The 142,180-nt window shown below is 33.9% G+C and overlaps 12 protein-coding genes across 14 annotated transcripts; 7 read left to right on the top strand and 5 right to left on the bottom strand.

Moving 5' to 3' along the window:
• Positions 1-4,421: 4,421 nt before the first annotated feature.
• On the top strand, positions 4,422-22,355 carry LOC130625035 (ATP-dependent translocase ABCB1-like). 2 transcript variants are annotated; one of them, XM_057440121.1, is made up of 22 exons: positions 4,422-4,785; positions 6,265-6,331; positions 8,344-8,705; positions 9,955-10,126; positions 10,303-10,427; positions 10,765-10,881; positions 12,053-12,329; positions 13,218-13,343; positions 13,624-13,827; positions 13,942-14,112; positions 14,412-14,646; positions 15,086-15,231; positions 15,365-15,526; positions 15,923-16,030; positions 16,334-16,495; positions 16,833-17,036; positions 17,500-17,741; positions 18,185-18,338; positions 19,226-19,423; positions 19,951-20,163; positions 21,007-21,153; positions 21,453-22,355. In XM_057440121.1, exons 1-22 carry the CDS (start codon positions 4,661-4,663, stop codon positions 21,642-21,644), a joined length of 3,909 nt encoding a protein of 1,302 aa, XP_057296104.1. In that variant the 5' UTR covers positions 4,422-4,660; the 3' UTR covers positions 21,645-22,355. The 2 variants fall into 2 exon arrangements, with proteins under 2 accessions (XP_057296104.1, XP_057296105.1); XM_057440122.1 differs by lacking the exon at positions 4,422-4,785 and adding an exon at positions 5,822-5,967.
• Positions 22,356-24,286: 1,931 nt separating this feature from the next.
• On the top strand, positions 24,287-45,423 carry LOC130625371 (lysine-specific demethylase 7B-like). 2 transcript variants are annotated; one of them, XM_057440451.1, is made up of 22 exons: positions 24,287-25,130; positions 31,892-31,977; positions 33,216-33,266; positions 34,792-34,850; positions 35,187-35,245; positions 35,416-35,579; positions 36,249-36,289; positions 36,496-36,596; positions 36,690-36,776; positions 37,135-37,246; positions 37,737-37,899; positions 37,983-38,070; positions 38,797-38,903; positions 39,177-39,364; positions 39,864-40,231; positions 40,431-40,495; positions 40,819-40,948; positions 41,857-42,170; positions 42,649-42,756; positions 42,857-42,936; positions 43,395-43,437; positions 43,612-45,423. In XM_057440451.1, exons 1-22 carry the CDS (start codon positions 25,024-25,026, stop codon positions 43,725-43,727), a joined length of 2,637 nt encoding a protein of 878 aa, XP_057296434.1. In that variant the 5' UTR covers positions 24,287-25,023; the 3' UTR covers positions 43,728-45,423. The 2 variants fall into 2 exon arrangements, with proteins under 2 accessions (XP_057296434.1, XP_057296435.1); XM_057440452.1 differs by lacking the exon at positions 33,216-33,266.
• Positions 45,424-47,937: 2,514 nt separating this feature from the next.
• Positions 47,938-54,978, top strand: LOC130624991 (pre-mRNA-splicing factor ISY1 homolog). Its single transcript, XM_057440063.1, has 2 exons — positions 47,938-48,016; positions 54,002-54,978. The coding sequence occupies exon 2, from the start codon at positions 54,014-54,016 to the stop codon at positions 54,848-54,850; it is 837 nt and encodes a 278-aa protein (XP_057296046.1). The 5' UTR covers positions 47,938-48,016; positions 54,002-54,013; the 3' UTR covers positions 54,851-54,978.
• A 2,567-nt stretch (positions 54,979-57,545) lies between these two features.
• LOC130624988 (dipeptidyl peptidase 1-like) lies at positions 57,546-61,871 on the top strand. The gene is made up of 6 exons (XM_057440059.1): positions 57,546-57,851; positions 58,183-58,346; positions 58,794-59,019; positions 59,424-59,671; positions 60,195-60,467; positions 61,269-61,871. Exons 1-6 carry the CDS (start codon positions 57,586-57,588, stop codon positions 61,478-61,480), a joined length of 1,389 nt encoding a protein of 462 aa, XP_057296042.1. The 5' UTR covers positions 57,546-57,585; the 3' UTR covers positions 61,481-61,871.
• An 881-nt stretch (positions 61,872-62,752) lies between these two features.
• Positions 62,753-69,565, top strand: LOC130624989 (dipeptidyl peptidase 1-like). Its single transcript, XM_057440061.1, has 6 exons — positions 62,753-63,048; positions 65,808-65,974; positions 66,462-66,684; positions 67,688-67,935; positions 68,876-69,148; positions 69,278-69,565. Exons 1-6 carry the CDS (start codon positions 62,798-62,800, stop codon positions 69,490-69,492), a joined length of 1,377 nt encoding a protein of 458 aa, XP_057296044.1. The 5' UTR covers positions 62,753-62,797; the 3' UTR covers positions 69,493-69,565.
• A 1,561-nt stretch (positions 69,566-71,126) lies between these two features.
• LOC130624990 (2,4-dinitroanisole O-demethylase subunit alpha-like) lies at positions 71,127-75,187 on the top strand. Its single transcript, XM_057440062.1, has 2 exons — positions 71,127-72,090; positions 72,942-75,187. Exon 2 carries the CDS (start codon positions 72,951-72,953, stop codon positions 73,962-73,964), a length of 1,014 nt encoding a protein of 337 aa, XP_057296045.1. The 5' UTR covers positions 71,127-72,090; positions 72,942-72,950; the 3' UTR covers positions 73,965-75,187.
• Positions 75,188-78,333: 3,146 nt separating this feature from the next.
• Positions 78,334-80,860, top strand: LOC130625600 (2,4-dinitroanisole O-demethylase subunit alpha-like). The gene is made up of 2 exons (XM_057440699.1): positions 78,334-78,466; positions 79,860-80,860. The coding sequence occupies exons 1-2, from the start codon at positions 78,438-78,440 to the stop codon at positions 80,758-80,760; spliced, it is 930 nt and encodes a 309-aa protein (XP_057296682.1). The 5' UTR covers positions 78,334-78,437; the 3' UTR covers positions 80,761-80,860.
• Positions 80,861-82,774: 1,914 nt separating this feature from the next.
• Positions 82,775-92,031, bottom strand: LOC130624986 (ceramide kinase-like). Its single transcript, XM_057440057.1, has 12 exons — positions 91,577-92,031; positions 90,298-90,531; positions 89,821-89,949; positions 89,667-89,730; positions 89,117-89,247; positions 88,651-88,725; positions 88,008-88,185; positions 87,611-87,682; positions 87,433-87,482; positions 86,483-86,682; positions 85,512-85,714; positions 82,775-84,248 (listed from the first exon to the last, which is right to left on the bottom strand). Exons 1-12 carry the CDS (start codon positions 91,797-91,799, stop codon positions 84,200-84,202), a joined length of 1,608 nt encoding a protein of 535 aa, XP_057296040.1. The 5' UTR covers positions 91,800-92,031; the 3' UTR covers positions 82,775-84,199.
• A 542-nt stretch (positions 92,032-92,573) lies between these two features.
• Positions 92,574-94,045, bottom strand: LOC130624987 (6-phosphogluconolactonase-like). Its single transcript, XM_057440058.1, has one exon. It carries the CDS (start codon positions 93,977-93,979, stop codon positions 93,251-93,253), a length of 729 nt encoding a protein of 242 aa, XP_057296041.1. The 5' UTR covers positions 93,980-94,045; the 3' UTR covers positions 92,574-93,250.
• Positions 94,046-109,631: 15,586 nt separating this feature from the next.
• LOC130625509 (protein bicaudal D homolog 2-like) lies at positions 109,632-119,753 on the bottom strand. Its single transcript, XM_057440613.1, has 4 exons — positions 119,450-119,753; positions 116,053-116,466; positions 115,515-115,782; positions 109,632-112,392 (listed from the first exon to the last, which is right to left on the bottom strand). The coding sequence occupies exons 1-4, from the start codon at positions 119,642-119,644 to the stop codon at positions 111,092-111,094; spliced, it is 2,178 nt and encodes a 725-aa protein (XP_057296596.1). The 5' UTR covers positions 119,645-119,753; the 3' UTR covers positions 109,632-111,091.
• A 2,278-nt stretch (positions 119,754-122,031) lies between these two features.
• On the bottom strand, positions 122,032-128,953 carry LOC130625736 (26S proteasome non-ATPase regulatory subunit 6-like). Its single transcript, XM_057440839.1, has 10 exons — positions 128,864-128,953; positions 128,320-128,487; positions 126,415-126,620; positions 126,101-126,246; positions 125,189-125,408; positions 124,314-124,422; positions 123,679-123,847; positions 123,221-123,298; positions 122,727-122,754; positions 122,032-122,197 (listed from the first exon to the last, which is right to left on the bottom strand). The coding sequence occupies exons 2-10, from the start codon at positions 128,465-128,467 to the stop codon at positions 122,129-122,131; spliced, it is 1,173 nt and encodes a 390-aa protein (XP_057296822.1). The 5' UTR covers positions 128,468-128,487; positions 128,864-128,953; the 3' UTR covers positions 122,032-122,128.
• Positions 128,954-134,705: 5,752 nt separating this feature from the next.
• Positions 134,706-137,616, bottom strand: LOC130625477 (putative deoxyribonuclease TATDN2). The gene is made up of 2 exons (XM_057440579.1): positions 137,011-137,616; positions 134,706-136,554 (listed from the first exon to the last, which is right to left on the bottom strand). Exon 2 carries the CDS (start codon positions 136,523-136,525, stop codon positions 135,587-135,589), a length of 939 nt encoding a protein of 312 aa, XP_057296562.1. The 5' UTR covers positions 136,526-136,554; positions 137,011-137,616; the 3' UTR covers positions 134,706-135,586.
• Between the last annotated feature and the right edge of the window lie 4,564 nt (positions 137,617-142,180).

Below are 142,180 nucleotides of genomic sequence, written 5' to 3'. Positions count from 1 at the left end.
GGACTGGCAATTCTGGACATGTCTAAGATGATTATGTACGAGTTTCACTATGACTATATGAGACCGAAATATGGTGATGATGTGAAACTTTGCTATATGGATACTGATTCATTCGTATACCACATAAAAACGGGCGATTTCTACAAGGATATCGCTGATGATGTGTCTGAGAGATTTGACACATCGGGGTATGATAAGGAAGATGGTAGACCTCTACCATTAGGTTTGAATAAAAAGATCATTGGGCTGATGAAGGACGAGTTAGGTGGTAAGGTGATGACTGAGTTTGTAGCCCTAAGAGCTAAGACCTATGCATACAAACAACTATGTGGTAAGGAGGATAAGAGGTGTAAGGGGGTGAAGAAATGTGTGGTAAGGGAGACCATAGGTTTCGCTGATTATAAGAGATGCCTGTTTGAGGGTGAGAACATTTACAGAACCCAAATGACATTTCGATCTATTAAGCATGATGTCCACACGATAAAAACAAATAAACTGGCGCTCAATGCTGATGATGATAAACGCATAATTTCTGGAGATGGTATCACCACACTAGCTAGAGGTCATTATAGAAACACATATCACTATAATTTATAGGACACAACAGGGGAGGGTGGGGAGGGACCCATGGGACGGGGAGGGGGTGGGGGATGGAGGGGGTTTTGGACAGATATTATAGGGCATGCTCTATAATTTAACGTAAAGTGGTAAAGTGCTCATGGATTTTATGGACTCTTCTATCGTTTATTTAACGGGGATGATCCATAATTTGACGTGGAATGGTAAAGTGCTAACGGGTCTGTGCTAACATCCGCCTTTTCCTATCTCTATCTATATGCTCTTTCCCATCTGTAGTATATCATCCAAATAATCTGCATCTTCCTTCATAAGCCATAGTTCCTCTCCCCGTTTTTAATTTCATAAACTTACCTACATCTGTATTATAATGCCCGTATACGTCCGTCCGTCTGTCTGTCTGTCACGCAAAATGGTAGCTTACCTGCGACGGGCGAACCTGTGGATTTTTCCGCGGGCTAACGACTAGTATGTCATAAATCACTGTCATTTATATGAGACATTTAAATTTTGCTATTTCGACTATATAACATTACTATTATTTGTTTCTTGTCAAGATAACCTTTGTGTTGTTGCCATACTTTTTGCTATAATTACTTTTTCATTATTCCCTACATTCAATTTCCATACCTGAAGTTCAGACACCCTTTCGTACGTCTGATGACGTCACAGCAAATATGCTGTTTTAACATTAATTACAAGAGCAATTTTTTATGTTGAGTAGATCATCCTACACTTTCCAAAAATGCGGGGTGATATACAATCTCGTCCCCAGGGCTCTTGGGTGATTTTTAATAAATATGGAAAAAGGTTAATAATGCTACACATTTTTTTTATTAGCATGACATTTATAACCTTCCGTAGGCTTAAATTTGGTCATTTTTTTAAGGATATGCTAAGTATTATTTGAAGCCTAAGAAAATGTTGTAAAGTTTTTGTGTTTTTTGTTTCGTGAGCAGTTTTTTTTTTTTATTCTTTATGTTTGAATTAACTAGTATGTAGTGAGATTTAAATTGTAATTACTGATGTTTAAAATTCAAATGCAATATTTTTTTTTCAAATAAGCATTTTAAGTCTGATCATGTGTTTTCATAAGCATATTTCAATAATTTTTTTTGCCATACCTAAGCATATTTTTAGCAATTGTTTATTAAAAAACATATATTATAAAAAAAACCTATACGTACACCATCCGGATAAACTAATATACTTCTGCACGTAGTGTAGTGGGTAAGTGTGCGGCGAATCGAATCCTGCTAACTGTCAGACAGTATGTTAGTGATGAACAAAGTACTTTTTCTTAAATATGAGTTACATGGATTATTCTCGCCGGAGGTCCGATCCGGTGAAACATTGAAGAATGAAAAATACGGATATCATCGGACTGTCTACTTTGCAGGTCAGTCGCCAAGTTTTTAATGGGGCTTAAATAATGGCATTAATGCTTAATTATTAGATGTGCTGCATCAGCTATAGAACATTCCATCATTTAAAAAATAATTAAAGTAATTTTAAATTCAATCTTTAATGGGTTTGCAAGTTTTAAATTAGATTACGACAGATGTTTTCATAAGTGTTTTTTTATTGTGACGAAGATAATACCACGTTTTATTAAATTAAGTCCATTTGTAAATACAAAATTTATAGTAATTATAAAGCAAATCAACATAAGGCGAGATTTTTATTTATTTAGCGCTCGCAAAAAATATGGACGAAGATTTTTGTGCCATTGATAACAGAGAATGAAAAACATTATCCATATAAAAACGGAAAAACTTCGGCCGAAAAACTTTCAGATAAAATTTTTTATTTCAGCGGAAATATTTTCGGACAGGATTTATAGAGTCAAAAAATGTATAGGTTTTTTTGTTATTGGAACCAATACAGGTATGTCGAAGCATAACCAAGTTTAAACTGTATGTACCTCATTCAGGCTGGGATTACATAAACCAAAGTCAAAGGTTGGGACATGGAAAAAAAGGGTGCTGGATGGACTAAAACGCCTTAACCTCTATTTTTATCTGATAACTTTTACTTTTAATGTGAATTATCACATTAAAAGGTCTTTGACTAGACTTCAAGCGCTCCTGCATTCTCCTTATAGCGCAAAATGAACTTTCTGAAACTCACATTTTTAATTACATTAAAAACTAAAATTTTTGTTTCAGCGGACAAAATTTATAAAGTCAAAAAACGTATAGGTTAGTCTTTTGAACGAATTCAAACCAAATTTCAAAAGTTATGATTATGGGAAATGACACAAATAGAATGCTAAAAGCATTTATACATATATTCAATCAAGATCTAAAAAAGTGTCTTTAGGATCCAACTTTTTAGATAGAGCCTTTTTCCTTTTCTGATTACCCTATATATAATTTCTATGCACTGGTCCTTTTTCAAAAATTAGGAAAAAAACGAAATTTTCGGACAAAAAAACTTTCGGAAGACACAAATTTCGGATGGAAAAATTTTCAGACAAAAAAAATCCGAAAGTTTTTCTGTCCGAAAATTTTCGTTTTTAATGTATTCTTATAGAATTACATTATACAGTGGAATCTCTCTGCAGCGGACACTATTAGTGCCAAAAAAGTATCCGTCTTATAGAGGCGTCCGCTTTATAGAGATTGTATCGAAGTATCACTTTTAGAGCAAAATTTTGCCGAAAACATAACTTTTTTTTGTTTTTTACTTGTTCTATTCCTTTTAAATCAAGTAAATGAGACATATAATTTGATGAGTGTGAACTTGTATTATTCATACGCTCTACTGTTTTACAAACAAAAACAAATATCAACTTACAAATACATTGTATTTTATAATCTACTCGAAGAAATCTCGGATTGAAGTTTGCTTTATTTTTGATATTTGGAGATCCTTCACTTTTTTCGTAACTGATGACATGATGTCTTGACCTGATTCTATTTTCATGTGTCCGCTTTACACAGAGCTTTTTCAAGGGAAAATGTCATTTGGTGCGAAAAAAAGTGTCCGTTTTATAAAATGTCCGCCTGATAACTGTCCGTCCTATAGAGATTTTCTTCTGAGAGTTTGACTTGAAATCAGTCCGTTCCAAGGAATAGTGTCCGTTATATAGAGGTATCCGCTTTAGACCATGTCCGCTTTAGTGAGATTCCACTGTATTTTGTATTTAATTGAACAAACAAGATTCCACTTTTTGTATTATGCATAATTAAAACATTACTATCCATAATTGAAATACCATTTCTTAGTTAATTAAAAATATTTAAATGCAATGGCCGTAAAATTAAACTTGTTTATTATTGCATGCGCTTGATGCAATTTCTGCATTGTAAGCAAGAAATTCAAAATTAATGTGAAAATATTTTAATTGGAAACTCGTAAAGAAATGGTAGTGTCTTTTAGTTTGTGCTAGTTTGGTGTTGGCAATTAAAAGAGACAGACAGGCTAGTTATTATTAACAGTTACTGTTTTTATTAAAGATCCTATTCTGTTGGATGGTTACGGCTTTTTTTTGAGAGTAAACAGAAGAAGGCGATTCAGCTATAGTTTACTATAGAAAATAGCAACATCCTTTATTATTGTATAAAAATTGTGATATGAAATTAATAATAAACGTTGAAAAAGGAAGTTTAAAGTTAAGTTATCAACATTAAGTTTTAAGTATTGGATTTTGGTGAGTGTTTAAAACTACCAAAACAATGGACCACCTTTGCATCTTGATTTCGTATCTCATTTGCACCATTTTGTTTGTTTTAATTGTGCATGGCGGTAGGGCGGGAAGCATGTAAACGAATAAAAAGGAAACATGGGAGGACATTGATATTTTCTTACTTTTCTTAAACATAGCTGCAGTTTAACAAATCGTCCTATTTTATCTCTTCCCGATAGGTCTTAATTTCTTCGTCAAAGTAGTTATGTTACGAGTTATTAGCTATAGCTAGTAAGCCATAGTTGTAGTATTAGCCTACTAGCTACATGCGTCCTACTTGCATGGTCTCTCTAGTGTACACCGTCAACCGTACACGCCTGCACCAATGCAATGCTAGCTGGCTAGCTAGCTGCAAACTTATGTTTTCATTAGATATATTTAAATAAGATTAACATGCCAGAATATCAAGTTAATGGAAAAGAAAAAAATGGTGTGCCTCTTGACACTGTTGACGTTGGATACAACAACAAAGCTTATAAAAACACAGAACTAGAAGATGAGAGAGAAAATGGTTCAAGGTATAGCAAGCTAATTTTCCTTTTTACTATGTTAAATTATGTTAAATTTGTTCTTCTTTCTGTTCGTATTTAACTAGGTATTTGCTTTAAAATACTTAAAACTAGCTCAGTCATTTATGTACATAGCTCCAGAAGCTAGCTAAATATGGAAGTAATTGTATTTTTGTGACTGGTATTTTCTTACTCGGTAGAGATTGTTTGCCATACTGTGTACATATTTTTATAATGTTTGTTTATATTCATAAGATAATAAACAATATATTCTACAGGTCAGATATTTCTGAGAAGTTTAAAAAGTAAATAAAAGCAGGGTCTATTTATATAGGGCATGCTTTTTAAGTCAACAACATATGCCACTATGAAAGTGTTTATTTGCTGTCAAAGAAATTTTTCTTGCATTATAAAACAACAAACGATAAAACACTAAAGGTTAACAAATTAAAACAAATAATATGTGTTCATATTGTTTATATATTCGTCATTGATAGACAGCTTCAGAGATTTTGCTGTGAATCATAGCCATCCATGATTGGGAAATTTGTTTTGATTCTAAAAGATAATTTGGATACTAGTAACTGGAAAAGTCAGTTTAAATGTTACGGAATTTAAATAATATAATAAACTTTTGGGTAATAAAAATTTCAAACATTTGAAGTGTATACTTTTGGGTCCAAAAATTGTATTTGTTAGATTTTTATAAGTCTTTTTAATTAATTCACTTTTTTTCATTGCAGGCAAATGTGTCATATATTTTCTTATAAGGGTGCAATTTTAATAAGAAAAATTCTCAAATACTAGAGTAGCAGATTTTACCAAAGTTCAAGTTTTTCAGAACATTAGATATTTTTTGTCAGCTGTATAAATGAGGATTTTTTACTATAAAAATGAGGATTTCTATATTTTTTTTCTATTGTTTACATAAATGATTTAAACTTATTTAAAAAATTTTATGCATACGTTAATGTTATTGTGTTTAACATGAATACATTGTTTTGTATGTTTGCACATGAATTATTTAAATTTGAAAGTTCACTTTTTATTTGACTGCACAACTTCAAATATATTTCAAAACTCTAGTAAGCACAGCAGTAGAAATCTGTTTTGAAAAATGACTGAAGTAAACACAAGTCCTTTCCACAGGGCCAAAAACTATCAGATGGAACGTCTTCTGAATAAACCAAAGTAAGAACAGAAAATAAAAAGATGCACACTTTGTTGTTGTTCTTTTTTCACACAAACATAGAGAAAGTGTGGATTTTCTCAAGTACAAAATGGTGTAGTAGAAATATATAAACAAAAATGTTGTACAATTTTAATTAATTTACTATAAAAAAAGTGTATCAAGTTTAAACTTATTAAAGTTTAAATTAGAAAAATTGGTGATTTTTGTCAATTTCTTTTTAACTTCATGCCACCTTTGCTGTTGCTTTAAATTCAGACCATATTTTTTTAAAATTTTTTCTCTTTGATTGTTTATAGTTCATCTTCAGAAGAGAAAGAAAAAGATGAGAAAGCAGAATTACAAGTTGTATCTGTTGGAGAGTTAGTAAGTTTTAAATGCAGCACATTTTATCAAACAACTAAGGTTTAAAGCCCAGCGCTCAAAGTTGATTATTTTTTTGATAATTTTAGCACTAAAAGTTGCTAAAGAACTGATAGTGTGAAAAAAAATTGTCTGATTGTTTTCTGTGTCACAAACTATCTATAGTTATGTTATAGTTTTTAAAACAGCCCTGCAAGCTCAGGTCAACACTTTAAAGAGCCAACTTAAAATGACAGTTGTTGTTTCATTTGATATTATTCCTTTCTCCAGTCTATGTTTGAAATAATGTGGTCCTTATCATCAGGTGCATTAAGTGCCCATGTTTTTGTGCATAAAAAATTCTGATGAAGTATTTTTAGAATAAGGAATTTTACCTTCCTTTATGTGATTTATAATAAAAATTAGCTACTTTCGCTAAAATAGTTATAATAAAAGCAAAAAACAAGACAGCTTATTGTTGTAACACCCTCCTTCGTTGTGATTAATATATTTGTTTAAAATTACGCTAGCTAAACTGTAATACAGTCAATACCATTTAGGAAAAATAATTAAAACAAGATAGAATACGCTTGTCGTCACACCCTCCTCCGTTATGAATTTATAAAAAAATGATTTTAACGTTGCGGAAGACTTTAAATATTCTCAACTAAACAACCATAGTCCGAAAAAGAATTTGCACTTAAAATTAGATTTTCCTATAAAACTGCGCGAAAAAAAATTAAAAGAACACTAAAATTGTTTGTTTTATTATTTTAAGTAGGATAAGAATAACTTGCTGTATAAGTTTTTAAACACTACAAGAAAAATTCTTGCTGCATAACTTTTAAAAACAATTTTTGAGCATGCAAGTATTTTTACCGTTTCACCTTGAGAACTAGCTACATATTTTTTAGTGAGACAAATTATTATTATTTATCCTTCTCAACTAAAAAATATAGACTTTGTGTGTTATGCAAAAATACATAGAAAAAAACGGTTGTCGTAACACCCTCATCCATTGTTATTTTTATTATTTTTTTTTGTTGTTCCAACCATACATTCTTGATAAAATTATTTTTATTTTGACGACCAACCAACTGTCGTCTACTATCGACTTTACCCGCCGAACAACTAATTAAATTGGAGTCGACTAATGGGGAAAATTCATTAGGATTATTTTTGGAACTTCACAAATTTTGCGTCAATTCAACAGCCGTCGAACCGGTTTATTTGGTTAATATGATTATTAAACCAGAGATCGTGGGTTCGAATGCACCCAAAGGCGGTTTTTCTAAAAAAGAAAAAAATGTGCGTAAAAAAAGCGTGTTAATGACTTGCAGGCGAGATATTAAAATGCAATTTTTTTAATGGAAAATTCTTACTAATTTTATGTTTCCATCAATTATATGTGTGTCATGTATTATTGGATTGCAATTGACAAAAATGACATTTATTATAATGTTTAAAAATTAATTCTAAAAATAATTAAAAGTTTAATTTTCGTCCACAATGGTAAATTTGATGACATCAACAGAAAAATTATGATTTCATCATGATTTTTTTAATGCAGACTTGAACTAAATAATAAAAAAGATTATTTTTTGTTTGAAATTTGCAGTGGGTAATATTTAACGAAAACATTTTTAATTTGTAGTCCTTAGAATGTACTTGCATTGATAATAACAAAGTTGAAACTCTTGTGATTGTTTTTAATGTATAACATCCACAAATCTTGTGCTCTCGACATTATTGTGTGAATTGTGAAGAGAAACATTTAACGGGATGAGTGAAATTAACTATATTGCTAAACTAAACTAAGAAATGTTTAATGAAATCCATGAAAAAAATTGTGTGCATAAGGTAAAAATACAAAATAAGAAAATTTTTATTTTCCAAATAAATAAACTAGAGCAGACACAATTTTAATTAGCAAAACAACATTATAGTCCTATTACTGTTATAACTCTTTTTTAAAAAAAGATGAACACATGTAAATTTCATTAGAACTAATAATGTTCATTTGCGTGTTCCTTTAGTTTCGCTATGCTACATCACTGGATTGGTTCTTAATGTTCATTGCTACTATAGCTGCAATTGGAAATGGAGTTGCTCAACCTGTTTCATTTATTCTGTTTGGTGAAATAATTAACGATTTTATAAATGTTGAAAGTGACAAGCCATTAGACATTGAAGGTGCCATGCAGGAATTTGCTTTTTACTATATCTATGTTGCCATTGCAACAATTGTCTTAGGTTACTTACAAAACACTTTGTGGCTGTTTGCGAGCATACGACAAGCTTTTGTAATTCGAACGCAATGCTTTAAATCTATATTACGTCAGGATATTGGTTGGTTTGATACAACTGACTCAGGAGAGTTGAGTACACGATTAGCTGAGTAAGTATGTACATAGTTCAATTTAGAATTTAAAAAATTATCCTTCTTTACGTTAATTGTTATTGCGTCAAAGTGTTACAGCATTATGGAAAAATCAAGATGAGAATATACAGTTATATTACATTTTTGCAGGGTTCCAATTAGAAATTTGTAGGATTAAAATTTGCGCTCTATTATGTGATCTTTTCATTTTCATTTTCATATTTATTATCTTTTATTTTGACCAAACTTAATAGTTAGCCCGTGACACAACAAATCCTTATGACCGTATATGACAATATAATGTCCTAAATGCCTGGATTCACATTGTGCCTTAATTTGCGAATCTCTGAATCACCTTGGATATATCTCTTAAAAATCGTAATTTTGTGAATCCCATTTTGTCATTAATTGTTTGTGTCCATGTTTTTTATAATGATTGCAATAAAATAAAAATCAGCCATTTTTTGCAAACTGGATTTATATTCCTAATTCAAATATATGTCTGTTTTTTTGCTAATGAACAAAATATAAAAAAAAACTCAGAAAGATAATGATAGATTTTAGTATACTTTTTATCATTTTATTAATAAAAACATTGTAAACAAGTTTCTTCTCTACAATAACAGCTGTATTTTGTGTGCCTGCATGAAGCCAACATAGTACTAAATGGTAGCCACAAACTATTTTACAGGGAAAAGGGAATGTGATATACTGTAAATCCTCGATTAGGTGCTGTAGCGCTTAATCCAAACTCGACTTTTTTGGTGCAGCACTTAATCTAGGGCTGCGCTTATTTGAGGGAGGCGCTTATTCAAAAACTAAAGATTTCAGACAGATCCATCTTTTCTCTTTTACTAAAAAAATAGAAAGTCATCTGCTTTACCAAGCAACTACGTGATGCTAACATTTTACATCATGAACTGATAAAGAAAAAAGCAAAATATAGTCATGTTGAAATTGATAAGATATCTTTGACAAGAAAAAATGGCCAAGAATTGGTCCACTATAAAATGTAACGTCATAGTCTTATCGAGCCTTTTTTATTAATTAATGCTTCAAATAAATGCTGCATTTACAGTCTAAGGTGTGGCACTTTTTCGAGGGTGGTGTTTATTTAAAATGAAGTCTCAAAAGTGCGGCTGTTATTACAGGGTGGCGCTTAATCGAAGATTTACGGTATTTCAATTAATTTGAACAGCTAATCAGGTTTGAATTATAAAGAAGACAAGTCACTCAAACTTTTAGTCATACTATTCTTAAAATTTAGTGATATAACCAAAATTCAAAATGGAATTGGTGATAAAATTGGTTCAATGCAGCAAGCTATTGCCATGTTGGTTGCAGGATTGGCGATAGGGTTTGGTTATGGCTGGCAATTGACTCTTGTCATAATGGCGATGTCACCATTGCTGATCTTTGCAGCATACATCACAGGAAAAGTAAGTGTTATACATCTTTATCATTTGTCAAAATATTCTGGAAGATGCAACATACCTTGTTGGCACGCCTGCCTTAATACCAGCTTTAAAAAAACTGGTGTATGTGTTAATATTGATTTGATGATGAAAAGACTTTCTAAGGAATAAGAAATATTGAAATCACTTTGTAATTTAAGGTGATTGCAATGATAACAAGTGAAGAACAAACTGCTTACGCAAAAGCTGGTTCTATTGCAGAGGAAGTGCTAAGCTCCATTCGAACTGTAGTTGCTTTTGGTGGTGAAGAAAAAGAGATTGAGAGGTATGCCGGTTCTTGTTAAAATTTTTGCGCATAGATAAGAAATAAAGTGTGACTTTTACACTTGATGGAAACAAAAAGAAGTTAGATTAAGTGAAAAAATAAAGTTTAGAGTTTTTCAGATTTTGCTTCAACATTTTTCTTTTGCTGTGAAAGTTTACACACACGCAGCAAAGAAACCTAAAAGCTCTTGCAAATATGCATAACACTATAATGTATAATATAATAATTTTCTTGACAGATATTTAAACTTAAAGGCAAGAATACTATGATAAAGTATTTCATATGTATCAACACCTATTTCAAGCACAAAGGTCTATTTTTTTAAATACACTTTTAGATACAAATCCAAGCTGTTAGAAGCTGAGAAAGCTGGTATCAAGAAAGGAATATCAAGTGGTTTTGCTTTTGCACTGTTTAATTCAGTTATATTTGGGTTATGTGCTTTAGCTTTTTGGTGAGTTATCAATGCTTACAACACTTGCTTATTAACAATACACTATATTATAGTGCATTGTTAATAAGCAAGTGTTGTATCTGGGAGACTTACAAAGCTTACATATGAAAATGCTTGAGACATGTTGTAAGACCCTTATTTGTAACAGTGCCCATAAGAAATGAGGAATTTATCTTGGAAATAAAATACACTAAACACGTTACCATGAATAAATGGAACTATGTTATATGAGTACAATCTATCTCTATAATAATGCAGAGACTTGTTCATTTTTCTTTGATGCTGAAAAATGCATGTCTAATATGTTAAATTTTCAGATGTTACAGCGTGACGTCAATAACACTACTTTAACGTCAATATGTTACTTTAAATTATTGAAGTCATTGAAGTGCACTTAAAACTTTGAGGCGAGGCCAAATAACTTGGAAACGAGTTGGTGACGTCAGTCATTTTGCACTGCGTGGGTCACTAGGGACCACCTAACACCATTTTGGGTAAGTTTTTTGAACCTGGGTCCCCAATTCCGTTTCGAAATGCATGGGTTTATGACGTCATCAAAAAAACTTTAAACCACAACAACCAAATGTCAAAAGTACATGATCCTATACATTTTCTACATTTTCCATTTTCTGTTGAAATCTGTATTTCAAGATCTATACGACGAAGACAACAGGTATATGAATTATTTAAAAAAATTTTTTTGCAGTTTAGGCCAGACTTTGCTGACGTCAGCAAAGTTTTTAAACCGTTATGTCTCCTTAAGTGCTCGTTAAAAACATATCCTATACATCCTATGCACGATTTTGCTCAGTATATAAATCTCCACACATTACCTGCCTGCTTGCCTGTTCTGCCTGTATCACTCAAAGCGGTACTGCAAGTAGCGAGATGCGCGCAATTAGGTATTAATAGGATGGGAAACCTATGGTTTTTTCCACGGGCCACCCTAGTTCATATCGATGGCGTCTATGGATCGTTGAAATTGTATGACTAGCGCAAAAAAAAGGAGTTTTGAATTTAACCCCCAGAAAATTATATGGACATTTACGAAACAAAGCGCAAGCAACAAAAAGTGGGGAAGAAATGCTCCACCTACACCCCACTCCCATTCCTTTTACCATGATTATTAAAAGTTATATTTTTATACACGGAAACAATATATTCTATATAGGTATGGAGGTGAATTGGTTGTTGATGGTAAATTATCTGGTGGAGATCTTTTGATCGTGTTTTTCTCTGTTTTGATTGGAGCAGCACAAGTTGGACAAGTTGGCCCTAATGTTGAGGCATTTATGGTAGCAAGAGGAGCAGCATATTACATTTATAATTTGATGGATAGATGCCCTGTTATAGATTCTTTCAGTGAAGAAGGCAGTAAACCAAAGATATCAGGGGATATCAGTTTTATCAACTGTAAATTTAACTACCCTAGTCGACCTGATATAAAGGTAAGTTGCATTAATTGTGTATTTATTCTTCGGTATGTTTATTTGTTTTTACTTATTTGCTGATCCTTGTTGTTCTACAACATTTCCTTTTTACAGGGTGGTCACATCTAAAATTTCCTCGTAATATAAGAAATTGGGGACACTCCTAAATTCTTGTAAAATTGTTTATCCTGTGAACACTTTTTTATTTTTACCTAGTTATCTTGTTTTATCACATTTAAAAATAGGTTGTGCTAGAAATTACCAGTAATTCTTTATTTCCTCCTAAAATATAGGGATAGTTTTTATGTTTTTTAGCGTTTTTTCCCAAATTTTAACACCAAAAGCTCTCAAAATTTAAGAACCCTATTATATATCCATTTTATTGATGTAGCTTTGGAAAGAAAAGTTGATGCAATGTTAGTAAACATTTTTGCTTGAGAATTAAATTTAAAGGGGGGTTTCCACTCAAACAAATGTGGTCAAATCGATCGACGTCAATCGAAATTGATTGACAGCGTTTTAATGAGAATTGGTTTTCACTTACATTCGACCATGTCTCGATCGATGGGAACTCATTCAAATTTATTTCAAAACAATAACACAAATTTGATATGAAATGATGATGTTAAGCATGTACTTAGAATTTCATGACATATAAATACGATAAACAAAAATACTTTTAAATATACTTCTAAAATTTCTCCGCCATTTCCCTACAAACTTTTTGTTTAATCAGACTGTCTTAAAAAACTTTTTAAGGTATTATCTCAAGACACTGAAATCCGCGAACTTATTCTACAAATGTTATCTAAATTCCTCAATATTTATCTGCGAGACCAGGGCATGGTATAATATTATTTTTTGAAACATAATACATATATGTAATATGATATCATTTTTTATTAGATATTACAAAACTTAGATCTTCACATCCCCACTGGAACTACATGTGCTCTTGTCGGCGAAAGTGGTTGTGGTAAATCAACAACAGTTAAGCTTGTACAAAGGTTTTATGATGTGCATGATGGCAGTGTATGTACTTCTGAAATTTTAAAAATAATAATAATTAAATACTGAAAACTAATCAACATTGCATTAACAAACAATGCCACTAACAATGCCAATGCCACAAAGTAGTCTAAATTAGTCGAAAGGATTCAAAAATGGTAGTTAACAATATTATTCTTTTTTTTCTGGGAAACTGGAAAACGTTAAATTGGCCTAATATCACTATAATGTTTACACATATTGCCCTCCGTTTCTTGCTGTTTCCTTATATTTACTGTAACGCTATGATGTGTTTTTACCATAGGTTCTCATTGATAACAACAATATCAAAGATATTAATGTGAGATACTTACGTAAACATATTGGTGTAGTGTCACAAGAACCAGTTCTTTTTGATGCATCTATTGCTGATAATATTAGAATGGGTCATTCGGATGCAACACAAGAGATGGTTGAAGCTGCTGCTAAGAATGCAAATGCTTATAATTTTGTAACCGCTTTACCTAATGTATGTCACATTATTTTCGCCCTCTGAAATGTGGACTTTTTGCTGGAATTCAGTATTGTTTTAGGGGGTAGATCTGTATTTATAAAGTTTTTTTTATAATGTATATTTCTACAGGGATTTGATACCTATGTTGGTGAAGGTGGCGCACAGCTCAGTGGTGGCCAAAAACAGCGCATTGCAATAGCTCGTGCTCTCGTGAGAGATCCAAAGATTCTGTTGTTGGATGAAGCAACATCGGCACTTGATACAGAAAGTGAATCTGTAGTACAAGCTGCTCTTGAAAAGGTAAGAAACTATATGAAATTTTAATAATTACAAATAGGATCAAAGTAGTGTAGAGAATGATGCATAATTAGTATAATGGAAAGCGCAAGCTGCAGACATTACACAAAACCATACCACCCTTAACATCTGACGCTAAACAATTCTTGAATAATTCCCTTTAAAATTCTATGTTGTGATTAAAACTGTTGATGGGAAATATTAAAACATTATCTTGAATCCACTGTTTTTAAAGCCCGAACTTTTGTGCCAAGGTTTTGTTTATTATTGAAATTTTATGAAAAAGTATTATATCATAACAGGCTAGTGAGGGCAGAACCACTATTATCATTGCTCATCGTCTATCAACAATTCGGAAAGCAACCATGATTGCTGTTGTTGCAGCGGGTCAGATTGTAGAGGTTGGTAAACATGAAGAATTGATGGCGAAGAGAGGAGAATATTTTAAACTGGTTATGTTACAAACAATGCAAGAAGAGGAGGAGGATAATGACGAAAATAAAGATTTAGCATCTATTTTAAGTGATTCAGAAAGAGGTATGCTTTTGTGTTGTAGGGTTATTGAACTAGTAATCATATCTTCTTTACAGTGCTACACAATCACTACTTTTGTGTATCTACTAGGACAGTTGAGAAACGCTGACAGATATACATATAAAAATGTTTAAACCAACTGTAATACAACAATTAATATTCTATTAAATCACTGTAATGATTAACAAGAACTCTCTTTCTAATTTTTTTCTTTCATAAGTGATATAATCATAGAAAGTATTTTACTTGTTCTGAAACATGTGTGTTGAGGAAATATTAAAGTTTTCTTTTGTGTAAATAAAGTTGTTAATTACACCAACGACTTCTAATTTTTTATATAAACTACACAAGACAAATACCTTAAAACGTTGCAAACATTTTCGGACTGCTAAAAGAAAAAACATACAAAGTTGACTTGACATGTTTTTATCTGCAATTCTAGAGGAATTACTAGCTCGGAAAATGCTGCGATCATTTTCTCAAATCTCAGATGGTAGTGAACAGGAAGTAAGCAAGGAGTTGGAGCGCAAATTAAGTAGAAGAGCATCAAGAAAGCCTGCTCTGCAGAAACAAAAGTCTGTAAAGGAGGTACATATGAATGCATTTTTACACAGTGTCAAGTTTGTCCTTGTTTTGTTCAGTACTTTAATTTATTATTATATTAATTTTTATTTTTTTACAACTTGCAGCATAACAAAAATATGATTTTTAAATATTTTAGGAAGAAATTGAAGAAGAACAGCCTTCTCAGGTCCCTTCCATGTGGCGAATTATGAAAATGAATTTAAAAGAATGGCCGTTTATGTTAGTTGGTGTTATATTTGCAGCTGTAGCTGGAGCAATGCCGGTTGCATTTGCTATTATTCTAAGTGAAGTCCTAGAGGTAAGTAGCTCCTGGTGTGACCATTTTAAAAAACTGAAACTTTTTAGCATAAGTTAATTAACCATTTCTTTTTGCTTCTCTATATGAGCATTGAATAGTACAGAATTCATGGCTATTTTGTCTGTTTTTAACTCTTGTTTATTTTCTGTATAATCTTTACAAATCATGCCTTGTTGAATTATTACGCAGCTTCTTCGCTCTTCAATTTTGCGGTCTTACACATTGTGATTAGTAGAACTTTTGGTTCTGCAACAGTTTTGAATCTTGATTTATTTATTTATTTATTTTCTTTCTTTATTTATTTAATTCTTTTCGTCGAAACCATGAATTAACTCAACACATATAATGGAAAAAATTGTATATGAAATCTTGATTTATGATTTTTTGACATTTTAGTCATTCACGTTGGCGCATCAGCCTAAAAAAATGCAACATGACTCAGAGTTTTGGTCCATTATGTTTATGGTTTTGGGTTTTTCCATTGGAATTGGATATTTTATTGCAGTAAGTTTATTTTATTCTTGAATTGCAATGTTGTAATATTTTACAATGACTCCAACTTTGACTAAGATATCCCCAATTCTCATTATATGCACGGATTATGAAATACTTATTGTCTGTTCAAAATTGTTGCACACAGCTGTATTTGAACTCCCAATAAAATAATTTTATTGCTCCATTTTAACAGGCAAACAACTACGCGCAAAACTCAGATCCAGGAAACATGTCAACAGTCGAATGACTGTTGAATTTTTAGGAATTACCAACCAGTGTAATAGAAACTTATTTGATAAATGTTGTTTCTAGCAATATATGTTTGCTATTGCTGGTGAAGCTCTCACAACCCGACTTCGTGAAATGGCATTTCGAGCATTGCTGCGCCAAGAAATTGGTTATTTTGATGTTCCGCTGCACAGTACAGGCGCTTTGACTGCCCGTCTTGCGTCAGATGCTTCAGCTGTGCAAGGGGTTCGTAGATCTTGTTTTTGTCAACTTGTGATTTTGTCAATTTTGCAGATAACTAAAGATAATTAAAATCCATAAGTGGTGTGCAAACGTTATTGTGTAAACTGTTGAAAGATAGAAAAAAAAAAGAGAAAAAACAATTGTTTCACAATATTTCTTGTGTACAATATGTGTCGTGACAGTGATTGTTGTACAACAGTCGCTCACAACTTTTATGTTAATGGGTACCAACCTCCATATAATGTATATGAGGTTGCTTCCACGACCGCTGCAACGACCAATGACAATTTATCGCCTAAATGTAAATTTGTTTGTTTAATGCTTCTCAACTCTTTTGTAGGCTACAAGCACAAGATTAAACACTTTAACTCAAGTCTTGGTTATGGGTCTATCTTCTCTTATCATTGCATTTGTGTACTCATGGCAGTTGTCATTAGTTATTCTTGCGTTTGTTCCTTTAATTGCATTTGCTGGTGCTGTGCAGACAAAGTTAAACACAAGCTTTGCAGCAGATGGTCAGAAGTTGTTATCGGAAGCTGGATCGGTAAGTGACACCCCAGTGCAAGACACGTCCAACTCTATTGTCAATTAGAATCAATGGGTCTAGGTAGAGTAAAATGTCTTACCTTATCTAACCCTTCCACAAAAGAAATGTGCACCCAATTTGTCTACTGATATACAACATATGCCATTCCTTGTGGCATATTGAGTACGAATGATGCTTGGCAAAGAAGACTGTTTCTACAATAAATATGTTCACCTCATACTTGGTCCTAAAACTTATTTGTCTCTCACAATGCTATAGATATGTTTGACTTAAAAACGCCATTTACTATAAAAACGCCATATATTGCAAATTTTACGTTTTAGCATTAAATTAAAAAAGCTTCCCAGAAATCTTGCTAAAAACATATTTTAATGTTTAATACAGTTGTACCAGATAAAAGCATTTAAAATGGTGGTGTGTATAACCTGAAATATATTCTTATCAACTTTTTCGATTTTAGTTAGCAACTGAAGCTATTATGCAAATACGCACTGTTGCATCTCTTGGCAAAGAAGACTATTTCTACAATAAATATGTTCACCTCATACTTGGTCCTAACAAGAAGTCCAGAAGGAGTGCTCATTTCTTTGGCTTGTCATTCGGATTTTCCATGGGAATTATATTTTTTTCAAATGCTGCAGCGTTTTATATGGGTGGCTATTTACATGCACGAAACAAAGTAACTATGTCGGATATGATCAAGTAAAATCCTTTTTTTATTGACTATACACGTATTTCGTGTTAAACTTTCTCTTAGATTTATTGTATATGTTGCCTACCCATTTTTTAGCTTTCTTAGTCGCTGGCACTTAATTGCTGATTTACGCTGTTATATATTTTGTGATATGACCATATTAGGTTCATTTTTATGCTCATTGAAGGTTCTCCCTTTTTTCAGAAAAAGTCTGTATATTAACAACCGTTGTCTGCACCTGTGTACAATGGTGGCGATACAGTTTTATTTCCGACCCCCTTCCCGCTGAGTAATTTTATTACATGAATTTACATGGAATACCAAATGCAGAAACTATGTAAACTAGTTCTTCTTCTACGGACTAACGACTAGTCTATAATAGTAATACCTGTATTCTGTCTGTCTCTGCTGTTTCTCACAAGAAGCTTTTTATTTGTCACAATTTTTTTAGAGTTATGATGTCAATCCAGTTTGGTGCTATGACGGCTGGTCAGTTAGCTTCGTTTGCTCCAGATTATGTGAAAGCAAAAGTAGCTGCCGGAAGAATACTTGATTTATTTGATCGCATCCCAACTATTGATTCATACAGTAATGAGGGAATCAAGGTTTGTGTTGTTTATCCAGGAGCTTTTATCTTGGTATATCTAAGGAAAGAAATGATGCAAAACTGCAAAGTTAAGTTCCAATAAAACATGGGAGCCGTTTGCAATATTTTTCTGCATTTTTGACATATTTCAAGTGTGTTGACAATTATGTTAAATTGCAACAAGTAAGGTTTTAACCAATTCTTATTCCGCAATGTTTTTTTCCGAAGATATTTAGCTCTCTTACGATAGTTGCAAATAAATCTTTAACCAGAATTAATACCAATACCAATTGGTACCAACTTTGACTTGCTGTGATATTCTCTGCTTCGATCATTCTTGACATCGTCTGCTACCGGATTGAGCGCAAGTAGGCCTCAACTGTACGTGGCAGCATCTGGTTTTCCTTCTTTGCTTTTTTTGTAAATACTTTCATACGCTCAGTTCGTCTTTGTTTTTTGTGTGCTATGTTTTATTGTGTTTTGTCTCTTGGGTATAGCGTATTTGACATGTTTTCCTTGCATAATTTCCTGTACGCCAGTGTATCTGTGCCGTGTGTGTACGTATAGGTGAAGTTTAGGGAAGCTTGTGTTTTAGTAAGTTTATGTTTTTCTTGCGTTTGTTATTTATGTAGAATGTATTGGTCATTTGTCATCAGGCATCCAGAATTATTTTTGTTTTATTTAAATACATGTTTCTGTAGTTTTATTGCAAGTATGTAACTTAGTTTTTGTTTGTAGTGTCGCGAATTGTGAAAGAAAAGTTAATGTCGCACTTCGTGTCAGTAAAACCGCCCACCCTGTAGTCGCTACTTCTAAGTTGCGGTAACAGCGCCTTTGAGTCTTTAAAAAGTTGTATCATTAGTCGAAGTTTCACCGGCGCGCCTAAACATACAATAATTTTCTTAGGATGAAATTAATGGAAATGTGGAATTTTCCGATGTTAAATTCCACTACCCGAATCGAGCAAATGTTCCAGTCTTGCAAGGTTTAGACCTGAAAATACAACAAGGACAGATGGTGGCATTTGTGGGAGCTAGCGGTTGCGGAAAGTCAACCTCCGTCTCTCTACTGGAAAGATTTTATGACGTTGCTGGTGGAGCTGTGGTAAGAATGTTGACCTAGTAAAAATTTAATACTCAATTTTTTCATCAACAGGTTACTTATATTTGCCTTTGGAATCCGAGTCTCATTATACGCCCTGAGTAGCATTTTTTAAAATACCTGTGGTCTAACTCTCCCAAACAAAGTTTTTTCTACAAGTGAAGCAAGTTGGACGTTAAACCCCCGTTTGCGAAGCCTACAAAAAGTGCTGAAATGCGGAGGCTTTTTTGAGGGATTTACAGTTTACATTGAGATGTTTTTTGCTTTTTTTTATATATCTGTATCGTATTTTAAACCTCGCTGATTTTTGTTTGTGTCAAAAGTTTATAAAGTTTCAATACATGCCATATTCAAGATGGTTTGGAAATTTGCGAATTATGGCAATGTAAGAATTTAATACTGTCAGGTCATAACAAACACTGTAAAAATTCGATACTGCTGTATATATTCCCATCGGTATTCGTCCGTGATGTTGTAACATTAACGTAAAGAAGGAGGATAATTTTTTTTTGTATTTCGCATTCTTTTAGTTTATCGATGGCAAACCAATTAAAGATTACAACGTCAGACAGCTGCGCGCGCAGATTGGTATCGTACAACAAGAACCCGTGCTGTTTGAACGTAGTATTCGTGACAACATTCTCTATGGTATTAATGAGCAGGAAAGAAAAGTCGAGCAAGCCGAGTTAGAAGATGCGTGTAAAAGTTCGAATATTCATCATTTTGTATCAAACCTTCCTAACGTAAGTGTTCCTTCACTTTATCATATTGTTAGAGTTTTTTTTGTTTTTTTGATTAGCTAAACTACACGAAATATATGCTATATTTTTATTTTCTACCGAGTAACGAGTGCAATTTTGCAAAAATCTGATATCTTTTCCTGATTGGTTAATAACTCGTTGAGTAAAGTTATTGTTTTCTTGAAAAACGAGAACTTGTCGGTAAATTTGTTTTTATAATTTTCTCCTTATAAAAAACGTTTGTATGCTCGAATGGTTAATATCTTTACTTTATTATAAAATATCGTTCACTCAGAGATCATTATGATTTAAGTACTTAAAGGGAATTAATTTTTGCTCTTAAGTTGATTAATTTTTGCAATTAAGTTCTAATATTTTGCGAAAATTAAATTTACCGAATTTCTCAAAAAAATGAAGAATTCGTCTTTTAAGGGCTTTTATGTAGGAATAAATTTTCGCGAGAAATTTCAAAAAAAGCAAACAAAATTCGCCAATACCTCTGCAAAGTTAGCAGGTTCTAATATTTCGGTAGAATTACATTTCACAAAAACTTGATTCGATATCCTTAAAATTTTCTTAATAACGACCATTGTCAAGTACGAAGTTCAAAACATCCAGCCTTGTTCCTTCAGCTCTGAATAAAAATTAGTACATGTGGTGGAGAGTATACTACAGTTATGAAACCTGCTACATGATTGGAGTATTTTACGTTTTAACTCAACACTTGAATTTTGCGTGCTGACGCATGGCTCACCGTAATACGTAGCGTCGCAGTCATCTTCAAAATCAAAACTTTTCCCTTTATTGAATGACGATAGCATTTGCAACCTTTAAGTTATATTTTAGGGTTACAGCACAAATGTTGGAGATAAGGGTGCATTAATATCTGGTGGTCAAAAACAAAGAATCGCTATCGCACGTGCGTTAATTCGAAATCCGAAAATTTTACTGCTGGATGAAGCTACGTCAGCTCTAGATTCAGAAAGTGAAAAGGTACTTCTTAAATTTCTGTCTTGGCTTAATAATGTCTTTATATTTCGTAAAGACCTTTAAATAAAGTTGATCGTACTTCGTTTTGTATCATATATACCGCGATTCTGTTTCTATCTATCTCCGTTCTTGTTTTTTTTTTAAAAAAAATCACAGTAAAATACTAGACTAAGCTTAAAATATTTCGAGACAGCTTTTGCAGAACGTTACAACTTTGATGGAAACACATGTCACACAAGAGATGTAGCACAACAATACGAACGTTCTTTAAAACCAAACATTTTTTTCTTTGTGTGTCGTAGATTGTACAAGAAGCACTCGATGTTGCCATGGAAGGACGTACGGCTATCGTGATTGCTCACCGACTTTCGACGATTCAAAACGCTGACGTCATAGCCGTGATGCAAGGCGGTAAAATCGTCGAACTTGGTAATCATCACGAGCTTCTTGCTTTGAAGGGGGCGTATTATTTGTTAAATCAAGCTCAACTTTAGGTATAAATAAAGAATTTTCACCGGGAACTTTAAGATTAATAATATGAATTTATGTCTTTTGTTTACTTTCTTTTGTTTGCTTCTGGTTTTATTGTTAGTATTTTAATTACATCAGTAAAAAATTAGGTACGTTAAAGTTACAAATTTTGACCCACGCCACGCCCATCGTAACGATTAGTAACACCAAAAACTTTCCTAAGGGTTGATGAAGAATATAGCCTTGACCCCGCCCCTTTGCCCTTATGTAAATATTAATTGACCCCTTATTGATGGATTAAATTTTACGTGGGTAACATTTTGCGACTTAGCTAGTTTTTAATTTCCTTATCAAGGGAAACATTACGCGCAAAATAGTTTTTGTGAATTTATCTCCAATACTATTTTGCATCCCTCTAAAGTTGTTAACTAAACAGCCTTAATTCGAACTTTTACTTTTTTACGCCATGGTTATGCTCTGTACTATAATCTATCAAAATTGTATAAAATATTGTGGGTTTTTCTAAGGATGTAAAATTTTTTTAAGGAAGTCCTTATTTGCTTTTACGAGTTAATTTTCTATCTGTTATTCTCACCTAAAAAAATATGTAATTAAATTTTATATTTGGTACACTATATTGGTATTTATATTTTATGTAAGAGTTTTTATTTATCGTATATCTTGTTTTGAATTTTTCGATGTAGTTGTTTCAATCAAAATATGCAGTTATATTACTCAATATCTTATTTCTTAGCAGATACATTGGATCGCTTTTGGCGTTCTCAAACTGTTGATACCAGAGTTTTAATTTTCATTAAAACCTTATTTTGAAACCTTCATGAAAGTCACGTATTGGAAATTAAATTTTTTTTGTTATACTCTGTATTTTAAAATCAAGTACCGATTGCCAGACACCTTTACAAATTTAAGAAAATATCAAGAGATCTTGTGCAACCTTATTTCCAAGGCCCCTACCTAGATAGTGCCGTAAACATTTACAAATGTGAAATCTTTTGGGAACAGGGTTGTATACAAGTGCCTTCATTCTACAATCCCGGACTTAATTTATTGGAAAAGAGGGCCGAATTTCATAGTTCGTCCCACAAGCAGTTATAAACATTTTTCAATGATCGCAAACAGACTTAGGTTATTTGGTTAGTTTCAAATTCTTAACCCATACTAATTTTTGCTGACGTTAGCACACCCCGTTTCCCCGAATTTTAGCACCTTAGTGGGCCGTCGTGTGGATTGTTCCGAAGTGCGGACATGGCAGAAAGTGCCAGTAGCGCATTTTCAATGCTTTTTACCTGGCCTACACATCTCCCAAAGCAAAGCTTTTGCAGCCTGCCGGCTGCAGAGTTTTGACAAGGCGATTCCATTTGGCCAGTTCGAGAAATAGCCAAAAATTGGACTTTTCCAATAATATTATGTCCAGGATTGTAGACCCAAAGGCTTATTCACTTTGATAAAAAACCATGATCGAGCAGTAAAAGACATTTTCGGGTAAAACAGACCATGCACGTCAACCTTGTCCCCAGGGCTCTTTTTCTCTTTCTGACAATCTCGGACGGTTGAGATTGTAAGAAAGAGAAAGAGAGCCCTGGGGAAGAAGTTGCATTTACATAATTGTAATGGATGCTACAACGTTACCCTGAAAAAAAGTCACACGTCTTTCATTGTTGTGTTGTGCCCCCAATCCCAGAGTCTCTTGTCTCGAACCGCTTTCACAGTCAATTTAACTGAAGCACCTTTTACCCATTCGAACTATCAGAAAGCGCGCAAAATAGGCCTTGGAATAAAGTTGAAGTTTATTATAAAACAAGTTCGGTGCCGTTATTTTCAATAAATTGTTTCTGGGGGCGATTAAGTTAAGGATCCTACCAGGTGGTTTAACCTCTGAAATAAGTGCTTTAAACGCCCCATTGCATAGTTGTGTGGCGGGCAAGTTTTAGTAAAAAATTGTTTCGCGCATCAGAGGTCGCGTATACGGTCTTAAAAAGTAAAGTGTGAATCAGAACGTAAAGCAAGCTGTTCACACTTGCGCAAATAAAGCGAGTCAATTTGAGGACAATTTTGAGATAAACAAAAACATTGTACTGTATTTTGAGTGTCATTTTAATATAACGCAGAGCGCTTCGACAAAAAAAGGACAAAAAAAACACTTGTTACAATTTTAAAATGTTTTGATTCGAATTTTTGTAAGAAAAGGGAAAATCTTGATATCTGAAGGTATTAGTCGTTTCCAAATTTTAATCGATTTTAGCAGTGTTTTTTTATTAACTTGTCAAGGCATATGTCCATCCTGTTTCGAATTGCTGCAATATCTACTGGCTTTGTTTCCTTTATGTCAAAAAGGAGACGCGCCTACAGAAGACTATATCTACGTCTGAAGAGCTTTCTCCGACTTGAATTAACCAATCTATGTGGGTAGCCAACATTCATAAAATTTCATGTTTAATATTGTTAAATAACAATGTGTGTGACAAATGCTTTGTTTTTTAAAATAGGTTTTCGGGTGCCATGCTATAGTTTAAAACATTTTATTTTCATACGTCCCCAAAACACATACCTTGCCTACGTTGCGTTTCTGCACACTACAAAAATCATGAAGCAGGTATGTAGCCAGAACACAAAATGAAGCAACAAATGAAGCAGAATATAAGAAAAGTTTAATATTTTTGCTTGAACGCTTCATGCTTCACGTCTTCTTCACTTGCTTTATGAGTATTCACACATTGCTTGCGTCTGCTTCTAATTCTGCATCTGTTGTCGTCTTTATAGATTTGAACCAGGCAAAACTGTCAGGCAAAAAGAGCGCTTCTTTTTCTATTTTGTGACGTAAAAAGTCATAGCAAAGTCCATAGGGTCGATATTGTTTTGCGATATATAAGAAGTTATTTTTTTATCGATATCGTAAAGGTTTTTTAAGAGTTAAAGTTTCCTTATAAAACCTTTTGTCTCATCAGAGAGTAAAGCGGGATAAATACCACAAAAGTTTAGGGTCATATTCTTTGGCCTGTAACCTTCCAACCGCACGTCCCCAGGGTCTTGTGTCGTCCTTAAATTCATCAAAAAGAGAAAAATGTGCTGGGAACGAGGTTGAGGGACTTTTCAACCTTGTTCCCAGGGCAATTTTTCGCCCTTTTGATATCCGAGACGGAGACGAGATTGTCAGAAAGAGAAAGATGGGCCTGGGGACGAGGTTGGGGCCTTCCATATCACAACATATAATTTCTATCAAAATCGCAATAAGAGGCTTGGGGTGAAGTTGTCTTGTAGGGAAACAATCTTGCCGGTAGTCGAACGACGAGCGGTATACTAAAAGCATTCAATATGGAGGCACAGCTGTTGTGTTGTTCTTTGTGTAAAATGGGGGCGCCGAACTGAAATTTACAAACAAAAATGGGAGGCGAAGATATTTCTGATTTGTATTGTATTTGTCAAAAACCTTACATAGAGGGTCAATTTATGATTGAGTGTGGAAAGTGCAACGAATGGTTTCACGGCAGGTAGCTAGCTATAGCTTTTTCCTTTTGTGGTGTGTACACCAGCCAGCCAACAACAACATCATCCTTCTCCCTCCAATTCATGACATGTCTATAACTACTGCCTTGCTGGCTACAACAGTCAAGCTCTTTAAAAAAGTCCTATTAGTTTTTTCTTTTTTAGTTAATACAGATAATATATAGCTAGAGAAACTCATTAAACTGACTAGCTATATATTTAATATGTTTGCAAAACTTTATGCAAGTAATTATATCTTGTGGTTAGCCTCGTGCAATTTTAAGTGATGTCCAGGAGTGTTTAAAGCTCTCGTTTGAGCTACCAAAATCAATAATGTATCTTCCCATCCTGTCTGAGGTAGCTAGGCTAAGGGACCGTCGACAAACAGTTTTCGTCTCCGTTAACGGCAAATCGGCCACTAGACTCAGACTCCCCTCCCCCTGCCCCTTAACGGAAAGCCCATTTCCCCAACATTAGTTTTCGTCTCTGTTAACGGCAAATTTGCCATTAAATAGAATTTTGCTCCCCCTCCGTGCTTTACAGAACAATCTTTGTGGAGACTTATACGAACATGAGATACATTTTTTTAACAACCAATTCTAGATTATGGCTGATTTTTACTGTGGAAACATTTTCTAATTTGTTGAATTTTTTTCATTTTCCCTAAAATAAAAAAGGTGAGGAAGGGAAATTCATCTCCATTTTTATATTTTTAACAGACGATGCATTCCCCCCCCCCCCCCCCCCCCCAACGGCCAATTTGCCGTTAACGGAGACGAAAACTGTTTCTCGACTGCCTCTAAACAATGACTAACCCTTCACTGACTGAGAGAACTTTAAAATTGCTATATAAAAAATTACATTCTTTGACATTGAATAAACTTGCCGTGGCTGCACAGATGGAGGGTCATTCAATGTTGAAGATTGGTTAGGGTTAGGGTTACGGTTTGCAACCATGCAATCACGCAGCTATTATGTAGCCACTCTAATTTATCAACGGAAAAAGACAGTGTCAATTCTAAAGTTGGTCCTTTTTTTCTTTTTCTCTTTTTATCAGGCTGTCAAATCTGACGCGAATCCGTGAATCTGATTTGCGTGTCGACTCTGGTGACCTCTGAAATCCAATCACATTCGCGCAATTAATAACATTAGTCACCATAGTTCTATACTTTATTTTACTCTTCCAATATTGGTGAATCTACGAACAATCAAGCATCAAGCCCTTGCATGCAGATCATCAGGAACCTAATTATGGGGGCGAGTCTGCTATCGACTTCAATTTTTTTTTTTAGCATGTGATTTTTTTTATTATCAACTTTTCAAAAGTTTATTAAGGTGATGGTATACATTTTGATCATGGTTTTTTAAATCGCGATTTTTTCAGCGATAGTTAATCAAGTTTTATTCATTCATACATCACTAAAAAGCATTTTCAACCACCTATCAAATACTATAAAAATAATTTGAAAGTTTTTAACTCGTGAAAAGTACGGAGACATTTTTAAAACACACCCTGCCTTCAAAAAAGTGACTTCGTTTACAAAACTACTTCGTTTCCAAATCTCATTCGATGTTTTTTTTTTTATTAAATAGATGTCTAATAGATGATAGATGATAGTCTGATAGATGTATGTAACAACAATTTTTTAATTATTTTCCACAAAGTCCCCGTTTTTGATTTATTTTACTTTTTCTAAAAAAGCCATTTTTTAACTTAAACTTTCGTCTTTAAGATGTAATATCTAGAGAATCGTTGATTTTTTAAAAATAAAAAAATCGCAGCATGTAGATAAACATGTTGGCTACAGCACAGTAGCACTCTCCCTTGTAGATCTTCTGTAGTTTTGTAAAAGAGATTTGAAATGTAATAGATGGTATACGAACAGTACGAAAAAGTATTTTAAAGATTTTTTAAAATATCACACCTTTCAAGCATACTCATAATGATGGTGATACTTTCACACTTCCGAGGCGATGAATATTCAGAAGGTTGTCCTTTTAAATTTTATTATTCGCAAAGATGGGACTGAGAATACCATAGAAATAGAACTTTCTAAGTCGTTTAACATTTTTCTGTTACTTGCAGAAACAGAACAGGATGGCATACTTTTTAGAAATGAAAGTGTTTTTTCTTTCAGATGGTCATTTCTTTTCAGAAAGGAAATAAAATTTATTTTTAAAAGTTATACTCAAGAGGATGATAAGTGTTAAAACATTCACTCTTAACTCTTATTCAATTTAAGGTGTGAAAGGCCGATCAGAAAAAAAAGTTAGTTATTTGGATAAAGCTAATATTCCCATTCGAAAAATAAATAGTTTCACCATTGGGAAGATCGTCGTTTCTTTAGTATAAATGATTATTAAAAGGAAAATCGATTTTTTTATACAATAAAGGTATACCGTCACCTTAAATGAACGACGTCTCATCTCAATGATATGTTTGCTACGTCTCTCCCAGGACCCATATTCGAAGGGTATTTCTATAAGGTTTAGTTCCCCCATGTGGAATCGGCACTTTCCGTTTAATGTCAAAGCACAAAATATCAAAATATTTCTTGAGGGCGAGTTTCGGCCAACTAGTCGGCTGTGATTCCACTCACATAAAAGAAATTAAAGTGTTTCATATCATAATAATACTAGAGAAAGAAACTATAAAAATTGGATTCCCCTATTGAATTTATAAGAATCTAAATTGGATTTGCGAGAGGTAAGAATCACGAGAATCCAACTAGATTTGGTGGTTTCACGAAGTGGTAGTTGCGAGAATCCAAATGCATTTGCAATAGCTAAGGTTGGATTTGACAGCTTGTGTCTATGTATAGGTAGCTATATATTAGATCTTATATAATAATACGAAGTGTTTGTAACGGTCATAGTGGATATCGTCATTTTCCTTTGATGTCGCCAAATAAGTATGTCTCAAATGTTAAATTTATGACGTTACGGAGCGACGTCAAAAACACTACTTTAACGTCAATATCCTATATTAAATTAATGAAGGCATTACAGTGCACGTAAAACTTTGAGGTCAAATAACTTGGAAACCAGGTTGTGACGTCAATGATCTTTCACCGCGTGGGTAACTAGGAAACACCTAGGACCAATTTGGGTAAGTTTCCCAAACCTGGGTCCCCAAATCTGTTTCGGAATGGACGGGTTGATGACGCCATCAAAAAACCTTCAAACCCTAATATCTCTTCAACCGTTTATCAAAAGTACATGATCCTATACATTTTTTTATCAGCGTTTCAAGGGGGTTTGGACAGGCCATTGCTGACATCAGCAAAATTTTTAAAACCTTATATCTCATTAACCGCTCATCAAAAGCACGTGATCATATACATTTTCTTGATCAGCATTTTAAGCTCTACACAATAAAGGCAAGGTAAAAAAAAGGTTCTAAATTATTTTTTTTTATGGATGTGTTGCTGACGTCATCAAAATTTAAATGACGCTTCTTTTTCGTTTTTAATCTGCACAAGTGGATTTTTCCACGGGCTTTATCAACTAGTATTTTTAATATTGGGAGATTATTTGTGAAATTGGAATGGGTAGGGATCTTTATTTATATCCAGAGCTTGTGATCAAATCAGGAGTGTTTTTGCAGTTTTTATATTAAATATGAATTGTATGTATATTTGAATATAAGCCTAATTATTAGAGAAAATGGAGATTTTTTCTTTATTAATTTACGCAATAACAAAAACAATAACAACAAAAAAACAACAGCAATACAGTTTTTGAAACAGACGTTTAATTCTACTCTTCACTACACTGAGCAGTCTTGTCATTCTAGGTTTTGCAATCAAAAGCTTATTGTTGTAGACATTTAAGAATTAAAATATCACATGCCTGGACACCATAAAAAACCATTTTGTCATTGATAAGACTGACTAGGTTTCACATGTGATTTCCTTTTGTCCTACCTTAAAGGCTTTACTGTTGTGTTATGTGACTAATCTTAGTTGTCCTAACTCTCTATCATTTTTGTACATCTGTTGTTAGTACATGGTCTTCTCTTCATCTGCACTCTGCCAAATGTCATTCTATCTATAGTGATACATGTCATCATCATCATCAATCTCGGCTTAACGTCCGTTTTCCATGCTAGCATGGGTTAGACGAGGATATTATTGACCCTCTTCCAATCTGACCTAGACTGTGTTAGATCTAAACTCAACTTCCGCTGTATCAAGTCTATCCTTATAACCTCCTGCCAAGTCTTTCTCCATCTGCCTCTGGGCTTTGCCTAAGGAAGTATCAAGTCTCTACACTTTCTTACCCAATTATCTTCCTCCATTCTTTCATAGTGCCCCAGCCAATTCAATCTTCTTATCTGGATAAGATCTTTAATTCTACAGATACTTATCACCTAAGTAACATATCAACATATCACCTAAGTAACAGAAGTTCTCAACTATCTCTAACAAGCCACTGTTGTACATCATTAAAGCTGGAAATACTCTATTCTCTGTATTCTCACCTTTCCAACGCTTGCATACAAACTGAATGTCAGCTCTTAACCTTCCACCAATACTACTGCACTTCTTATGTACCCAATGCTTGCAAGTCTGACAAAAAATTGAGTTACTACCAACCCCTTTCCTGAAACTCCACAAGACCACTGTCCAACTACAAGGTCACACTTGGATGCAATGCTACTAATCATGACTTTAGACTTTGCTGTATTCACCCTTAGCCCTTTCTCTTCTAGTCCTTTCTTCCACTTCTCAAACTTTTCAAATAATTCTTCCATCGACTCTGCTATGAGAACCAAATCATCTGCATACAATAATTCCCGTGGACAACCTGTTCTGAACTCCATCGACAGCACTTTAAGACTTCTAAGAACAAACAACAAAGTACTAAGTAAAGAACCCTGATGTACACCAACATTTATACTAAATTCATCACTAAGTAAATCGTTAATCCTGACACGACTTCTAGCATTGCTGTACATAGACTGTACCATCGTACTAGCCACTCATCCACACCTAATTTTCTTATAGCCCACCAAATAACTCAAAAGCTTTCTCTAAATCTACAAAGGCAGAATAGAGATTCTTTTTCTTCCCTAGATACTTTACCTGACGCTGTCTGAGTAAAAATATTGCATCTGTAGTGCCACACCCTGGAACAAAACCAAATTGCATCTTATCTATATCAATTCTTTCTCTAAGTAACTTATCAATCACTCTTTCAATAACTTTCATTACTTGATCAACCAACTTCAAACCTCTATAGTTACCTCTTACTCCAATATATCCAGATGCTTTTACCATCTCTGCAACAATACCTGATACTCCTGCAGCCTTGCCAATCTTTAATTTACTAATAGCCTCCACTACCCATTCTGTCTTGATCTGCGTAGCTGGCCCTTTTACAACATCATCATGAGACAAATTATCATCATCCCAATCAAACTGAGTGTTAAGCAACCTCTGATAATAATTCTTCCAAGCTACCCTTTTCTCCTCCACTGTGCTAGATAAAACACCTTCATCATTACGTATACACTTCTTACCTACAACATCCTGATTAGTCTTCTTCATTTGCTTTGCTATCTTGAATACCTCATTGTGTTGGTCTTCCCTTCCTAACACATCTGCAAATCTGTTTCTCTCTTCTTCTGAATTTGCCTTATGCACTGCTGTACGAGCACGACGCTTAGCTTCTAAGTAAATATTTTTAGTACCACCAGACTTCCACTCTTTCCAAAGTTTCCTCTTTTCCTTTATACACTGGTCAACCTCATTATTTCACCACCAGGTCTGTCTATGTCCAGCTGGTCCTTTCGTCCAACCACAGGTATCATCAGAAGCTTCTAGAAGACAATTCTTCAAAGTAGTCCAAGTACTTTCAACATTGTCACTATCACATTGACCATTGTGGGCTAACTGCTGAACTTTTGCAGTAATTGTCTTGCTACAATCTCTTCCTTCAGCTTCCAGACTTTACAATGGGGCCTGTACTTTCCCTTGGTTTCTTTAACACTCTTCAAGATAATATCACAAACCAACAACCTATGCTGGGAAATACACTTTTCCCCCGATATAACTTTCACATCCTTTACCACTTTCTTGTCTGACTTTCTAACCAGGAAGTTCTCTATTTGTGTCTTACAATCACCTGACTCATATGTTATCAGCCTACTCTGTCTCTTACTGAACGATGTGTTGCAAACCACCATGTCCGTTGCCATTGCAAACTCAAGCAATCTCTCCCCTTCCTTATTTCTGCTCCCAAATCCATAGCCTCCATGCACACCTCTATGACTTTCAGATGACTTCCCAACATGACCATTAAAGTCGTCGCCCATCATGACAAGTTCAGTGTCTCCAAACTTTGATGTGACTTTATTTTAATAAAATATATATTTTTAAAATACATTTACATGGCGAATTTTATTACAAATAAGATTGGGAAACCCTTATTTACAGGCCCATCAATAAGAAATTTGTATCTATTTTTGTTTCCCTATTATTTAAGGTGGGTGGATAGTTAAAAATGTCCTAGCATCCAAAATTGATTGCTATGCAATTACATGTTAGAAATTAAATTTTTTTTACAGTAAACATATTCAAACACTGATTAAGAAATTCATTTTTATACAACATTTTGAAAGAAGTTACAACAAAATGATTGTTTTTATGCTGATTTTTTGTTTTTGTGGAAACATGATCACAAAAACAACTATTGTCCTACATTTTCAGGTTTGTATGACTTTATAACAACTGACATAGAACATAATTATTGTTTGTTGTAGCTGTGTTGGCATTGAAGAATATCATGCTCAAGATATTGATATCTATCATTGTCCAAAATGTCAACCTGTGCATGGGCCCTTGGTCTGTAAGTACCAACGAAGAATTTCTTACTATTTGTTAAAACATGTTTATTAAACATGTATATATTGTTTGTATTAGGAGACTCCAACTTAATTAGTTGTTCTACAGGCCCAACCGACCCTAATTTTCATGAAAACAAAAAAAAATAATATCATGCAAAAAAGTTTTGCAAAAAAATGAAAACAAACAAACTTTTTCTTATCCTATCTTGTGAAAAAATATTGAGCATAGAAGATAATCAATGATGTTATTTTTTGTTGGTTGAATGTCAATCTACAATTATACTAAAAACAGTGAACTTTAGGACCACCATTAGTCAGGCCACTTGAAGTTGATTCTTTGTTCATGGTAATTTGTTGTGATAAAACTAAAACGCATGATGTGCTAACTTTGTAATCACAAAAACAATTACATGTTAAAAACAGAAGTTTAAATTTTTATGTGATTTTTAGCAACAATTAGCTACTTTCACTAAAATAGTTATAATACAAGCGAAAAACAAGACAGATTATTATTGTCCTAACACCCTCCTTCGTTATGATACTTATGTTTAAGATTATGCTAGCTAAACTGTAATACAGCAAGACTTTCAGTCGATACCATTTAGGAAAAACAATAAAAACAACTAAAAAATATAAACTGTGTGCATTATGCGAAAACACATAGAAAAAATTGTTGTCGTAACACCCTCCTCCATTGTTATTTTTATTATTTTAGTTGTTGTTGTTTTCTGACCATACATTCTCAATAAAATAATTTTTATTTCGCTGACTGATCGGTCATAGGCTACTACCCGCAGAACAACTAATTAAGTTGGAGCCGCCTTATGTGAATACTGGTCTAATTTAATACATCAACCAACAAGTGCAAAGGGCTTGCTAACCATCTTTAAAACACTGCATGCTGCTTGGTGTGACTAACAGTGTGATTCTTTCATGTGAAACCATGGCTGGGTACCTTTGCATTCCCTGTCATTGCAAATTTTGAACAACAAAATGTAGCTGCAGTCAGAATTACTTATATTGGTGTATTGTTGTTGTTGTTCTGGGAAGTGCGAACCAGTCAAAATTGTTGTGGAATTATAACGAAGACAAAAATAAAAAATAAATTAATTTTTACCAGTGCATGTAATATTTAGCTTTATATTTACCATTGGGTTATTCTTATTTTTTAAAACCCTTGTCAGGCTGACTTTATGGAGCATGTCTATTCCTAAAGAAGTTTTATTTTTCTTTATAATAGACTCCTTCCTAGATGTAACTTATGAAAATGGTGTTATACAAGCCCAAGACGGTAAGTTGCAGATTGTAAGACATACTACCAATTGGTATCGAAATGCAGTAACTTTAGCAGAATTTGTGTGTAAGCAAGTCCACCAAATCTGAAAACACTCTTAAAGGTAACATAAATCATGCAAATTCTATTACAATCTATTGAAGTTAAAGTAATGAAGTAAAAGTTGTTGCATCTTAATGCAAATTTTTATTCAATTTTTATTAACACCTTTATATTCATATCAAGAACTTAAGCAAAACGGCAATATTGATTTTCTTTTATCATATATGTCATTAAACACCACAAAAGCATATTGCTTACACTTTGTTATATATAGTTAGTTCAATGATTGGACGGAACACTGGGGAAAATTATCTCCAAAGGCATATTGCAGCATGTAGTTTGTTCATCTGTAGCTTCCATTTCTGGGGATTGTGGGCTGAATCTTTGTTGTAAATAATGCATGAATAGTTCTATGTCATTTTAATAGAAAATTGAATAGAATTTAAATAGAAATCATTTCCCGCGGGTTGTAGTACGAATAAGGCACCGTGCGTTTGCACATTTGCAATATTAATTTTTAGCATACTACGTAATTAATGGTTGAATCTTGTGTAAATACCACAGCGAATGACAATTTGTCAACAAATCAGACTTCAAATTACAATATAAGAAAATGTTAAGAAAATGTTAGTTTCCATAATTATTGTTAATGTCCTTAAGGGTTAATTTTATGTATTTCTATCCTCCACAATTATATGAATCGATTTTTAACATCATTTTACATTGCCTGATGATGGGAAAAGGACCTTCCGAAATGTGGTCAACTAAACAGGGGATTAAATTTCACAATTTCACAAGCAAAGCTTTTTGTTTTCATTAAAAAAATGCACAAGATTATTATTTTATATAATGATAGAAAAAAAACAAATGAAGAATAATACTTACACGCACGGAACCAAGATTGATGCCTGCATCAGTCTCTGGAAGCCCTTGCATGGTTTTGACAACATCCTAATGAATCTCTGGGAAAAAGCAAGTTGTCTATATTCAAATTGCAAAACAATGATTCATTTTCGTAATAAGCTATTATATTGCTTTGGTTAAAAGCACTGAATTCTGAAATTAATGCTTGCCTTGAGATTATGTTTGTTCAGGATGCTTAAAAAGAATGCTTTATTATTATTTGGTAAAAAATTTTTAGCTTATCAAGACAAGTTTGTGTTTCCTATCTTTGTAAGTTATTGTTAAGATGGTTTCCACTGGAAAAAATAGTCTAATCGATCAGCATGAATCAATGCATGAATATAATTAATACTGACTAATTCTCGATTAATTGACTGGACCATTTTCTTTAAGTAAACAACAGTTTGAATAAATCTTGTTACAACCTTAGCAAGCCTGAACAATTTTTAATTGTCTTTTTTTCTACATGTACATCTCTGGTCTAGCAATTCCTAAAACAACACCACAACAACATCAATTTTAATATAATTTTTATGTCTTCTAGTTCCTATGATATTTCATGTTTTTGTTTTTTCAGTGAAAAAAAGAAGAAATGTCAGCCGACACAACTATAAGGATATTCATGAGGGCATCAAGGTATGTTTATTTTGTGTCAACATCATATTAAAAAAAAAAAAAAAACGGAAAAAAAAACGTTTATGACCTTAAATTGTGGCCATTGTGTTTAAAATTTAAAAATCAGGAATTCAAGTTTTAGTCACTTTAGTTGCCATTTAGGGGAATATGCCATGTCAATAACATTGCATATTAAGGGTTTATTACTACTTAAGGGCTCATAGAATAAGAAATTTGTTGGTTCTTATTCTATTAGTGCCAATATATTTGTTGGTGATGTAGATATGAACAACTCAAGAACATTAATGTTTTTTACATGTGATATTTCATAATTAATTTATATATTTTCTTTTGTAGCAAATCTCTGCTGGATCTGTTATGTTTGTACGGCAGTTAAAAGCAAGAAAATTTTTCAAGTAACACATATTTTATTTTAAAGTAGTCAAGTATACTAAAATCTTGGTATTACAGTCTATGCTTGACATTCTAAACTTTTCTACTCTTAGAACTACATCATGTTGATTTGCGTGTACATCAACTTGATGCTTCGCATTACAAGCTAACAGTGGATAAATTTAATATTTAGTGCAGAAGATATTGTGCTTCAGTTAGAAGATGGTAGTAATGTTACAGCAGATTACTTTCAAGAACATGGATTTAACACTCCAGTGTTAATTCATGACAAAACTGGTCTTGATTTAACGGTTCCTCCGAGTAATTTTACTATATATGATGTTGAACAGCGAATTGGTGAGTATAAATACCTTAATGGCACTAGTTTTTCTAGTACTTATTTTTGGGCTTTTTACAGATTTCAAATAATTTTGCAAAATTTCAATGGAATGTTTTCATGATGCCAAGCACGAGAGTAAATAAAAATCAAGAAGTATCAATATTTCATGCAATTTTTATCTCAGAGAAAAAAGAATGTGCAATTTCATACAAAAAATGAAAATGACTGAACGTTTACACTAAGTTCATAACAAGGAATCATTTGAAGTGTACTTGTGTCAATATTTGATTGCTAAAAACTTTGTCATTCCTGAAAAATAGTACTCATAAAACTTTTTCAATCAGTTATTCCTGAAAACTAACACCCACAAAATATCTACCTGCAAAATTAGTACTTAAGGTAACAGTGATGAAATTTTAGAAAAGATGTTAATTGAATGTTTAAATCAATCAAAATTTTGTCAACTTGTCTTTTTGCAGAATTCCAAAAAGTAACCTTTGGCAGTAATAAATAATGCACCCAGTAAAAAGCTTTGATATCAAGCTTTAAGATGAGCCTTACAGTTTTATATTAGTTTATGTATACGTATAACTTGTTCAGTTTAGCTCTAGAGGTACTCTTTACTTCTTAAAAAAATAATGGACAGTTGTTTTTCACCTTGTAACTTCCTGGGTTTTTTCTTTTAGGATCACTACATGAAGTTCATGTAATAGATGTAGCGAAGCAGGTATGTAAAGGACCACATGCATTGTCAGTGTTGTTATATTGGGATCTCAAGTCATTGTAAGACCTAACAATTTGTTGTGCCTTAAGAGAAACCATTTCTACCTACAGTGAGAAAGAGTTGACTTTATCTTAATAATTAATTAAGTCCAAACATCATTGTTCAAATTGGAGTAGATTATTTACATGTTTTTCTTTGTGCTTGTTTAGGAAGATCTGAGGATGAAGATGAGAGAGTGGACAGAGTACTACAACAGCCCTGTGCGTGGCAAAGTTTTAAATGTTATTAGTCTAGAGTTTTCTAATACCAGGTATGTTCACTTTTGTTAATCTTTTCTATGTTTTTTCTATTTCTCTCAAATTTAGTGTGTGACATTTACTACGTGTAATGTTTCTCATTTTAGCTTATCAGAACTGGTAGCCTGTCCTAAATTTGTTCGTAATATTTCATGGGTGGAACATGCATGGCCAAAAAAATCAGTGGAGGACAGGTACGTAGACCAGATCTATGTAAGTTTGATTGCCCACTTTATGTCTTGCCAATATTGTTTTTCATTTTTTTGTTTGTTGTGTTAGATGGGTATTGACAACTATTATATATTAAATTAATAAAGTTAAGGTTAGCCATTGCTTTGTAATGTGATGGTTTAGGAAGTGACAACATGGAGTACTGGTTATTGGAAATAAGACTGCATATTCACTATTGCAAGTTGGCCTACTTATCAGAACAGACATTAGCACCAAATCTAACATTACCTTAACCCATAAAAAACCCACATAAGAATATGAAGTTTAGTAGTAAAATTTTACAGCAGAATAGTTTGATACGATATCTTCTAACATATTTAGTCCACATGCAAAACCAATCGTAGAGAAATATTGTTTGATGAGCGTGAAAGATTGCTACACAGATTTCCATGTTGATTTTGGTGGAACCTCTGTGTGGTATCATATCATTAGGGTAAGAATTATCTGTGTTATAATACTTATGTAATGTATGTTTGTCTGTCTGTGAGCCAAGGATTAGCTGCTGACAATGAATTCTCATGGTTTTTCAATGGGCTGTTTTCTCATTATTTCCTGTACTTCTAAGATAAATTAATATAATAAGAAACTGTAAAATCTTAAATATCCCTTGTGATCATCCCTGAACCTTTTTATGTCTTTCAGCTAATTCTTGCAAATATCTTAACTTTTATTGAACACAATTCTCAAATTAGATAAGTTAAAATGATACCAGCCAGAAAAGTTCCATTTTTAAATGTTGTAAAATTGTTATAACAAACTAGTTTAATGGCAATAAAATAAGTTTTAGGAAGCCGAAAATTAAAGAATATTGAACCTACTGACTAAATGCACAAGGTGTAACAGTTTTCCTTAGCCATTAAGACAGTATTTGACCAATCGCTGCCTTTGATTACCGAATAATAAGAGACATGTTTCTGTTTCAGGGCGAGAAAGTTTTTTATTTTGTGGAGCCTACAACTGAGAATCTAAACAAGTTTAAACAATGGGTATCTTCTTCAGATCAAGGACAAGTATTTTTTGGTGAAAAAGTTAGCAAATGTTATCGACTGCATGTAAAGCAGGGAAACACATTGCTTATTCCTTCAGGTAAGCTATCACAAATTCTTTTATATTAAGGGGATTCTTCAATTTCTTTCTCATATTCATGTTGTGTAACTATTCTTGCACAGGCTGGATACATGCAGTACTAACACCTAAAGATTCTCTTGTGTTTGGTGGAAACTTCTTGCATTCATTTGACATTGGAATGCAACAAAAGTAAGAACTATGAAATTGTTTAAAACTTTTTTAGGATGTGTTTACACTGTAAAGCGTAGTTTCCACTTCATTAATTTTTTTTTAATCTAAGTTATCATTACAATTGTTTCTCTGGAAAATGTATTTATTTATTTTTCTGCAAATGTTTTAATAGCAGCTAAGTTAATAAGAAAACCTTGGCAGCTATGGATAAAATAGACTAATAGTGTTGCTTTTTTGAACAGAAATTATTTAATTTCACATGAACTTCATAATATCGACCATTAATTTCACTGCAAATATTTTTTTGACTGGATGCATCTTTTTAATTATAAACAGAATTCCTATTTTACTTTTTTTTACATCCTACATAGCAATTTTTAAACAGAAATTAATGTTTATGTAAGTTGAGGAAATATAATATTGTTTAATCCAAGACTCATTTTTTGCGTTATGACTTAGAAAATAATCAATTTAAAAAAGTCAGTTCTTGTTAAGAGATCCCAATCCACCTAAGATGTTACCATTTTAAACAGATAAACCCTTTAGGGTATTTTAAAGGTCTCTTAAAACAGGGTGTTGTTTTTAAGATACAAGTTTAATTAACTAACAGTATTTTGTTAAGAAAAATAATAGCATTTTAAAATTTTAGGAAAAATTAATTAGCACTTTACCTGTTAAAGCTTTCTCTTAATCACAACTCGAAAATAACTGATTTTTAATTTATATTTTCTTTTGTATGTTTAGAATCTACACGTTAGAAAAAGAGTTGAAAACGCCACTAAAGTTTTTGTTTCCAAACTATGAGACAACAAACTGGTATGCAGCACGGTCAATTCTAAAAAAGATGAAAGGTTTGTGCTTAGTAATTTCTACAGATCAAATAAATGAAATGTTTTTTAGAGAGGGAGGGGTTTTTTTGGTGACTTTTCAGATGCAGTGTATAGCAACACAGAAATTGTTTAAAACTTAAGATGAAACCACGATAATTTCAATAAATTTAATGAAGTTTGAACATTTTTATATCAAATTCATTGTTGCACCAATAAAATAAAGTTTTTAAACAAGCAAATAATTGGTGATGCATGAGCTTAAACCAACTTATAAGTCTTATTTCACCCTTCTAGAAATCCATGGTCTTGGCGTAAGGATTCCTAACTTTTTGCGAGACGGCGTAACAGCGTTATTAGCGGCGTTAAAAGTCTGGACGTCACGTAAGGACGAGTATGTGAAATACCACAAGCTTCAAGTACCTATTGAAGTTAATGCCCACAAGTTGATCAAGTCCTTAGAGAAAGAACTGAAGCATGATATGGTATGATGTTGTGTCACTCACTTTTTGTTTTTCTAGTCGGTCCCAATTCCCCTGAAGGTGCAGTTGTTAACACAGCTGTGGTTGTATCAGAAAATTTGGAATTTTATATGTTCTGTAAAAGTAAGATGGGACTCAAAAGTACTTTGGAGATAGTTAGGGAGAGGTCTGGGGATTGTAAAGCATTTTATTTCTAAAATCACTGCTCTGGATGATGTTATTTTTAATTCAAAAGTAAAATAAGTAATTCCAATAATTTTATAGCTTTTGAAGGATAAATTTAACAACTTATTTAAACATCAATGTGAGTTTAAATAAGATGTTTTCGTCATGAAATATATTTTTATGGCGATAGCAATTTGGAGAAAATTTAAGATGGTAAAGGTTGCCAGCTGGAAAAAGCGTTTTACTGTGCAGGGACTTTGCGAAAATGTTCTATGTGGGTACAATTAGTTTCTCCCTTTGTTCTTTTTCAATGATTATAGCTTCTTCTTTATTTTAGAAACTTAAACCTGAAAAAGTATTTCCAGTTGGTCGATTGTCATCGCCAGCTCTTTTGTCTGCAAATGTTGCTAAAACTGTTTTAAAGTTGAAGCTTGCACGACCATCAGAATCGGAGAGTAGTAGCATGTCGAGTCCGGAACGCAACATCCATGATAGGTTAACACGAAAAAAAGAGCGACTTCAAAGAAAGGAGAGGAAGATTAAGGAGGAGCTTTTTTCCCAAGGTCGTCTACCTTCACTAAAGCTGAATTTGAGCAGTGAGGGTATAAGGAGGGCTAGGTACAAGTTTGATGATGATGATGAGGAGGAAGACGATGATGGGGATAACAAAAAAATCAGTAAAATAAAGAAATTTGTTTCTCTTAAGTATGTTTCTTCATTTCGAGATGGGCGTACTTTGAAGTTGGTGTATTTAACCCATTTAGTTTCATAGAAGGACATAAAATAATTGAACGAAATGAATGTGAATGGCGCTCATAATTTCAAGAAAGGCGAAATCTGAAATGCTTATTTGCTTTTGTTTTCGTGAATGGTAAAGTAATAGATGTTTTTTCTTATTTTTAAGTTCAAGTGACGAAGAATTATCCAGCTCAAACGAACCGGACTCATCTATCAAGCTAAAATTGTCACGTAAGTGTCGAGTTTAAAAGTAAGCGTACCTCGTGGAAAATATAACTAATCGAGAAAAGGTTAAAAGGGGCTGTGTCCGCTCTTTTTCCCTGTACAATTGAACACACTTTTCACAAGTGTTTTAGGGTCAGTAATTTTTCACCTTTTTTGTGTAAGTCACTATAATAGAACACTGACAACACATTTTATAGTTTCTTTAGCAATATTTTGTAGACTAGCATTTTGTAAGCGCCTGTGGGTTCTGGGAAAATACACTAAATATATTTCCCTAACTCTAAACAAGGTTTGCTTAGCCATAAATGTGTAATCTGATAATTATTTAGTGTCAAAAAACCGTGCTGACAATCTGTCTAGTGGTTCATCACCTGATGTCTTGGGACAATTTGATGATCCGTTTAGCAATACAAGAACGCAACCGGTGGCTCATCGGTTAGAGAAACACATCGATATCAAGTGAGTATGATACATTGTACTTCTGATTTGTTTTTTTTACCGTGTAAGGATTACAAGTCGTGTTTAAGTGTGATATTTTTTATCTTTTTTGAGAGATATATGCTCAAAATAACGCCCTGGACGTTAAAATAACGCCCTGGACGTTAATAAAACTTTCGATGTATATTTCGCAGCTGTAAAAAAAAAAATTTAACGCTACAAACAATAAAAAAACGCCTAAAAATTGTGATATTTTTTCCTTTTCTTATCCGTCGAGTTGTAGCAAGACCGTTATTCAAGGCTCGTTTATAAAGTTCTGGGTTTTTTATTGGTGTTTCGAAGGGGCTTGTATTTCAGCTTTCACGGTGTTTATGAAAACGTGTTGTTTGTTAGTAAGAAATCATTTTTTGGATGTCTCTCATATTTTATGCACCCTTAGCATAAAAAGTGACTCGGTTATAATTTTGCACTAGCCTGGTTAACTAAGCTTTCTTTGAGGATTTTAAACACAAGCTTAGACACAAACTAATGTCCCAGAGCAAATCTAACTAACGATAAGCACAGACCCAGAATTCAAATCGACCAATAAGAACAAGGCCAGCATAGCCATGTCCCACCCTTAACCTTCCGGAAATTAATTCTACATTCGTTTAAGACATTGTGTGTTTCTCGATATTTAACAGGTGAGAAAAAAAACACTAGAATTAACCAAACTGAAAACGCGATCAGCATTCTGCTACGCGTAATTTTTTCACAGCCTTATTTTTCCGATGTCCTTGTGGTAGTAAAAATCATGATGGAGCTTTAAACTAATTTTTTACAAAATACGACGACAACAACGTCGGATGAAATAATATCATCATTGCACCCGCATCGTAACCCTCTTGTAGAGAACTACCGTGTGACGTCAGCATTTTGTTTCTTTTTAGAGCAGAGATTGAAGCCACCAAAAAGGATTTATTCCAACCTGATGAAAAGACGGTTAAAACCAAAGGTCTCTACTTCATACCGTTGCAACGAGACGACGATTGCACCGTCAAACCTATAACGTTTAATCCGAACAAAAACTTCCCGAGGAAACCCAAGGTTAATTGTGATGATGACGTCAAGGAAGAGGATGGTGGATATGTGATTGATCATCTACCGAAACCTAAATCTAACAGTGTGAAAAAAAGAACGCACTCGGAAACCGATTCAGATTATGATCCATCAGATGATTCTTATTATCAGGACGCTAACTATGGTTTGTTTTGTTTGTTTGTTTGTTTGTTTGTTTGGTTGGTTATATGGTTTAATACTTAGTGTTTGCTTTCTTTATTTTTTGCTAAATGTTAGGTTTATTGATTGACATTTTGGCATGCGAAATGTGTTTTGCGTCTAATAATCAATATAGTTTGAAATACGTTTCTTAGTATTAACCCCTAAACTCACCTAATCCTCCACCAAGCAATCTCCCGCCCGCCCGTTCACCATTCTACAGCCCGCCTGTCCACCATTCTCCCGCCCTCTCGCCGAGAATTCTCCCACCCACTTAGCATTCTCCCGCCCAAGTAGTCTACCACATAAACATTTTGTGCAACAAGTTTATACGTTTTTAATTTTGTTGCAAGGGCATAATAGGATGTTGCAACCTCAATATGAAGAAGGGCGTTTGAATACAATGCTGTGTGGGCGTTAAATGGGTGTTAAAATACTGCAATGCTGTGATACTACTTGTTTAGTTTATCCACGCATTGACGTAACGACCGATTTAATGGTAGACGATTTCTCATGGAAGCCAGGTCAAAGAAAGAAACCAAAATCGAGTGGTGATAGAGGAAGAAAACACAGTACGTAGTTCTTGTAAATTTCTACGCATATTCTTTTTGATCTGAACATTAAGTTGCATATAATTTTTGCACTGCTTATCTATTACCTATCTTCTTCCAGGTCGATTGAACAGTCGCTCTTTGAATAAAGATGAATGTGACGATCCTTTCTTTGCTCCGGATAAAGCAGAAATGAAAAATGTAAGCGCATAAAGTCTGTAGTAAAATGAAGGTCGATATACATATATACTTTATACTCGATGTTTCGGTTTTGGAACAGTTTAGTTTTCCGTTAACAAAGAAGGTTTACAGTTAGTTTAAACACGCTTTGTTGCTCGAATAACAATCGAAATACAAATTTTGTAAATTAACTGTTATGTACTTGTTGCATAACTTTCTTGCTTTGTGCATAAAGCAAGAGCATGTTTGTTTAGGTAGTCAATAGGGTGAAAAGGAGAAAATCTTAAAAAACTAAAGTGACGGAAAAGTCAGAAAATAATTTTCGGTTGGTAAGGGTATGGCAAAGGTAATTCAGTCGCATGAAAGTAACCTTTAAACAGAGTTCAGTGTTTTCCCGCAGGCTGTTTTGACTGAAAATTAAGGGTAAAGAAGGTTCAGGTTCCTAATTTTTATGTATGTTACATTTTTTTCTCTCGCAGAAATTGAAAAAAGTTCCTCCTGCAAGCCAACCTGGAAAAGCAGGTAAATAAAATTTGATCGACTTTGTATCTTTTTTGTTTCTATGGGAACACACGGTTTTGCTAAGAGACATAAATCACCCTTGCTCGCATTGTTCATCCCCCCACTTCTATGTTGGCCTCGCATTATGTTTTTCCTTTCTTCGTTGACTCTCTTACGGCTCGTTATTTGTTATAGAATCGACTGTTGCAGCTGGCGAAAAGAAAGTCTTCAAAGCAAAAAAAGGCACTGCGAAGCAACGGCTTGGTAAACTTTTAAAGCTTGATAAAACCGGTAGCCGATATGTTCGTTAGGTGTCTTGTTTATTCATTGGTGTGTCTCGTTTATTCGTTCGTGCGTTTGCGCGTGGTTATATCACGTCTACGTTGGCGCAAACACTGTTTATATTGAACCGGTGTTAACTAATGCCCGGTGTAAAAACAAAACCAGTGTTTATTTATGAGTGGTGCAGACAGCACATTTTTAAATTTTTACGTCTTAACGATTTAAGTTTTGTAATTATTACCCGGGTAAAAGGGTATCAATATTTTCAAAAATCGTGCAATATGATTGGTTAAAACTTCCGTCATAGCGGGCAATGTTCCACGGTATTGCCCGCTACCATAACAACCGTGTTTATAGTTTAAATACGGTAGCATTAAATGTAAATAAATACAGAAAAAAGTAAACAAGACGCAAAAATAAAAATAAACTTTATCTTTTTTTGTAGCTACGATAAAAACCTGTAATGTTTACACGATATTCGATTCAAAAATATATATTTTTAGTTCGAATGTCCGTTCCATGGGAATAGTGTCTATAAAGACATGGTTTCTACATCCTGCTTATAATGTTATATTTTTTGTAAAATGCAACAGGCGGATAATAATCCATATAATAACTGTTTATTTCGGGCAATACCTTCGAATATTGACCTGTCAATATTCTCCGGTATGGTCCTCATAATCAGTTATTGTATGGATTATTATCCTATTCCTACTCAGAACTGAATTTGTACGTATTTTTTTCTGCTAAAGCCCAATTTGCGTGGTTTCACTCACTATGCTCTATAACAAAACGTATAATTTTGCGTATAGTTTTTACGCATAGTTTGAATATAATAGCTTTCTTAATTTTTCCGTGAACATCAGTGCGTGTGTGCGTGTGTAACAAGTACAACGGATGCGCGTGTTAGAACGTGATGTAACATGCAGCAGCAAAGAAGCGTCAAAGCTTAATGTCAATTTTGTGTTGTAAATCCAATGCTACAGTAGCAAATTCGCGTCATTGATACAATGAGATATTTTATCATACATAATATGTAAATATTTTAAAATGTATTGATCAGATAGATTTTACTTCAAAAACACGGAGTTGATTCCGGTTGTAACGGATTATATTTTTGTAACTGTTTATTTATTCAACGGTGGTGATTTTTATTTGCGAAAATAAGTTGCGAAAAGTTTTTTTCTGCCTTAGCTTTACTGTATGCTTTGTTTCTTTGGAGTTTTTTAGATTTAAAGATTTCTCAGCTCACTCACCGATTTTGATTATCATACGAGAACCCTCTTTATTGTAGCGTTCACAGGCGTAGCTCCTAGCGTTTGCGCGTCACAGATAAATATGTTTTATTTCTATTACACTAAACAGGGCAGCGTTTTGAGAATTTTGATTGGTTAGTAAGGTCCGTTTGTAAACACTTTCAAAGCTGCCAAGATAGATAAAATTCTCATGCCCACGCCCTGCTAAGACCTGCTGCCAAGAACGCTAATTTGGGAGGAACAAAGAAATTTCTGGCGAAAGCCAAAAAATACGAGTGTTCAATTTTCTTCATCCCTGAGAAATGTATGGGAAAATTTCAGATTCTGCTACAATTGTCAAACATTTTATAGACAGTCGCTTTGAATCTGATGTTTTATTTTGAATTGAAACATGGCGACCTCTTGTAAAATTTTATTGTAGCCAGCTAGCTTGTGTATTTATGTATGTATGAAAGACTACTCAACCTTATTTAGTTTTTTGTTCTTTTGAGTATTATTTCAAAGAAAAAGCGCCATAAGTTGCGTCTAAACTTTGTTTTTCACTGTCAGTTTTTCACTGTCAGTATTTGTTTCATCCTCTGTTGTTTTTTTCTTCTTTCTTGAACATTCAGCTAGTTCATTAGCCATAACTATAGGAAAAAAATGTCAGAATTTTTAGCTAAAAAATGTCGGGAATGCCAGAAAAATCAAGAACAACTTTTGAGTGGACGCCCTGTTGTTGTAATGTCTTCTTTTGGCAAATCGAAGTGACTAAAACATGTGAAGTATAATCAGAATGAATTTAATTTCTAATTTCTTTGAACAAAACGTAATCAATAGTCGAGTTGTATTTTAAACCACATGGACAAGTTTCAACATATCTTGAATCTTCTTTATTCCTAACCGTTGGAAAGCGCGTTCCTCTTTAGATCTAGATTCCTTGCTGAACAAAGGATCGTTTACTAAGGTCGATTCAAGATCTACGCACCGACGGCGCAAATTCCCTGTAACTCGTTTTCTTTAGCTGGGGCAGTATTCTACTGGCGTCACCATAACTGACACAGAATTCAAGCGTATATGCTTTTAATAGTCTGACGTTCCCCGTTAAACTATCAAAAGTGTAAAAGAGCCCTGGAAACGATGTTAAAAATAAGCGAAATAAAGTGACAACAGGTCCTGGGATGGAGATGTTGCAAATTAAATATTTTACTTTATCAGCCTTCTCGTTCTTCTATGGACATTCTTTTTGCAGAGCTAAGCCAGCAAGCTGAGCGCAAGCGAAGCCCATCTACCATTTAATCGAGCGAAAATATTCCCTTACCAAGGAACTATTTTAAAAAGTTAGTCAGGTGTCCACTTATGACCTTTAGTCTGGTTCTACTTGTGACCTCCAGATTAAAAATTATTTTACCTACTGGCGTATCTCAAAGAAGATATTTTTTGTGTACGTCTCAAGTGACTTTTCGGCGCGAAATCTCCAAATGAAAATTGGAAATCTATTACGACGTTCAAAATTTCTCCTTTCAAAGAAGAAAAGAGGAAAAAAAACGTAAACAATAATATAATATTAATAAAGTTTATCATTTTTGCGTGTTTTATGATGGCTCCTTGTATTACGTTTGTAAAAAACAGTCTGTGTTTAAGGAGGGAAAAAGAAGAAATTAACTCAGCTTTGTAACGATATTACTTTTACTTTCTTAGGTAACAAACTAATTCCCTGATAATTTTTCTTTTATATAGCTAGTTAACAAAGTTTTCCAACAAACTGCCGAGTCTGCTTTTCATTTTTCCATACATTACAATATAAACCATGTCTTTTATGTAACAGTACCTCCTACAAACGTTGGCTATAGTAATAGATAGTTTTAGTAACGCAATATTTTTGAACAAAATTTGTAAAGAACTTTGAATATGCTCTTATACCCTTTCTTTATTTTGTTTAACTTAGTTTAGCAAAAAAATAAATAAATAAATAAAACGATAGGATGTCATTTTTAATGCTTTAGGCTTTCTCTGATGAAACGTAACGAAGAAATCCAGCTCAAAACGATGTTTAATTTATCAAATTCAAATACGCTGCATTGCGGGTCAGTGTATACGTGCACTGTTCTTGATTTAGTTGTTGTTGATATGATAAAAAATATTTTTCAATATTTATTCTGCAAACTGCTTAATAAGCGCTTATTAGTCAACTAATCGTTCAGTCATTATGAGAGCACAGGGTGTATAGTTCAAAAACAAAAAAAACATGGAAAACAGAAAAAAGCAATTATATAAGGAAAACCTTGGGATTTCCTTTTGTAGTATTTTTTCTAAAAAATTTTTGCATCATGTATGTAACGTGCGCTTGCTGTAAAACGAATGCGTTTTTAACAGATTCACGATTATTAAAAACTTGTACGGAACAGAAGTGCTCTGCACCTTGACTCTCATTATAAAAGAAAACGTGGAGACCAACCATTATCTAAAAAAGAGCCCTGGGGACAAGGTTGCTTAGGGAATTGTAAATTGTATCGTTGAGTGTAATATTTTGCTTGCACAACCTCGTTCCCAGCGCCTGTTGATTCTTTTCTATAACCGGGGACGGCGGGAATCGCCGTCCCGATGTCGAAAAAGGTACATAACTGCAAAACTGAGGCTAATGAGTGTAAAAATCATTTGAAAACCGTTTCATTCTTTATACGACCTTTTCCCCAGGTTTTTTTTTATCTCCCATCGTCCCTGGGCCTATTATTGATAGATACGGCCAAAAGACAACAGGTCTTGGATCGTGATTGTTGTTCTTTATATATAATTTTACCATGCCATGGACACTTCAATTTTACGAAGCAAATTTATTTTTTAAATGAACAATCAGTGCCCATATCATAGATAGTGTGTGAATAGTAAGTTCCAGCTGATAATAGCTTTTAAATTTTCACAAATCTTCCACAAAACCACAGGAGGTGTTTCGGTCACGGTTGTTCAGAAGAAAATTCGATGTACCCATATTGAGTTATTGGCTCGAGATCCATGCAGGCAAAACACGCAACCAACAGACACAAAAACCAAATAAAAAGACCAACATCTAACTTAGCTAACAGGTTAGGTACATGTCATATGAATGTTAAAGCTTTTCATTGGTCGGGTAGGATTGTTATGTTATTGTCTGCGCTATCTTGGATTAATAAGGGCAGCGTCTAGCTAGCTACACTCAAAAAACGTCCCGACGACGTCTTCTGCGCTGTTTTTTAACATGCAAGTTAGCAAAGAAAAGACGTTTTCATTGTTATTATGAAATAAAAAAGATGTTAATTTTTTCAAATTTTTTTTCACCAGTTTTACAATACATGAAATCACAGTCATGATATTTAGGCCGAAGGAAGTCGTATAGCGTATGATCCGCCAACTCCGTGAATCCGATAACTCCGTGAAACTGCTTTCGAAGCCTACAACAACTTACCACAGCTCTGTCTACCATTTTTAATGAATGAATTCGATTAAGGGGGTTTGATACTACCACTTAATCATTTTAGGGGTGTCGGAACTCCCGCATGACAAAAATTTGGCGGTAAGTTCAGCTGGCTACACCTTTTTGTGATTTTCAAGTCAAGCGCGACGGTGGTCATTTTTGATATATATTGTTATCTCAGTTAATTGGTTATAATTATGGTCATGTTATATATAACTTTTCTGAGGGTCCAATGATTTGAGAATGTTTTCTAATGAATATTTTAATTTTTGAAATATTTTTGCTAGTCATCAGAAAGCAAACGTGTTTTTCAAATTTCACGGAGTTGAAGGATCCATCACGGCATTATCGGCTTATTTGTCCACAAATAAATGTATTTTTTTTCTTGTCAAACCCCCCGAACGGTCCGCGACAGATAGCGCTACGATAATAAAAGTTTGAAATAACCGATATGTTGACGATATGGATATAAGGACGTTAAATGTGTTTTTTTCACGGACTTGGCGGATCATACGCTATATACCTGAGTTTACCGTCAGCCGCCCGCCATGTATACTTACCACTGCATGAAAAATTTCATTATTTAAAAAAAAAATTCATTAGTGTCTTCACTTTCCCTCCAGAGAATAAAAATATGAAGTAATCCCTCTAAGAATATATATCTTAATAAGCCCATTTGACATGCTTCGCACACCACCATCATCACTGAGGATTTCCAACAACAACTCATTCACCGTGCATGTCATGCTTTATTTCCTGAACGTCTGTTGAGAAAAAAAAACACTGTTTTGATTCGGGTGTCTTTCTAAGAGAAGAATAAAACAAGCAAAGGAAAATCTAACAACATTCTTATCTATTCTTTTCTTCGAGTCACCTCACGCCACAATGTTTTTCTGATTATAAATTGCCTCTAAAATGAATCAGCGAGCCTTCTTCTTCCTTTTTGCGCAAGCCCTAGCATACACTTCACGATAATTTTTGCGTTTAACAAAACGGCCTTTTTATGCACCGTAAATAATGTTAATTCTTGCAAGGTGGTGGGCGTTACACCAAATCTCTCGAGTGGCGGCGGCGTAAAAAGGGGTGATGAGGTAGTTTGAGTGGATGATCAAACATGACGGCACCTGAATTCGACTATATATGCAAAATGTTTAAGCAAAATAATGTAACCTTTTTTGAAAAAAATGTATCTTTTTTTTATGGCCGACCGACCGAGCGATCCTTTTCTGAACCCTCAAAAGGACACTAAACAAACATTTTTTTGTGTTACGCCTAAATAATTAAAGTGGCTAGCCCAGAAAATCACAAAAACCTATAGTTAGTGGATTGTTTCCACTGGGGGCCACTAGAACAAAAAAGAAACAAAAATTGATAAACCTTAGACTGCCTCAGCTCAATTAAACATAGTGACATTTATAATCTGTAAAAATTGAAAAGAAAAAGAATAAAAAACAAAAATTAAAACGTTAAAAAGTGATCTCCATTAGAATTTGCCAAATACATTATATAGAGATGGAAGTCTTAAACGAAAGCAGACTTCCATAACAGGTCACTTGGTCTGGAAGATTATTCCACACTTTTGCAGCCCTAAATGGGAAGACTTTTTTGCCAAATTCCGTGTTGACCAAGGAAAGTGTGAACATGTTTTTTGAAGCCCCTCTTGTTTGATGATTATGCCAATTTTCTGTCAAAAGGAATTTTGAGAGCACGTTATCAGGAGCAATGTGATTCATGGCTTTGAAAACTAATATGGCATTGTTTTTGATGAGTAAATTATTCATTGAATATTCCCTCTCTTTCCCAAGAAAGGTACAAACACATTTTAATCGTTTTTCTAGTTTTCCCAATGTACCTTGGGTGGCACAAGCCCATGCCGAGGAGCAGTAGTTGAAATATGGCATGACAAGTGCATTAATTAAAAGGTTTTTTGTGTTAGGTGTTAAACATGATGCAATGGTTCTAATTTTAGAATATTCAATTAGTAGTTTTCTTTTTACGTCATTAATGTGCTCTTTCCATTACATTTTTTGATCAAATGTTACCCCAAGATATTTAACTTTTCTGCTTCTCTTCAGAAGAATACCCATGTAGTTATATAATAGTTTTTTTCTCAACTTTTTTTAATTGGCTGTGGTTGCCGAAAAAGATTGTTTTAGTTTTGTCCATATTAATAGTCATTTTGTTATTATTCAGCCAGAGGTTGACTTGCGAAAGTTCTAACTCTACCTGGGAGACAAGGGTATCCAAGTTTTTATGGGATGAAATAATTATTGTATCATCTGCATATAGATGGTGGTAGTTTTAATGGATGATAGATTTTAAGTCATCAATATACAAAAGAAAGAGCAGGGGTTCCAACGCAGATCCCTGCGGCACCCCAAAAGCATCTTCATGAAGCAGATCTGATCCTGTGTCGTTAACAAGAGTCAGCTGCATTCGGCCCGTTAAGTAGGACTCGACTCAGTCAAAGGCAGCATCTCTGATGCCAAAACACTAGTTTTTTTAACAAAATTTTATGATCAACAGTGTCAAAAGCTTTTTTAATGTCAATGAGCACAGTACAAACAAAGTTATGGTGGTTGAGCTCAGTAAGAATAAAATCAGAGACATCAACGGGAAAAGAGTTTTCGAAATCCGGACTGTCTGTCATTCAGGAAGTTGTGCTCAGAAATAAAATGAGACGTTTGCTCATGCACTAACTTTTCAAAAATATTCATAGGAATTGGCAAAATGGAGATAGGCCGATAATTAGTAGGATTTATTGCCACTTTTAAAAATAGGCGAGACCCTTTTAGTCTTCCAACATTTAGGTACATAACCAGTAAATAAAGATTTGTTGAAAAGACTTGATAAATAAATACTTAAAATTGACGAACCTGGTAGGTTAACATTATTAGTGTCAGAAGAAAATTTAGAGGCTAGTTTGGCACCACCACTGACAAAAAATGAATTGAATGTGTTGGAAATTTCTTTTGGGTGAGAAGTTTCCGTACCATCGTTTCGGACTACTTGTTTTATCGAGGTAGTATTGCCTGGTTTATCAGGAACCAATTTTTTAGGGTTTTCTAAAGTTGTTTTGGCCGTTTTTGAAAGTCCTGCAAAACGTCATTATAGTACTCCTCGATTTTTGAGACCTATTACCTGGTTCCTTTTTTGTTTGAAGCTTCCCCGTCTATAATGGATTTTGTTTTTGATGCTTCCCTTTTTAAGAAGTCTCTTTCTTTGTTGGCTATTATTAATTCATCATGCCTCAACACGGCCAGAAAATCTATGTGTTTTGAAAGGGGCATGTTTGTCAGTCACTGTTTTAACATTTTTATTCAGCCTAGATTGTGATTTACAAGAAATCCGTAAAAAGGAGCATAAACAGAATAACTGAATTCTATGACACAGTCATCAATGTATACAGTTTTATGGCACGGTTTTTTATAATATATAGTTTTGGTTTTGGTAACAATTTTTTTGACTGTTTTGCTTTGTGTTAATTTAAATTTCGAAAGGCCTATGTTCCAATGCATGCCATCAAGCCTTGCCTCATTTGAATATATGTCCCAGTCTCCAGAGGTTGTCATTTGGTGCTGTAGTTCCAATTCGGGCTCCAAGGGTTTCAGGTTCAAGCTAGCTAGGTAGAGGGGCAAAATAATGAATAATAAAAATTTCCTGCATGGTACACCGTGCTGCTGCAGACAATGGTAAACTGAGGTACAAATTTCTTCAGGTTTACTTGCATGGGCATCTAAGTGTACAAAAATGTACAAAATAAACAAAATCCACAATAAAAACATGGGGAAATTTAGGTTTCAACATTTATTTACAATATGTTTTAACCATGCTATACTGGCACAATTTTATTTTAACATTCACACAAATAAAACTGCATTTAAAGCTTGGCTTCTTTTACGTACTACTCCAAGCACAGCATCTTTGTTGTCACTTTTGTGCTTATTTAGCAAGGTAATTTTCAGAAACGGATTATGCAAGGTAGACATCTAACCTATGCTTTGAGAAAGTGATTTTTTAACCTGTAATTTGAACCATAACATGTGTCCCTAACGAACAATGCTTTGCATAAACAGGAATGATGACATAAACCCTCATAAAACGAACATTCAGTCTCTTTTAAATTTTCCAAGGAGTATTGGAAATATGCCAAAGTACCTATGTAGGAATACATATATATTTGTGCCACATATGAATTAACGGGCTTAGATATTTACAGACTACACGAACTGTTAAATGAAGTTCCTAGCATAAAGTAACAGAAATTTTGTTTACAAAAAATATAGCTGTTCTTTTTGAGTGTTTTCTTCATTTTCTTTAAAACATTTGAAGAAGAGTATGGTTATATAAATGAAACATAGCAAGGTTCATGCAAAGTTTTTTTTAGTTTTTTTCAGTTTTGATGATATTATTGATGCAAGACAAGGTTTCTGTAAGGTTTGTTTATTTTTTTCCAGTTTATGATATTGTTTATGCAGGAAAAGGTTTCTGTAAGGTTTACTTATATTTCGTTTATGTTTTTCCACTTTTGATATTGTTGATGCGAAACACATTTGTAGCTAGCTAGCATCTTTAAACAGCCGCCAACAACAAGAGCAGTTACAAAGTGGAATTTTCATCTAATTACTTTTCTAATGTTCTCTTTTCATAAAAAAATATAAATTGGTGTTCAAATTTCAGTTGATTTCAAGTTTTAGAAAAATTATGCTGCAAGACAATAGGCCTGCCCCCAATTAACTGTAAATAGGGTTTTTTTATTTTTGTCTGGAAATGTCATTGTTTTATTGTTTATGCTCATGTTCGATATTAGTGTGTGACCATTAAGATGTAAACATGTTTTTCACTTTTAGTAACATTTGTCCAATAAGAAGAAGTTTAAATTAAAGCATTTACAATGCATTCACATCGTCGCATCGTAATTGTCAATGCATATATGTTTAAAACCCTGGTTCTTCACAGTAATTTTGATTTTTTTAACTGCAGAACAAATTGACTTCACCAGCCATTTTAAATTCTTGATTGTCACTGGCTGCTAGGGATAAAGTACTTATTTTAAGCGCTATATATGTTTTTACCTGTCTGCTTACACCTGTACATTAGGAGTCTTAATGAGGGATCGGCAACAAATTATGCTCACCCACTCACTGTCTTCTTGTCAACAGTCATCCCCTCCCCCTATCAACTTCTTTTTTTCTTATCAACCTCTTAAAGCATTCACCATCTCCAAAGACGATCTTCCACTTGATTTACTTCAATTGATGTTTGACTTTATGACTGGTTTGTGTCATTTTCTTACTAATAGCTAAAGAAAGAAATTTGTTGATTAGTAGCACCCTTTTGATTGGTTTATTAATTTATCGAAAAGGTACTAGCAGTTATCTGCTGTCAATCAATCAGGCTGATTGTTTAAAATAGTTGTCATTACAGAGTATAGTTAATTGTGCATACCAGCTCATTAAATGTTATACATTAATCTTATTTCTTTGATATATAGCTACAGTTTTCCAATGACAAGCCATTACTGAAAAAGAAAACAAATATCTGATTTGCATTGTTGGATCCAACATTATATGGAAGTCTATTTATGCGATAATAAAGTATGTGCTTTTATTTTTAGCAAATATAAAAAATGGCTCGTAGTGCTGAAAAGGCAATGGCAATATTGTCCAGATGGACAACCATGATGAATAATGAAGATAAACCAGTGGTGCCAACAAGAAGGCCATTCTTAGCAACCGAATGTAACAGTTTAAAAGAGTCAGAGAAATGGCGACATCAAATTATCAGAGAAATTTCTAAGAAAGTTGCACAAATTCAAAATGCCGGTATGGGAGAATTTAGAATTAGGGATTTAAATGATGAAATCAATAAACTTTTGCGTGAAAAACGACATTGGGAAGACCGTATTGTTGAGCTAGGAGGGCCAAATTATGGTAAAATTGGTCCAAAAATGTTGGATCATGAAGGAAAAGAATTGCCTGGAAATCGTGGGTACAAATATTTTGGTGCTGCAAAAGATTTGCCAGGCGTTAGAGAACTTTTTGAACAAGAACCGCCTGAAGTGCCAAGAAAAAATAGAGCTGAGCTTTACAAATACATAGATGCTGATTATTATGGCTACCGTGATGATGATGATGGTGTTTTAGTGAAACTAGAGGCTGAGGTGGAAAAGAAGGTAAGAAAAGAAGCCCTGGTGGAATGGGAAAAAAAAGTTAGTAGTGGAGAAGTTGTTATGGAAGAAGAGGAAACAAATATTTATGCAACCGATGATAAAGACAATGATGCAGAAATGGGAGACGATACTCTCACTGGTGATAAACCATTTGTTTCGCATGTCCCAGTACCTAGTCAAAAGGATGTGGAAGAAATGCTAGTCAGACGAAAGAAACAAGAACTGTTAGATCGATACGCTAGTGAATTGCTAAAAGCACAAAGCTCAGAAGCAAAAACTTTAATGGGAGTATAATATTGTAAAAATCTGTTTATATTACATAAAATTGACTGGTGTCTGCTAGGCAATGTTTTTTGCATTGTAAAAAAAATATTGTGATGTCCATTATTGTGAGATTTAAATATTAAAACAAACATGAATAACTATTTCTCTCGTTTGTCTGATTTTTTTTAGTCTGAAAATTATTGAGGTTAACCATTTCCAACTAACAATATTATAATGTGACCGATATGCCTGGAAAAAAACCTTAAGTACAGTGTTAGACTCTGGAAAAGAGTTTGTATGTTTTTATGTAACATATTTGTTAATTTAATTGCTAGATGTGTAAATGTGTAAAATAATGACCACCACCACCATCACATTATTGCCATTGCTAGGGCTAAATTCTCCTTTTTTTAAATCCACTTTTGTGACATCTCATAGCAAAAAAAGTATGGAAAGCAAGCAATGCATTAGTACATTTGTGAATTATCAAAAAGCTTTTCTCACTTTAAAATCTATTGATATTAATATGATATCAACTGTTATGAAAACTTGATCATTGCAGCCCACCTTAAAGCTTTTTGAAAACACTTGATAAGTACTTTTACTGCACATCTGCCAAAATCTTCCTAAAACAACTTTTTTCTTGTAAATTTTCAGAAAGATCATAGTAGTTCTACTTTTTTGTTAGAAAAAAAATTATTAGTAAAAAAAAATATTTGCGGATTTCTAATTTTAAATGGCTAAAAATAGAAAGGGTTGTTTTGGATATTGTGAAAACTTTGAGAGTTGTTGTAATTACACAGTGTGTTATTGCATAAATTTATATATCCTTTTACATAGGTAAACAAATAGTGAAGTGGCGTAAGAAGAGAAACCTGTGTTTTTTCATCTCAGTCGTTTAAATGTTTTGAAAAGAAAGCTATTAGTTTTTCTTCTATTAGTGTTCAATTATTTTTTAAGTTAATAAAATCCTATGAATACTTGTTGGAAAAAAAATCTAGGAAAAGTTTCTAATTTTTATTAGTTATATTATTACTGCTGCAGGATTTGTGTTTCAATCTATGAAATCTAACAAAGATAAAGAACCAAGTTAGTAGTGTTTTCAATTTAAAAAAAAGTTATTAACAAGATTTAATAATATTAAGCTTGAAAAGACAAAAAGTTTAAGTTTGTTTTTTCAGTTCTCATATTTAATCTTTTCAGATTATATTGAGATTTTTTATTTTATTCTAAAGCAACTTCAAATATTTTTGCCAGGCTTTTAAGGTATTTTTACACAGGTATATAATAAGATTTACCTAAATGGAAGTCCATGTGATTTATGTAGAGTGTTTCATATCAGGGCTGAATCGTGTTTACTACCACCATTTAAGAAGGGAAATGTGGTCATTTTGACCAAAATAAAATCAAACCTGAAATAAGTTTTTTTTACCTGAAATTATGTAAACAAATGCAAAAATTAAACTTAATACCAAAATAAAATTTAAATTCTGAAATAAAACTAAAGATGCCTAAAAAGAGTTGTGATGTCTTTGTTGGGATAAATCTTTTTTATAATAGCTCTTCAACTTAAATTCTTGTTTTCTTTCTTGATTTCACTGAAACTAAAAGGAAACAAGCAGGAACTTCTTAGATGAACTACACCATATCTTTATAAAGATGTTTGTTATTTGCACGATCTGCATTACATTGGAAATGTGTTATCACCATTTTACCATTTTTATGTAATTTGTTTGGTTAAAAGTAAAGTACTATTTTTCATAATTCAATGGTAAAATAGGTCACATGTTGTTATTTTTATAAGGGTGACATAAGCAGTATGTAGTCATTTTTTAAGCATATGCTAAGCATTATGTGAAACCTAAGAAAATGTTTTGTATTTTTTGTTTCATGGCCAGTTTTTCTTTTTTATGTCTGAATTAACCAGCATGTAGTGAGATTTAAGTTGTAATTACTGATGGTTAATATTCAATTGCATATTTTTTTTAATTAAGCATATTTACAGCTTGATCATGTGTTTTTCATAAACATTTTCCAATAAATCGTTTTGCTATTAAGCATAATCTAAGCATTTTTTGAGCCTGAGAAAGTACTCTTCATAAGCATCCTGAAACCTTATTTTAGAATTTCAATTGCTTATAAAAATCATGTATAATCAATGGTCTTAAAAAAATAAATGCTTACCTGTTGAGGATTATTGACTGCTATTATTGTTATCATGATAATAAAATGTTGCTTTTTAATGCATGTTTTCCATAGAAAAATGATTTTTTTTCTATGCTGTTATTAAATTTATCTCAATGGCAACATGAGAGCTGTATTATTGTGCAAACAAGAAAATTTTTTTTAGATTTTTTGCACGAAAGATTTGTTGTATATATCTTAGACGTTTGCATTGTGTCAATGCTTTTAGTTTGTTTACTTTCAAGGCAAAATTTTGGGTTTGATACGTAATACAATTTCAATGATTGTTGTAAGATTAAGATTAAGACTAAGAAGATTGTAGTAAGATAGTTCTCCTATACAATGCAGTTTACTGTGACGACACCTTTACAATATTACTTACCAAGGTACGATTATGACAAAAAGTAGGTCAAAAATTAAGATAGAGATGCTTGTAAATTTACTTCCTATGATTATTAGCTTTTTTCAAATTAATCTTTTTGTTATTGTTGTTGTTTGTTTTGTTGGGAGATCTCATTTTTATTCTTATTTATGGCATGCCTAAAACTACTTTTTGGTAAAATCGATAGGGAAAGATTACAATGAAACATGGACAATGTTCTTTTTACCTTTGGTTTATACTTGCCTGGGCAACGTCTGTTTTATGTGATGTTCCAACTAACTGCACCTACGAAGAGACCCTAGGGAAATGGGAATTAATTTTGGGACAGTCAACGTTTGGTAACGATATAAATTGCACCAAAGCTTTTACTATAAAAAATGTGTTACGGGTTGAATTGTTATTTCCAAACAACGTTGTGGATCAATATGGAAATATCGGCACATGGAGCATGGTATACAACCAAGGGTATGTTTCTTGGAAGTACTATATATAATACAAAGTCTATTTTTATTGAAAGTTAGATTCAGGTGAAAAGCTTCAAACTTTAGTATTGCGTTAGATTTTCAACATAAGTAATTAGGGTCCTTTGTGAGAATTTGTTTTTGCAAATGCAGGTAATATTCTTTAGAAGCACCCTTCATTGTTAAAACTTGTATTCAAGTAATTGGTTATATGCAATGAAAAGTTGTATTTTATTTATATTGTGTCTAGTTGCTTGAAAATGAAAGTTGTTTGTTGTATGCATTGCAAGCCAACATTATTTCAGTACTAAACTTTATTTATTTTTTTATTTTAGATTTGAAATTATTCTCAATCAAAGAAGATATTTTGCTTTCCAATATTATGAGAATGTGACTCCTACAAAAACTGTTAGTTATTGTTACAAAACATTTAATGGATGGACACATGATGTATTAAAGAATAACGTCTTTCCACCTACGAATTGGGGATGCTACAAAGGTGTGTGTTTTCTTCTATGTTTTATGCTAGTGACCGTGCACCTATTATACACCTAAATTGTATTGATGTGCATAAAGTGTTCTGACAAACCTTTTATATACAATAAATTTGATAGACTTTACTGATTTTTTTCATCTCTTAATCATTTGTGACAGAGAACTTATAAAACAAAGAATTTAATGATCATTATATTTTTTTTTGGTTTATCCTCTGTTTGCATTATAAAAACATTTTATAAAATGCAAGGCTTTTCTAGTTTTTGAAACCGTTGAATTTCTGCTGTATTGTTAATGAAGATGTAAAAAGTATAGGTTGTAATTATAATTCTGAAAAGTACACAAGGATTCACTCCTTATTATATTTAATTTTGTTTGCACTTTTTATTTATGTATTTGTTTGTTTATTTTGTTTTTTATGTAGATTTATTTTCGTCCATTGATTTTTCAGGAAACAAGTTACAGAAAAAGAATTCTTTGAAAATTTCACAACAAATTGATCTAACAAGACCACACTACAGCCAGGTGTATGGTACGAGTGAGGCGTTTGTGAAAGAAATCAATCAACAACAATCGTCTTGGAAAGCTGGTGCTTATGAACAGTACCAGAACTTTACTATCAGAGATATGATCATGCGAAGTGGAGGTTTGAAGCGTTTTGCTAGAGTTCATCCTAGGTAAATACATTTCTAATGCACTGCATATGTTTTATGTGTGTTCTACCTTTGAGTTCAAATGTGCGTAAAATTTCAGAAAGTTTAGTTTTATTTTGTTGCAAGTTATTGATTTACAAGTGAATTGCTTACTAGTTTTTACTTGTTATTATGACGAAATCACATTTTGTGATGGATGCAAATGAAAATGTTGTCTGTAAGCTAAAATACCATATATGTAAAAAATTGCAAATATGTTGGGAAGATCTTATTGATCACTTTCATGTGGTTTTATTTTTTTAATTTAGTCATTGCTAATGTTTCAACTTAATAAATTGGCCACGACAAACTTAGAAATTGTTGACAATGCGTGTTGTAAAATGTTTAGTGTGTACCTTTAAATTGTTTAATTTGTTAATATTTTATAGTGTTCCTTCAACTGAAGCCATAGAATTAGTGTCGAATTTCCCAACTGAGTTTGATTGGCGTAACGTCAATGGTCAAAACTTTGTATCACCAATTCGTAATCAGGGCACTTGTGGAAGCTGTTATGCTTTTGCTTCGATGGCAATGTTGGAAGCACGTGTACGAGTTGAATCAGGCAATGCAAAGCAGCCTGTGTTTTCAACACAAAACGTTGTTTCATGTTCGGCTTACTCGCAGGGTTGTGAGGGAGGTAAGCAAGTTACTGTGAAGCTGATGCTTGTACACAAAAATTTTAGATTCAAGTTTGTTGAGGGTGTAATAAGTTGTTAAAAAAGATTTAATTCCTTTAAAATTTTATCGTGAGTTAAGCTTTGTGAAAATTTTTTGACATTATTTACTAGAAAAGGTATAAAAATTGTTTTTATGTTTCGACTTTTTACCTTTTTAAAAAGAGCAATTTAATTGGAATTATTTCGCCTGACTGGTAGTGTAGTAGCACCAGTCCATTGAAATACAAAAGTGAGGTCAACAAATTTGATAATATGCAAGTTCAAGCTCACAGTACCTTCTATGTTAAAAAAATGATTGTTTTAAGCTTAAACATTAATATCGTACTTGATAAAGAGACAAACATAGATTAATTCTAATAGATTTGATTTTTGAAATCCAGAAATTGAGAAGGTTGTTGCATGTTAAAATTGTAGCTTGTTTTTATTGTCTACTGTTAAAGATAGCTGAGCATACACTGTTAAAAGGATTCTTTACTGACACAGGTATGGCGTATCTCATTTCTGGGATGTATGCTCAAGATTTTGGTGTGATATCGGAAGAATCATATCCCTATATTGGAAACGATACCAAGTGTGATCGTTCGAAAGGAGGCACGAGAACTTATGTTTCTGATTATGGTTATGTGGGAGGATTCTATGGTGGGTGCAATGAAGCGCTAATGATAGCATATTTGGTTAAGCAAGGTCCAATAGCTGTTAGTATTGAAGTTTATGACGATCTGTTTGCATACAAAGGTGGTATCTATCACCACACAGGTAATGTTTTTATGTTTTTTCTAATAAGAGCAAGCTTCCTTCGAGATTTGATTTTTCCCCTGATACTCTTCTTGAACATTGTGTTTATAGTCTTTTAAAAAAATAGAACAACAACAACAACAACAAATAAACATGCTAACCTTCACATTTAATTAGGCGCTAGTTGAAAAGCACACAAGTTTTAACAAGTATATATCTTTTTTATAATTAAATATCCCACCACAAATATCATGTTTTCTTATGTTTCTATAGCAACAAGAGCAGAATATAAAGGTACTAAAGAAAGGTCTTTTTTAACTGTACAAATTAGGAAATAAACAATTTCGGATGTGCCCCATCTCCATTTTTTTAAATGTTATTACTTCACACTTCATTGTACTGTATTGGTGCAATGGCAAATAATTGTTTACGTCTGGTGTTTAAACCAATCAGTCAAACTTCAGACCACTGTTTAACTCTGTCCTGTTTTAGTGGGATATTTAACTGAGACAGTCATACTTGGAACCACTGTTATACTCACAGTCCTACTTGGGGCAGATGTTCTGGACTAACATTAATTATTTTGTTTGTTAATTGCTTGCTTAAATGACATATCCCAGAATTTCTTTATCTACAGTGGATAAATTGCCCTGTGGGTTGTATTTTCTAAATGGGTATTTTTTTTATAGGCATAGGATTTCTTGTTTTTGATCATTTGTGTTATTTTGGATTCTTTTACACTGTTTTTTTTAGTTATTTTTTAGTTGATAAATTGGAATAGCCATACTGCAAAACTAGCATTAATCTTTTTCAATGTCATAGGCTTACGATACAAGTTCAATCCCTTTGAGATAAACAATCATGTCGTACTCATTGTTGGATACGGTGTCGAGAATGGCGAGAAGTTTTGGATTGTCAAAAATTCATGGGGTACAACTTGGGGAGAGGATGGATTTTTTCGAATACGTAGAGGAACCGATGAAATTGCTATTGAGAGTATTGCTGTTTATGCCAAACCGTATGTGCCCAAATAAATCGTACGCATGCCCAAATAAACTGTATGTGCCCAAATAAATCGTACGTATGCCTAAATAAACTGTATGTGCCCAAATAAATCGTACGTATGCCCAAATAAACCGTATGTGCCCAAATAAATCGTACGTATGCCCAAATAAACTGTATGTGCCCAAATAAACCGTATGTACCTAAATAATCATTACTGTGCTTCCATTGACTTGCATTTCAGGCACCTCTTAGTTGAGTTTTGCTTACTCAAGTGTTTTATTTAGCTACGCTATATTTGAAAATATATGTAAAATGTTTTAGGTATCAAATTCTATTTCTTATTTTTTTTGGTTATTTAAATCACTATCACCTTTTAGTAATATGAATTTGTTACAAAATATAGTAATTATAAACTTTTTATATATATCATTTATACATTATTGTTTTACACCTCATGGTTGAGCGGGTAGCCATAAAATATTTTCAACACTGTAATTATTGTAATTTTGTGCAAAGTTTTTGATATAAATTTTTCTAGTCCAGCTGATAATTTATGACAATTTACGACAACTTTGTGGCGACTCTTGATTCGTGCTAATAATTAGAGGCAATTATAACTTTCAAAGGTATCCGGACTGCACTAATAATTAGAAAAAAAATTATTCTTATTGAAAGAACCTGCAATCCATATCCCCCTCATCAGATTCTACTTATAACAATACTCCTTTTGGGGTTAAAAAATCAAACTCTCAAAGCAGGCATCTATAAGGCAGACATTTTTATTTGTCCCACAAGTACCTGCTCTGTAAGGGTTTTACTGTAAAACCATCTAGATTTATTAAAAGTTCTGTTTATTTTTATTTTTGCTGGTAAAGTTTATTTTCACTTGATGCGCTTATTTAAGTCCATTTAATAAATTTCCACTGGTCAATAATTAGAAGGAATAGTCGTTAGCCCGTGGAAAATCCACGGGTTCGCCCGTCCTTTTTATACCGCATTGCGTGCTTCTCGCTATTGCGCAGCTAAGCTACCATTTTGCGTGACAGACACAGACGTATACGGGCATTATAATATAGATTTGTGATTTGTACTAAAGTAGAGTTATTTGTACTAAAGTAGAGGAAAATTCAGAAGGCCACAGAAAAAACTAGAAAAAATTAAGTACAGTTTTTGTTCACAAAATTGCAGATCCTCACAAATTAGAGGACGTACGAAATTGGAATGGTTACAGTAAATATATTATTTCCCAATGCATGTATTCTTGTTATAATTGGCTGTATACAGGTTACTTAATTTATTTCCTAGAATAATTAAATAATTAGTATTTACTTTCAGTGAAGATAATCATGTGGAAAACAATAATTCTTCTCTCCATCATGATTTGCAGTGCTGTTGCTGATTTCCCAACAAATTGTTCTTTCGAAGACACTGTGGGCAAGTGGACGTTTTTTATCACTGATACCAACCATGATCATACTATCGACTGCAACGAACCAGTTGAAGTGAAAACAACGTTGTCTTTGGAGCTTCTGTTTCCAAACAATGTTGTAGACCAGCATGGAAATGTAGGAACCTGGACAATGATATATAACCAAGGGTAAGATATCTCGAATTTTGATTGTTTAAGCAATACATTTTGCAATTTGATTGGTCAAGCAACACATTTTGCATTTTGATTGGTCAAGCAACACGTTTTGCATTTCAATTGGTCAAGCAACACGTTTTGCATTTTAATTAATCTAGCAAAATATTTTGCATTTTGATTGGTCGAGAAACATATTTTGCGCTTTGATTGGTTGAGTAACACTTACATCTTTCTTTTTTCACAATTCTTGTCTGTTGGTGTAATCTTATTTCGAAGTAGCTAAATTCATAATAATCAAAATTGACATAAAACTGTTTTCTTCTCCATAGTATATTTTTATTATAAATAAAAACAAACATAACATACAAAGCTTATCATCAGTAAAATCAGATAAAATCTAAAACTGTTAAGATAATAAGACTACTTAAAAAATTGCGACTCTGAAAGGACTATAAAAGGGTCTATTACAAAAATCCTTGCGTTTTCGTAAAATTTAAAAGTTACCAGAATATTAAAAATATTGTTATTTTCTGAAAATAGGACGAAAATAACAAATATGTTGTCATTTTATGTTGTTGCTTTTTAACTAGTTAACATAAATACTTAAAAAAAATTGCGTGACGATTAACAAGTTATTTGACTCTAATTCAACGTTTTCCATGTAAATCTTAGCAATACCATATGGATAGCAAGAGATAATTTAGATAGATTTTTTTCACAACTGTTTATGTTTTTCAAACTTTTCTGGAGCAAATTTTTATGCGTTATAGCCCACGTCACCAATTACAGTTTTCATAGTTTGTCTGGGGCGTCATAATTTACAAAAAGTTCAGTTAAAATATCTGATATGTCACTCCTTTTTATTAAAATGAGGATCCTTAAACTTTCCGTCCGTCACGAAGTTCGCGGTTAACTAATGAAATGTCAGCCACTAAGACACCCCAGCTCGACCACTGTAAGTTGGAGTTTTTCTATACCGCCACCGACAAATTACCTTTCCATAAGCAATGGTACAAGAAGGATGGCGACCCAGATGTCTGTGGTCAGTTACAATTACCATTGAGTTTCAACCCGAGTGCCACGTGCGCTCAATGCCGCGGTATTTTAAAAGTGAAGAATGGATGAAATGCGTTCTTTTTGATCAGTGGTGTCACTAAGACTGTTTTTATAGATAAACAATGTATCTAATTTTTCTCTTTTTACTGTTCCATGTACTTGGTATTAATAGTATTAGGTAGATTCGTGACGTACGGACACTTTAAATTGTAAATGTTATCACCCTAAATAATCATTTTTTTTATTCATGTTTGATATTACTGTAACTAATTTCACTGATTTTAGGACTAAAACAAAATAGTTTTGTTACGACCGAAGAGCATATTTGACCTATTTTAATTGGATCAAAAATTTACTTTTATTTTGCTGAGTCAAACAACATATCTAAAGCTAAGGAGAGTAAACCTTTTGAACAACTATTTGAATTATTGTTTTATAAAAACATAGATAATTAACAGATACAAGTAGGTAAAAAATAAGCTAGATTCCCTGAGATATCGATAACACTAGCTTCAAGGTGACTTTTTTGTCCGTCCATCACGGTCCGTCCGTGGCACACCGTTAACTAATAAGACGTCGACCTACAAGAAAATTTTCCTAAAATCTTACAAAAAAAATAGTAAAATAGGCAGCTACAATATACATATTCTCAATATAATGCCTAGTTTCACCACTATGCCATATTTCTAGATAGAATTTAATTCTGAATTTGAAAGTATTAAAATTCATTTTTTATCCCTGTCCGTCCGTCACGCTCGTTTTTTCGACCTATCAAGTTTTACTTCTGTTGTTATGGTGCAAAATTATTGTATTTTAGTAGCTCTTAGTAGAGGTTATCAGCCTATATCATAAACAGAAGGCAACTATTTTCCTTTTAATTTTTATTGGTCCTTAAAGTATCGTCTGTCCGTCACGATCACGGAATTTCGTAATAGCCCCAAAATAATAAGGTGAGAAAAATAAGCTGCTTCCCCCATTATTCCCACTAGACGATGCAATATTTATTTAAAAGAAGCTTCGTTTTTTATGTATATTTTGTTTGTTTCTTATTTAAATTAAAGTCGACTTAGTTACGTTGAAGAAGACGGGTGCAATGAGTGATGTGCAATGTTTGCTGTACATCTGTCCACCTGTTAGCCAAAATGGCAGCGGCGAGTACCGACATGCGAATCCCCATAAATATTTTTCACATAGCCTTCTGATACCACCCTCATTTCAAAAGCACTACATATTGAAGTTTTTTTTGTTTTTTTTACGGTGCATTGATTTCTGTGTGCTATCCTTATGCCCTAAATATGACGGAACATTTGTAAGTTAATTGAGTAAACGCATTTTTTAATAAGAAACCAGTGAAAGGCCCTAGTACTCGACGTTTCTTAATTTTCATGTTTTAGTGCTAAAAGTTCCACCTAGGTGTCTATTTTTTACAGTGATGATTCGATTTCAAATTAATTCAAATTGAGATTCGATCGTTGAAAGAGCAACAAAAAGTTGTTTTTAAAAAGTTTGTAATAACAAGCAATGGTATGAGGTTCTCATTTTTTAAACTAAAAACGTTCAGTACTGAAAGTTAATTATCTTGATGCGTCAGCATCTAATTTCTTATAAACGAGTTTCTTATTAAAAATATACGTGAGTATGGCAGCAGTTCTTCTGTTGCTACACTAACAAAAAGTTCAAAGCAATATTCTGTATGATAAAAGTTTATTTTTCAGATTTGCAGTTATATTGAACGGACGTCGCTTCTTCGCATTTCAATTTTTCGACCATATCGGTCCCGTGAAAAACATCACTAGTTTTTGTGACAAAACCTTCAATGGCTGGGTGCATGACAGTGTGTCAGATAATACCTTTCCTCCGAAAAATTGGGGATGTTATTATGGTAAGTGAGATCAGTTTTTGTTATGTACAAATCACTTTATACCAATATAATTAAATAATCAGGTAGTTAAGTAGAAATACGGTTTTTATGAGCAAACATTTGTAGAAAGTACTTTCAGGTGGTTAAAACAAGTAATTCTCACTCATAGGATGGAAGCAGTCGAATTTATGTCAAATGGCATGGTAGGGAAAAGTTTCGTCGTACAAAAATAACCAAAATAATCAAGGACAAAATGATCCTAATAACTGGAACCTACGATAACTCAAAATTCTAATAATTTGAAACTGTTTTAAATGTTCAATAACTTATAATGCTGCAAAAAGTGAACTACTATGGACGTGATTTTAAGGGCGAACTAAGGTGGGCGTAATTTTAAGGGCGCACTAAGGTGGGCGTAATTTTAAGGGTGAACTAATGTGGGCGTAATTTTAAGGAGCCCTAAAATGTATGTAGAAACGGTAAAAAGTTCTGTTGTTCTTAAATCTAGCTAAGAAGCAGACACCTACAAATCCGAAATTGACCACAATCTCCAACCATAAGACGGCATTTTCACATCAAAGTTATGGTCTTCAGCAGGATTTAGTTGATCAGATCAACCATCAGCAAACATCATGGAAGGCGGGTGTATATAAAGAATTTGAAAATGCAACTCTTTACGATATGCTTCGTCGAGTGGGAGGGAGTAGTAATCTTCCCCGTATCAAACCAAGGTATGTCACATAAAACGGAACTTCACCGTTGTTAATCTTACCTTGTTAGACACTCTTTTCTTTTATAAGAATATTATTTATAAGAATATCAGGCTGAAATTCAAGGTTAAAACAATAGGTCTATTGTTTAAAACAATAGAGAAATAAAAATAACGACCAGCCTGGTTAGAATTTTAATATTCTGATAAAAAAGCTTGTACTTAATTGGCGCAAGATGATAACGCGAATGAACTAGACAGGCTACAACACAGATCAAAAAAGGGTAATTCTATTGCTTTATGAACGTTGAAAGGGATCTTATTTACAGCGTGTGTAGCATGTATCAAGTACAACGTTAATGACGTTTTTTGTGCATAATAATGGTGTTTTTGTGCATAATAATGGTGTTTTTGTGCATAAAAATGGTGTTTTTGTGCATAATGATGGTATTTTTGTGCATAATGATGGTATTTTGGGCGCATAATGACATTATCAGACTGCTATTTTGGTGTAATAAGGAGAGAAAAAATATCTTTGTTTTGATCCAATCACGAAACAGTTGGTAGGAATTTTGTAGAAACATGCATTCATAATTTAAAAAAAAAGTAATTTCTTTAGTTGGTAACAGAAAGAAAGAGGTATTTTTCTGCCTCACAAACAAATAATTAGAATGATCGCCTTTTCAAATTACGGCCTTTCGAATGACGCCGTACTAGCTGGCGCTATATCGGCTACTGAAAGAACTCATTTTTGGTAAAAACAGCGATATTTAATATACACCAAACCGTTAGCCTGAAATTATTGACCTTTTTAAAATACATTGTGGATTTTGTATTACTGTAGTATCGTGTCAAAAATATTACTTTAATATTTTACATTTTTTCTTCTTTATCGATTATTGAACATTTCTACAACAAATGTCGCCTCGTTCCTTGTTTGACTTATCGAGATAAGAACTTTGCAGTCGCGAGAATCTCAATGCATTTTTTTTATTTATTTTATTGTAAATATCTTTTTTATTTAGTAAAATCACACCTGATATGGAGAAAATGGCGTCTGATTTACCTGAACAGTTTGATTGGCGGAACACGAAGGGCGGTGATTTTGTTTCTCCTGTAAGAAACCAAGGTCAATGTGGAAGCTGCTACGCGTTTGCTTCGATGGCAGTCTTAGAGGCGAGCGTCAGGATCGGAACAAACAATGCAAAACAGCCAGTATTTTCGCCACAGAATATTGTAGCTTGCTCAAATTATTCGCAAGGGTGTTCGGGAGGTTTGTATATTTTTATTCAATCGAATGATGTTGGATGAATTAAAATCTAGTATCTGTGGGTCCTTGGAAACCCTAAAATATAGCTTGGTGACCTTCCTAATATTTATTATACTCTTTATTATACGCTGGACTCTTGCTTAGTTGATGTTTGTTGACTTAGAAACTTAAATTCACTTGTTTTCTTGCTCGGTTAAGCTTGGTTTTCACTAACGTCCTCAATTCTCATGCAACTGTTGTGGAGACTGAAAGAGTATGTCTATGCGATATTTGTTCTACTGCATCTCTTCTGTCTTTGTATAATTAAGTCAGCACATAATCTTCCAAGTTGTATTTTTATTGTACAACTTGCTTTCCATTAAATGGTAACAGCACTGTTCCGAAACTTTTGTTTATCATTTTCCAATGCAAACCGACCTTGGCTGGTGCGCTAATTAAAATTAAACTCTGATTTTAATTACGCTCGCTGCATAGACCTTACATTTAGAACAAGGTAAGTCACTAACGCTATTGCTGTAAATCCCCTCTGTTCGCCCTTTTTTTACATCGCATTGAGATTGGGCAGTAGCTTTTTTTTTGAACGATTTAAACTTGTGTTGTTCATAGGTATCATAAGTATATTCTTAAGGAAATTTCAGCACAAAACCTTTAAAAACAACTAATACATTGTGTAAAAACCTTGAAAATTACTGTGTTGGAATTGTGTAAGTCATATTGACGGATAACTACTTTGCTCATCACTAACATACAGTCTGGTAGTAAGCGGGATCCACAGTCCCCCGAACTGGGAGTCATAGACGAACCCACTACACGACGTGCGGCAATATGTTAGTGATGAACTCAGATAGTTTATCCGGATGGTGTATGTACACAGGTGAATCTTATCATGTTGAAAGTGATAATAAAATGCATTTATCGCTTTATCAAATTTTTTTTGTCACAGGTTTTGCGTATCTTGTTGCTGGGATGTATGCTCAGAATTTCGGTGTGGTATCTGAAGAATCTTATCCCTATGTTGGAAATGATACCAAGTGTGATGGCTCTAAAGGAGGTGCAAGAACTTATGTTTCTGATTATGGTTATGTGGGAGGATTCTATGGTGGAACTAACGAAGCACTGATGAGGGTAGCTTTACTGAAATATGGTCCTCTGGCCGTCGGTATCTATACCTATCCGGATTTCTTTCAATATAAAGGCGGTATATATCATCATACCGGTGAGTAGACACGCCCGGAATTCTTGATGAAACTGACTTTTGACAAAAGTTTCTGTTGATATGTTTATACAGTTCCAACGAAGTTATAGATTGATTCATTGATTGATTGTAATTCATGTTTTATTTCAGGGTTGAAGAGTAATTTCAAATTTAATCCTTTCGAAGCAACCACCCATGCTGTGCTCGTTGTCGGATACGGTGTGGAAAACAACGAGAAATTCTGGATTGTCAAAAACTCATGGGGTGCTAACTGGGGAGAGGAGGGATATATCAGAGTACGTCGAGGTACTGATGAGATTGCTATTGAAAGCGTTGCTGTTTACGCCAAAGCTTTTGTTGGTTAATTTTAATTCTCGTCTGTTTATTGGTTAGTTTTTTTGTCACGTGAATTTTACATAGAATATTTTTGAACAATTAGATACTGTGCTCGCTTTTAATTAGTTGGGATGGGACGCTTGTTGGTGGGCGGGTGGCGCTATAAATGCTATTAGCGCTAAGTAAATAAAACACGGAACATTATCATTGTGAAAACTAACTATTTTGAGATTTGTCTGTGTTCTTCGTAATGGTGAGTTTGTTGATGTTTTCATAAAAGCGGTAAAAAATATAGAATCAGGCTGGGATATACGAAGATGTCTGTTTACCTTATGCAAATAAGCATAAAACAATTCCTCATTTAAGTTTGAAAAACATTTCACGGTAATTGCTATTTTAAATATTTTTTTTTAATCATAATTTGATTAGTTCATTTTTAGGCATTTTAAATTTCTAGTAGCAAGAATGTTAACAGCACTTTTCACCCAAAACAATTCCGTAATTATACCCGATTCCAATCCTTTTGTTTCATCGTTTTATTTTGACTAAAGCTAGCCTTTTGGTAGAGCGTTTGCTTCCAGTGCGGAAGGTCTTAAATTCATAGCCCAGTCGAGTCATGCCAAAGGCTTTTAAAGTTTGAATCTATTTTCCTGCTTAGCGTTCTGTTCTCTAGTTAAGCGATTGCTGTGCTTACGCGATTTTCGTAGTTGAATAGGGAAAGAATATGGGAAAGCTACAAAATATGAACAAACACTGCGATTAGTTGTTCAAGCAATAACTGAACCCTCACTTGGGCGTAAAGCCTTTGGACCAAGTGAATTATCAATTGTTGCGCTAAAATATGTTTTTGTAGGAACTTCTTAGGTTATGACTTAATTGGTCATTCTCGTCCCTTGAGCTGTTTGAGATAAACAAATAGGTATACGAATAGGTTTGGGGACGAGAATGTGAACTGGTATTTTTTTCCGAAACATCAATAAGTAGGAATGTAAATGAAACACGCGGTGTGATTTTAAAGATCTACCGCTTTAACGTTTTTGTGTATGAAAAAAAACCCGATTTCTACCTTCCTCTGAAAAGAAGTGTGGATTAAGAATTTTGTTTAGTCACACTCCATTTTGGTACTTTCAATTGTAGACAGAGCTACAATCCCGGTCAAAATATAGTGGCAGTAAGCTACAAAAGTGCGCTATAATCCTTTCCTATCCCCTCTCCCCCATTATCAATGTTTGGAAACGTGTTAGCACAACTTTTGAACATTGATACTGGGGAAAGGGGGCTTTGTACTTATCTTGCTCTTGCTACACGTGTTTCTGCCATTATTTTTGACCGGGATTGTAGAGGTAGCTAGGTAGTCACAAACATAAAAATAAATAATAATAATATACAAAATTGAATGAAAACTTTAAAAGAATAGAAATAAATAAGGCTAAAGCTGGCTTCTTTTTAGTACGCTACCTCGAAATCTACGTTTGTAGCTAGCCAAAATCTGAAAATTAGGTTGTTTAAGATTTATACATGGCTAGAAAACGTGATGAAATATTCATCTTAACATGTGAAAACATACAGAAAATAAATAATCCTATAGATGCGAAGTACTTAAAAGAGAAAAAGATTAAAAGGAGACCTACAAATCTCACACTTTCAAACCAAAATGGGTTTCGTAAGCGTAGTCCGATCATAGTATTTTTTTCCCGTCAGCATGTTAAGGAAGAGAAGGCTTGGATTGGTTATTAGTGAAAATGGAGCCTCGTGATTGGTCTATTTCGTGTTAGTGGTCAAAACAACGCCGGGACTGCGCGGATTTTCCATGAGTCTCGCTACTTGCGGTACCATTTTGTGTGACAGGCAGAGAGAGACTTAAACGGGCTAAAAAAAATTAAAAACTTATATTTATTGTTTTTTATAAAAAAAACGCCGCGCACGTTATTTATTTGAAATTATTTTTTAGGTTGTTAGGCTTAATTTTTAAGAAAAAGGTTTGACAGTGAAATCCCATAATCATTTGTATGCGAATCTAATTTTTAAACGCTTTTTTGAAAAGTAGCCTAGTTGGTCAACCTCGACCCCGGGACTCTTTGGTTTTTGTTTTATTTACCGTTGTTAAAAAGAGGTCAAATTTGTGGTCTAAGCGTTAAATTGTAGAAATTGTGTGTGTTGAGTTTTCTACTGACGAACATGATGTTCAGATGGAACCCCTCCCTAGGGTTTTTTGCCTTTTGATATGACGTCGCCGTCATCTCTTATATCAAGAAAGCAAAAAACCCTGGGAACGAGGTAATTCAATAAAGAATAGTTGTTTAGCAGCGGATCAAAGTTGCTGTTGCAGCAGTTTTTCCGGAATGCAGTGAATAATAACATTATTATCATCAAGAAAACCTTTTTGTTTAAGTAAAAAGGTATTGTAAAGAACGGAGTTATCGAGACAATTATCCATGACCTAGGCCATCGCACTTTTTAGCTTTTTTTGGTTCAGTGAAGCAGAGCCAGCTTAAAGAGATGCGTACTGCATAAATTATGTTAGTTATAATTTTAAATATTTAGTAGGCTTCTCTTTAGGTAATCTCCAGAGTTTTATGTTTTATTGGAGCGTATTGTCACTCGTGGTGCTGGTTGTCGAGTAGAAGGTAAGATTTCTGATTTTATTTCCTAGCAGTGTAAACAATTTCTTCCAATTATTTTGATTTTGCGGCATGTGTAATGCGTACCTTTAATTAAAGATCTCCACAATACTTCAACGGAAATTAGAAATTACAACATGTAAGCGGGGTTTTCAGATCAAAAATACCAAAAAGTAAACGAAGCCTTAGTAAGAAACTACAAAATTCATCTCATTGTGACTTTTGAAACAATTTTATTTTGAAAGAACGTTCTAGATAACTATTGCCGTACAAACCTTTAAACTAACACTCTTCAATTAAGACTTATTAATGCATGTGATCTAGGTCCCAGGCTCGTGAATGACTCATGATATTTTTCTAGAAAGATTCTCTTGTCGGATACACCCTACTGCCGAAGAATATTACACACGCTGTGAAAGCCGCTGCTAAAATTAGATGCATCTTTAAAATAATAATCAACCTAGGAATTTTCGAATATATTGCATTAAGACGATTAAAATTAAAAAGCTTGCATTTTACCTATGGAAATGCTAAATGCAGGAGGGTATAATTGTATTGTGTCACTAAGCTGCAACTTACTGTTCAATTAAAGAGGACGGTATTGACTACTCGATTATATTAACATTTCTATACAAGTCACATTTTTTTCTTCTTTTGAAGTTCTTTTGAAATTCAAATAAATTTAACACAACAGTTGTTCATGTATAATAACACCAAAATTGTCTTTCTTGTGTTTTAATGCACTCTCTGTTCACCAATCATACTGGAATACATGCCACAAATGAGCACATCATACTACAACTGACTAAATGTTTGTGTGGAATCTTGAAAGCCGGATTTTGTTTCTTGTTTTTTAGGTACTTGCAATGACACGAAGTAGCCTTCTCCTGTTCCTGTTTTTCGCAGTTCAATGCTCCACTTTAAATGGAGAGAAATTGGAAACAAAACAGTTAGTTCCCGGTGTGTGGGCATTCAATCAAGGCTCTGAATATTTCTCCATGTTTGTTGCCACTGGTAAAGGAGTGATCGTGGTGGAACCTATTTCCACTAATCACTCTGTGCTTTTACTCGAAGAAATCAAGAAAGTCACCAATGAGCCAATCAGGTACCTTATATACAGTCACAATCACTGGGATCACACAAGCGGAGGAAAGGTTTTCAAAGAAAATGGCAATAATGCTACAATCTTGGCTCATGCTGAAGCAACCGAATGGATTAAAGCGAACACAGGACCGACACAAGTGATTCCAGATGAAAGCTGGGATGGCTTGACGCATGAACTTAAGTTGGGAAATATCACAGTTGATATGACCTATCATGGTATCAATCATGGCAGAGGAATGATTGTGTTGATCTTGCGTGAACACAAATTCGCTTACATATCTGATATCGTTGTACCAAACAGAGTTTTCTTTAACATTGCTCCCGATTTTAATATCAAAGAATGGGAGAGATCATTAAGGGAAATTTTGAATTTAGATTTTACAAAAGGTATCTGTACACACAACAATAATCCCAATGCTATTGATGGATGTGACAAACAGGATGTTCAGGATTATATTGACTTCATGACAGACATACGCGCTGGAATCAAAGCTTATGTGGACAATGGCACCAACGTTTTCGAAGTTCCAACTAAACTTAAATTGAAGAAATATGAAAATTGGGCATTTTACCAAGAATGGTTTGAGATGAGCGTGTGGGCTGTGTTAGTGGCAGATTTAACGGGTAATTATCCATGGAGACCACCGCGAGTGTTCCCCAAAACAACCACCACAACCACGGCGGCCCCTTCAAACGGTCTTCCCATGTTGAGATTTAATGTTGAAATTTTCTTCATCACATTCTTCGTTGCAGTGTTGTTAAACAAAAGCATGTGAGGGAGAGAGCAACCATAACTTGTTACCAGGCTACTTTAATAATTTAACTTTTTTTTAAGGATGATAACAGCAACATTGTATTTTGTTTTATTTGATAAAAAAAACTCGCACAAAAAATTATTAAGTATTAATTTCTTTTTCTTTCTTATTCAAGAAATTGTCATCAGTATCTCGCTGCTGACATATATGTGGAAAAGAGAACAACTTCGTCCCCAGGGAATTTTGCCTTGTTGATTAAGTTGATAGTTGGCCATTCCGTAATAACGGCTCAGGGGCCACAAGACCCTAGGGACGAGGTTGGGGAAAGAAATCTCGTCTCTCCGCCCCCGGTATAAAAAAATAGGCAAAGAGCCCTCGGATCGAAGTAACATTGATTTCCTATCCAGTTTGCAAAATCTCGGCCGTCCCAAAGAGGAAAAGAACCCCGGGGATGACGGTACGGGTGTGAGGGAATAATAACCCTGATTTCATCAAAAAAATACTATAATAGATAAATAATACAAGTTTAGTAATACAAGGCTTTTTTTCTTTCTTTTTGAAAATTTTGCACAGCTAGAGAAAAAGCTTTGGGCAACGAGGTTGTTACTAGAGTCATCAGGAAACAACTTCGTGCACCACATTAGGGCTTTAATGGTAGAATAAAAACCACAAAACAAGTAATATAAGCACGCGCACTGACGAGATATGATGTTTTGCTTGAATATTTCGCTCAAATATGTTACTCGAATTTTTTTCTCTTAAATTTTCTGTAATATTCCACTTAAATATTTCACCCAAATAATCCACCTAATAAAAGTATAAAATGTTCTTAAAAGATAAAGTCTTGCAAATATACGGCGGACTGTTTTATGTTAATCACTGGCAAATATTTCTCTTTCCCATCTAGAAAATATTCTTCAATATTTGCGGGTCTGAAATACGGAGAGTTTGCAGTAGTTTAATTTAATTGGACACTTCAACCTTAAGATTGAATAAAAACGCGTCCTCTGCACAAGTCTCTGCCGTATACCATCATGGACAAAAATATTTTAAGGGTGAAGAGTAAGAGGAGAGATAATGTTGAAACGCCCCTGAAACAGCAATAAACGCCCCTGAAACAGCAATAAACGCCCCTGAAACAGCAGTAAACGCCCCTGAAACAGCAATAAACGCCCCTGAAACAGCAATAAACGCCCCTGAAACAGCAATAAACGGTCAAGAATAGGCATGGAAGCTAGATGTACCGTTTTGGACAAAAATAAGGATTGGATCGGAACAAGCATAATACTCCAATTTGATCATTTTTTGTTCTCATAGAAAAATTAAAATTTTTAATTACAACCAGAACGAATAAGAATGGAAATGTTTATCAAACAAATCAGATTCCAGAAAATCACAATTCTCCGATCTAGTCAGTTCTTGAGTGGAGTTCCAACTGGGCATATCCAGGTCCCTCCAAAAGGATAAATGACTTAAAGCTCTTTGTTTACAAAGGAGTTTAAACGTTCGTGTGAATTCTTCAAAAAATTGTCATTCTGATGTCTCTTGTGTGCGAAATTCAAAATATTTACTAATCAAATCGGTTAGAGGAAAATTAGCATGCAATCTATATTGATGAATGTTCATTGAAAATGTTAATGATTGGGAATTCAACCTAATTAAAATGACCTGGCTTCAACAAACAATATTTACTCTTCTTGATGTGAGTAGTTTAGTTCATTAGTTGTTGGGCGCTGTTAAAGTAAAGTTGCTTCACAATTGAGGTACATGATTAATTTTTATTTTTTATTATATTTTGTTGTATATATCCTTTTTTATTTATATCTTATAGTTATTAGCACGTAGAAAACCTCGTTCTTCTACGCCTGTGATATTCGGAGCCATCTGCAGAATATCATATGCGTTAAGGAGCTGTGGGGAAAAGGTTGGGATATCTTTGCCTATTTATCTACTATCCTAAATTCATTGATTTCAGCTAACGCGGTATTTAAGCAGACTTAAAAATGGTAACCAAGTTGTGGACTTGTGCGCTATTGATTTTAACTCTACAAGGTGAAGACTTTGTAATGGGTGCAACATCTGGGACACGAAGACTTGCAGAAGGAGTCTATTCATGGTCCCCAGGGGATAATTACTACTCCACGTTTGTCGTGACTTCAGCTGGTGTGATTGCTATTGAACCGCACAGCTCGAGGCACACTGAACGTTTTATTGTAGCCATCAAAAACGTGACAAGTCGGCCTATCAAGTACCTATTGATTAGTCACAACTACTAGGACCACGCCAATGGAGGTAAGAATTTTCATGATGTTGGCGCTACTGTTATGGCACACGCCGAGGCTATCGAATGGATGAAAGCAAACCCTCATAAAGAATTGTACGTCCCTGATTAAAGCTGGGAAGGTGACAAGAAAGAACTCACGCTAGGAGGGACAATAATCGAACTTCTTTACATGGGAATGAATCATGGGCGAGGAACGACAATGTTTTTGTTACCTAAAGAAAAAGTTTTGTACGTCACAGACTTAGTTTCTCCTAAGTCGGTCATATTTTCAATCGCACCCGATTTTAACTTAAAAGAAATAAAACGCACCATGAGAGAAATTATTGAACTCGACTTTAGTATAGGGGTTTTCAGTCATAATAATAATGAAGACCCGCTGGGTGGGGGCACCAAAGCTGATGTGCAGGCTTTATTAATTTATTTGGAAGAAATCCGGGCTAGTGTGAACACATACATAAATAATGGAACCAATATTTTTGCTATTTCACCACTGCTCAAACTTCCCAAGTACGAAAACTGGTCGAGGTATGACACAGATTTCCGAATGAATGTGCAGAAGATGGTCTTGGAAATATACATTGGTCCGTATCCATGGCGACCGAAATATCAAGGTACAACGTCACGTGGTTCAAAATTTTATTCCAGTACTTCAATCGTTTTAGTTATTTTTGGAGTTTTTGTATTTTTGTAAATTGATTTGTAACAACACTTGAGTATTGTAAAGAAAGACGTGGACTACTTGTTCGAAATCTATTGGGCGTCTGGGTGGGCGTCTATTCCAAGGGCGGGTCCTAGTGCATTAAAAGCTTCCATTTGTGCTACGAAAGCCGTTAAAGCGCGGCAATCGCTCAACTAGACAACCGTCTGAGTTATAAATCTTATTCTCATGCTAAATATTAGGCAGAAAGGAACGATTCCAGTTTTAAAGTTTCGTACATCGACCGAGGTTTAAATCTAAGATCTTCCGAACAGTTAGCGAACGCTCTACCACAAGCCTACCTCCGATTGTTAATTTTCTGATTTTCATAGAAAGGTCCTAGGATGCGGTTGAATATGAAATTTGACAATCGCACTACTAATCACCGTGAGAAACCATTTAATCAAGCTGTGCTTATTACTCACACATAATATTCGTATTTTGAGGAGTAATCATTTTTGTGTAGTAATTATTTTTTTCTTTTAATTTTTTAAAAACTGAGTAATCGAGGTCTTTTCTTTTAATACTTGACATCGCATTATTTTTTTATTATTTTTTTTTTCGCTTTTTCATCATTCCGATAATTATACTTTGCGCTTCCAATGCTTTGCGCGTGTAATGCTTTGCGCGTGTAATGCTTTGCGTGTGTAATGCTTTGCGCGTGTTGCAGGTGCAAGTCAACAGTAAGCAAAATCCCTGAAAACAAAACATGCCAATTTCTGTTTTTTTTTTTATTTCGCGCTTGTAGGGACACATTCTCCAGCATTTGAATATTGTTTCAGATGTTGGATCTGAAATAAAAGTCGATACGAGCGTAAGCATGCATAAAAAGAAATGTGCAATTTTGCTATATAAAAACAACAAAATAAAAAAAGAACATTGCTTGATATGTTTGAGGAGCCTGTCCTAAAGACTTACTCTTCGTTTTTTTTAACTGTTCTCTGTTCAATCTTATTCCCAGGCCATTTCTTTCACTTTCTGATATTGTTTAACGCATATCTAAATGCGAAAAAGTAAAGTCAGTTGACAAGATTGATTGTAGCTGTGTTACCACACCGCTTGAGATTCGTAACTTCCTTCTAGCTTGCTTGCTTTCCTCACAAGCAAGCTTGTGTCCATTAAATGCTGCAACAACAAAGAGACTGGTAACTACATTTAAAATCGCCTTTTGGCATTGCGACGATGCAAAAAAAACTAAGAAGGATTTGGTACGAGGTTTAAACGAACTCCCAGACTTGTAATGAAATTTGTGCAAAATTTTGATTTGCATTGAGTCAAACCGGTCGTATCATAATCCCGTCATGCAATGCTTCTTTTGAATTCAATATTTGTAAAGCATACGCTAGTTTTCAAAAAGAACGGAGTCATCAATTTAGGTTAAAGATTGCCTCAGGTATGGAGAGCACAGGCAAAATTATTCAAATTATGCAAATGCATAAATTATAGTCAGTAGTTTCTAGAAAATGGGTAATAATAAATGCAGTAAATCAAATTGATTTTTAACTTGCATCTGATGTTCTGTGCGACGCACGCAATGCTCAGGTAAGATTTTCTACTTTGTTGTTTTTCCTCTCCAGGAATTCTTCATGAGTTTAAGTCAAATCGTTGGGTTTTTTTGCGGAAAGAAAGAGATATAAATAAATGCATTTGAAGTTGTTGTTGAATTATATACGACTAACTCCTAGGGGCAGAAAATTTCTGTAAAACAGACTTTTTATCTAGAAACGACGCAGTTAATGTATTTTACGGAACTCGACCCCAGGGTTTTATTTTGTCTCTCCGTCCCGATATAAAAAGAGCCTGGGGTTGAGGTTGGTATTTCATTTTTTAGTTGTGATTAATAGTGAATTTTTTTAAAATAATTATTTGACCTTCTCTGTCCCAACCTCCCTGGTTGCTACAAGGCTTGTCTAAAAAAACCATGTTTTTAACTCGTATTTGCAAAAGTTTGATTGATACGAAGAATGTATTGTCCATATTAAAAGATTTGTGAACAGATAAAAAAAACTGTGATTTAGATGCCCAATATGATATTTAAGATGATTTAAGTTAATGTTTTTGTCCTCAATGATTATAAACGTTTCCACCGCAATTAGTTTGATTTTCGTGTAAGTCACTAAAGTCGAAAACCAACAACCGTTTCATAGCCCCTTTTTCAATGATTTCAACTTTGATGTCAAGTTTGGATGGGAATAAAAAAAGTTATCAAACAGTCAAATTTGAGAGATCGCATTTCATTTCATTCTTGAGTTGAAATTCGCCTTAATGGGTATGGGTACTAACTCCAGCCCGGTTCCCGGGTCATTTTTCCAAACTTATCGACCGCTCCGTTGGTCTATTCATTCATTATATTTGAATAGAAATAATTTCTTAATGACTGTATTAATGTACCCTACTGTGAATCTCACAATTAATAATCTTATCAGCGGAAGAATTCGTGGCATGAAAAATCTACAGGGAGTCTAGTCAAAACAGCTTAGCGTGAATCAGTTCAAATAATGAGAGGAGTTATTGGCTCCTTAGATACGACGGTTGCGTATTTTTTTATGCAACGGTCTATGATTAAAATACTTCATAATATTTTAGTTGATCTGACAGCAGGAATTTAGATAAAGAATACCGCTTTGAACAAAAATTAAATAAAAAATATAAAAAAATAATACAAGCGTAGTCTTTATTCCAAGCAAAAATTCGTCACTAAAATTCTGTTTAATATTTCTAATTTGAACATTCCTGTACTTAGTATTTCAAACCATAAATACATGAAATTCTGTAAGCATGAAAGTTAAACGATCAGAAAATAAAAATTTCTAATTTTGATTCCAGGTCTTCTTTTTCGCTTTCTGACGCGTAACCGGCGCGGTGTCGTGGGGTAGAACCTCGTTCCACTCCCCCCATATATAATTTTTCTAAAACTCAACCTTTTAATTTCTAGGATGAAGGGACCGAGCTGGTTATTTCTCCTCGCTGCAATCGCTTGCCATACTAGTCACGGCGCAGAAGAGGTATATGAAATTGCAAAAGATGTATATGCTTTTTTCCCCGGAGGCGATTACCACTCCATGTTCATTGTAACAACAGAGGGGGTAATTGCTATTGAGCCAGTTAGTACCGACCATTCTACAAAGATGCTTGCAGCTATCAAAAAAATTACTAACGAAACTGTCAAATACATGATATACAGTCACAACCATTTGGATCATTCAAGCGGTGGACAGGTTTTTAAAGACGCCGGTGCAGAAATTTTAGCGCATAAAGAGTGCGACGTGTGGATCAAATATAACAAGGGTGCTGACCAGATACGACCAACAAAAACGTGGGATGGAAGTAATTATACGATAACAATGGGAGGTTTCACCCTGCAGCTTCATTATTTTGGTATGAATCATGGTAGGGGAATGACCGTGTTTTTGCTTCCAGATCAAAAGGTAGCCTACATTGCTGATCTTGTTGTGCCAAATCGAGTATTTTTTACAATCGTTCCTGACTACAATATCAAACAATGGATGCGTACCTTAGAGATACTTCTTAAATTGGACTTTGATCGAGCCATCTACGCCCACAACATGAAGCCCAACGCCATCGAAGGTGGAAACAAAACCGACGTTCAGTTAACCCTCGACTACATAAATGACATCAGGAATGGCATCTTTGCAGCGCTTAAAAGAGGGGAGAATGCATTCTTAATCCCAAAAACATTGAAACTACCCAAGTACGAAAAATGGCATTTTTATAAGCAGTGGTTAACGATGAATATCTGGAGAATTTTCCTTGATGAATGGATGGGGCCGTATCCATGGAGACCATCCAATGAGAGACCTGGGACGACCAATTAGAAGCACTCACTCACACGCTGTTATCATCCTCATTTTCTTTTATAAAATTCTGTAATCAACATATTTGTAATGCACTTTTAGTATAAATAAAACGTTGGTATTTTTTGTGTCATTAAGCCCTACCTTCTATGTGCAGTCCAACTATATATAATACATTAACCTCGTACGCAGGGGTCTTTATCTCATTCTGAGCCCTGGAGACGAGGTTGACAATACATGTATATTTGATCAAATTGGACCCAGTATTAGTTGGACCCAAGTTCGTAAATTCTTGCCGTTTTAAAAAATATTGCATATATTTTAATTAAATTTTAGAAATAAAAACGCAAACCACAGTCAATTTTTCTGCGGCAAGACGAAACAATTTTTTTTCGGGACGCTTTTTCCCCAGGGCTCTTCTAGGCTATATAGCATAGAAGAGCGCTGGGGACGAGGTTTCGTTATTTCTCTTCCAAATACTCTCCCATACCCGAATAAAAGTTAACGCCATTGGGAAAATAGCGTTTGAAAAAAAATGATATTTCTTAAAAGAATTAACAGCAAAAAGAAAGAACGTTGGAGCTTAAAAAACATGTTATGAATACCATCCCTTTCATGTAGACGCAAATACTCGGATAATTTTTTAATAACCGTAAGTGTACTGTATTTACTCTATTGTTCCCGCTTTTTAGTATCATTTAAAAATGAATCTGCTAATCCTGCATATCAACCTCGTTCCCAGGGCTTTTTGTCTCTCATCGACGCTGCGCTTATTGACAGGTCTGACGACATGTTTGTCTTGCCGTCCGATATGCAAAAAGAGATAACAGGTCCTGGGATAAAAGTTGCCACCATGCGGGGTTTTCAAATGCATACATATTAGAATTTCAATTGAAATTGCATTTTTTATTGCACGAAAGAGATTGTGTTAAACCTGTCTCTACTTTTACAAGCATCATAATTCAATGATTGTTTTAAAAAAAATTGTATGTAAAAGAATTGTGATTAAATTCAGTAAACGATCTCAAAACATGGATTTTTCTAGTAAGTACATCTGGAAGCATGCTTATTTTCAAATGCAGAAGCTGTAAAAAGTTGTTTACAAAAAGTACGAATGTTTAGCTCTGAAACATAGTTATTTCTTCTCTATTGTATTAGTAATTATTTTTGTAGATTTTAGGATTTCTAGAGTCAAAGTCTCTCGCTTAAAATTTATTTTCTGGCTGCCACAAAATAGTTTTCTGTTTGCCTCTCCTTTAAGAATAAGACTAATCTGCTTATATTTCTTTGAATAATCATCGCGCCTCTGTAATATTTTCTCTCCAGTATAACCGTCTTTATCTCCAAGGTTTAAACGCTGATCTCACGCCGGGAATAATAGAGTAACTACGAAACCGGTTTTAACAGGACTTCTTTTTACCCTTGACTACAATGACACATCGGTGCGACCCCCGAACAACTTTTCCTTTGTTTAAAAAGAATGAGTTAATATGCCAAATCACTTCAATTATGTCCATCAATAGCAGTCTACGCGAATGGACCTGCCCCACTGTGTTACTTTCACCGATACAAACTAGTCACTACTGACGAGAACTCCTTCCAACTGATGATATCGGGGAAAATATCACGCCCTAACCGACTGATAATCAGGTGGTCGATTGCGACAATAGGGGTCCTTTCAACGTTAAGCTAAAAAATAACGACAATGGCAGCTATTTAAACTCTAGGGTAGAGAAATTACCACAATGGCAGCCCATGCAACGCTACAACATAGAAATTACCACAATGGCAGCTCATGCAACGCAACAGCATAGAAATTACCACAATGGCAGCTCTTTAAACTCTAGGGTATAGAAATTACCACAATGGCAGCCCATTCAACGCTACAGCATAGAAATTACCACAATGGCAGCTCATGCAACGCTACAGCATAAAAATTACGACAATGGCAACCCCTTCAAAGCTACAGCATGGGACGTTACACAAGAACAGCTAACAAAAAGTTTCTGGTCTTACGTTATAAAAGTAAACGATGGAATAATAATAATTTTAACGTAAATATTTGTTTACAAGTTGGCCAGCCAAATAAAACATGTGATTTTCATAATAAAAAATATACAATTATTATATACATATTAATTCAAGTAATCTTAGTGTGATTTTTATTGTCAAACCTAACAAAGACAGAACATAACTGATTGTTAACACTCTCACCACAAAAATCTGTAAATTACGCATCAACATGATGCCTGTTTGATATTACTGTTGGAGCTGTGTACTAAGTTGTTAATCACGTGACAAAACATGCGCAGGTGCTTATGGTTTTGTGTATTTTAAATTAGTTCAACATAAACATTATGTTGTCCGTACAACATGATGTTTTCTATGATTCAAACAACTCCTATATTAAAAAACACCAGGTAAAATTAAGAATACTTTTCGTTAGATATGGGAGAAAATAGAATTTTTTGTAATGTGGCTAATATCAACTTTATTATGCGTAGTACAATTCAACAGACGCTTTGATTCACTATTTTAAGCCTTTCAGGGCTCAAAGACATCAGATTGTCCAATTTAGCTAATTTTGTGAGATGTGTGAGATTTAAAACAATTATGAAAATTTAGGACAATTTTGACACTTTTTAGACTAAATTAGAACTAATAAAAACTGTGTTTATCCTCAGTTAAGGGTAACAAAAGTTTAGATTGATAAAAATGGAAACAAAAAGGTACCAAGATTTATACTTGTTTTTACTAATAAATTTCTTTAATATTCTCGAGTCCTAGCGCCGGAATTTCCTGATTTTCGCTTTAAGTTTAAGTAACAATTTTCAAATAATTCACCGAAAATATTCAAAGGAAAAGTATTGAAAATTGAAAATTGAAAATATAAAACTATTCAAAAGGCCACTTACTGTGTCAAGAAAATGGGGAATTTTCCATGTCCCACCCACATGAACGTTTCATGCATGTCCCTCCCTACCTTCCACCCTCACCCTTCCTCTTTTTGAAATCGGGACAAATCTTGATTAAATCATCAAGGTTTTTACATTAGGTAGCTTGCACTGAAAATCTATTAAAACATGTGCGCAGATGAGAAATAACTTATATGAGAGTGTACATAGGAAATAGAGAAGAATTAATATGTAATTTTGCAGTGCGCGTGATGCTAATTGAAATTAGTTTTATCAAGACTTATCACACACTTTCTTTCTGTAGTATTTTGTAGCATACGTTAGCATGTTAAAAAAATTTACCTTGATTTCATGTAAACACCACATGAAATTGTTTAAATGTTAAATTTTTAAATATGTATATATTTATCTAATATTTCATCAATCTTCTCGTGATAATTGTATAAGTCAACGGATATATGTGAAACCAAAAATTCCAAACTCTTTTACATCATTGGTAGTTCCGCGGTCTGTTATATAGTTATTCCTCGTAAAACTAAACAAGTTCACTCTTCAATCCCTCGTGCAAAAACAGTCAGAAGCTGTCGATGAACTCTGTAATGTAAAAATATATACATTCAAGTAAAACAATGTATATAAAGATATAAAATTTTAAATATATATATAAAAGTTGCTTTGCTAAACTAAGGAACGAGAAAATATGCTGTCGCCTTTTATTCCCTTATCATAGTAAAACCTGCAATTAGCGGACAGCCCGAATTGCGGATACCTCCAAATAATGGACAAAAAGTTGAAGTCCGGATTAAACTACTATAAAATCCTTATGGAAAAACCTCCCAATAACAGCCTTTAATAGCGGACAGCTCCCATTAGCGGACACATATACATAGTCCTGATTGGATAATCCTAGCGAAATTTACCTCCCAGTAGCGGACAGGCTAGAAAAACAAAAATCCGCAAGTTTGAGATAACACATTCAAATTTTAAACATCTTTTTTTATTTACATTTTTGTTTATATTTAAAAAATTTTTGGCCATTGAAGTTCTTTATCGTTGCCTAATTATTTAGTAAACCTTTATTTTAATCTAAATATAGCCTATATTTCTTAACCTTTTCATCCAAAAATGTCTACATAGCTTGATAAAGCCGACAACGGTTAAAATTTGAGTATTTTGACAAAACCTCCAACCAGCGGACACCTGCGAATAGCAAACAGTCTTGCGCAGACCCTAGGGTGTCCGCTAGTCGAAGGTTTGGCTGTATTTTTCCCAACGATTTTTAAATTCTTTGAAAAGTATCAGAAAAACGAAGTTTGAAATTTTTAACTAGATGCTACTGCATATTCAACCAAGGTTTAAAACCAGCACTACTGCTTTTTCGTTTATTACAAACAACGCACTCTTTAAATATGGCAACACAGCTAAGGGCTACGCCAACCTTAAAATAACATATTGGGCGTGACACAGAAAATCTCAATTCAATAATTCTGCTTCCTTTTTCCGCCTTCCATTCTGTCAAGTGTGATTATTTGTCAAGTTTCGGCACACAACGCTATGGTGTATTCAAAGTCCTAAAAAAACTTCGCGATAATACCTTAAATCAAAGCGACTTCTTTTTATAAATCTCCGTTCTCTAATATTCCAAATTGTGGAGAAAGTCGTTTTGTAAACATGAACGCACGTTTTTGATGAACGAGCCAACAAAAAACGAGCAACGTACGAGCAAACGAACGAAGAACAACAAACAAACAACGAACGAGCAAACGAACGAACGAACAACGAACGAGTAAACGAACGAACAACGAACAAGTTAAAGAACGCACGAACAACGAACGAGCAAACAAAAAAATAAATTACCTGATATGTATATCAGGATTCTCCACAATTTCACCGTCAATATTCCACACACTAGTCTCATGGTGGTGGTCATGGTGATGGCCAGCACGCGACGTACTTGATATCGATTCGACGTTTGATTCGTCGTCTGCGTTGTTGCCTGACGTTAAAGCTTTGAATTTAAATTCTTTCACTCTGTGAACATCGATGAAGTTGAAGTCAAACTGCATGAAATCAGCAATAATTATTTTTAACAAAACACGAACGCGAAATCCAGTTCAGCGCTAAAATTTTGACCAAATTTACCCATTTTCAGTGCTAGTAAAAAAGACAGTTTGTTGACTGTCATTGAGTCAGCTTTAACTTAGCACCGCTTCATAATTTCCTTCTCCCAAATTGACCGGCACGACCTTTTGTAAGCCCTATTTATTGGTAATTTTGTTTACGCACTCAAAATGTTGTCACTAACGGTCGACTGTGATGTCGTTGCTAATTTTCATTTATTTATTTTGCGCGTTGTCATCCCGATACATATTTTGCATCACTCACATTACTCACCAGACTATTTTGAACATGACTGATATTATTATCGACCTATATTTTTCGTCAGTCCACATTTTCGTAATAACGTCTGAACTTTTATAAATGCGCCCTTCTAACGTCACGACAAAAAAGTGAATGCCGTTAAAGGCCGGGGTAGGATAGTTAAATTTTAAAAACGGTGTCAAAACAAGGCAAAAAACTGCATAAGATAAAAAACTGCATAAGATAAAAAAGAACATTAAGTCTATGACAACCAAGCATTTCATGTTTCACGTTACTTGACTAATAATAAACCAGTTCGATTTTATCAACACAGATGCAGTTATACGCCCTTTCATAATTTCCATAGAACAAAATACCCCTGGCAAAAGGACGAGTTTAAGCTTGTTCGTAGAGGGTCAGGGAGCTGTGTTTTTTGCTTCTATGCGATGCAAAATAAACAAACTTACGTGTTCTGTTGTCTTTTCAGAAACTTTAATCAAATGATGGAGATATTTTGCACGCGTTGTTTTCTTGATAAGAATAAGGTCGATACACCCGTCTCCTGTGTGGGCGTGTGGTGACAGTCCAGTTGAACTGCGAGCACAGCGGCAAGATATGTTCGCACCAATCACACTTATAAAACGTCCTCTAACTGTTGTCCATTGGTCTGAAATACAGAATAGTCATATAGAAAAAATAAGAATTTTAGTGTCAATAACAGTGTTTTCTATACATATACACTTTAAAATACCTTGCTTTGTTTTACCAAATTTACTGAATGACTGTCAAGTAACATCTACCAACATTAAACATGTTAGCTGCAAATAGCAGTAGGCGAATATCTGTGGGCTAACGACTAACTTAGATCAAATGTTTTCAAGAACGGCTCAGCAATAATTTTCTTAATGAAAATATCACTTAAAACCAGGGCAGGTCCAATGTGTAAAGGGGGATTTTCACGAAGCGAATTGAACGGCGAATTTGACGGCGAATTGTATCGGAGCATGCGCAGTTTTGTTTGTTATGATTTTGCATTGAAATATTCGCTTCGCTGAAAAGTAGAAACAGTTCCTACTTTTTCGCGGCTATAGGTTTCGCTGCTAGTTTTAGACCAATCAGAACGCAGTTAACCAATGTAAACAATGAATTTGGTGTCTAGTTTATTTTGTCGTGATGAAAATTCCCCTTAAGTATATCAGAAGAAAAGTATCATAGCGTAGGAGTTTAACAAATTAAACTTTTTAGGGTGTAAGGGTTTACCTATGTATGGGGACTTCATTTTTATTTTCTTAGGGAGGAGGGGCAGGGTCTATACACCTCTGCACATCAAGCCTGTGCCCTATCATTGTCTTATCATTAACTTCTGAATAACGCAACGCATTTAAGCGTAAAAAATATTTCAAAGAAAGTTGTATACCTTCTACAGAATGGTCTGTTTCCTCCAAAAACATTGAACATCGCTGACAACTGTGAAATAAGCAAAAAAAATATTGAATCCAAGATCTACATTCAGAAAACAGTGAAGGAGAGCGGAATGAGGGACATTAAAATATCGACAATTAATGTAATATTTAATGTCATATTTAACAACTCACCCAGACTGACATCTGCTTTTTGACTCTACTTCAGTTTGTGTTTCCACAAAGCTTATTTCTCCTTCATATGACCTGCATTGAGAAAGTTTACCTTAATAGTGTACTGCAATAAAAAACCCCGCAAAAAACAATACCTGCGAAATTAGTATCAAGGTACATAAAGAAGGTTACAAATGTTCAACTTGTATGTACTTCAACGTAGAGACTAAAGTTATCATTATGAAACACATTTGAGTTTCGGCTTTTATGGTTTTTTGAAGAACATAGGCCAAACTTTATTGTTAAATTTGCTGTTTTAATTATCTTAACTTGAATAGACATTCGCATAAAGAAACAAATAAACAAACAAATAAACAAATAAAAAGCAAACAAACTTTATCAATAATATACCATCTACCTGTTGACCATAAATCTTTTAAAACCTGCTACTTCATACCGTTTCGGACCCATCCACCGTAGTGCTTCACTTTCTTTAGCTAAGTCACCAAAGTATCCATACCCCATTAACGATACTGAATATTTCAAAAATTTATCAGACTCCGAAACGGAACATACATCCAGTGGAAGTTGATCTCCTATTTCAGGAAAAAATGCAGCAGTTCTTTATGAATGCAAAGAGTGTTAAAAGAATTACCAGGTGGTGTTTATCAGAAGGGCGGTTATTCCAGAAAACCGTTCACGAGGGCGTTTATTCAAAGAGGGCGTTTATTCAAGGAGGGCGTATTTTCAAGGGGGTTTGAGTAGTTTAGTAAAAAGCGTCTTTTCATGAGGGTGGGCAAAACAACTAAGATAAAATTAGTAAAAAAATATTTAGAAGAAAATGCACTTTAAAGGTGCAGAATTTTTTTTTCAACAATCTTGAATAGTTTTGTAAAATGGCGTCAAAACCTTAATTTTAGTGTTTGTATTGGTAATAAAAATTTAAAAGGGAGCACTATTTGTCGAAAAAAAAAAGAACAAAAAGACAATTTTGTGTCTTACTGGGTTTTTGCCTATAGTGACTTTACAGAATAAAAGAATTAAAGAGAGATGGAAGTTACCTAAAATAATATGCAATGCAGCTGTAATTGGACAATTTGTACCAGACGTACAATATGCAACAGTATCGGTAGAACCTATTTAAAAAAATAACAGTATGAAGTAGACATGAAAGGTTGAAGCACCAGCATTGGGCGTTAACATATATATATATGCTGCAAATTTTTTCTAATCTTAGTTTTTATGTTGACACATTATTTTTATTCAGAATAATACAGTTGCCATCAATAACCTAGGAATTTATTTTAGTGGAGTTATTTAAAGATTTCCATCTCATTAGCCTTTTTTAGCACAATAATTTGCATATTCTATTTTGGACATCTGCAGCAAGGAAATATGGATATATGAAATTAAATTATGAATAATTAAGAACGATCAAAGGCTTTCTTGAAAATTAAGAATTAAGAAGGCTATCCTGGTAAATAATCAAAATACATAGACCAAATGACAAAAAAGATGGAGGCTCACCTGCAGGTATAATTCCTATAATGAGAGGTTTGTCTTTCGATGATTTCACTACTTTATGAGAGCCATCTCTGTATCGTAACATACCATTTATGATTTCACTAAGCATTCCGTCACCGCCAACCGAAAGTACACTAAGAATAATAATAACAATGTCAATGTGCTTTGTCGGTTCTTCATGGCCTCAATTTTTTATACAACATGTAAATCACAAGGCGACCATTGATCCAAGAGTTTTCCAGGAGTGTTTCGACCTTTTTGCAGGAGTAATCAGGTTCAACAAAAACAGAAATTTCAATAAGAAAAAAAACACAAACAGTTCCCATCACCTGACAACTAAGAAAAACTGACGCAAACAAAAAAATAACTGTAAGAAAAGTTTTTGAGGATTTTGTTTTGTTTTTGCAACTTTTCTATGAGTTTCTTCCAAGAGTATATATATGTTTAAGAGTTTCGGAAGTATTGGCCACCCTGACTTGCAACTGAACTTTCCTAAGCGAGCTTATTTATATTTTTACATGTAATAAAAATAAAGAAATAAAAATGTACATACCCATCAAAGGAGGATACATCTTCAGATAACAAATAATCTTTTGCATGGTTTACTCTTTCAGTTACTAAAGATAGAATTCGTCAAATAGATAGCCATTTTTTTTATTAAAAGACTGACAACCAAAGCAGAGTAGGGTCTCAAAAAATTAACGTACTTATTATAGTTTGTGATATTTTAGCTATATTGAAATACGGTGCAACTTTTTCTTGATATATCTTTTCACCTTGCTTTTTCCCTCCAACAGGATTTATAAACACTAAAAGCTTTTTCGGGCGTGTAAATCCTAAAAAAATAGTTATAATAATAATGATATAAAAACACTAATAAAGATGGTATGAACTATAAATAAATAGTTACGTATGAACTATAAATAAATAGTTACGAGAGAAAAATAGTGAAAATATTTGTTTGGAAATGGGAAACTATAATTTTTCGTTTTAATGCTACAGTTGAGAAAGCAGCAGTGCTTACAACGATGTAAGATATTTTTCTCACCAGTGGACTCACAATGCCGAAAAGATTAAAATCCTGTTTGTAGGATCCTTATCGATATCAATAACAGGAGTTGAATACATGGAAAACAATCAGAAAATAAGGGTGAATTTAAAATGACACAAAATAAGTTTCTTACCCATCAATAAATTCTGTATTCCATCCACCCATGCTTGACATTGTTCCGAGTCTGCAGCATGAAAATGAATGCATTGGTACTTCCATTTGTGGTGTTTACATTTCTTTGCAAAATGAACACTGAAATATTGACTTGGAAATAGTTCTATTTCATTCACGATTTTGTTTTTCTTATCTCTCTGTTCATAACAAGTGAGAATTATATTTGATACATTTATGACATGGGTTGATCGTCCTAAAAGTAAACAAAAAATATTAAAGTAAACCAAAAATATTGTGTTTTATAACACTTTAGAAACATCAGATTCAGTTTTAGCACCCTGGGCACTCATTTTGCTGATATTTTTACAAGGGGTTCTTAATCAAGAAAGATAGTTAAAGTATTCCCAATCATTACAGTATGATATTTTCCCAATTACTTACCATGATTTCAAAACAAAACTTTTGCATAGATTTGCATTAATTTTTAAGACCAGGCCTAGTAAATATACACCGTAATATAAAAATACAATACTTTAAGCCTAGGATGAAAAAAAATAATAATTAGAGGTAGATACCACATGCCCTAATATTTAGGGTATCATGACTATTCTCTGTTATGCAATCTGTACTTACTGCCACTGGTATGTGCTCACCACCTCTCTTATATTGCATTTGCTTATTGTTGTGGCCACCATAATTATAGAACCTTACAAATTAAGGTAAGCTTGTTAAAGGTTGTGTATTAGACATGTAGCAATAAACCTCTAGTACAATACACAAACCTTTTTACTGAACAAGTGAGGACTCACTTTGTGTAATGCAACTATATCCATAATATAATACCCGTATACGTCCGTCCGTCCGTCTGTCTGTCACGCAAAATGGTAGCTTAGCTGCGCAGGCAGCGAGACGCACGCAATACGACTAGTGTTTATACTAATATCATAAAAAATTTAAAAAATAAATTTGTATTGTTCATTTCTTAATTCTTTTTATATTACCTTCCAATGCATTGGAAATAATTTTGTTTGAAAACTTTTGCTTATTTTACCATTTTTAATTCTACAAAATTTTTTGGTATACGTTAAAAACTACACTTATCTTTTCTTTCACTTTATACACAAACTCTAACTATCCAACCAGTCTATTTCGAAAATGGACAAAAAGATATAAAAGGTCTGAATTGAATAAAGCACCCTTGCAATTAAAAGTGTCTGTGTTGTTATTTATATATAAATCTTTCTTTCTTGACTAAGCAGGATTCAAACAAATTTACAACCAACAAAAAATTTCCTTACTTTGTTTACGTATTTTAGTTGAGCCATACGTGGCACACCAACATAATTTTGTATCAGTAAGGTAAGCTTGAACCTTTTTACCATCTAATTCCAGCTCTGACTGCACTAAAATTTCATGATGATCGAAATCAGGTGGTTCTGATCCAATTTGTGTTTCATATCGGTCAATATTAGCAGGATATTCTGTTGATAACACATTTGCATTTAAAGAATCTGATATCATACCTTTGTAAAATATTATTTGATGACTAAAACAACAGAAATATTTACTATTGCAAAGTGTAAGCAGAAAACACAAATAGATTTCACTGTCTTACTGTATTACAAACAGGTAAAATGACGTACAGCTGTAGTACCCACAAAAAAAAGTAAAGCCCCAAAAACTTCAACTGCTTCAATCCTGGATTACAAGATGTCCTGAAAAAATTAACATTGTGTATGAATGATGATGATTAGTATTTCAACTAAAGGTAGCTTAACACAATGTATTTCTGATCACACACAATCAATAAACATATGGGGTATTACAGGAACAAAATTTCATGGGCACAAAATTTTGTGAATTTTTCATATTTTCGTGAAAGTTTGTAGCCTGAAATATCCAAAATCCTAAAATTTGTGAAAGTTTTTTATGCAAAATTAGGTAAGAATCGTCTATTTGCGAACTTTTTTTAACATAAAATATTTTATCTATAGAGATTGGTGTTTGGGGCATTTGCCCAGATAGACCCCGGTCACACAGCCTGAGAATACGATTTATCCTTAAAATGAAAACCAATCAACAAAGTAATTGAAAAAAGTTTTTCAAGAAATATGTTATGAATATTGGAAAATTATGTTTGTTTTTTTAGCTTCTGAGAATTGACATACTTGCTCCACTCGTGAAAGTTTTTCTATTAAAAAATTTTCATATACACTAAAATCGCGAAAGTTTTTAATGCAAAATTACGTAAAAACCAAGCAAAAAGCATTTTTTTCTTTGCAAAAGTACATCACAAAAACAACAGAAGATGCATATTTTATCACTAAACTGATAAATTTATAAAATTTAAAAAATTAATTCTATAATTCTATAAATGTAACAACTGATGAAAAAATTAACGACATTAAACTCAATTGATGTACAAAAAGCATTAAAATAGAGAAAATAATGAAATTTGTTAATTTTTATATTTAGAATTGGCCCTCATCGACAACCAATTTCTCTTATTTTACTGAGTGTATTGTTGACATAAACCAATCTTTCAGAAATTCACATTCTTGGGAGATAAAGTAATACTTGAAACATTACAAGGCAAAGCAAAAAGATATATTGATAGATTTTATGCAGCTTGTTGCAAAAAGTTACAAGTGGTCATTATCAAAAAGTTGTGTTACAAAGTTGCAAGAAAAATTGTATATGACATTTTTATAGAAATGTTTTACAGTTAAGGTGTTAAAATACCCGTTAGGCAAAGTAGCAAATTCACATTTCTAAAGTGCTACAACAAAATACGATGACAGGATATCAGACAAACGTTCTCATAATGACCAACAAACCGCAGCTAAATTTTGTAGATAAATAGATAAGCAAAGTAGCTTTTATGACACCTTAATAAATAAAAAAATTTTACAATAACCTAAACAACGTACTATTACAAGAAAGGAGCCTAAAAAATTATCCATCACAAAACATTATGCCTTAAGAAGACTTGCTGCACCTTTATCCATAAACCAATGAAGATCCGCACTCGTAAGTTTAACTAGCGATGCTGGTACGTCTTTACTTGGTGCTCCCTCAATAGCTTTTTTAATATTTTCTGCTTTTCCTTCGCCTGTTGCGATAAATAGAGCTGTGCTTGCATTGTTGACAACATTCAATGAGAATGTTATTCTCTGCGGTGGAGGCTTTGGTGAGTCTTCAAGTGATGCAATCCATTTCTCATTCTCTTCCAGCAAAGCGTGGTTTGGAAAAAGTGAACAAATATGTCCATCTGGTCCCATACCTAAAACAACTAAATCAAGTTGTGGCAATTTAGAATTGGGAAACACACTCCGTAACTTCTTTTCATAATCTTGTGCTGCATCAGCAACCGTTCCTGTTTTGTTTAATGTGAAGACATTCTTTGGGTCTATATCTTTGTGTTTTTGTAGCAAGCCATCATTAATTGCTTTATAGTTACTATCCTTGTCAGTTAATTCAACAAACCTCTCGTCACAAAAAAACACTTTCCAATTTGCCCACGAGATATTGCTTGAGTATTCTTCTCGTTCTAAACTTTGACAAACCTTTGTAGCAGCACTGCCACCAGAGAATGCTATAGAGAAAAAACCATGATCGGATATAGCTTTTGATGATTTTTTGGTTATAAATTCTCCAAGGGATTTCAAAAACTCATCATCTTTATCATAGATATGCTGCATGATTTTAATTCTTGCTTAAAAATAAAATATAGATATATTTTTTAAAGAAATTCTTAAAAATAAGGACACAAAAAAAATTTACCTAAAATAACTAAAAAAGACAATAAATCACTTAATTAAACTAAATACAGTAGCCACTGCTAACTGGAACCTCAAGGGGTTGAGTTAAAAAGATTGTGTACAAGTTCAAGTTAAGTGGTTTTCACCCAAAAAAATGAATAAAATAAAGCAAACATAAGTCAACACTTTGAAATATTTCAAAACAACTGTGCTTAATTAAATCAACTATCCAACAAATTTCTTAGTACCTCACTTTTGAGTTTTGGGTGCAAAAACTTCGGAATTTATATATTAATACAAAACCTTTGTGTGTCTGAAGATGCAGAACATATCGACTATGCTGTCACAAACACTTAGTATTATTATATAAGACTAGTCGATAAGGTCCGTGGAAAAATGCACTTAGGCAAAGGAAAAATAAAAAAAAGCTGCATTAAAATTTTTGATGACGTCAACAGTGTATTTATATACATAAATGTTTTTAGAATTTTGTTAATTGGTAACATCTATTGTGAGGAGCTTGAAACTATGAACAAAATAGTGTATATAAACCTGTACAATTAAGGTACAGATTAAGAGTATATACGTTTAAAAGTTTTGATGACGTCGACAAAGACCTGGCAAAAAACAAAAACAAAAAAATTTCAGAAATTTGTATACCTGTTGCCCTCATCCAAGGTTCGAATTAGCAGTTTGCAATTCCCAATTTGCGAATGGAAATTGGAAATGCCATTTTTGAAAATCACTTTGCCAGGAAAATGATAAAATTGCGAGTTGAATATTTTTAAGTGGCGATAGAAATGCTTTTTTAGATCGCATTTCAAAAGTTTAAAGGGGCACCCCAGTGAAAAAAAAATATTTAAAAAAAATGTTATTTTGATAAGACAATACATAAATATGTCAGAATAAACCTTTTACATTCGTTAAAAATCTTTATTTATACCTTAATCGGGTCTGTAAACATCTTTAATTTTAAATAGCACACCTTCTAAAAGTTTTTTTAGTTACTGTTTACATTGTTCGTTGATTAAACGTTGTTAATCTTCCATTCTAGGCGATTACTAATAAGAATCAATTGGTGGTGGGGTTTTCTTGTGTTGAACCAATCTTGCTGATGAAATCATTGTGTTTATAATAGTGGTATATATTGTGTTGTGTGTAAATCAATTGGGTTTATTTGGTGTTGCGTTATTAGGAGAACTGTGAAGATAACCTACAGGTTAGTCATACACATATTGTGAGTTTAACAAATGGTAGCAGAGAATTAAAATTGCAAAGTATCATAGAGAAATGTCGAAAAGTTGGGTACCCCCACCATCATTGAATACAGAGTCCAGTTACAAAGACTGGAAAAAAAAAGTTCAAAAATGACAAGCACTCACAGAACTAAAGGCGGAAAAACAAGGGCCAGCTATATTCATGGGTTTGAAAGGAAAAGCTAAAGAAGCAGTATTAGAATTGGAAATTGAACAAATCAGTGCCACAACTGGGGTAAAAGATATTACTGACAGATTGGACAAAATTTACTTAAAGGATGAAAATCAAACTGCGTACCTGGCTTATGAAACCTTTGAAAAATTTAAATGACCCTCTGAGATAAGCATGAAAGATTACCTTATAGAGTTTGAACGATTATATCACAAAATCCAAGTTCACCGTATGGAACTTCCTGATGGAGTTTTGGCATACCGAGTTTTACAAAGCGCTAATCTTACACCAGAGCAGCAACAGTTGGCTAGAGCAACTATAAATGAATTACGCTATGATTCAATGGTATTACAGTTAAAGAAAATATTTGGTGATACTGTGGCCTCATCTGTGTTAAATGATGCTGTAAAGATAGAGCCTGTTTTACAGGCAAGTGCAGATTCTACAGAGCAGAATTACTTCACTAAAAGAGGTGGATATCAGCGTTCAAGGTTTAAAAGAGGAAGGGCTGCAGCACCAAATCAAAGATATGGATGGAGGAAAACAAGATCCAGTAACAGAGTAATGAATCCGCCTGATGAATTTGAAAATATTTCAAAGTGCAATATTTGTCAGTCTATTTATCACTGGGCTGTGAATTGTCCCCATTCTCATGAGAATCAGGAGTCTGAAGATGTAAAAAAGGAAGAGAGTCGTTCAAAAGTTACATTTTTCTAAAATTAAAGAAAGTGAAATACAATCCCTTGTTGGTGAAACTTTGTCATGTGCAGTTTTAGACTGTGGTTGTACCAAAACAGTCTGTGGTAAGAATTGGTACCAATGTTTCATTGATAATATTGATAGTGATAAACTGCCAGAAGAGTATCCAGGTGGAAGAAGATTTAAATTTGGAGATAGCGAAGCAGTTTGTTCCATAAAACGAGTAATCTTACCTGTAATCATTGGTTCAAAAGAGATTAATCTAGAAACAGAAGTTGTACCCAATGAAATACCTTTTGCTTTTGAGTCAAACATCTATGAGAAAAGCAGATGCAGTTTTAGATTTTAGCAACAATACTGTTAAAATGTTCGGAGAACGCCATCCTTTAAAATTTACCACCACAGGTCACTGTTGCATACCTTTAAACAACAACAGAATAGACTTAGATGAAAAGAATTATGACCATTTGCTTCCTCAAGTTGCCTTTGTATGCGCAAGTGAAAAATCCAAAAAAAAAAAAGATCGTCAAACTTCATCATCAGTTCTGTCATCCAAGTGCTGAGAAAATAAAATCTCTTATCAAGCATCAAATTCCTTTTTAGAGGACCGGAGTGAAATCATGAAATTACTTGATAATGTCTCACACTCTTGTAAAGTATGCCTTAAGTATAGAAAACCAAGACCACGTTCTATTGTTGGCTTACCAATGTTGTCGGAATTCAATCAGTGTGTGGCTTTAGATTTAGTGCAACTTTCACAATCATTGTGGTTTATTCATATCATAGATACTTTCACAAGATTTTCATCTTCAAAGTTAACAAGACAAAAGATAAAGATGTGATAACAGACATTATCTTTGAAATTGTGTTAGCAAGATTTGGTCAACCAAGAAAGTTTCTGGCTGACAATGGAGGACAATTTATCAATAAAGTGTATGAAGAAATGTGTGAGCAATTTAACATAGAGTTTTCCACAACAGCAGCTGAAAGTCCTTGGTCGAATGGGCCATGTGAGTGACACAATGGTATCATTAAGGAAATGCTGAGTAAGATTATAGAGGATACGAAATGTACACCTAATCGAGCACTTTTCTGGGCTATTAGTGCCAAGAATTCTTTATCAAACAACAATGGATTTTCACCAAACCAGCTTGTTTTTGGTAAAAACTATGACTATCCCTGCTTCCTCACTGATCAGTTACCAGCCATGAATGATACAGTTTCAAGTAAGACTGTGGCCCATAACCTTGCTGTGATGCATGCATCACGAAGAGCATTCATAGCAGCAGAATCTTCTGAAAGAATACGTAGAGCATTGCGGCATAATGTCCAGTGTTACAATGATGTGCAGTATGTAACTGGAGATAAAGTCTTTTATAAAAGAAAAGACAGCAAAAAATGGCATGGACCAGGCACTGTAATTGGACAAGAAAATAAACAAGTACTTGTCAAGCATGGTGGAAGTTATGTGAGAGTCCACATTTGTCGGTTGCAAAAGGTAAATCAAGTAGTACATTCACAGAAACCATCACAAGATTCTGAAAAGAGCCCAGAAGCAACAACTATGCAGTTGGACAACTGTGTTTCACCGGAAGACGAAATTTTTGACATAGTTGATCTTGAAAGTAATACTACGGAAGTACCAGTAACAGAAGCACCAGTAACTGAGGATGCGGCCATTGATAATTCACAAACCAATGGGACACCAATAGAGGAAACATCTAATGAAACATCAAAAAGTAAAACCACAGTCGATGAAAAAAAAGGCAATACCTCTATATTTCAAGGAATACCAAAGTTAAAAACCAGAATCATCTATAAGCTAACTTCAGACAGTGAGTGGATTAAAGGATTAGTTCACAGCAGAGCAGGTAAAGTGAGTAGAAAAGGAAAAGGAGGCAGGCAATATGGCAGCTGTTTAAATGTGTAAAATGAAGACACAGGTGAAATTAATTGGTTAGATTTCAAAAGATGTGTGAGTGAATGGCAACTGGTTGTTGAAGCCAATGACACTGAAGAAGTATTATTAGCGATAAAACCAACTATTGAAGACGAGGTCTTGAATGCGAAATTTAAAGAATTAACCAACTGGCAAGACAACAATGTTTTCTCCACTGTTGAAGACAGAAGTCAATCTACAATATCAACAAGATGGGTAATCACAACAAAAAAAATAGAGGGCAACATATTTGTCAAAGCTCGTTTGGTTATAAGAGGTTTTGAAGAAGAGGAGGTTCAGAATCTGACTAAAGACTCCCCAACGTTTTCAAAAGAAAGTCTGCGAATTGTACTCACAATGTTAGCAACTAACGAATGGGAATGCCACACCTTAGATGCCAAAACAGCATTTCTTCAAGGTAACCCGATTGATAGAGAAGTAATTATAAAGCCCCCAAAGGAAGTAAACATAATAGGGGTTCTTTGTAAATTGAATAAAGTAGTATATGGCCTTGCTGATGCTTCAAGAGCTTGGTATTTACGAGTAAGGGAACAGTTAATTGGTTTGGGAATGAAAATGTCTTTATTTGACGAGGCTTTATTTTATTGGGTTCAAGATGACTATTGTCAAGGATTGATCGTAATACATGTTGATGATTTTCTTTGGGGAGGATCAGAAGATTTTCAAGTAAAAGTCATTGCATCCATTAGAAAAATATTTCGGGTTGGGTCAGAGAATTGCAGTAATTTTAAACATGTTGGAGTCAACATACAACAATTCAATAGTTCTATTGAGTATGACCAAAGCAAATATGCGGCAAGCACGGAACAGGTTGAGATTCAAAGCACCAAAAACAAACATCAAGAACTCTCACATGAAGAGCAATCTAAGTTTCGATGTATTTGTGGTCAATTAAATTGGGTATCTTCTCAATCAAGGCCAGATATTTCTTTTGATGTTTGTCAGTTAAGCACAAAGTTAAACCGTGCAAATGTTGGTGATGTTATGAGAGCTAATAAATTGGTAAAGAAGTTGAAATTGGATCCTGATATTTGCCTAAAATTTTGGAAGTTGAAACCTCCATTACAATTAATCTTGTACGCTGACGCCTCATTTGGAAATCTACATGACGGAAGCTCTCAAAGTGGAATTTTTGTTTTTCTTAAAGGTGTTGAGAACACCATGACACCTATCACATGGCAGTCAAAAAAGATTAAGAGAGTTAATGGTATTGATGCATGTATCTGGGTGAAAAATGTAATAATCGAAATTGTGAAGACAGATCTAGAAGGTATCTTGTGCTACACAGATAGAAAAATCTTTGTATGAAGCTGCATATTCAACAAAAGCTTTTGAAGATAAGCGATTAAGAGTTGACATGGCTTCTCTAAGACAGAGCATCAATCAAAAGGAAGTTATATTGAAGTGAATTCCCACCAAACATCAGTTAGCAGATGTGTTAACAAAGGAAGGAGCAAATAGCACACTTCTACTGAATGTGCTACAAAATGGTCATGATGAGTACAATCAGTTTATTTTTATTTTTCAGAATTTATTGCTGAAACACCACTTAGCACTTGGCATCACACAACTAAGGACCCAAGGAAGAATAGTCTTCAGTAACTGTTTGATCAAGACTTGTATAGTAGAGGGCATTGGTGAAAAGCCAATTTCTCCCCAGGACCACTATACTAAGCGAGTAGGAGTCGCTATAAATTCCTCCCATAGCAGCATAAACTGAACAACGTGGAGAAAAGAAAATAGAGGGAGATTGTTAATCTTCCATTCTAGGCGATTACTAATAAGAATCAATTGGTGGTGGGGTTTACTTGTGTTGAACCAATCTTGCTGGTGAAATCATCGTGTTTATAATAGTGGTATATATTGTGTTGTGTGTAAATCAATTGGGTTTATTTGGTGTTGCGTTATTAGGAGAACTGTGAAGATAACATACAGGTTAGTCATACACATATTGTGAGTTTAACAGACGTCTTGTAATAATGACGAAGATTATAACTTAGAAAACTTAGAATCGGATAATTCTCTTCATAAAAAAGACTTTAGAAAGCTACAGCCACACGACTTCGAACCTCTTGTGTATCACAAGGGAGAAATTAAGAATGATGCAAAGTGACGAGGTGTCTTTTACTGACTCAAATCAATGTTCTTAGCGAAATATTCTCTTTTTAAAGAAATAAAAAAAATATATTTAATCGCATTCTTTTTGTCAAAAAACTTTATCATTTGCTTCAGTAAAAAATCTTTCTTACTTTACAAGCCAATTTAATATTTCACAGTTCAGCAATATTTTTCCTCCACACACGCTTTTTTGCGCACAAATGCAAACAAATTTTATGTAACGTTGAAATTTTCTCTGTGATGGAGGACTCCGTGATTGAAATGCGTGATTGAAAGATCGAATATTGTTCGGTTGTGATAAGTTGGTAAAACGGAGGTATTAATATTGTATAAAATCATTCTTATGATTATGGTGGGTCATAAATGCGTTGCAGAAGCTACTGACTTATAAGTGGTTGTTTTGACAAAGCTGTTTTAGAAACTGCATTATCCGCATTACATGCAGCCTTTAACAGTTACAAAGATTGAAGAAAATGGGTACATTTACCCCCTGAAAATATTTGGCATGTCCTTCCATCAAAAAAGCTTCTTTTTTGAAAAACAAAGAATAGAAACTTGAGCACTACGAAAGATAGATGTGTAACTAGAAAACTTTTTTGTCTGTGTTTGTATTGGAAATTGGTATAATGTTCTTTTATTTAATATAACAATGTACAAAACGTTATTTGGTTGTGTTCTGTGGATATAAGTAAAAATAATGAAATGAGAAGAAATGAGAAACTTTGATCGCGTTCACTAGCTAAAATGGCATTTTTACAAAGTGGCAATATTTTAATATGGAAGTTTCTGGAGATCTGTTTTAAAATCTGTGAAGTGTGCCAACCAAATATAAAAACTTTGATCGCTTGGTAGATCACCTGCCCAACATATTTTGTTTAGCCATTTTTGAGTTCTTTCTTTTTCACAGAGGGGGTTCTGTGAAAACTTACTTCTTTACACTTCTCTAATCGATTGGTACATCGAAACGCAGAGCAACTAACTATTTTTTAAAGATTTAAACGTAAATTACATACAAAAAGTGATTTAATGTAAGCTATAGGTCTTAACATGAACGTTCTCTGCGCTCGCTTAAACTTTCGCACAATGTGATGTCATTATTTATAATCAGGTCCAGTCCTAAATGAAATCGCGCTTGTCTGTTTTTTTATGAGAAAAGAAATAAATATGCGAAGGCTTGTACAACAATTTTAAATAAGAAAAACAAGTGAAGTAAGTTTTTTTTGATTTCTTATGCTTTTCTGAGTACGTATAAAACAAAAAAGGAAAAAGTGATTTTTACTGGAGTTTCCCTTTACCGTATTTTCCGGTATATAACCTGCGGTTATAAGTTGATTTTTACGACTTTCACTGTTGGTGCGGGTTATAATGTGGTGCGGGTTATGTGATAAGTTTTATATTTTCTGTCATTTATTGTGAAAATTAAAGTTTATACATTCAATGAAGAAAATAGTACCAATGGGATAAAATGCGTACATTAATATAACTGCATGCGCGATCCTATATCTACGTAATCTTACTTCAACTATGTGATTTAATTTTTTCACACGGTGAAATTGCTTTAAATTTTTATTGCTTGCCAGTGCTAATATTACGAGCTCTCTCTGAAACACAATTCTGGAGATCATTTTTCTTTTGTGTTGAATGTAATTCTTATCTATTTATATCTTTGCAATCACATTGAGCACATTGAAATGATTTGCTTCTGGTAATAGAGCAATATAGAAGGTATCATTTTTAGGTTTAATTGACACATATTTCACAACCTAGTGCCCAGGACTTAATTATTAATTCCTGTTAAAAATATTATAAAAATGTTAAAATTTGTTTTTTTATCTTCGCTAACTTCGAGCAACAGGTGGCCACTGAAAATATCAAAAATAAATATAAAATACAATTGATAAGACACATGCAACTATCTCCTCCTCATTGCTGCCATTCATTTTATCATGCACACTGTGATTGCTGGTTTATAAATAGATAACAAAATTCTATAAACATTGGAAAAGAACGTTCCATATATCGCTGTTACAGACAATCTGTGATAATTATTATGTTGTTTATTTTATGCCAAAAATACTTAAATATACATAAAAACAGAGATTTTACTTTAGATTTATAACCTGATAGCATGTTTTTTTTTTATTTGTCTGTTTGTTTAATCGCAGGAAGTAAGAGTTATCATTGGCTGAAACTAATGTTTACAAATAAAAGGAAAACAGCATTTATGCAAAGGTGTGGCTAAGTAATCGATTGAAATTTTATGCGAGTTATACTAAGGTGTGGGCTATCTGATAGCATCTAGTTTATAACTCCCTAAAAAAGCTGATCTGCGGGTTATACGATGTGCGGGTTATATACCGGGAAATACGGTAAGAATGAAAAATGGCAATAGAAAAACTTTTTTAGATCGCATTTTATAAACTTAAGAACGAAAAACAGTGATAGAAATGTTTTTAGATTGCTTTTTAAAAACTTAGAACGAAAAACGCAATTAGATAGGCTGTTTTAGATCGCATTTTAAAAGTTTAAGAACGAAAAGCGGCAAAACAAAGGAACGAGGAATGGCGATAGAAAAATGGTAATTGATCTAAGGTGTTCCCAGGCCACATGTAGATGGTAGTTTACTTCGATACAGAGTGCTGAAATTTTTGCGAACCAACTTTACTTTTCTAATTCGAACCCTGTCATCATATAGATCTGGACATGCTGATCAAGGAAATGTATCGGATCATGTATCTTTGACAAACAGTTGCAGAGATATTGGGGTTTTAAAGTTTCTTGATGACTTCACCAATCCGTCAATTCTGAAATGAATTCGGTGACCCAAATTGGTCCTAGGTGCTGCCTAGTTACCCACATGGTGAAAATTTATTGACGTCGCCACCTCCTTATCCAAGTTATTTGGCCTTAAAATTTTAAGTGCACTGTAATGGCTTCATTAATTTAATAAAGGATATTGACGTTAAAGTAGTGTATTGACGTCGCACCATAACGTCATAAAATTTAACATTCCAGACATACCTTTTCAGCGACACCACAGAAAAATAAACACACACTTCGTATTATTATATAAGATTAAAAAGGCCGCAGAAGAAGAATGGAAAAGAGAACCGTCACTTAAATTTTAATGACCTCAGCAAAGAGCTGTCAATTAACACAAAATACTTTTTGTTTACCTGTTGCCTCTATCACACAGAACTTGAAAGTCTGATCTAAATAATGAATATCATACAAACCCTCAAGGAGATATAAGGGTTTAAAAAAATTTGGTAATGTCAACAAATCTTTTAAGAAACTTGTGTAGCTATATACCTGTTGCCGTATCATAAAGATGATAAGGCAATGGGTACAATACAATGCATTTACCTTTGACAAAAAGTTTACTTGATCTGGGGAACTAGAAATTAAGTCAAAAGTTTTTTCATCAGCTAATCAGCCTAGGAATAGACTATTCAGGTTTTGTGAAGCTATATTAAAAATATCCCACTGAAAATTTAGCCTTTTTAAGACGCAACCGTAGCTAATAAACATAGGAGTCGTAGCAAGGCACATATGTTCTTAAATCAAAACAAACTAATGCTATATTTTCTGACAGTGCAAATAATAATAAAAATTTATTTGAGGATTACAAAAGTAGAATTGATAGTTTGTAGCTCGGTTTCCAATTCAAATTCCAATAGGTTTTACAACTGATTAAATGTAATAATAGGTAGCCAACATACACATACACACAATATGCAAATAAACATAGCTGGCTCACTGCTCTGAGCTAGCTAGCTAACGAAAATGAACCTGAGAAGTGGCTTGCTAGCACTTGCTAGCTGGCTTCTGTTCTGTAATGACTGTCACATTTCACTTTCGATTTTCCTTTTAAAGAAAATAAAAAATGGAATCAATAAATTCATGAAAGCAATGAAAATACAACTTTAATCGAAATTCTAAAAAAAGTAAATAACCTTTAATTCGTGCTGACCATTCGTAAAAAAAACACTAAGTCAGAAAAATTTAATAACAACAAACCAAAAACGGATGTCTGTCATTCATTCAGTTACATTCGGATTTTCCGTTTCCAATTTGTTTTTGTCTCGATGTCTGCGAGGGCATCGAAATTTTCAAGATGGAGTCGAAAGGTCGTGCTAAGCGCAACCCTCAACCACAATCCACGTTTGGTAGAAGTGCAAGCTTTATACAGAGTTTTTACAAGGATCCAGTTCGTTGGTAATATTGTGTTGCTTTTAGACATTCTTTTTAATTAAATTTGCTTCTTTTTAGCTGAATTTCTTTTTCATTTTTTAGGCAACTGGTCAAGCATACAGCAATATTCGCGACTGCCATTTATGTTGTGAGGGAATTTTCAGACATTGATTTAATGTCTCCACCACCAGGGACGCCTGGTGCACCCATGTAAATGCAGCTTTTAGAGATGTACTGACTAAAATGAAGCAATAAGTTAAAAGTAGTTGAAGTATTTTACCAGATGCAAAGATGTTTTTTTATACACAACGTTGAAATGTATATACTTATAGCTAGCCAACCAGTTGTAGAGAATATAACTTATTTTTTATGAGCATTTGATTTGTTGATTAAGCATGTTACCATAACCCTGGGTTAATCCAAGCCATGTAAGGGAAATTGGGGAGATGGCACAATGTGTGGGCAGTGTTGCAGGAAGTTGTCTGGTAGAGACCCTAATTATGTCTGCGTAGCTCAAAATGAGCATTAAATACTCTAGGACTCCCAATCTAAGCCATGGCCCCTCCTGGAAATAATAAACAGGGTGTATCCCAGCTAGTCATGTAAAATATGCAAAATATCTTTCTATCTGTCTATCTAGGATGTCGTAAATGCAGTCACTCAGTATTCATCCAGAATCACTTGTAAATTACAATCAGACCACTCCCTCATTTTCAAGGATAACTTTGGAACACAATTTTAATGCAGTTGAAGTGCATTAAAAGTTGCAATACGTGTTGTTATACGTCTGAACATTAAGGAGTTTCTACTTAAAAATCTTACTTGATTTAATTGACAGAAACTCTTTTTCATATTTTACCTTGTCAGGGTTTTCACACCTACTCAGAAGTCCTCAATTCTTCTCAATTTTGAAAAGTCTTCTCAAAACTCCTCTTAAATCCCCTAAAAATTGACTCGATAAAAAAGTGGAAGCCTGCTTGTATGGTGATTTTCTATTCTACAGTCCCTGTCCAGTAGAATAGACCAAGATTTTGTCCTTTTGTTTCCCGCTAAATGTTTTAGAATGATAATAATAAAATGTTGTGAGGCACTAAATAAACTGGTACATTGTTGATAAAAAAACGATGTTTTGATATCCAGTTTTATCAAAAATTTATACTAAATACCGGACCACAAATATATAACAAATACTCCTCACTTTCAGACTCGTTCCTTCGGCTTTTTGGTTACTAAGTTAATATAAAAATTGTCGAAGCCCATGTTATTATTGGCTAGCTAGTTAAAATTTACTTGATATTCGCTGTAACTAAATTTTAGTTGCACACTCAACTTTTCACATTCTTCTGTAAGTGTCGAACATTGTAATGTTTTGTTTAAAAAGATTTATTCTTTAGGGACTTATGAATTCTCAATAGAATGTTTGTTTTTAGACAGGACTGTTTCGAATGTTGACCTCGAGTGTTAACGAAAGTAGTGCTAGTGAATTACATTATTATAAGAACACTAAACCGAAATTCTTATTTTTTATTTTTATCTAACTTTGACGGTTAACAAGTACAAGAATAACATTGCCCGAAAATATCGCCCTCCGGTCATTGCACCGACTGGCAAGCTCGATCGACACTTGACCTCGGCCGATATTTTGCGGTACAGCCCCGGGCAATCAGTTATTATTGTATTAAAGTAAACTCTCTGATATTCTAAAAGCTACCACCATGGCATAAACCAACCTCAGTCACAGAACCTGTTTTCTCCTTTTGCATATCGCACGGCGAGATTTTATTTTAATTCTTTTTTTTTATTTCCAATCGATTTTAAAACCCTTTCATAACAACATCTCATAACTTTTGTTTTCAGCAAAATTTGCTCATTATAATACATGAGTCGTAAAATTTGTGTTCTTTTTCTCACTATGAAACGCAACAAGAAAACCCTCATGGTTTCCTTAAAACCACAATCGTACAGAGTAGATTTCGGATATCTTAAAAAAGTAGAATTTGTGAATTTAAATACAATTGACGCTCTCTAATTCGATATTTAAGGCGAATGATAGAGACCATATTAAATAATGGGAAGTCCCTCTAATTCGAAATTTTAGAGGTAAATGTCGAATCAGAGAGCGGAATGCAAATAACAAACGAGACTATTTTGTTTTCAACGTTCTGCAGTGCCAGTGCGAATATAAAGTTTTTTCTTGGGAATCCTAAGTTCTTGGAAAAAAATCTTCGATATTTGCATGCTTTTTTATAAAGTTTTCTAAATCAATTGCCGTATTTATATCTTTTAAACCACTTAATACATTATCTCTAAATTTTAGATATAAACTATAATCTTCAAGTGTAATAATTGCGGCCAACACGTCATTGAGAGATGGTTTGGCAGGTGGCATCTTGTTTGTTTTGTCACCATCGGAATCGTCATCACTTGAGCCGATAGACATTGGGTTTAATTGCTTTCTATGTAGAAATTGTGTTTTGTGGAATATCAAACATCAAGCCAACCAACAAGGCCTTGTATTTGGTATTCAAATTGACATCCTTAGGGTTTCGTTTCGTTGATATCACCGATACGGTCGCCATTTTTCAACTGTTTGTATCGCATCGAACGTACTAAAATTCGAAGCCTGAAATTTGTTTGAAATTCGAAACCGTGTAAATACCTTTTTACATTCCAGAAATCGAATAAGGGAGCAAAATTCCTTCTCGGGACCTCAAATTTGTATTGAAAACGAGAGCTTATCGAATGAGAGAATGTCGAATAATGGAGCTTCGTTTATGAGAGTTTCCTTAAGGAAATTTGACGGTGACTTTTATTTTGATCGAAAACAAGAGCTTATCAAATAAAGGAGAATGTCTACTTTAACTTCTATAAAAATTTTGTAAATATTATGGTTCTGCAGATCTGCAGAAAAAGCTTGGTTAAGTGATCGGTATCCACCAAGACGTAACATTTACCGAACAACATTTGTTAATTTTGTTAAAGTCTTTCATAAGTGGTCTAGATTGGATCATTTTGTGAATGAAGCTCAAATTCAGTTAAAAAGGTATCCTCTTTAACCTGCATTACTTCGCATCTAAACGCGCATATTGGCACTCTCATAATGACACAGCACAGACCTAACGGTCAGGAGAGCCATTAAAACTTCGTGATGAAATGTATCATGGGAATATATTTACAGAACAGAAATTACAAAAAATAATAGACGTGTACCCATCCTACCTTTATCACGAAAAACCTCAGGAAAAATTAACAAAATGAGAATTAAAAGCTAGAATTATTGAAAACAAAATAAGACGTGGTCGGGTATTTGCCGCCTTTCCACGACAACATCTTATGGCTGCCTTCATACAAATTCAAGTTTTTTTTAAAAAAAAGTGGCCGGTAAAACCTCGCTAAAAACAAAAGAAGACTTAAAGCAAAAAAAAATAAAAAAAATAAAATAAAAATAAAAAAAATAAGGACAAGTCAGGACAAAAAATCAGGACAAGTATATTATTAGACTCGACTTTAGTTTAGCAAGAAAACACAAGTTTCTATGGCCGCCAATTCATAGATAAAATGTTATCACACCAAAAAATAAAGCGCGCCCGTCTAAGATACTTTTTGAAAGAATTTAATGCCCTGGTCATTTGTGCCTGAAAGCGTAGCCAATCACTTTTGTGAAAGTGATTGTCGAAAAAAATTACAAAAAAATCGGAAAAAGGTTATTCAATGAATAATAAAATTAGAAAAAAGTCAGAAAAAAATTCAAAAAAAATAAGAAAAAATCCAGAAAAAAAAATTAAAAAAAGTTCAGAATAAAATGGATTAAGGTAGGATAGGGTAAGGGAATTAAATTTTTTGTATTTCTACAGCATGCAAGTGAAGCATTTCTTCAACTTCCTCAATTGCAGCCACAACTTTCAGTTTCTTTTTGGAAACCTTTCTTGGAAAAATTTTGCAAATAAAATTGCAACGCAAAAACTTTATAATTCCAGCACACTTGTTGCGAAGCATGGTGACAAGGCTCTTTGTTTGTTGTGTATATTGGTTGTATTTTTCATCCATCTCAGCAACTTTTCTTTTTAGTTCATCGATTGCATCCTTTTGATATGCGTTGATTACCTCTAACTCTTTGATCTTGCATTCCATATTGAAGGAGCAGCGATTCAAGTCATCGTTTTCCTTCATTATAGCATCGCGTTCACCTTCTTTCTTCTTCAGTACGCCTTCAACTTCCATTCTTTTTGCCTTTTGCTTTTCGCATTCTTCAATAGCTTCGGTAGCCATTTTTACCACGGGTTTCATTGCTTCGTTAACAATCTCCGGTATGGCATTAATTTTAGCGCTTAATTGATCAAATTCTTTGTCACATTCCTTTATGTTACCATTAATTATTTCTTTCAGAAGTTTTATCTTCGCTAGATGTGTTTTACTGGCCTCTTCGGTCTCCTGTCGAAGTTTCTTTTCATTTACAAAAGCTTGAGATATGGATGTCAACTTATCTTCGTAAACATCCTTTATTTCCTGAAAAGTAAGAGTGAATGTATCTTAACGAAATGTAGTAACACATCTTTTGTGGATCATTCTGCCTCTCTATTAGTTTATATTATATGTATTGCACAAATTAACGAAAAAGGTGAGGGAACTGGTTAGCATATTTTCGAACTTCTTTACCTTTTTCACAGAATCCATACCAACAATATCATTAACATTTTGGATTTCCATTCTTGCGAGTTCCTTTCGTCAATAAGTATTTGCGCAAGGTATGATACGTTATTTGACGTCAGATTTGTTTGTATTATCTTGACGTAAATCTTGAAGACAAAAATATCTTGACGTAATAGTTCAAAATGGTTACTAAAGGTGTAGGAAGAAGTTGCCCAACTGAATGTGTTTAAGGTACGCTTCCACAAAAAGTCAAAAACGAAATACATCTTGGCATGCGAGAAAACGTGCGCTGTAATATTTACTACAAGCAGAAGTAACACTGACCTTTGATCAAACTTCTTTGTTGCTTATGAAAGAAACATAAAGCCATTGACATCCATTGAATTATAAGTTTCTTGTTTACGCTTTTTTTAATGCAATAATTTGAGTCATGAATTTTGTCTTAACACGAAAAACCATTTAACACCTACTGGGCGCTGATATACACAACTGATTTGAAGAGCGCTACAACTGCAGTATATTGTAGAACAAAAACTCCAGGAATTGCCAATTGAATTCCCTCTTTTCTAAATAGCTTTCACAACATGAAAATTGAAAGTTTTCCGTTTCCATAATATATATGTATAATATATAATTATATCTAAAAAGTAAAATTCGTTCGAGTAAAAATTACAACTTTAAAATATGCTTTATGATAAACAAATCGGAAAACTCAATTTTTTGCTTTTTAATCACGTGATATAACAGTAGGAATGTTGCAAGGTCTTTTCCGAATTACGAAGCACAAACTTCCGGACTAGAAAATAATTTATTACAAATCTTCCCCATTGAATAACTATAAAACAGCACCCTCGTTCCCAGGGACTTTTGGACGCTGTTTTTACATAGTTTTAGACGTCTTCTCTCATATCAAAAAGGCAAAATCCCTGAAAACGAGGGTGTTTTGATACAGCTGAAAGAATTATAAAACACGAATGAAGGACAGAACCCTTGATATTTCTACAAGGGTTACACATCTCTCGGCAGGAAAGTCTTTTAGGAAGAGATCATTGAAATTCCCACAAAAATTGCTTACTTTTTCTTACTGCAGCAAATTTTGCCAATAGGTTTTACTTGATAGACTAAATTCTTTATCGTGATCATAATTTTTACGCTTCTGATATTCCATTGAAAATTACTATACTTTTTCTTTATATTTTCTTAAGAACATTTATATTCCAGCTAACACTAAATGTAGACTTCAATTACAATTTCTCGGTCTCAAATGTTCTTACTCGTGTTTTCAAAAAATTGAAAAAATAGTCAAGTTTACCATGGAGGTATAAAGGTATTTTTATCCCCATGAGTTTACCGATGCTCATAAATGTTGTTGAGATCGGAAGAATAGATGTTAAAGTCATTGCATTGTAAAAGTAAGTATTTGTAGAAAAAGTAGAGATCTTGTTTGTTTGTAATTTTAGACTTATAAAGCAGATTTTTTCAAAATACAAAAACGTATATACGAAAATCAACACTCCAATGTTTTACTTTTATCAAATTCGAAATAAAATATTGTTTCCACCATTTCACTGCAAAACAATGGACCGAATTTAAAACGTAAAATATTATCTAAAATATTTTCTAAAATACTTTATTGGTTATTTTACACCTGTCCTGCATGGCGTTATTTTGTTAACGGAGCGTAAGACCGATGTCAAGTCTGAGTTTGACAGTAAATATATAAGAATGACAGCCAAAAAAAGCAGGTGTAAACAAGAACCTATAAGGCAAATAAATTTGAACAAATAAATATCAGGTTAAAATATAAACAAATTTCTGTGTAAAGTTAAAAACAGTTTTGTGGAGTTTTGTTAAGAAGAAACACTGAACTGTGGGAAAATAAAATTGCATGCTGGGTAAACTAAACAATTTGATAAATAAATAAACGGGTCACCAAAAATCTCGACTACAACTCTAGATTAATTGTTGATGATAACTTTCTCCGTTTAATTCTTGTTCTGGCGTTACACCCTCGTTACAGGTTTCGCAGGTGTGGAGTTTTTTCCTGTAGACGATTTACCGGATGATTTAATATTTTTTTTCGTAAACTGCCGTAACCTTTCGCGCGCAATTTCAAACTCCTCCAATCTTTGCGTCAGTGCTATCTTTTGATGTATAGCTTGTTTCAAAAGAGCGTTTAATGTCTTCTTCTCTTCATCTGCAGCAGTGATCGTGCGCTGCTTAACGTCCAGTTGCTGCAGGTATTCCTCGCAACGACTTGCAAACATACTTCGTAACGACGCAAATGTTTGGCATTCAGAGCGTAAAGATTTTATCTGACGTTTCAACTGGCTATTTGCTTCGATTTGTACTGCTTTATCGTTCTCGTATCGACTTTTTAAATTAGCCAGCGCTACTTCATACGTGGCTTTATTTGCTTTTAATACGGTCCTCAAAGTACTGATTTGTTCTCGCTTTGTGATAAGCAAACTTTGCGACTTCAGTAATTGTTCTTTTAAGTACGAATTTTCATCTGTTCTATCACTCTCCTTCATTGGAATTCCTCCGGACTTGCTTTTAACCTTCTCCAGAGAAATTTGTATACTCTGTACTTGATCTTTGACTTGAGTCATCAATTTGAAACACAACGTCGGAGTACCTCGGTCGGGGGAGTTCTCTTGTGATTCTTTTTTAATGGCGCTTGGTGGCGAAATAGTTTTTGAGTCTTCCCCGTTGATGACACAAACGTGCTGTTGCAATTTAAATAAAGCACTGCTCACCGATTTCAATTCATCTTGTGTGCAATTCAAGCTGCCCTGTGCCTCACCAGCAACCTCCTTTAACATCTTCAAATCTTCTTTCAATGTTTTTATCGTGTTCTCGGAGTCTCGAAGTTTTGATTTCACTTGAAGCAAATCCTCGGACAAGTGTTTGCTTTCACCCTTAGAGTTCTCCATAACCGAATTCTTCTCGTTCTCCACATCGAGCAGTAGTTCCTTCATTTCGTCAAGCTCATCTGTTAAACGTTTTATTTCCATTTCATACACCGTTTCCCGGTTTTTACACTGCTTGACCGTTTCTTTTAAATCGGATAATTCTTTCAGCTGGTTATTAAGCGTGTATTCGTCGCCTTCTTCCTCAGAATAGTCACTCGAAGTGCGTCGACAAAGTTGTGACGCCTCCGCTACAACGTGTTCGGCAGAATAACTTTTCTTTTGGAGTTGTTCCATTAAATCATCTTTCTCGTCTTTTACAACGCGAAGTTGTTCTTCTAAATCACGCAGTTCGCTAAATTGCAATTCCTTCATCAAGTCGTCGACCAAACCTATAAATAAATATCATATACAAATCGTTTTTTTTACTTCTTCAAAAAAAATATTGTAAAGGAAAGAATCAATGTGGCGCCGCAACTTAGTGGTTATAACTCTCTTACTTTGTGCGGGAGACCCGGTATCGGTTCCCCTTAGCGGCGATTCAATATGGGCGAGCGAATGTTACCATAGCCCCGGGAAATTGGGGAGATGGCGCACTGTGTGGGTCGTTGGGTGTTGTAGGGAGTTGTCTGGCAGAGCGCGGAACCTAATTGGGTCTGCGTAGCTCGAAATAAGCATTAAATACTCTAGGACTCCCCATCCAAGCCATGGCCCCTCCTAGAAATAATAGACAGTGTATATCCCTCAATATATTTATGAGGCTAGCCATGTAAATAATCCACATCTATCTATCTCCCTATCTATCTCTATGATATAAGCAGAAATTAAAATTCCGTGCAACTAAATTTCACGATTCGGAAACAAGACTAAAGTTGCGATAGGGAATTCTTTTATTATGTAAAATTTAAGTTCTTTTATTTGCATAGAAAAAAGGTGAAGCCAGAAAAATTAATAATCCGTAAGAACACACAATTTAGCCATCACGTGTCACTGTTTCAAGCCAATCATATTTATTGTTATAAGGAGTAGCACGTAGGTGAGGATAATAATAGCAGCGACCAACTAAGTGTTCAATCTTAAAGGGGAATTTTAACTTTTGTATTGTGCTGTGTCGGCAAAATATTACAAGAATATCATGCTGAGACATAGAACAATAGAATAATGTCATTAGGAAAGCTCCAGATGTCGAAAATATTCAAGAAAATAAGTAACGGGAGGTTTTACCGTCCTGGGAGATCCCATCATCCTCATGACTGGCTATTTTTTTCCCTCCAACAGTAACTATGTTACAATACCAGCTACAGATACGTATAGCATTGTTCTAGCTTGCTTGACTGCCACAAGCCGTTTCGGAGCTAGTAGATAGTTCCAAATGGACAACCCTACATTTAAAGAGTTAAGGAATAAAGCCTCGGACCTGCAACCTTATAATTAAGTTGACAGCGCTACCACTACACCATCTTTTTCAAATTACTTGGTGCATGTTCGTCTAGATCACTGTCTAACATACGTTCTAGTAGTCTCAAATTTACGTCAGTTGTTTTTCTTATCAGAGCTGGACCTTCATCGGGGATTGACATTATATGGAAACCTTTCTACTCTAAAATTTAACATCTTTATTTTTTTGGTTTTCATCCAAAAGATAAATATAGATTTACTCTACTAATTACAATTTTTAAATTTAAATTCTGCCTAGGGACTTGAAAATAAGAAAGGTCGTCTGAAAGTCATAAAAAATACGATTTATCCTTCTAATTATACATTTGAAAGTAAAAAATCACCATTTTCGATGATAGAGTTTATGATTTCTACGCACCCTGTTGACAAATTTTTTCTGAAGTTTTTGGAACTTCACCTAAATTTTGTTAAATTATTGATAATTTCAGTAATAACAAGAAGCCCTGGGGGCTCTAAGAATTTCCGCTTGCTACCAAAATATTTAATGACAACCTGCTAATTTGTTGTGTTATCATGCCAAACATTCGAAGAGGTTTGGTGCATGAAGCTCTGAAGATAAAGCACACAAGTGACATTATATCTTACAACAAACGCAAACAAAACGAAACCTGTCATAATAAACTCACATTTTAAAAGAAATTGCTAACAAAAAATACAGCCTATCATTTATGGTTGAAAGTCTTGCGATTGAAACGTTTATGGTCTTAACCGGCATTCAGTTGACAAAAAATCAAAATTTTGATGTGACCATCATTTTCAGCATACTTTTTTTATTAACTGTGCCAATTTTTGTCGAAAATAAAGTAGTTTTAATTTTTAGACAAATTTTGGCCTGAAATGACATTTAGGTGACAAAAAATCACATTTTTCTATCATCGTCATTTTCAGCATACTTTTTGTGTTAACTTTGCCAATTTTTGTTAAAAATGAAGTAGTTTTAATTTTTGGACCAATTTTGGCCTAAAATGACATTTTAGATGGCAAAAAATCAAAATTTTGATCTCACCACCATGTTCAGCATACTTTATTTGTTTACTGTGCCAAATTTTGTTGAAAATAAAGTAGTTTTAATTTTTGGACCAATTTTGGCCTAAAATGACATTTAAGGTGGCAAAAAATCAAAATTTTGATGTCACCATCATGTTCAGCATACGTTAACTATGTGAAATTTTGTTAAAAATAAAGTAGTTTTAATTATTGGACCAATTTTGGCCTAAAATGACATTTAGGTGACAAAAATAAAAATTATGATGTCACCATTATGTTCAGCATACTTTTTTTGTTAACTGTGCCAAATTTTGTCAAAAACAAATACCAATTTTTGCCTGAAACGTCATTTAGATGACTTCCCAGTACTTAGGGAGCTTGGGTACGAAGTTTAAATCTGTGACGTTGCAATTGACCATTTGGGACAGGGTTAGTTAGTTAATCAGTTATCTATCCTCCTCTCAGAGGAACGTGAAATCCCAGGGTCGATTTTTTCTCAAAAAATGCTCTGAAAGAAAAAAACGACGGTTTTAAAGAATTTCCTACGCCTTCGTGCGCGGAAATTCAAAAATTTATGCACCTTATATTTACCCCAACAATTAATTGCATGTTTTCCTAAATTTCCCTGAAATTTCACACGATGCAGTTCAATACTAAATATAATTTCATAGTTTGAGTACCTTAAGGAAATGGGAATAAATATTCGCGAATTTCGCTAGTCATCTCAGCGAATTATTATTGCAAAACTTGCTGTTTGCACTCGTAAATATTATTTCTTGCACAAAAGGTATTTATTCTTTTCTTATAAAAGGATGAAAACTATTTTTTGTCACGTGATTTTACTAGCACTATATACATTAGATATATGAATTCAACTCAGTCTTATTTTATGCTATCAAATCCTTTTTTCGAAAAATTTGCGAAATCAAAATTCTCTCTCAATATTAAGTTAAATTATTTCTGTCCTGATAGATAAATACACTTTATTAATGTCACTTTCCAGGATATGTAACTAATGAAAATACCGTGGTGTAAAATGTTATAAAAAATGAAGTAAAAAATAGCTTACCGGGCGAAGGGGCTGGCTGCTGTGTCTTATACTCCTCTGTAATCTGTTTTACAATAGGGTGTTCCGATTCATTTGCGTATTTAATCTCACCGCACTCGATTTCCCAGCTTTTTAAGATGGACTTCTGTTTAAGGTCGTGTATTTGTTTTTGATGTTGTGTGTTTCGTTCACGCTGCTCCTTTACTGTTTCTAAGGCTTCGTGTAACTGCTTCTCAAATTGATCTCTTGCATCTGTCGTCATTTGCAGTTGTAGTTGCAAGCTATCCACCTGAAAAACGTAATATTTGTTCTCTTTTACTTAAATCTGTTTAGTAAAGAAAATCTGTTATTTTCCAGTATTTTCAGTTCCTGCCAAAAATTGAAAAGATTTTTGCACCACATGTGCAGTACTAAGTGCAAAAAACGTTTCTTTGTGCTAACTTTGATGCAGTCCAACAACAAACTGAGATAATTATTAGATTGCAACACAACTTCCTTAAGTGAAAAATTACAAAAGAAGAAAGCCAGACAGGCACACAAACGCACATAAATTAATTACCTCATCCAGCAGACTTTTGTTTTCAACTTTCAGCCCTTCAAATTCTACTAGAGTTTGCTTTAATTTCGAAACAGCTTTTTGCAACGCCGTGTTTTCTTCTTCAAGTACATTATATTCTTCATTAAATCTAGACTCCCTAAGTTTTAAATCTTTTGTTTCGTAGATAAGCTGTTCTTTTTGTTCACTGACTTTCTCAAACTCTTTCTGAAGTTGCATTAGTTGCTGCTTGTTGATATCATTTTCACGGCGTGCGTTGCGCTCCTGTTTCTTCACGCTTTTTAATTCAATTTGCAGGTTGCCAATCTTTGTGGCGAAGGCAGATTCTCGTGTGGAGCTTTCATGCACCAAATTACCTTGCTTGTGTTCAACTTTTTGTGCAAGTGACTCATTCTTTGACTTTAAAAGCTCCAATTGCTAAAGGTAATATACACAATCATTTAAAAACATTTAACTTAAAGTTAAACATTACATACATCATTATACGGTTGTATGCAGAAATGCTTTCATTTTATTTGATGTGATCAATATCAGGTACAAAATTCAATCATGTTTAAGTACTAATTTCTTTTTTTTAAACTTGAATAAATATTTTTCATTTTATGCAATATTAAGGTGCATGACAAAGTACTTTCCATTCTTACATGGTCTGAATATGTAATAACATTGCGTAATAACCAGATCACTCAGGAGGTCAAAGTACATGAAATATACCCACTTTATTGAACAATAGACAACCTGATATATATTCATTATCTTTCATTATATATTTTTCAGTATTTCTTTTTGTTGGTAAAAAAGCTATGGTCTGGATAAAACATGATAGTAAAACCTAAAGTTTGTTTTAAACAGAGAGAGAGAACACAATAAACACAATAATTTAAAGTCATTGCTGTTGCTTCGGCAGCCTTTATAAGCAATAATTTGCTGCTTCTGTGAAGAATTTAGAATAAAATAATTACATAAAAAAAGTTCAAAGTTATGGGTATTCATATCTGCAAGGTAATTTTTTATGTCATTTGGGGTTTAATGTAATAGCTAAGATGCTTTAAGATGATGGTTTCGCCCTTATTGCTCACAAACATTTCCCCAACAAAAGCTCAACTTTTGTGTAAGTCACTAAAGTCAAAAATAAACAGCTCAATTTGTAGTCCCTTTGGAGTAACTAAGGTAGCTAGCAGACCTTTTAGCATAATATATAATCACCTCACATGACAAAACTTTGTGCAATCACTTTGTGATTTGTGATTATATATGCCCACAATCCCTTGTTGTAACGTATGGATATTTTCTGGTTATCAAATGGCCTGTCCCTAAGGAAAACGACTTGGGCTGACGTTGTCCATCAAGACTGAAAGGGCCAGACTGATGGCCACCTGTCTGTTTGTCTAAAGTAGTGTGTGCAAGTAATGATGGATTAAGTACAGTCAGGGTAAACACCTAAAAAGACTATGGTAGCTTAGTTAGGTCATAATCGGTAGCTCAATTAGGCTATTTGCGGGTTTACTAGATAATTATGAACTTTGCTAATGCTGAAATCATTTACACATACTAAAACATGGGAACCATCAGTGTTTCGTGGAACCAGCATATTTATCTTCTGCAGCCCTCAAGGTTTTGTTGTTATTACAACAAATCACAATCCCCAAATTTTCTACATTATTTTTAAGAAGTGCCCAGGACTTAATTATTAATGGCTGATGAAAATAATGAAAAACGTTAAAATTAAATTTGGATGATTTTCTTCTTTTCCCTCTCTCTTTTTATCTTAGCTACTTTCAAGCAAACGGTGGGCACTTATAATATAAATAAAAAATACAATTAAGAAGGCATGCAACTTATCCTCCCGATTACTGTCACACATTTTTTATACCAATGTGATTGGTAAGATAAAGATGGATAAAGAAATTATAAAAACATGAGAAAAAACAGAGATTACTTAAAGTTTAAAATTAAAGAAGCCTCAATTAAAAGCTCTTAAAATAAATGTAGATCAAATTATTATTTGAGACATGTCTTGCTTTCTTTCTGACTGTCTGTTTATTATTTTAACTTTACTTTGTTAGAATAACTATAATGGACTCTTTGAATTAAAAAAATCAGTAATTTTATATAAATTGCATCTTTTAACTGCACGTTTTTTTACATACATAAAAAAAATATAGTGCAAGTCTAAATAGACTAACCATAATAACCATAACTTACGCGAGCTTTAGTGTGAGGCACACTGACCTGTATGGCAAATGATGCATCACTTAAATCAGATTGATTTCAGTGTGACATTTGTTTACTTTTCAGCAGTATACAAGTTCCTTGGCTCTGGCATTTGCGTGGCAGAAAAAAAGATGCTAAGATTTAGTGAAGAGAGGTCGATTTCTTCTCATGGAAAGATCGTTTAAGGTTTTAAACTATTATCAAGTATTGATGCCTTCTGATATATTTGAATTTATTCAAATTCCTAAAAATGCCTTTGTGTGACAAAACGGACTAAAAATAACTTTGTTTCACCTAGCATTTTTTCCCTGCCACACAAAAGAGCTTAGCAATCTGGGATAAGGTACAGATATAGAAACAGTTTCCATTTAACAAAACTCTGAAAAAAGAAAAACAATTTCCGAATTCGTAAACCAGATTGCATGCTTTTTTTTGTAAAACAGAAATTGTTTCTAATTTTGGAAACTAGTTTTCTGCTTGGCTAGGGGATGGGGGTAAATATTCTTAATACGGGGGTAAATTTGATTAGAATTCCAGTAGTAAGAAGAGAAGCCCTGAGAAGCCCATATTTTGGTCAAAAGATTATAATAAAGAACCCAAATCAGCTTGTGGAAAACTGAAATTGGTCTCCGTATTCCGAAACTATTTCTTATTTTTTCACAAAAAAGTTTCTAAATAAGGAAACTATTTTTGAACAGGGAAACTGTTTCTATCTGTGGCGCCGTAGATTAGTGGTTATAGCTCTCGTACTCTGTGCGGGAGACCGGGGTTCGATTCCTCTTGACGGCGATTCAACATGGGCGAGTGAATGTTACCATAGCCCTGGGTTAACCCAAGCCATGTGAGGGAAATTGGGAAGATGGCACACCGTGTGGGCCGTTGGATGTTGCCGGGAGTTGTCTAGTAGAGCGCGGGCTCTAATTGGGTCTGCGTAGCTCAAAATGAGCATTAAATACTCTAGGACTCTCCATCTACGCCATGGACCCTCCTGGAAATAATATACAGGGTATATCCCTCGATATTTGTGAGGCTAGCCATGTAAAATATGCACATCTATTATCTGTAGCTAGCTACCTGCTTACTGCTGAAAATGTAAACAGAGAAATTTATCTATTAATTAGTTCTTTAGCCTTACATGGTTTTCTATTCCTGAATATGAAAAAATCTTAGCTAGAATTAATCTTACCTCTTTTACTTGAGTCAATTCATGTTTGCTATTCTCATAACACGTTTCTAACTCATCGTATTTATCCTGAAGCTCCTGTTTTTCTTCTAACACAGCCAGACCATACTCAGCTGCTTGTATTTTCTCTTGACAGGCTTGTTGTATATCAAATGTTAACCGATCTACTTCCTTTTTCAAATCATTAACAGAAGCCATTTCAGGATTACATTAGGAATTTCCAGGACGGTTCTTTTTCTGTCCTCGCAACTTTCACGCCATCTTGCCGAATTTCATTTTCAAAACAAAACATAAAAGCACTAGCCTGTGTACCGCGATTACATCCTTGTCGAGACACGGTAAAAATATACTTCGTTCTTGAATGGATAATTTTATTCAGTCTAAACAAACTTTTTGACCCGAAAAACACAACATTGTTTTGTGTGACCTTTTAATCTTCGCGATGTTTGCGCGTTTGTGATCACGTCGGGCTGTGCTCATAGGAAGAACAGAAATTGCTGCTATAACACAAAACAGCCGATCATAAATTATCCTCCCGCGTCTTTCCTCGCGACATAATGTTTTGGTTTTGCCTTTGAAATACTTTTTTTTCTTCTTCAATGCTCTTAGCAAAATGCCTGAATGTAGGTTAAAATTTTCCTAAAATTTTATTTAATTTTTATTCCTCTATTTTCTTTGTTTTCTTCATATATCTGCGATATTTTATCTATAGCTGTAAATAACATTATAGTTATGTATTTTATTTTAAGGCCGGGGCAAACGATTCCAATATTCCATCCAACATCAAAAATGTTGGATGAATGTTGGTTGCCCTTAAAAGCGTTTAATCGTAACATCCATCCAACAATGCCATTCATCCATTCATTCATTAGCAAATGCTCTACTCATTCATTTCAAACTAAACATGGCGCCGGCAGAAGACGTGCTCCTCCCGATTATTTTATCAGAATTCGCTGATTCTGATGACGAAAAGCCTCGAAGGGGTAAAACAAGTGAGTGGGTCAAAAGGAAAGGCCAGTTTGGAATATATGGGACTTTGATCAAGGAGTTGATATTGGAGGATCGGATGTCGTTCAAGCAGATGTTTAGAATGAGCGTGGAAGATTTTGAGATTGTTTTGAGTCACATTGACGATCTCATTTCCCCCCAAGAAAGAGCACGTGGAGGAAATCGTCCTATACTATCAAATGAACGACTTGCATTAACGCTACGATTTCTTGCAACAGGCGAATCTTTTCACTTGTTGTCTTTCCAATTTCGAATATTACTAGGGACTGTGTCTTACATTATCAAAGGCTGTTGTGATGCAATTGTTGAAAGGATGTTGCACATCTGTGTATCTTTGCCATCCACTGATGAATGGGGACACATTGCAGAGAGGTTCGAACATCGCTGGAATTATCCGCACGCGTTAGGAGCAATTGATGGAAAACATGTTACAATTAAAAAACCAGATAATGGTGGATCATTTTATTTCAATTACAAGAAAACCCATTCAATTATCTTAATGGCAATAGCAGGTCCGGATTACCAGTGTTTATGGGCGGATGTAGATTCAAACGGCAGAACAAATGACAGGGGAGTTTGGAACAAATCGCAGCTACAGCCATCTATTGAGGATGGAGTTGCTGAATTTCCAAAAAAAAATTTTTCGAATAACAAACGTTCGATTTTCTTTCGTCATCATCATTCGTTGGACGAAGTGTTTAAACGATTCCAGAAAAATCGAGCAAGAAAAAGAGGCAAAAGTTGGATGAAATGTTTGATGGCGAACAAACTTTCATCCAACTATTTTTTTCTTCTTTTGACGTCATTTTTTCTTCTTTTATAAATTTTACTTTCGTTCAAACGATTCCAACATTTATCCAACATGGGTGTTGGATGTGTGTTTGTCCCGGCCTTTAGACATCTTTTATATTTGACTGGAAAAAAAGAAACTCTGTGTTGTGTTTTGAGTTTGTAAGAATTAATGTAAATATCAACGACTCCAAAAATTGTATCTTAACACGCTAAGGCTGGGGGTTTTCTTAAATATTGAAGTTTTTGAAGCTCATTTAAAAAAAGTTTTATAATAAAAAAAAACGTGTAATGGACATGCGCATCATTTATGTCGGCGAAAAATCTATATACAAGCAAGGGAAGCCTTTTAAGACAGAAACATATGCTTAGATTGATGAAGCATTGCTTAAAAGAGAAGAATATAGTTATAAAATTAATTCAGTGCCTTTTGGATCTTGTGCCCTATATGGTCCTGCTTTTTTATAAAAAAACAATGGCAATACATTTACCGCAGGTGGTTCTTATATCCAAAATCATACGTGGCGTTTGCAACAGAATATAGTTTCATCTGTTAAATTTATTGCTTCTATCTCCGTTACGGAGGTTATCGCAGTAAAACTCACTCTAAAATGAATTTTACTTCGGAACCTATCAATGTGTAATTATAATGTTCTCTGCGTAAAGCCACGGAATTGGAGTGAAGAGAAAATTTCAATTAAACACCGCCTACCACCATAAAAGGGGTTAATATGCAATGGCATAAATCCTCGAGGGCGGGTAATAACAAAATGTTAACAAAGACAATATTTATTAAACTTTCTGCTTTTTTTACCGTTTAACAAATACAATACGTCTTTAGCTTCACAAAACCTGGCTTGTTATCCCAGATCGCCATCAAGTTCGTTACAAATTTATAACACGGCTCAGCTTTTGAATTCGATTTAATAATGCATCGCCTTGCTTGATCACAGACTAAAAACCAGACACGAGAAAGTGTTAGTTTTTATAAGTACGGTAACTAAAGACGAATTCCTCCTGAAGTCTCAATCTTTATACTTCGTGCCGTGTCAACGCTTCGCATTATTGCGAACACATGATTAAAGGCTTTTGGGAAAGCAAATATATAATGGAAAGTAAATTAAAGAGGCTTGATTTTTTGGAAACAGATATTCTCAGGTACAAAGAAATGTGAAGTCAACTAAGCCTTGTGTTTCTTTTTTCTGAACACAGTTGTCTACATATTTGTTTTTCATTGGTCAGAAATTGCAGTTCCTTACGAGTAAAATATTTGGGCATGTACAAATGGACTCTCGATTCTGTTAAAATAAGACTTTGCAGAATGCGTAAAAATGCAGACGTTCATATAAAATTTTCCAAAGAAGTGCGTAGCTAAAAAGCTAGTATAGTAGACTAACTAACTCCTATTTTGGTAGTATAAAATAATAAAAAAATAAACCTATGACAACAAAACAGTAAACAAACAAACAAACAAAAAGCTTACCTGGTATTGATAGTTTTTACAATCCGGTCTAAACAAAAAAAAATAAAGTAAACAATAACAATAAATAAATAAACAAAATAAACAAGGTGAAAACTTTTCTAAATCGTTATCTAATCTACCATGTTGGTTTACCTGATAGTACTATTTTTTGCAGGTGGATAATGTCGTAGGGCCAAAAATAACTTTTTATCAGGTACATTTACGCATATTTCAAAGTTAGTGTATTGAAGAAGTAACAAAAAATTAATAACGCATTGTTATTAAAAAAAAATTGGACGAATTTTGCACATTTCCGTTCTTGTTTATTTCGAATACATAGTCCCAATCCGCAAAAATCGTCTGAATTTCTTAGTCCCTTCACCTTCCTTGTTAAAATTAAACTAGAAAAATTCGTTTAATTGGCACTCCGAATAAGTGTTATAAGATCACTAAAAAGTGTTGTTTTATCTAATTATATTCCCTTGACAACTTCAACATTACGAGAATTCTCATACCTGTTAGTTTCAACGATTCCGCCAACTTTATCAATTTTACAGTGTAGCCTGCCAGCTGCTATAAACCTTGCAAGTTCTCTAAATCAAGTGGTTTAACATGAAAACATCTTAAACTTAACAGTGACAACATTTTGTTCAAAAACAAACAGACCAGCTAGAAAATACAGGCCTTTCATGTCTCCTTACACACTACATATAATTACGAATTACATGATAGAGGGTAAAAGGACTGAAAAAGAAAATATTGAAAATTTAAAAAACTTTTTATAATAGCAACATATGGTACAAAGTGTATCTATGCAAAGCCTTAAAAATTGATTTTTGCTTTTATTTTTTTGTTATGATTAGTACAGTACGCAATGCTCCCAAAGATCATACAAGGGCCCATCTCAAAGAGTAGCTAAAAATCAAAATTATTGTAAACATAAAAGCATTTGAAACAATCAACTATTCCTTACTTATCCAACATTTCTATTGTTAACCCAAAAGCATTTGCCATATACTCTAAAGTCAGACTTCTGTATGATTCAAGCAACTGAGCATATGCCATTATCCTCATTTCTCTGATGTAATACGCCACGTGTGTGTTAAAAAGACGATCACATTTTAGTAACGTCTCTACATCACCTAAAGAAAATTTGATGGCAGTGCTGTATGTTTTTTCAGGAGAAACACTCTTAAGAAACACGAGGTTGAGAATGCAGGTAATTTCAATTGCCAACTCGAGTAACACGACTCCTGATAAAAGGCTAAACCAATTACAATTACGTTCCTTATAAAAAGAAAAACATCTAGAAGAAATGGTCACAGCACAAGAAAGAACGGCTATCGGGACCGGTTTTGACACAATTTGCCGGTTTGGTAATAATAAAAACATTATTAAATCAAGAAAACTTAGTAAGATGTATAATACATTCAAAGCTTTTGTTGAAAAAGCTTTCCCTAAAAACTTTGCATGTGTTACTACCAGTGACCATGGCTGAAAACCTGAACAACTATATTAAAATATTTAACATAGAGAAAGGGAGGAATTATGCAGGTCTGTTCGTCATTTATCCAGCATGTCAAACTAAAGGACCATATTTTAACTTACACAAAGCGTGGAAGAATTCTTTGTATTGACAATCGTAAAGAGAATGTAAAGTCTGGCTGATGGTTGGCTGCTGATGCAAACATTCTAGTATCTCTGCTCCTCGAACAACCTGAAAATAAATCCAAAAAATTAAATCCTGTATAAAAATTAGAGATTTTGTCTAGGCTCGCACACACAAAGAAATAAAACTTGTGACCTATAGTTGAGAAAGCAGTCGAATGGAAAAGAGCCGGAAGAAACAAAACCATTCCATATGCTTTCCCATTGATACACTGATTAAGCTACGTGGATTATTTCTCAGGAATGGTTTTAAGAGTGGGGCTTATTAGAAAGCCGACCCAATGAATTTCCAACTTGTACGATTGTAATTCAAATATAATTTACAATATAACAAAATGATAACATATTAAAAAAATTTAATATTTCGGAGGGAAAAATTTAAGACAATGTTTAATCTAAAGGGGAAACTTCTTCCTTAAAATATTTACAAGTTTGAAGCTGAAATTCTTAAAAATCCAGCCTGAAGTTAAAAAAAGAGAAGACGCAACAGGAATTATAGTTTTTGAGACTTTCTTTGTGTTATTGTGAATTTGATTGTGTATATTCTTTTTCCTTCAATTCCTAATTTTAAAAATACTGTTATCAATTTGTTGAAATTATGTTTGCAAATAAATTTCTTTAAAATTCCACCAAAAAATTTGCAACTAATAAAACTCGTCAAATGAACTTCAAAAACTTTTAAAACTAAAAAACTAAAAAATGGTTTGGATCAAATTGAATTACACAAGATAGACAGCGTATGGCTGTTTGTACATTATTAATTTGACAAATTGACTGCTTTAGGGAGTTTAAGAGAAAAATATTATTATTCAAACCTTGTCTCCAAGTTCAGAACGTTTTAGTGATATCAGCGACACCAGTACCGTGTATTCAACAAATTTAACATATTTCATCAGTTCATATGACGTAAAAGTTGATATGCTTTCCAAAAAGTTCTCAGCCGCTGTTTTAAAATCTCGAGTTGAAATGGCATAATAACCTTTATATACTTTTAGACGATTACGTCGATCCCAGTCCCCACCTTCTTCAATCAAACTGAATGCAAAAAATAAATAAAAAATAAACATTTACCCTAATCAAGACAAAAAATATTTTAAAATTTAACCCTAGCAATAGAGCAGTTACGTCAAGGTTATTTTAAAAACGCAACAACATGATAGAGCAAGAATCAATAATAAACTTTGGAAGTTGTCATTAAAGAACAACAAAGAATACAACAAAACAAGTCACACTTGTAATTTTTTGTCACATGAATAGTGGTCAATTTGAGTATTAAGTTTATCCAGGCTTTTACAGAAGGATTTTGGTGTGTGTTCCACACCTCTTCTGAAAATATAGAGCTTTAGAGTTCTGTATTACTTTTAGTGTCTTTAAACCTGATAATCTATTGAATGACAAAATATAAAATGCATTGATGTGATGAAAATGCATGCATGATAATTCTGTACAAGTTGCTAAATTTGGAGCCACATATGTACTATTGAACAAAATCAAAACTTTTTGATTTTATTCGTAGCCTAAACTATTTTAATTCTTCTGATAATAATTTTTCAATAAATTTGGTACAATACAGATTAACTGTTAAATTTTTTTTTAATATATTTCATGTATAACTATAGGGAAAAGTTCCTTTACATAGAATATTATTATAATTATAATTATAAAACTCAAACTTAAAAAGTTCATTATCTTTAAAGAAAATTAAGCACAAAAAATTAAAAAAATACCTGCTAGCCTTTTCTAAGTTGCGTGTAATAACATCATTATCTAGGAAAAAGAATCCCACTCGGATTTGCATAAATACGTTATCGAGTTTATGTCCAAGCATAGTGGTCTTCTCGTAAGACTGTCGAAGCGCTGATAAAGAATTCTCCTATAACAATTCAATACATATTTCAAGTGGACTGAATGCAAACCAAAGCAAATTAAATCTTAGGAATGGTGGTCCTTCTGTGACTGCCAGTAGATTTGTCTCAGACAATGCGTATGCATTGTATTGCAAAGAATAAAAAGAATAAAAATAATATAAAATATTGCATACCTTATCACCGATGCGGACATAATATTCAGCTTTGTTTAAATGTGCATCTCTGATTTCTATTTCTCCAAGATTTTCTTCAGCATCTTTAATTTTCTCATCTAGTTCATCAATTGATTTTTTATTTTCTGCCTCCATTGATTGTAAACGTTTAGCATCAATATTCCATTTTAATTCTTCACACACATGCTTGTAAAATGGTGCCATATCTAAATCAAGTAAATATGACCATAGTATGACAAAAAAAATTTAAGTATTTTTTTTGCTAAATACCCATATTTGTTAAAGGAATTGGAAGTGGGTTGCTAATTATTTTTTTTAATAACTTAATTTTCATGGTAAATCAGTAAGCACTTTCCTTTTTCATTTCGAACTTGATCATTTTAAAAATTTATTTACTAGACAAGATTTTATTCTAAGACTACCACAGTTATAATTAGCAAGTCGCACTTCTTAATCTATGAACAAAAATGCTGATGAATTATTCACCTATTTCTTTAATGGTTTCTGCAACAAAACAACTATTATTAAGTGATAAATGACAAGTGGGATACAATGCTTCCAGACCACAGCTGCAAAGAGGTTATATTCTCTATTAGCATTTTTTGTTAAGTGACTTTATATTTCTAATTTGAATCCTGGCCACCAAACCACTTCTATCAACTTTGTACAGTACAGTCCAGATGTAAGCGTACGCGTACGCTCAACTTGCAAAAATAATTGCTTTCATTAAAAAAAACAATAGGATAGGGAGTTCCTTTCAAATTGCGCGAAAATAATTGCTTCGTGTTAAAAACAAAAGCATAGCAAGAAACATTGTTTAAAAACAATACTCTGCGCAAGAAAAAATTAAACGCGAAGGCCATTGAATTTTTACTTTTTTTAACAACGAAACTAATTATAGTAACGCGATTTTAATCTCGATATATTTAAAAAACACAAGCACTTTTAAAAAACAACAAATCCAATGATCTAAATATTTAAAAAAAAAACAGAATATTTCAAGATGAAAATGTTCTTAAAAAAAGTTTTCTTCCACACCTTTCTTATAGGTATTTAAGTTTTACATGTGCAAAAATGGTTTCATTACAAAGAATCGCCATAAATGAAGAATTACATCCAGGTGATCTTATGCAGTATAAAAGAACATGCAACACAAAAGTTGTTAACAATCTTTTTTAAGCATTAATTAAAAATGAAAAAAAACTTTATTCATAGAAGATGCACTTTCATATTTGTATTTTTGTACAGGCCTGGAAATTTGTGAAGTCTAGGAATTAAAGCTGCTGGAAGCAATTAAAATGTTTTTTCGTTTTCCGCAAAGTAGACCTTGCGGAAACGATACGTTAATGACAGTAACGGCTAGCTTTAAACTAATAAATAATTGGAGAACCACTTCAAAATGGCCCTAGTTAGTGACAACACCTACTCCATAGTAGTAAAATATTATAATGTAAATATATATATATATTAGAATATAAAATTATTATAATTTGAAATAATGTCCAAGGAAAACAATTTATCATTACCGTCTTTATTGATTTGCAGAAACGTTGCGGAAAAGAAACGATCCAAATTTACAGGCCTGTTACTTTTGGTCAAGTTGGGTGCAAAACAATCAGAATTGCATCAAAAAAGGAAACAGGGAAAAAGCTGCTAACACTTAGTAATTTCCAATGCTATATAATGCTAATGTGTTGATAAAGCAAGCAGGTTATAATAGAAATCTACAATGTGAAAAGATATAAAATAGAATGGCTGTAGGCAGACTTCCAGTCTTTCTGTAAGTATATACAGCGAAACAGTATATGAACGACAGTAAATGAATATTCATTGGTCTTCTATAATTTATTTTAAGAAAACAGATCTGGAACAACAATGAAAGATTCGTGAAAACCAGATACTTACTATAATCAGTTATTGCTTTCTCTAGGCATTGCTTTGCACTTTCCTTCTCCTGGTTACTTGCAACTGATTGTACTGTAAACAATGCTTGTGCCAGTTCTAAGTCTGGGAGCTTTTTAAGTCCCTCCTCTTCAAATTCTTCAATAGGCATAGTTTATTTTATAGATTGTCCTGAAATATGAATTAAAAAATCAATAGAGCTTCAGCCTATACTCTACCTGCCTAAAGAAAGAATTTATATTTTTCTTTTTTTCTTTTGATAGGGTGTCATGTCAAGTTATTTGGTTGTTTAAAAGACATTTTACTAGGTTACTATATTCTAGTACAGGCAATGGTTAGATGGAGCAAAATCATTCAACTTGGTCAGTATACAGATGCTGTTCCATTGGCGGCTATCCCAGGCTCCTTACTATGTCGTGTTACAGCTGTCCAACATGTATTTTTTACCATGGCAGCCTTGCCTAATAGCCTGGCTTTCTGTGTTTTACATATAGGTCATTTATGTCTTGCACGAAGCATGTAATTATTGTATAGCAGTGTTACTAACCTGACGATGTAAACGTTTATTTACGAAAAGCTTTGTGTGTTTTTATTGTAAGCTTTGTATGTTCTTTTACATAACTAAAGAAATATGTAAATTTGAAATAAAAAAAGAAAGAGAAAAAAGGACAAGAGAAAAACAGAAAAAAAGGCAACTTATCCTGACAACCTACAAACATGGTTAGCAAATAAGGTAGACTACGCTAATCTGCTGAAGCAACTATGAGGAATGACTAACAATGAAGATGACAATGGTAACAATAAAGATGGTAATGGTAAAATCAGCACTAGTAGCGAAAGGGTTGTTCTTAAATTTCGGAAGATAAATATGTTTGTCACATTTGCGAGCAATTTTTTCTACAGGTTTGAAAAAATGAAAGAACTGTTTTATGGATCCTTTGTGCCAAATGCAGCTGCTCGATGCTTGATGTTTGTAAAGGTGTGTTTTATTGAAGAGTGCTGTATATGTTTGTAAAGCTTGTTCTATTAAAAACATAAAATTCTTAAAGTGAAATGTTTCATCAGTATTCACTCCAATCCATTATACTATACTATACTGTAGGTATATCCTCAAGTGTAACGGACAAAAGTTGAAATTTCTTTTAACTAACAAATACAAAACAGGTCTAAAAGTTTTTAATATTTTTGGATAATATTGTGAAAAAAGGGTGACAGTATATAAAACACATTCCTAAACTTTAGTATATAATTTTTGCACGCAAATTACAATTAGGCCGTCATCAAAAATATGTGTTCGCGTCCTCCGACCGACTCACTTTTGGTAATAAAAACCTGAGTCGGTAAGTCGGAAAAAGACTGAGAAGAAATTTTGCAAGCTATTTTCCCAAAAGAAAATTTTTTTTGCTAGAACTAATTTATGCAAAATTGACAAAAACTCACGAAAATTAATTTCGGTAAAAATTAATTTCTTTAGGGCACTCCTGTGGCTACTGATAGTTTACAGGGTGGCGAAAAATGGTCTCCTGGGAACAAATTTGCTTGCTCCGATCTGAGAATCCCGGGGAAAAATATGCCCGAGCGACTCATTTTTGCAGTGTCTTCAGGACGCAAACACAGCATATTTTTTATGGTGGCCTTATTTTAGGACCTGATTAAGAATTATAGCTATTAACGGCAATGGTTTGTCTTGCAGTGAAATGGAATAAACACATCTATGTCTAACTTAGGCCAAAGGAAGTCGTACCTCAGTTTACCGTCGGCCACCGGCATGTATATTTACCACCGCATGAAAAATTTCATTATTTAAAAAAATTCCATTATTGTCTTTACTTTCCCACCAGAGAATGAAAATATGAAATAATGACCCAAAGAATATCTTAATAAACCCTTCTGACATGCTTCGCACATCACTTCGCTATTGTGTAATTTCGATTGATGTCGCAATCGATCGAAAGTGTTCTTTTTTTGGATGTTTTCAAATGTAATGTAATGTGTTAATTTAAATTTCGAAAGGCCTTTGTTCCAATGCTTGCCATACAAAGTCGTGCGATCAAGCCTTGCCTCATTTGGATATATGTCCCAGTCTCCAGAGGTTGTCTTTCTGCACTGTAATTCCGGTTCAGGCTCAGAGGGTTTCGGGTTAAAGCTAGCTAGGCGGAGGCGCAAAATAATGAATAATGAATAATGAAAATTTTCCGCATAGTACATCTGTGATATAGACAACTGTAAACTGAGGTACAAATTCCAGTTAGGGACAACTGCAAATTAGACTATTTCTCCTAAATAAGCTAGTAGCTAAATAAGGAGATTTTTAATAGTTAACTTAGAGAGAATAGTCCACTTAGGAGATAGAAAATTTTAATCGATGATATCTTCGCAATCCTTGTTGGTCGCGCTAATTTTTTTCCTGTACTACTTGCTGACTTAGTCAGCTTTGCTTAGGTCAAATTTCATAGAATTTGCATGGCAGATATAAAAGTTATACATGTGAACGTGCCCACCAACCAAACTCCTTTCCAATCGACTAGAATAAGGTCCGGGGCGAGATTGTCCAAGTAGCTTATTTTGTCTATGATAGCGTAATTAGGACATCATAGCCTAACCATGCGCCATCTTTTTTTAAATCAAAATAGTCTATTTCTGCAGTTTTTTAAAACACGCCGGAAAAAAATGTTGAGCGCATGTGGATTAGCAGCAAAACAAATTAAAATCAATATCTTTAAAACGCACCATAACATTTAGGAAAATAATACTTCTACATCCGAGGGAGGTTTGTTAGATCATATTTAACCTTAAAGATCGGTGTGACCACGTACCAGAAGGCTGTAATAAGCAAATTTAATGTTGATAGACTAGTTAGGAGATAAATTTCGCCTAATTTGTCTATCATAGCCTAGGCGGAATAATCTAATTTGCAGTTGTCCCTAACTGAATTCCTTCGGCCTTAGCTATATAAGACAGTCCTTCAACTTATCAAAAGTATCAAAAATGCCTGGTCAGCGTAAGCGGTTTATTCCGGACATTGTGTAGAATACATATTGCATACGCGCAGCATTCAACTATTTCTTCTTTAAACAGATTTGTCTTTTTTAACCCCTGCTGCCCCCCCAAATAAAGTAGATGTGCATATTTTACATCATGGCTAGTCCATAATGAAATTACATATATACGTGAAACTATAACATTTTCCTGCATATGTTAGTCAGATTTGGAGGGCTGTGTTTAGCTAGTCATATAACTAGCTAAACATGAAAGAAAAAGATGAAGGAAGAACGAACAGGCAGGAGACACACTTCTTTGCCCGCCATTATCAAAGCTGAGTCAGCGTACACAAAAAGTGGTTAAATGAAAAAACAGGACCCACTCCCCAATAGAACTTACCGGTTACCTTTTTTTCCTCGTTAAAAAAACTCTTCCGTTCTATCATATTAAAATATTTTTAAAAAACATGACAACGCGAACTAAAAATATTCTATTGATTTTTTATTTGATTGCATCATTGATTTGATTGCATCTATTGCAAAAAATATCCGCTAGAGAGCTATCGGCTTTGACATCAGGCAGCAAACCGTTGGGAGAAGAGGATGCTGGAGGTGTGAAGTGCAATCATTCTCGTTTTGGAACTATATGAGATGAACTCGGTTCTTTAGCTTTATTATTTTAGCGTAATATCGAAAAAATGTTTCACTTTTTTACGTCATGCACGATATAATTACACTGGCGTATTTAAAGCGCTTCAGCTTTTCTTTTTATCCTTTTAGCTTCGTGGCGTACTCTCTGTTATGTTGGAACACTCCATCTAGTCGATTCCATTAACAAATCCCAAAATGGAAAAATATGTCAACTATGGAGGAAGGATCGCGGAACCGCATATGGAAAACAGGCAAACTTGTTTCCAGATTCTGTTTCAATCCCCTAAATTTTAGTTTTTGGTTTTCAATTTTGCGGAGTTTTAGCAAGGATTTTTTTTTTAAAAAAATTACATCCAATGAAATGTTATTTATTTATTTTTTTATTCTTTCTTTAAAGTCGATATATAATATACAATAAAACATGCTAGATATATTATAAAAATATAGTTTAAATTTGTTAGCCTTAATTAAAATCGACTTTCCTAAAATAACAGATTTTTATTATAATAATAAGAAGTTAGTTCGTATATCCTACGTTACAAATATATGTGGCACAGAGACGACAACTGCACTGAATAAACGGAATAGTGTTTAGCCCGTGTTCGAATAAGGACAACGAATGGGGCATTCTGGACAGAGTTAGGAAGTTTCTCCCATAATTTAGGCGCAACATAAGAGACGCTTAATAGGCTATACTTTGTGTTACGAATTCTGCGCCTTTCAAAAGAACTGGATGCACGGAAACTATATGCAGTCTTTTAGAATGCAAAAACATCATTCATGTAGGAGCATTCATTTTCAACTCTGTCGCATAAAAGTCTATTTGCTCTACTCTGAATGCTATTAACTTTATGTAGTAGATCTCTACTTGAAAATCCCCATATAAGAGGGCAGTAATTAAATATGCCATAAATAAATGAATTAGCAATAACATTTCGGTTAAAATTAGACATATATGGTGATATACGTTTAAGGCATTGATCTTGGCATTAGAATTCTTACATAATAATGGAAGAACATGTTGCCTGAAAGAAAGCTGATTGTCAAAAATTATACTCAACAAATTTACGTATGGAGATTCTTGTAATATATTATTTTTCAAATTTAAAGTAACAGAATCTTTGTTTTTTCGATTTTCCCAGAATGAACAGTTCGCACTTCTCAGAATTTAACTGAAGCCCGTTATTGGAAAACCATGTGCTAACAGTTGAAAAAGCACCTTCTAAACATAACTTTATCCCCTCAAATTGTTTTTCATATGTAAAAAGTGTATTGTCATCTGCGTAATTACAAATTTTAACATCGGCTCTATCATTTAAAATAAGCATTAAATCATTTATATAAATATTGAATAAAAGTGGACCCAGAATCGAAACTTGTGGAACACCACTAATAATCTCTTTCCACAAGCTGAAATAGCCATCAACTTTTTAAAACTGATTGTTGAGATAACTCCTTAAAAGACCTAAAGCACTTTTTAAGAAACTTTATGCATGTAGTTTCGCTATTAACAGATTATGATCCACACAATTAAATGCTTTACTCGAATCATCAATAGCGCCCCTACAGCATTTCCTTTATCAAGATCTTTTCGCCACGATTCTATCATGTGAAGCAAAACTTGTTTGTAGCGATTTGAGTTACCAAATAGTAAAAGTTACCGTTTTTTTGCAATAGTTATATCTTTCGTCACAAAAACATGAGAAGTAAGCACAATAGATATTTTTAAAGTATTCGCTTGAACATTTTTGTGAATTTTCAAGAAAATTAGAAATAATAATTTTTGAGTTTTTTTATCGCTTAACTTATAAGACGCTCCTTATGATCTCCTTATACATACTCTTTATAACTTTAACTTTCTTCTCCAAGTTTTAATGCAGTTGAGAGTTCCCGAGTAATTGTACTTTATTTGAGTCTACAATTTTTTCATGTGATCGGCATGTACCAGCCTAACGTAATTTCGAATTGTTTTGAAGCGCAAATTGGGAATTTTCTGATTATCTGTGGCATGGACTTAGCAAAGTCTGCCCGAGATATTGGCAAATTGTACGTAGAAATACAAAATCAGCGTAAATTTACCTATAGTATGCGGAGATGATGTAGTGTTGCATTCGGCTTGTGACCATAGGGTTTCAGGATTAACTTCCCACTCCGGCGCACTTTTTAGATATTTACTGACCGCTAATCGGCTTATGTGGCAGCAATCAAATTGGAGCATTGCTATACGTATCTCTGGGGGCAATGTAACACAGTTACAGTCGGAGGGGAAAAATAGTCAGCCGTAATGATATAATGCGCCGGGACGTTTAAACTTTCCGTTACTGACTTAATAACATTGAAAAAAATTTACTTCATCGTGAGCAATGCATACAGTCTTTGATAAGCAATCTCAATTTCAAATTAAAGCAATTGCTGAGCAACAACCAAGTCCGAAATGAGTAAATATAAAATAAAATATAATAACTCCACTGAATTGGAGATCTTCCGGATTGTCCAGTTGTTATATTGCATAAAAAATTGAGAATTCAAATTTGACAAATTGAATAAAAAAGGGTAATTTGTAGAGTTTGATCAAAATTAATAGAATGCAATGTTCGAATCCGAAAAATTGGATCGTGTATAGCTTAACAGTTTGCAGGTATTAATTTTTTCAATAAAACATTCACACAAGTTAATTTATTTTTAATGATTCTTTGTTATGATTTAGCGTTGATGTTCCATTTCATCTTTGTGCGAATTAAATTGAGCTCTTTTTCAGTCTGAGATAAAAATTCCATAAATTATCGACATTACTTGATTTCTTAACAAGTATTAATTTTTGCGAACATCACCTTGAGTAATATTTGGGAGTTCTAAAAGTTGTGGATTTGTTTAAAATTCGTGTAAAGAAGCGCCATGAAAATAGATTGGCAAAGCTTGCAGTATTAGTTTTCAGCAATTTACTCAAATAACGGAGAAAAACACCCCGAATATATTATATTTTTTTAAAAATTTGCGATTATATTATGCTTTGCGTAATATAGTTATTTCTAGTAATTCTCGCATACACTAACATTCGCCTTATTTGCACACACTAAAAATAACAAATAAACAAATAAGTTTGCGAAAATTAATCAACTTAAGGCGGAGATATGGTGCGAAAAATAATTGTTGTGTGTGAGTCTTCTTAAAAGGAATGTTACAATAATAAAAATAATGTATAAAGGTTAAAAATGGAGTAAATAAAAAAACAACAGAATACATACTTTAAAAGTAGAAAGTTTCGCGAACAAAAATCGAGCTATTCACGAGAGTGTACTGGTACACACTTATCTAAATTTATTTTCTTTGATGCGTTTTCAAAAACGTTTGACACAAAACGAATAAAAGATTTGAAACAATTCCGCCACAAAAAAAATTTGATAAAGTCTGAAATTTTTAAAATAATACGCGAGTGAGTAGTAATTTAAAGCTAATAATGAATTCAAAAAAAATACAGAAGACCAGGAAAAGTCTATTCATATATTTAGTGGAGTTTATGCCCGCGAAAATTTCTGACGTTCCCAAAAAAACAAGAAAAACAAAACATAAAAAATATATACATTTACTCAATGTGATCCCTAAATTATAAAACAAATTTTAAAACGTATATATATAGTCTATATTTTGTATAGTTTCCTTACATTTCTTCGACAATGCTCCAAAACTGTATCTACATCAATGTTTTTTATACTAGCTATTTCTTCAGCAACAAATAACACATTGCCAGGATGGCTAAACTGCTCACGGTCACGTAAACTCCTTGGTACAAAATAGGGAGCGTCTGTTTCCAATAACACCCGGTCTAAAGGAATACTTTTAGCAACTTCATGTGTCGTCGTGGCTGTTGAATATGATACTAAATTAGTAAAACCAAAATACATGTTCTCAAATTCATTTATAAACCGATGCAACTGGCTATGATGACCAGTGAAGCAGTGGACATGTATCGGCCAGTTCTTCATCCCTTCCAAGCACAACAGCTCAAAAACATCATCTTCTGCTTCCCTTGAATGAAGAACTAAAGGTTTCATGTAATCCTTAGCAATTTTAATGTGTCTTAAAAGTACACGTTTTTGTACCGGAATAGGACTTGGACAACGAAACGAATAATCTAATCCACATTCGCCTACAGCAACTGCTTTTGGGTGCTGTAAAAATTTGATAATATTGTCTTCAATTCTTTGGTTATAACTTTTAGCATGGTGTGGGTGAATTCCAAACGTACCCCATATACCGTCTTGTGTAAGTAAATCAGAACTTATTCCAAAACTAGAAAAAGCTGCAGGGTCACTGAATGACGTGATACAACCCTTGAAGTTGTCAGGAAAGTTTTCCTTTTGCATAAACTTTTGAAACGATAGATTGTCATGTTTGAATCTATCAAACACATAGTCTAGATGACAGTGAGTGTCGTATAATGGCACACCGTAGTGTTTGTAATTATAACCACAAGAAAGTCCATTATTTTCAAATTTAGATGTGATTTTGTATGCAGGACAATCCATCTTGACATGCTTTGTAGAATGGCATTGTTCACACACAAGTGCATTCTCCATTGATATTGTGGGGATAACGTGAATATATACTTGATATAAAGATAAAAAAGACATACCTGAAAATGTCACCCACCAGGTTAATCATCCAAAAAAATTGAATATAAAAACAGAGACAAAAAAGTTGATATTTATAAAATAAAAAGCGAATAGCTAGCTATATATATGGTGTATACTGATTGATTTCCCTTTTCCCAGTAACTTTCCTTTTAACGAACAACAATGGCTGGCTATGGCATGATATCCTGGGCTTTGCGTCCATGATCTACCACATTACCATTTTCACAGGCACTTAAACTTATGCATTTTATGGAACAAACAGCCTAAACATTGCTGGGGTAATCATACATGAGAAAATTTTAGCGCAGTGGAAGTATGACATTTTTATCTATTGATATCTTTATAATCATTCATTAAATATCAAACAAACCTATATTTATTATGAAACTAGGAACTGGGAAATATTGTTAAGAAAAATCTTTTATTACCAGGCTTTATGCTCTTCTCCACAGATCCCCTTTGCTAATTGAATTCGCGTCAACAAGTTTTCATAATGTCACGTCTGTTTTTAGAGCAGCTGGTGTTTCCAGCAGCTACTAGCTCCATCTAAGTTAAGTAGCCAAGTATTGCAGCCATTTTAATCATAAAACAGACTTCAGAAATAATTCCAGTGGATCTCACATGGGCAAAAACGCATCACAGAATTAAGACGCAAATCACAGAAAGAGGATGCTTTTGATGGTGGCTTTTTCGCTCAGTCCTTTTCAGCTTTTTCACACACTTGTTTTTAGGGATGGCTGATAGTCAAAACAATGAAGTTATGTGGCTAGCTGAGTTTCCAGATTGTCGCTAGAGCTGTTTTTAGATAATCACGTAATGTAATTAGGATGGTATTATGCTACATACATAACATAAAAAAAATGTTATAAAACTCAAATTCACATATATATCTATTTTCATAATTTAATTCTCACAATGAAAACGTAAGAAAAATATTCAAGGTTTGGGTGACACAGGTCTAGATTTGTATGTGAAATGTTAACAGATCTGCAGCCCTCGAAATTAGCGCCGGCAATCGGCAATTGCTGGCGCGGTTTCATTGCGTGAAGGCTAGGTGAAGGGTCTTCTTAAGAGACAAGAGAGGAGTTGAACGTCCTCCACCATACCTTAGTTTAAAGGGGCGATTGTGGAAGTCCCATGAAATGCCACATAGTGATGGTGTCACTTTAAAAAACACCCAGTCCGGTCTGTGAACGGTTGGCGCTAGGAAGGGCATCCAGCTGTAAAACAATGCCAAAACTCTTTATTAATGGCCGTAAGAATAGTTGATCAGACAAACTGCGTAAACGGGGCTGGAACTCTAAGGAGTGAAGGTGTCGCGCACGGTAGGACAGATGTCAGATGTGAGCATCGTCAGACCGTTACCCAGCTATCACATCACAAGGTAGATAACACTAGGTTGAGGATGGCTAGTGTAAATGTTGGTACTCTGAGAGGTAGAGCAGGTGAAGTAGTTGAAATGTTAGAACGTAGATCTGTTGATATGTGTTGTGTTCAGGAAGTTAGGTGAAGAGGAGCTTCAGTGAGATTTGTGGAAGGTAGGAGGGCAAGGTATAAGCTTTTTTGGATTGGTAATAGTGATGGATATGGAGGAGTTGGCATATTCGTTGCGGGGAAGTGGGTAGAAAAAGTAATAGATGTTATGCGTGTTAATAGTCATATTATAGTGATAAAGTTTTTGATAGGTAATAGGATTGTCACTTTTCTGTCAGTTTATGCTCCACAGTGTGGACTCAGTGAGGAAGATAAAGATAAGTTTTATGATGAGTTAATAGCAGTCACATCAAAGTTTGGAGACACTGAACTTGTCATGGTGGGCAGCGACTTTAATGGTCATGTTGGGAAGTCATCTGAAGGTTATAGAGGTGTGCATGGAGGCTATGGATTTGGGAGCAGAAATAAGGAAGGGGAGAGATTGCTTGAGTTTGGAATGGCAACGGACATGGTGGTTTGCAACACATCATTCAGTAAGAGACAGAGTAGGCTGATAACATATGAGTCAGGTGGTTGTAAGACACAGATAGATTACTTTTTGGTTAGAAAGTCAGACAAGAAAGTGGTGAAGGACGTGAAAGTTATATCGGGGGAAGAGTGTGTTTCCCAGCATAGGTTGCTGGTTTGTGATATTATCTTGAAGAGTGTTAAAGAAACCAAGGGAAAGTACAGGCCCCATTGTAAAGTCTGGAAGCTGAAGGAAGAGATTGTAGCAAGACAATTTAGTGCAAAAGTTCAGCAGTTAGCCTACAATAGTCAATGTGATAGTGACAATGTTGAAAGTACTTGGACTACTTTGAAGAATTGTCTTCTAGAAGCTTCTGATGATACCTGTGGGTGGACGAAAGGACCAGCTAGACATAGACAGACCTGGTGGTGGAATAATGAGGTTGACCAGTGTATAAAGGAAAAGAGGAAACTTTGGAAAGAGTGGAAGTCAGGTGGTAGTAAAAATATTTACTTACAAGCTAAGCGTCGCGCTCGTACAGCAGTGTATAAGGCAAAATCAGAAGCAGAGAGAAACAGATTTGCAGATGTGTTAAGAAGGGAAGACCAGCGCAATGAGGTATTCAAGATAGCAAAGCAAATGAAGAAGACTAATCAAGATATTGTAGGTGAGAAGTGTATACGTAATGATGAAGGTGTTTTGGCTAGCACAGAGGAGGAGAAAAGGGTAGCTTGGAAGAATCATTATCAGAGGTTGCTTAACACTGAGTTTGATTGGGACGAGGATAATTTGTCTGATGATGATGTCGTAGAAGGGCCAGCTATGCAGATCAAGACAGAATGGGTAGTGGAGGCTATTAGGAAATTGAAGATTGGCAAGGCTGCAGGAGTATCAGGTATTGTTGCAGAGATGGTAAAAGCATCTGGATATATTGGAGTTGAGCTTATTACAAGTCTTGCTAACCAGATTATAAAGGATGGTGCTATTCCGAGTGAGTGGCAGTCGAGTGTAATAGTGAACTGTTTCAAGGGCAAGGGTGATGCATTAGAAAGGGGTAACTATAGAGGTTTGAAGTTGGTTGATCAAGTAATGAAAGTTATTGAAAGAGTGATTGATAAGTTACTTAGAGAAAGAATTGATATAGATAAGATGCAATTTGGTTTTGTTCCAGGGCGTGGCACTACAGATGCAATATTTTTACTCAGACAGCTTCAGGAAAAGTATTTAGGAAAGAGAAAGAATCTCTATTTTGCCTTTGTAAATTTAGAGAAAGCTTTTGATAGAGTGCCACGTAAAGTTATTTGGTGGGCTATGAGAAAATTAGGTGTGGATGAGTTGTTGTTTATTCTAGTCTTAGAAGCGCTGTCGATGGAGTTCAGAACAGGTTGTCCATGGGAGTTATTGTATGCAGATGATTTGGTTCTCATAGCAGAGTCGATGGAAGAATTAGTTGAAAAGTTTGAGAAGTGGAAGAAAGGACTAGAAGAGAAAGGGCTGAAGGTAAACACAGCAAAGTCTAAAGTCATTATAAGTAGCATTGCAGCCAAGTGTGACCTTGTAGTTGGAAAGTGGCCTTGTGGAGTTTGCAGGAAAGGGGTTGGTAGCAACTCAATTTTTTGTCAGACTTGCAAGCATTGGGTACATAAGAAGTGCAGTAGTATTAGTGGAAGGTTAAGAGCTGACATACAGTTTGTATGCAAGCGTTGCAAAGGTGAGATTATAGAGAATGAAGTATTTCCAGCTTTAATGATGTACAACAGTGGCTCGTTAGAGATAGTTAAGAACTTCTGTTACTTAGGTGATATGTTGGGTAGTGAAGGGGGTGTTGGAAGAAGTGTTACTTGCAGGATAGGTTCTGCTTGGAAAAAGTTTAGAGAGTTACTTCCTTTATTGACTAGCAGAGTCCTGTCAATTGAGGTAAAAGGTAGGTTGTATGAGGCCTGTGTAAGAAGTGTTATGTTGTACGGTAGTGAGACATGGGCAGTGAAGCAGGAAGATCTTGACCGTTTAGAAAGGAATGATATGAGAATGGTTAGGTGGATGTGTAATGCCAGTCTGAGAGACAGAAAGAGTTTAGATGAGCTAAGAAGCAGGCTAAGTCTCCGTAGAATTAAAGATGTTATCCAGATAAGAAGATTGAATTGGCTGAGGCACTTGGAAAGAATGGAGGAGGATAATTGGGTAAGAAAGTGTAGAGACTTGATAGTTCCTGGGGCAAAGCCCAGAGGCAGATCGAGAAAGACTTGGCAGGAGGTTATAAGGACAGACTTGATAGAGAGGAAGTTGAGTTTAGATCTAACACAGTCTAGATTGGAAGAGGGTCATTAATATACCCCGTCCAACCCATGCTAGCATGGAAAACGGACGTTAAGCCGAGAATGATGATGATGATGATGATGACGGCAAAAAACTGCCGAGGCTAATCTTTGTTGCACATTCATTTTGCGGTAGAAAGGTGGTGGACGTTTTGAATCGTGAACCCCAAACTCTCTCAATCTTAACTTCCTTTTCTACATTTCCGAAATAGTATGCATGACTATACTGTCACTTTTATAAACTTATTGTTTATTTTTCAGGTCATCACTAGCAAATAGGCAAAAATATGCTTTGTTTTCAAATTACAAAAAATCTTTATCCTCGTGGCTTAAAATGAACTTCAAAATTCATTCGAAAAGTTCAGCTATATTTTAACAAAATTTATACAGAATTTTTTTTTACCGCACGTGGGTTTTGTTTTTAAAATTGTTTGAATAACACTGAATAACAATTCGGACCTGCTATGGTTTACAATTGTTTTGTAAAATGAAGAAATTATCTACAGTTAAATCCATGATAAAATGTCTGTTCCACCTGTAAGTGCAGTTTTGCAGACTTGATTCATCCGTGCTCCGTCGGCGTTCACCTCCGAATTAGTTAAGAACCGCATGGCTGGATTTCTTGTGTAAGACCTGGTTACCAATGACGAAGGGGCCAGGCAAAAAAGATTTATGTCTACATAGTTCTTTTAACTAAGTTAGGAGTCGATCTATCAGAAGTTTTGTCCGACAGAATGTGGCGGAAATTTTGTTTGACGAGTCTCCAAAAATTATTTTGAGGGCTGCCATCACACGCTACAAAATGGATTTTATAGATTGATTTTGAACTATTTTTCAGGTGTGCGATTAATCACACGCCTCTCATGAAAAAGACAGATATTTAAAGGGTAAGTAAGATTAACTAAAAAATTAAAACTTTCTCTCTCTTGCATCGGCAAATTATTACCGAGGGAATGCCACTGCAAATGACTATGTCGTTGGCAATTTATTACTGACGGGTTTTTTGGCTAATTTCAAGGGCTGGGATCTAGTTGTTTCCTAATTCATTAAATAATTTAGGCCAGTTAACTTGAGATGCAACAAGTACCTAACTACAATTGCCCCTATGACTTACTTCTGTTTTTTTAACCACACACTCCTTTATTTACTTATCGGGTGCCCGGTCCCAGCTGTTGTGCCTGGGTGAGCCTCTGGTCTGGACACCAGAGAGCTTTTGCTTAGATAGCTTAGCTTACACACTAATACTCTAAAGTCAACATTTTAATTTTCTTATCATGTATAGTCTACCGGGCATTTTTTTAAAAGATAACAACCTAAATTTTAAGGCTATAGCCAGCGTAA

The sequence above is a fragment of the Hydractinia symbiolongicarpus genome, chromosome 14, assembly GCF_029227915.1.
Source record: "Hydractinia symbiolongicarpus strain clone_291-10 chromosome 14, HSymV2.1, whole genome shotgun sequence".
Taxonomy (NCBI): Eukaryota; Metazoa; Cnidaria; class Hydrozoa; order Anthoathecata; family Hydractiniidae; genus Hydractinia; species Hydractinia symbiolongicarpus.
Note: the sequence above shows the minus strand (reverse complement) of the source record. Positions and strands in the feature narration are given on the sequence as shown.

What these genes read in the sequence shown, in the direction of transcription:
- LOC130624990 (XM_057440062.1), top strand. Translation starts at nt 72,951, where the DNA reads ATGACACGAAGTAGCCTTCTCCTGTTCCTGTTTTTCGCAGTTCAATGC.
- LOC130625600 (XM_057440699.1), top strand. Translation starts at nt 78,438, where the DNA reads ATGTTCTGTGCGACGCACGCAATGCTCAG. An exon ending in GCGACGCACGCAATGCTCAG is followed by an intron (nt 78,467 to 79,859) that starts GTAAGATTTTCT and finishes TTTAATTTCTAG; the next exon opens with GATGAAGGGACCGAGCTGGT.
- LOC130625371 (XM_057440451.1), top strand. Translation starts at nt 25,024, where the DNA reads ATGGGAGGCGAAGATATTTCTGATTTGTATTGTATTTGTCAAAAACCT. An exon ending in AACGAATGGTTTCACGGCAG is followed by an intron (nt 25,131 to 31,891) that starts GTAGCTAGCTAT and finishes TGTTTGTTGTAG; the next exon opens with CTGTGTTGGCATTGAAGAAT. An exon ending in TGTGCATGGGCCCTTGGTCT is followed by an intron (nt 31,978 to 33,215) that starts GTAAGTACCAAC and finishes TCTTTATAATAG; the next exon opens with ACTCCTTCCTAGATGTAACT.
- LOC130624987 (XM_057440058.1), bottom strand. Translation starts at nt 93,979, where the DNA reads ATGCAGCATATCTATGATAAAGATGATGAGTTTTTGAAATCCCTTGGA.
- LOC130624986 (XM_057440057.1), bottom strand. Translation starts at nt 91,799, where the DNA reads ATGATATCAGATTCTTTAAATGCAAATGTGTTATCAACAGAATATCCT. An exon ending in AATACAGAATTTATTGATGG is followed by an intron (nt 89,950 to 90,297) that starts GTAAGAAACTTA and finishes CTATTTTTTTAG; the next exon opens with GATTTACACGCCCGAAAAAG. An exon ending in AATATCACAAACTATAATAA is followed by an intron (nt 89,731 to 89,820) that starts GTACGTTAATTT and finishes TTCTATCTTTAG; the next exon opens with TAACTGAAAGAGTAAACCAT.
- LOC130625477 (XM_057440579.1), bottom strand. Translation starts at nt 136,525, where the DNA reads ATGGAGAATGCACTTGTGTGTGAACAATGCCATTCTACAAAGCATGTC.
- LOC130624989 (XM_057440061.1), top strand. Translation starts at nt 62,798, where the DNA reads ATGTGGAAAACAATAATTCTTCTCTCCATCATGATTTGCAGTGCTGTT. An exon ending in AAATTGGGGATGTTATTATG is followed by an intron (nt 65,975 to 66,461) that starts GTAAGTGAGATC and finishes TCTTAAATCTAG; the next exon opens with CTAAGAAGCAGACACCTACA. An exon ending in CTTCCCCGTATCAAACCAAG is followed by an intron (nt 66,685 to 67,687) that starts GTATGTCACATA and finishes TTTTTTATTTAG; the next exon opens with TAAAATCACACCTGATATGG.
- LOC130625035 (XM_057440121.1), top strand. Translation starts at nt 4,661, where the DNA reads ATGCCAGAATATCAAGTTAATGGAAAAGAAAAAAATGGTGTGCCTCTT. An exon ending in ATGATGTGCATGATGGCAGT is followed by an intron (nt 13,344 to 13,623) that starts GTATGTACTTCT and finishes TTTTTACCATAG; the next exon opens with GTTCTCATTGATAACAACAA. An exon ending in ACAGTAATGAGGGAATCAAG is followed by an intron (nt 18,339 to 19,225) that starts GTTTGTGTTGTT and finishes TAATTTTCTTAG; the next exon opens with GATGAAATTAATGGAAATGT.
- LOC130625509 (XM_057440613.1), bottom strand. Translation starts at nt 119,644, where the DNA reads ATGGCTTCTGTTAATGATTTGAAAAAGGAAGTAGATCGGTTAACATTT. An exon ending in AATTGACTCAAGTAAAAGAG is followed by an intron (nt 116,467 to 119,449) that starts GTAAGATTAATT and finishes TATTACCTTTAG; the next exon opens with CAATTGGAGCTTTTAAAGTC. An exon ending in ACAAAAGTCTGCTGGATGAG is followed by an intron (nt 115,783 to 116,052) that starts GTAATTAATTTA and finishes TACGTTTTTCAG; the next exon opens with GTGGATAGCTTGCAACTACA.
- LOC130624991 (XM_057440063.1), top strand. Translation starts at nt 54,014, where the DNA reads ATGGCTCGTAGTGCTGAAAAGGCAATGGCAATATTGTCCAGATGGACA.
- LOC130624988 (XM_057440059.1), top strand. Translation starts at nt 57,586, where the DNA reads ATGAAACATGGACAATGTTCTTTTTACCTTTGGTTTATACTTGCCTGG. An exon ending in AGCATGGTATACAACCAAGG is followed by an intron (nt 57,852 to 58,182) that starts GTATGTTTCTTG and finishes TTTTTATTTTAG; the next exon opens with ATTTGAAATTATTCTCAATC. An exon ending in GAATTGGGGATGCTACAAAG is followed by an intron (nt 58,347 to 58,793) that starts GTGTGTGTTTTC and finishes TTGATTTTTCAG; the next exon opens with GAAACAAGTTACAGAAAAAG.
- LOC130625736 (XM_057440839.1), bottom strand. Translation starts at nt 128,467, where the DNA reads ATGCCTATTGAAGAATTTGAAGAGGAGGGACTTAAAAAGCTCCCAGAC. An exon ending in AGAATTCTTCCACGCTTTGT is followed by an intron (nt 123,848 to 124,313) that starts GTAAGTTAAAAT and finishes AATTTTCTTTAG; the next exon opens with GTGATGTAGAGACGTTACTA. An exon ending in GTAAAAACTATCAATACCAG is followed by an intron (nt 122,198 to 122,726) that starts GTAAGCTTTTTG and finishes TCTGGTTTTTAG; the next exon opens with TCTGTGATCAAGCAAGGCGA.